We start from the raw sequence: 141872 nt of genomic DNA, 5'->3' as shown, positions 1-141872 counted from the left end.
TCCATAGCCTTTCATTAGTCAGAGTGCCCAGCTGGGTGATTAAGACTGAGCCATTCTATTTCTCACAGGCAGTACGATAAGGAGTCGGGGTGTTTGTCTAGTAGATTTGACTCCGATAACAGAGCGAGAACTCATACAAATGGCTAATATGCAGCTGTCTGAAAACGTTATATTAGGAGCAAAAATGCGAGGAAAGCCAAGAAATTCCAAAAACTTAACAAAACAATAAATCTGGCATAACTATTCCTTTAAAAAACTGTTGCTTAATCTAACACCGCAGCCACCGCCAGAATGAAATGAATTACCAGACGGTGGCGGAGACAGAATAATCGGAAATATTGGATTCCTAACATGTTTTCTCGCAAAAAGAGTAATTGTTGTTGTATCTTCACAAATTCCCATTAAATTATAACTCCCACTTTACACAGAAAGATTTGGGTAATGAAAACTCCCACTTAACTGCAATGGAGAAATATGTGCCTGTACCTTTAAGATGAGTTAACATTTAGTGGGGAGGAATAATCATGCAGAGCTTGAAAACCGGTGAAGATGGCTGCACCTATCGTCTACACATATATGTTTCTTATTATAATGTGTAAACTGTATGTTTGCTATGTAGATCTGTAACTTTCAGGCTATGGGAAATTGAGGACTCCGGTTCTATTTTCGCATTAAATACATGCCAGGGACTGTTTTTCATGGATAAAAAGTGCATTCTTTAGATATTGGAGTTCTTCTGTCTCATGTAACTCCTCCCCCGGCTGCCTCTACTGAAAGCAGGGAGCATACCTTAGTATGCTTCTTACACATGCTCAGTAGAACTCTCGTCCTGGCCAATGGGAGCTGAACTACGTTTCAAAATCAATAGTAACAGGAGTAACAGCAGCCATTTACATTTTATGATATCTTAATGCATTTAACCAAATTAACAGGAGTGAACTACACATTTATTATGAGGCAATGTGACAAAGCACGGAATAAAATGGTTTAAACTTCTTATCTGCCATTTTTATTAATTTAAATGGCAGATACATACAGTTGTGTGAAAAAGAAAGTACGTCCTCTTTGAATTCTATGATTTTACATCTCAAGACATTATAATACAACCTCAGATGAACAACACATGACATATTACACTGTGTCATGTTTTATTCAACAAAAATAAAGCCAAAACGGAGAAGCCATGTGTACACTTTATGATTCAATAGCGTGTAGAACCACCTTTAGCAGCGATAACTTGTAGTAATTGTTTTCTGTATCACTTTATCAGTGTTGTGGAGGAATTTCGGCCTACTCTTCTTTACAGATGTGTTTTAGTTCATTAACCTTTACTGGCATTTGTTTATGCGCAGCTCTCTAAAGTTCCCGCCACAGCATTTCAATCTGGTTAAGGTCTGGATTTAGACTGGGCCATTGCAACACCTTCAAACCATACTTGTTCAAGTCTTTTTCTAATTGTCATGAACTTTAACATGTAACATGCTAACTGAGGCCAGTAGAGACTTTTTTTTTTAAAATTTCTCTGAGTATTGCACGGTCTGAGCTTGGTGTGAATTTGCTGGGATGGCTGCTCCAGTGAGGATTAGCAACTGTCCTGAATGTTTTCCACTTTGGAATAATCTTTCTCACTGTAGAATGATGGATTTTAATTTTTTAGGAATGTCCTCATAACCCTTCCTAGATTAATGGGCATCAGCAATTGCTTCTCTGAGATAATTGCTGATGTCTTTCCTCCTTTCCTAAATGCTCCAAACCAGCAAACTGCTAAAACTTTGGCTTTTATAGAGGTGGTCACTTGCTGATGATCAGTTAATCAGGGGCATTTGATTAGCAGCCCCAGTCTGCTATTTAGCATATTAATTCCTATGAAGGCAGTAAGGGTGTACTTAGTTTCTCATACATGGCTTCTCCATTTTGCCTTTATTTTTATTGAATACATGATGAAAAGGTGTAATACTTCATGTGTTGTTGTTGATCTGACCTGCCATGGGACAGATGATTGCTGTTGTGTCCTGGTATGAAAAACCATAGAATTTAAAGATGGTGTATATTCTTTTTCACACAACTACATTATTCAGCTAGGGTACACAAGCTCATCACTCTCAGCTAATTACGGGTAATTATATGGAGCTCTCTCTCTCTCACCCTCTCATCTGCTACGACACCAAATAAAACAAAGGATCCTTCTTACTGGAGTGTTGGCCTTTCGTTAGGAACGGTGAAGTGAGAGAGTTAAAATCACAACCCACCCTTTAGCGAATAAACCCCATTGGGATCTAAAACAGGTTATATCCAGGGAGAGGTTATTTACCTTTTTTGGCCACACAGCTGTAGCTGGGAAATGCTTTTTGTTTTTAGCCGAAATGTGACTAATTCAGGGAATCGTCAGAAAAAGACAAGTTAGAACAGAGAGCTTGTTATTGGAAAGGATGCATGACTCGGGTTGAAGACGCGTGTTCTAGAGATGCTGTAAATGGAGCCAACAGTCGGCGTGTCTGTACAGGTCACAGTAAAACAATAGACAGATTGGCCGCTTTACACTGAGAAATCGCACCAGGGTCTCGTTTTACAGCAGCTCCAATTCTTATGGCTCCTGCTGCTGATCTTAATGTCCATTGTGCCACCTAGTGTTCAGAAGCGGGAACTGCAGCTCTCTGCAGAAGACCCTGGCAGGAGGATTCAGCCTTGGACCCAACAGCAGAGGATTAAGTAGAAGGGGCAATGGGGTTAAAAAAAAAAAAAAAAAAAAAAAAAAAAAAAAAAAAAGCTCCTTGACTTCACGATACGTCATTAAACTCCAACCCCAATGAGCTTCTGCTACCAGTAGAGCTTAGATTTCAAGACGTCATGTACACTTCAATCACCAAAATCTAATCTGTCTCTTCATCCGTATACATTATGCATTACACAGGACCAGCCCCTGCCATCAGCTCTTCATACTGGACGGGGCCATAAACTCTTCTGTATAAGAATTCAATGATCAGAACAGGCGCGCTAGATTTTTATGTAATGGTGGGGGCCAGAGCTCACCAACAGGATCATCATTTAGAGAAAAAAAATCCCTTTTCTCGTAAAAAAAATAAAATAAAATGAAGTACTTGTCAGGTGAGTCTGCTGATAACCATGCAGAAAATGTGGTTAGTAGTTAAAAGCTATGAAGAAAGCATGTTAATTTAATTTATTAGTGGGAATAATGAGCTTCCATTACCGCCTAAGAGCCAGCAGCGGCTACGGGGCCAATGGTGACATCACTCACCGGGGACGGATTAAAGATGGCGACCATGGAGCAATTTCTCTGGGGGCACCGGCAGCCTGACGGCTCCATACCTCATGTCCCGCATTGCGCAGCGTTCAGCCTGTCTCAGTGACATCACATACCAAGAAATTATGTCATTTCCAGGTGTGCAGCACAGTGACGGGGGGGTTACAGGCCACAAAGAGGTCATAATGGATGGAAGTGGATGATGTAAGCAGTGTGCGTGTACGTACGTATGATGTATGCAGTGTGTGTACGCAAGCAGAAAAGTTGTTAAAAAGAGGATGGGAAATGTGAGACAGACATGCGATAAGATGCCTGTGAGAGGCAGACGCTCATATACCCGTTGTACAGCGCTGCGGAATAGGAGGGTGCTATATAAATAATATAATAGTTGTTTAATAGAAAAGTTGGGTGAGACGAGAGCCACCTTTCATTTAAACATAAATAAACGTTACGCTTTTTGAAGCATTTCATTTGCATCGGATCCGAAGCTCCTTCCTTACGACACGGAGTAACCGCAGTCAGACTCGCCTGTTCTGCCTCCGCTGGGCGTCGGAACCAGAAAACTGCAACTCCAGCTGGCATGCAACAAAGCGTTCCTCCTCCAACAGAGAGCGCCGACAAGTTTATGAAAATGGCATATTTTTTTTTATTGTTCTTTTTTCAATACTTTCAAGCTCTGCGATTTATTTAACACAGGCGAGTGGCACTGAAATCCGCCGAACACTGGGGGAGGGGGCGGCCACCAGCGGACGTCTTTTGGCCTGTTATTTTGGATGATTCGGGGAGGGGCTGTGGTGCATGCGTATGTGCGTGTATAAACTACATACACATACATGCACACAACTTCACGTGCATTCCGCTCGCGCGCACACAGAAGTCGCATACCTTTGTACCAAATACCTTTTTTTGTTGTTTTTTTTATATAAAATAATAGACATTGTGGCCCCAGAAGCCCCCTCCTGCCTAGTGAACACAACACAATAGTATACAAAATATAAAATATCTTAAATATTTATAAACATTGCAAGAAAAAAAAATAGAACTGTATGAAAATATTTTCCCCCGATTGACATCTCCTCCTCCGATTTTTGTCATTCTTTTCCTGAACGGCGGGGGTGGGGGGCGATCAGTGGGGCTTGAGTCCGTAGCTGTTGAGGGGGTACGAGTAGGCTCTCCCCAATACTATTCTGTCCCGCAGGAGCTTAAACAAGACGTAGTAGTTGCAGAACAGGACGAGGGCCATGGACAGCGTGTGGTTCCACTTCTCGGCCCGGAGCAGGGAGTAAAGCTGATACAGCACCAGGCTGCCCTCCATGAAGAGGAGCAGGTTCAGCAACCGTAACGGCCGGTGGAACAGAAACTGCGGGGACACGAGGCGGAAAAACAAACAGTCACAGACCGCACAGAACAAAGCGAAGAAATAAAGCGGAAAAACTCATTTTCAGTTAGTTTTTATACAGCGCGGCAGATAAACGCTCTTCTGTGCTTCAGCTTCCTATTACTACTTTTTAAAGGGATGCTGCAGCCATCGTATGCCCTTTAACTGCGCGGTCCCTTTAAATTTTTTTGGTGTTCATTTTGCCCCCCTACCATGCATTTGTCCCTCGGCATACTTCATGGTATAGCTGCCCCTCCGATTTCCACACAATGAGCCCAGGAACTGATACTAAAACATAAAAAGCTCTCCGTGCCGCCATTATCTTTAACAAATGACGCCTTCCTGTTTGATAGAAAAGGGTTAATAAGGGATTTCCTTATCAATTAAATATATATATTAATAATGGGAAAGTTTGGGGCAGGAATACACTTTCTGTATATATAAGGCGATTAGGAGGGTAATGATAATTAATAAATAAAAGCAAACAAAACGTATACAGAATAAATAACGATAATCAATGTATACATTCGACTTGTCGATTAACTTCTAAACGGTGCGTGCGCTCGTATCATTCTGCGAGCGGGAGGTAGACACGTTAAAGTATATTAGACGGCAGCAAAGCAAGGTGCCGGATACTTACATAAAACCTGGCGTGAGACACATCTGAAGGCACTGCTACGTTATACGCCCCGACGGCTTTGTATAAACTGCGACTGTGTCGTACCAGGACCCCCTGCGGCCATACCGTGTGTTCCGACCAACTGCGGGAGAACGGGAAAAGGTTAGCGGAAGAGCTACAGAAGAGGAGGCAGTTTACGCCGCAACAAGGGATGCTGCCTTTTGGCTGCCAGAGCTGTACAGCAGAGACACCGAGTGGCAGTAATGATACTCAGGCAGCTGAGTAGTGTCTTCTTGTAAGGGAGTCATGGTGTGTGACGTGAAGCTTCTGCCAGGAATCTCTGACGCCTGCAGCCACCTCTCTAATTCAGGCTATTAATCCTGTGGGGAACCCTCCTGGTTGGTTCAGGTTGGGACGGTTACTCACATATGCTGCGGCGCGTTGCTGTACGACCCGTGTTCCAACTTCTGCCACCTTCCAAGGTGAGAAGCCGACCTGTGTAATAAGTCGCAATACTTGGGTGGTAGGAGCTGCGTGGTCAGCATGACAAAGGCATTGATCCACACCATGATGAGGTGCTCACACGACCAGCGCATATCGTAATACTGGGTGCTCTGAAAGAGAGGATGGGAAAACTATCATGTGATCACCCGAGGACAGCGATCCCAAAAAGCAAGCCGGTAAGCCTGACACTCGAACGGCTTACAGACAGGAAAACGATTGCAGAGCGGACCAGAACCAAAACGTACAAATAAAGAACTCTGGCCAGCAATTGGTTAACTTCATAATAATTTACGGACTGCGATTAATAAAATACAAACAGTGGGCAATGAAATCTTCCTTATCTCCTCTGAGAACAGAGCAGGGATCAACCCTGGCAATAAGGAATAAGAAATCAGCCTCTTAAATTACATAGGAGTACATACCTTTTTTTTTTTTTTTTTTAGGATTTTGCCCCAATTACATGGAAGTAAAAATATATCTTACCGTTCCCCGCGATATAAAATGATTTTTTACAAGCTGTAGGTAAATTGCTTGGATGTCTTTATATATTTACCGATATTTTTTTCCATTTAACAGAAAACCCAAGAGCTCTCCAAGGTGTAAAAGGGGGGGGTGGAGGTTTTATATTTATCCTTGAGTATAATCCCCAGCGCTTTATACAGTAATAGACCCCCCCAGCGCTGTATACAGTAACATAACCCCCCCAGCGCTGTATACAGTAACATAACCCCCCCAGCGCTGTATACAGTAATAACCCCCAGTGCTGTATACAGTAATATAACCCCCCAGCGCTGTATACAGTAATATAACCCCCAGTGCTGTATATAGTAATATAACCCCCCAGCGCTGTATACAGTAATATAACCCCCCCAGAGATGTATACAGTAATATAACCCCCAGCACTGTATACAGTAATATAGCCCCCCAGCACTGTATACAGTAATATAACCCCCAGCGCTGTATACAGTAATATACCCCCAGCGCTGTATACAGTAATATAACCCCAGCGCTGTATACAGTAATATAACCCCCAGCGCTGTATACAGTAATATAACCCCCCCAGCGCTGTATACAGTAATATAACCCCCCCAGCGCTGTATACAGTAATATAACCCCCCAGCGCTGTATACAGTAATATAACCCCCCCCAGCGATGTATACAGTAATATAACCCCAGCGCTGTATACAGTAATATAACCCCCAGCGCTGTATACAGTAATATAACCCCAGCACTGTATACAGTAATATAACCCCCCCCAGCGCTGTATACAGTAATATAACCCCAGCGCTGTATACAGTAATAACCCCCCAGCGAGCGGCGACTTACTTTCACGAAGCAGAGCGGCAGGAACGCCACGTAGTAGGCACTGAAGAGGGAGTTGAAGAGGACTTCCTTTATCCGGCGGTTGAAGTCGGCGCGCAGACACTCCACCTCGTTCCGGATCAGGTCGGGGGACAGCGGGCAGCTGTGGGATGGGATCGACGGGGGGTTATTGAACTGGTCTTTCAGGGATTCCCGCACTAGAGAGAAGAAGTCTTTGGGCCGGACGAGGCCATTGGCGCCGTCCTCCACTAAGGAGTCCTGCACGAAGTATCCGCAGTCCGTCGGCAGCGGCTGAGAGCGGTTATCTTGGTGAAAACAGCAAAGCGGGACGTAGACACCGAAGCTGGAGGGGAGAAAACACACGGGACGGAATGAAGGCGAGCGACACATGCTTTTGGGAACTCTGAGGTCTCCTCTTCATTACAGCAGAAGAAGAAGAGACTTTTGAGGTCTCCATATTCCTTAATATTACAGAGTATATATATATATACACAGAGAGACTCACGGGTATCCCAGGAAGAGGAGGTTCAGAACCGAGTGGTTCCGGAACAGGTTAACCAGAGTCCAGCAGAAGACCCAGCCGCACAGCGTGAGCAGCACCAGGCGCGCCGCGACATGCGCCGTGTAACACACCATGGATGCCGATCCTACCTGAGAAGCCTGCAGGATGCAGAAAAAACAGAAATCAGGTGGAAAGCGCACCAAAAAAATGACAGAAATACCCCCGGGACAGCTCCCCCCCCTCCCCCGGGTGCCAGATTGCTATGGCAACCAGAATATTCGCTAACCAGCTCTATACAGAGCCGGCGTTCCTTTCCACGCACCGCCCGAAGGTGGGCGCCCGGTGGGGTCATGTGATGCGATGTCACGTGACTCCACTGTACTACCGCTGCAGCTTCTACATCAGTCCTGCACCCACGTACACAGCTAGTTACTTGTTAGCAAGAAGGACAGGAGTAGAAAAGTTTAAAGCGGGAAGAGAGATGCAAGAAGTGCGAGAGCGGGACCCCCACGGGAGGAAAGGGGGTCTCCAGCTAGATCATTTACAGCCCACGGGGGGGGTTCAGACATCTGGGGGCAATACCTCTACACGACACAGGAGAGACGTCTCATACGGAACATGTAACTAAAAGGAAACGTATCGTTTTTAACGCCCTTAGCATTTTGAGGAAGAAAGTTTGTTCTTTAGAAGTTTTTTAGAACACATTACGTGCTTCACAGCTGGGATATTAGGAGAGAAAGGAATCATTACCTCGGAGATAAGGGCCCAGACCAGCCGCCGGGCCAGCATCACGGTGATAAAGGCGGCCAGGTGGTAATCGATGAGATGGAAATTCTGCAAAGAGAGAAAACAGACGGGTCTGAAAAAAACACGCAATATAAAAAAAAAATAATAAAAACCCCAAAAAACCGGATGGAAACACGAGCAATAAACCCGTTATCCCCGCAACATGTACGGGATATCAACAGCGGGGTCTATTATCAGCAGCAGCTATAACGGTATAATAATCAGCAAACAAACAATAAATACAGAAGAAAAACACCAAAAACACATTAAAAGACCCAAAAACTAAAACAATCTGAATCACACGGCTGTTGGTGTACATCGAGAATGGCGCAGAGTGCAACGTTCTCTTCTAATAACGAAAAACAGAAAACCTCTGACCGGGGCTATCTTTTAGATTGTAAGCTCACGTGCCGGGGCCATCAGAAGCCCACCATCGTCGCCAGGAACTTGATGAACGAGCTTTATTATAACCCAAAGCGTTAATTACACAGAAAACCAAAAGAATCGGCCGTTCCTTCCACACATTATCTGGTCGGGGGCCCCAAAACAATGAACGGTTACTATGACGACATTAACCCCTCGTGGGCAGGGGGTGTTTTAGGGCTCACCAGCGAGGTGCAGGAAGCGGGGTGATTGTACGGGAACCACCACACCGTCTTGTAGATATTGATGTACTGGATGAACAGCGCCACCAGCAGGTAGACGAAGAAGAGGAACTCGAAGAGCAGGCTCCCGTCCAGCGGCAGGTCGGGGACGCGGCAGTGACGCACCGGCTCGGGGGTGATCAAGGCAGTGATCGGAGGGGCCGACAGGCCGACGGCGCTACCGTTCCTGAGAAAAGAAGAGAACGGGCCAGTTACGACGATCCGCAGAACACGCTATATCCGCAGAACATGCGCCGACTCGACTGGGAAGGAAAAAAATTATATATTCAAGCTGCAGTTCCACTTAGCCATAACACTGACTGCTTTCTTTAGTACGCTGACCGCATGTACCTTAGCAGATCGGCCCTTTTATTCTGACCTCCGAAAGTTTCATCATAAACACAGAAGCGCCGTTTTTCCCCCCATGATAATGAAAGGGTTACAAAGGGCTGAATACAGCAGAGTAGGTGGAACAGCAGCTTGAAACGATTCATGAGGTTGTGGCCCCATTCTATATCTGTGGCCCCCAGTGCCAAGTACCATCAGGCAGCTGGATTTCCGCCTCAGTACCGGACAGACCACTCATGGTTAATTATTAATGTTAATTTAGGAGAGGTATCCCCCCGCACCGTTCCGCCGGCAGCGCGCCCGTCGGCCCGAAAAGGCTTCTTACCTGTTTCTCAACCCCGTGCCATTTCCACAAGTACCGCCAACCAGGGTCTGCAGGGAAGGCAAAGCGGAGCGGCTCAGTTGCTGCCGGCTGGGACCCCTTCTTCCACCGGGCATGACAAGGTGCCAGTCGGCGTGCCGCTCCACCAGTGGGCTCCGCTCGGGGGCCTTGAATACGGCTCGCGATCTTCCTCCGCTCTGAAAAAGGCAAATAGAGAGGTTATATCTTATCCACGCGGGGCGACGCGTTCCACAGCAAATCACCCAACGGGCCCAGGAACCGGCGTAAAGAAATCAAGAGCGCTCATAAGCCGAGACAAGGACTGGTTAAGGTTCGCCTCTTTACAGCAGGAAAAACAGGCAGACCAGACGGGGGCCGGACAGGGCCGACCTGCCGGCGGGGTTCTGCGTCTGTAGGCGTTAAAGGGGCAGAGCCCCCCATTCACAGGCCACACAGAGACCCTGTCAGGACTTCCTAAAGTCACACAACCGTTTCATTGAAAGTTATTTTTTCCGCGAGTTACTCGTCAGATTATCACCGACTCGCTTCCCCGGCGGCTGCTCTGGTTTTGTTGATGGCAGCGAGATTTTATCTTAAACAAGCTCTACGGCAATAAAAAAGCCAATAAAACGTTTCCGTAACGCAGAAATATACACGATACCGCTCAAAAGTTTGGGGTCACTTAGAAACGTCCGTGTTAATGAAAGAAAAGCACATCTTGTCCATTAAAATAACATGAAATGGATCAGAAATCCAGCGCAGACGGGGTTAATGTTGTAAAAGAGTATTGTAGCTGGAAACGGCTGATTTGTAATGGGATCTCTTCATAGGTGTACAGAGGCCCTTTATCACTCCCATCACTCCTGTGTTCCAATGGCCCTTTATCACTCCCATCACGCCTGTGCTCCAATGGCCCTTTATCACTCCCATCACTCCTGTGTTCCAATGGCCCTTTATCACTCCCATCACTCCTGTGTTCCAATGGCCCTTTATCACTCCCATCACTCCTGTGTTCCAATGGCCCTTTATCACTCCCATCACTCCTGTGCTCCAATGGCCCTTTATCACTCCCATCACTCTCCTGCTATAAAATTTAGCATTTTGGAGAAACTATTTCTTCGGAATTATAAAATATCTAAAAACCTGAAAATCAGCCGCTTCTTCAGCTTAAACCCCAGAAATGGGCTTCATTTTAACACAATTACGGGGTAAGAATTATAAAAATGATAAACGCAGAAAACGATGAGAGAAAAAGCCGGAGTTTTGATGTAACAATTTCCTCTCTGACATCCTGTCAAAAAAAAACCCAAAACCATGACGACCTCAAAACGGAACCTAAAAAACAGCAAAAGCGAAACGAATCGGCTTTTGCCCCAAAGCAGAACTTTAATAAAATCTTTCTGTATTGTTTCCAACCCCCCTTTATTAACATAACTAGAAGTAGGTAACTATGTTTCCCAGCATGCATCTGGCTGCTGCCTGATGGTGCAGGGTGTGTGTGAAAGGGTTAAACGATCGTCCTGATCATTAGCCAATCACATCTCCCGTTTACCGGGGGGGGGGCGCATGTGCGTATTCTCACCACTGCAGGAGAGCTCCAGGGGGTCTAAGAAGATCTCAGTTGGAGCTCTTCCTTGCCATTGATTGGCTGCTTCAAGCACCAAGGGCTAGTGTACTGCAGCTTCGGAGCTGCAGCTTCCCCTTTCCTGCAGCTTCTTTCCTTTTAATGCATGGATATTTCAATGCATTCCCATTGGTGGGGCTGCGTTGAGTAGATTGTCCCCTCAAATATAAAGAGCGTGATTGGGCGCTCCGAAGCTTCACTTTCTTGTGTCTGGTATTTATGGATTAACCCCCTCTGCTCCAGGACTAAGTGAGAAGGAGCCTGTAGGACCAATCACGGGATTCGGATTATATGGGGGGGCGTAGTTTTAGTGCAGTATAAAGGGAACCTCGGCGGTGCGTTTAACGGGGGAAGGATTAATAATAAATAAACTAAAATTAACTATAAAAAAACTATAATTAGCCAGAAAATTTAATTTCTGAAAGCAGTAAGGGGATGTGTGGGGTGGAATAAAGTCATGCCACTTTTAAATGGTTCTATTTGCCCACATTACACCTCAAACTGCCCTTCCTTGGGTAAACAAGCAGTTTCACCCCAGCACCGGGAGCCGTGAAGCAGATAAGCGCCTCCTGTTTACCTGAATGACGCACGAGTCGCAGCTCGGTCCGGCGACCAAAAACATGCGCGGCCGACAGCGACACCGAATACCAAAATGACAACGATGTCATCAGAGACAAAATCACCAATAATCATAATACAAATGTTCCGGAAAAACAAGAAAATCCCGTTCGAGGTTTGGGCCCCGGCACTCAGGAGGTTAAGTCAGAGCAGGTCTCCAGGGATTTCCAGGCGCACTTTTTATTTGAATCCAGATGTTTTTAATGATATTTGGCAGACTGGCTGGATATCCGCGCCGCGCTTACATTCACCAAACTTACTGCCAAAACCACAGGCAGCGGCGTATGAGCCGTTTGTATGATTCTCGCTCTGTTATCTGACCCCCGATCTACTAAACCCCCCCCCGACTCCTTATCATACTGCCTGTGGGGAACAATAGAATGGCTCAGTCTTAATCACCCAGCCCGACAACCTGAGTAACGAAAGTCTATAGAGCTACAGACTTCATTAGCATCGCCATAAAGCATCAGCTCAGTGTGGTGTTTGAGCCGGGAAAGTCACCCAAGATATCACATGACTGACAGCAACGGCGGCTCCAGTTTATTGAAGAAATGAGATAAAAAACAGGTTTTTGTACATATGACTGTATACAAGGCGGGGGGGGGGTATATGACTATGCAGCGTGGGGGGGGTATATGACTGTATGCAGCGCGGGGGGGGTATATGACTGTATGAAGCGCGGGGGGGGTATATGACTGTATGCAGTGCGGGGGGGTATATGACTGTATGCAGCGCGGGGGGGTTTATGACTGTATGCAGCGCGGGGGGGTGGTATATGACTGTATGCAGCACGGGGGGGTATATGACTGTATGCAGCGCGGGGGGGTATATGACTGTATGCAGCGCGGGGGGGTATATATGACCGTATGCAGCGCGGGGGGGGTTTATGACTGTATGCAGCGCGGGGGGGTTTATGACTGTATGCAGTGCGGGGGGGGTTTATGACTGTATGCAGCGCGGGGGGGGTTTATGACTGTATGCAGCGCGGGGGGGGTTTATGACTGTATGCAGCGCGGGGGGGTTTATGACTGTATGCAGCGCGGGGGGGTATATGACTGTATGCAGCGCAGGGGGGGTATATGACTGTATGCAGCGCGGGGGGGGGATATGACTGTATGCAGCGCGGGGGGGGGGGATATGACTGTATGCAGCGCGGGGGGGGGATATGACTGTATGCAGCGCGGGGGGGGGATATGACTGTATGCAGCGCGGGGGGGGGATATGACTGTATGCAGCGCGGGGGGGGGATATGACTGTATGCAGCGCAGGTATTCTGTATTCCATTATAAATATAGAGGCTGGGAAGGTTTCTGCAATTCACAGAGAAATTTATTACTACGAGGCGGGAGAAGAATTAATCTGAACCCAACAGAGTTTGTTTTATTTTCCATGACACAGGAGAGCGTGACTCCGTCCCGGCCTGAGGAAGAGCCCCCACGTACCGCACCGGGGGTATGAGCTGAGGGTGATACAGTGCACACAATACCGGACCCCCAACATCAAGTGTAGTGCTCTCTCAAAATAGAGAGACCCCCCCAGCCTCGCGGCCAAACACAGGGACCTCGCAACCTCCAGCAGCTTTTTCATTTTTCATACTCACCGATACCTTACGACGGAAGCCGCGCTTTCCTCCTCGTTGCTGCAGAGCTCAGACCGAATTACGTGGCGCTGCGTCTTTTAGAGCTTAGAGAAAACGCTTTGTCAAAGTATAAATAAATAAATAAATAAGGGAGAAGCTGCAGCTCCCAAGGAAGTTGGCTGACCGGCGGTAAGTATCGTGTACCGAGAGATGTGTTCACGATAAACAGCTGGGGGTTGAGGAAAGGGGGGCAAATACTGATGGGGGGGATTCTGCAGAAGCCCCCGTACGTTTGCAACGGGGACACCGAGTCACCTAAACGGGAGCTCTCGGCTATCGTGTGCATTAAAAGTGCATATAGGGGCCGGACCGACCCTTTAATAATTTCACTTCAAGAAGAAGAAGAGTCCAACAACATTTTTTAAAGGGTTAACGACCCAAACGTTAAAGCAGCTCATTCCTGGGAGTGATTTCGGGATTTCCGAGAGGCGATGCCCGCGACAGCGTTAAATTCCGCAGAGTAAGTGGAACTGAAGCATTAAGTATCGGTGCCAATGCCCGCTCTCCAGCGCAGGGTGCAGGACGCCGAGCGAAAGGGATTTACGGCATAAAGATTCGCAACAACGTGGCAAGGAGACATTCCATCCATGTCGGAGAACGCCGGGGGACAATGTGACGTTTATAACCCCCCCCCAAACCCTGGCGATCGGCATCTTCCCGGGACACCGACTTTCAAAACTCACTACTGCTCGAAACCCACGCATTTCCCCGTCTCTTTAGAAATAAGATTTAGAAACTTGTTACCAAATCAGTGAAAAAAAAAACAAAATAACCCAAAAACAAACAAACATAAAAAAACCCCCACCATTTCTGATCCCAAATGAGAACAGAAAATGTTTTTAACGTTTTGTTTCCATGGTGACTTATTGGCCGCGTCCCGCGTTGTGAGTCGGGTCGCCTCCTCGAAGTGGAAAGTTTGTTAATGTTCTCTTATCTCGGATTCCTTGAGTTATCTTTTTCACGGTTTTTTTTTGTCATTTTGTAACAATTACTTCCCTTTTTACTTTTCAGAGGAATTTTCTTCTCTCTCGTCTTCTGACTTTTGCCCCGAAGGCGGCTCCAAACACTTGCGCGGGGTTAAAGTGAACCAATTGACTTGTTTACCCGTCTAAGTTCACTTTGCGAACCTGCTGTGATTATCACTGTGACACCAAGATGTGGAAAAGGTGGTCTCTCTTCTGCCTCGGGGGTCTTCGGCTGCCCGGCCCACGGGGGAAGGCGGTTACTGGTGGATTGGTTGTACCTGTGCCTTTAAGACGTGTAATAATAAATGTCATGGATTTGGTGTCTCTCCAGATGGGACATCGCACGGGGTTCCAGACTACGGCATTGGAACACAAGAGTGATGGGAGTGATAAAGGGCCATTGGAACACAGGAGTGATGGGAGTGATAAAGGGCCATTGGAGCACAGGAGTGATAAAGGGCCATTGGAGCACAGGAGTGATGGGAGTGATGGGAGTGATAAAGGGCCTCTATACTCTAAGCCAGTCAGCTCCAGCATTTGCACTTGCTAGTGTTCCAGGATGTCCAACGAGACCCACAATCGCACGCACACACACAGCCATCACTTGCAAGATCGGTACACTGACATTCAAAGTTTGGGGTCACGTGGAAATTGCCTTGTTTTCAAAGGAAAAGCAAATTTTTCCCATTTAAATAACATGAAATGGATGAGAAATCCAGCGCAGACGGGGTTAATGTTAATGTGGGGGGGTCATGGCATTGGGAAGCTGTGATGCGCAGACCCCATACTGCTGGCAGCATCAATACACAAGGGGGGCAGCTAGCCAGGTTTCAGCATTTATTGGCTGCTTGTGCATGATAGGAGTGCGATTGCTTTATTAAATATATATGATTGCTAATAGCAACCACACTCCTATCATGCCCAGATTCCAGCATGTACTGGCTGACTTGGCATGATAGGAGCGTGATTGCTGTTAACAATCATATATATATTAATACTTACTTTTAATAAAATTGTGTTTTTATTTATTAGTTATTTTTTAACAGTGCGGGGTTTTTTTTTCAGTCTCAGCTTATGCTTAGTTACAGCTAGAAATGTCCTGGTTTACCATGAAAACAGCGAGACAAAAGGTTTCCACACAACTTTAACTTCGAGGAGGTGACCCGACAGACAACGCGGGAAGCGGCCAATAAGCCACCCAACGCAGAGAGGTTTGGCCTTCGCCATGGAAACATTACTTAAAAAAAACGTTAAAAATATTCTTCCGGCTCGGCCAGGTTCGTTCGGGTTTGTTAGACGAGATCTATGAGGGATTCGCACAAAAATATACACTCTGCAAGCAGGGATCTACTTTTATCTTCAAAAGTATATTCTTCAATTTATAAAATAAATAAGTAAAATAATGAAAACAAAAGGATTTATAGATAAGGATGCAGCCTCTCGTCTTTCTTCTTTCATTTTTTTATATTATATCTCGTTCTGCTGAAAGGAAAAGAGAGAAGGGGAGCCCCCTGTTGCCCTTTCCGCAAGATGCCCCTCCGCTAGGGGCAGGCTGAGAGTGATGGGAGGACTGCACACCGCGTAGTATTTACTTCCACGGGGTTCCCCTTTAAGCGTGAGCGAGCCGTGTACAGAACACGCACTAACAGCCAACACGGCACCTGGCTTACAGGTACGGACACGCCGCCGGGGAACACGTCCGCCGATAAGCAGATGGCGGCCCCGGCTGCTCATTAACCCGTCACGATCCAGATAATAATGAACGCCGCTGCTCCTGCTGTCCCACAGACACACATTAACCCCTTCACGCCTGCTCAGGTAATGACATTACATGTAATGGAAGGAAGAAGAGCAGCATACATGATACACGGTGACAGAAAATGCATGAAACGGGAAAAATCCCATAGAGTGTTATTACAAACCTCTTATTTATTTATAATATATATATATACACACACACACACACACTACCGTATCCGAGACACCCAGCTCATGTACGTACTACGGGAGCAGCCATCCTAACTTCCTGTTCTGGGGATCGCATGATTTTTCCTCCCCATTGAGTTACCTTCCTCTATCCTTTAGTTATTACTCCCCTTGGTGGAATCTAATAATAATAATAATAATAATAATGATAATATTAATAGACCCCCACAAAGCCACGGAGCTGAGAAGCACTGAACCCTCACAAGTGTCAGCGTACGGAAGAACGAGAGACACCAGAAACTCACTGCTCGGCCAATAGGAGTTGGAGTTACCGCCGTGCTGATCTCCCATTGGCTGCAAAGAGATCTAGTTAGGAACACAAAGAATAATGGGGGGGGGGCGTTACCCTCCAGGGCACTTGGCAATGGCTGAGATAAGAAAGGGGAGGAGGGGGTTAAAGGCAGATAAATAATCAGCTAATAAATCAAAGTCCTAGACGACCAAAGAAACATTGCAGATCGGCCCCATCCGGCCCCCCCGTTCCTCCTGCTCTAAAGAAACCTTAATCAGTCGTTGGTCTTCTCTTAGATTCAGCAGCCGTATGTCTATCCCATGCATGTTTAATCCCCTCACTGTATTACCCTCTACCACCTCTGCTGGGAGGCTGTTCCACTTATCTACCACGCTCTCTGTAAAGTAAAACCTCCTTCTCTGACCCTCTATTTGTTCTAACAATTCTCCTCCCTTAAAATAAACTTCTCTCCAGTACTTCTCTCCCTTTGTGTATTTAAATGTATCTCCCTGTTCTTCGCTCCAAGCCGGACATATTGATAATATTGACCATATACTATTTTACATAATGTAATATATAACATATTATATAATATTGAGCAGCTGGTAAGCGGAGCACACTACCGGCTGATCCTAACATTCTCGTTAGTGTTCTAGGAGTCAGACTCCAGGAACGGAGATTTCTACGCCGTCCCAACCAGGTTCTTAGGGGGCCAAAAAAAAAAAAAAAAAAAACGGCGGCCGAGTGCGTTTAACCTGCTCTATAACTTACTGAAATAACCTGCACCATTAACCCTTGGAGTCCTTCCATCCCATTCAATACAGCGAGAGCTGCGCACTGAATATTATAGAGGAGTTTAACGCGTCCAAACCTGCCTAGCCCATTCCGACCAAAGACATAACACACGAGACCCTTCAAAAGTTTGGGGTCACTCAGCTGTTTCCATGGAAATAAGGAATTTCTCGCTGTAACATAATTACAAAAGGGTTTTCTAACCATCAATTAGCCTTTTAAACTTCAACTTAGATCAGCGAACACAACGTGCCATTGGAACACAGGAGTGATGGGAGTGATGGGAGTGATAAAGGGCCATTGGAACCCAGGAGTGATGGGAGTGATAAAGGGCCATTGGAACCCAGGAGTGATGGGAGTGATAAAGGGCCATTGGAACCCAGGAGTGATGGGAGTGATAAAGGGCCATTGGAACCCAGGAGTGATGGGAGTGATAAAGGGCCATTGGAACCCAGGAGTGATGGGAGTGATAAAGGGCCATTGGAACCCAGGAGTGATGGGAGTGATAAACGGCCTCTGTATGAAGAGATTCCATTAAAAATCAGCCGTTTACAGCTATCTAGTCATTTAAAACATTAACCCCGTCTGCGCTGGATTTCTGATCCTTTGTTATTTAAATGGTCATTTCTAAATGACCCAAACTTTTGAGCCATGCCATGCATACACAATTAAAGGCCTGCGCCTAATATCTTCTGCTTTTTCGCCGTAGTCCCAACTGCAGGAAGCCAGACGAAGAAACGCGATACAGGAGGGGTAGAGACATCACTCATGAAAACTGTATTCATGCAACTCATGAACTACAACTCCCACTATGCTCACATGCATCTCATAGATCAGCGCGGATGAAATGTTCTCTGTTACATAGGAATACTTTGAAAATGTAGTAAATTAGTTATGAAAATGGCAAAAAAGTATTAGTATTATATTCTGCTTTATTAAGTCTAAATTCCAAAAAATCTACTCGCTATGGGAACTTTAGAACATCCCTTCACATAATGAAACAAAAGCTTTAGGTGATTTGTACCATTTGGGGGGGTGATTTGCCCTCACCGGTGTATGAATGGGACGCTCGCAGTAGCTCGAGGGCACCGGAAATAAATCTTTAAGACACATTTTACACATTCTGGGTGTGACAAAAAAAAATTCTAGAGGCCGATCTCATGCGCGTGCCGACCTCCTGAGCAGAAAAGAGAGAAGCACCCATTCTGCCCACGCGGTGGCTCCGCGCCCCATCACTCTCCTCTAATTCAGTGACTGATAATCAAGCAGAGCATGACCCCCAGCTGGGATACAGGCGACAGTCCAAGATGCCCTAAGCCCAGGGATAGTGAAACAAGCCCTCCGCGGCTACTATGGGACTACAGTGATGCTATGCCCGCATCTGCAACGCGCTGGAGAAGCATCATGGAAACAACATACATGATGGAGACAACTAGCACATTGTACACGGCAATGGTTTATTTAGCATACCTGGGAACTCTCAACATCCCCCCCCCCGGTCTCGGAGCTGACTCTTTCCTAGCCCCACCCCCTGCTGTGATCATATATAAGACTCCTAAAGCAGTGCTTTTTCCCCTGCTTGAATGCAGGTGACTCAAGTATCTTTAAACAATGAGAACTCAAGGTTTTCACAGTTCACACTTTGGGTGAGTAACTATCATAATGCATTCTGCATGAAGGGCAATTAATGGGTTAATACTGCAAGCATCTCAGCGTCAGTATATAAGGATAGAAACTATGACACCTGAAGTCAAGTATCTGCTTAAAAGACCTTCCTTTACATTTCATATATATAGCGAAGTAAGCGTCTAATAGTAATCCCCAGGAGGGGGGGGGCGGTGATCCTAAATTGAAATTAAATCCAATGATAAAAAAAATATAAATCTATTTTAAGGCAAAAATCTGCCATTTTTTCTTTTTGGCCAAACCAGTAGCGGCTTCTAACGGAACAGAACGGCAGCCCCAGAGAGGAGGACGGGAAGTAGAATAATAATGAGGGGGAAAAAAAAGTTAATAAATGCCATTTCCGGGGACTATTACTGCGATCGCAGAAGTCTCTTCCGCTTTAGGGTTTCCTTCCATCTCGTAACATCTGCTCTGATAATGAATCCGAAACCACAGGAGCCAACGGGGGCCACACCTGCCCGAGGCACATATATACCGTATATACAATATATACACATTATATACACATATATATATCATCACGGGGGGGGGCTGTGGGGGCGGTTGGATGCAGCAAGCAGAAGGGGCTTTAGACGGACAGACTACAGCGTGCCGGGGACCCCAGATCACCTCTCATCAACACATTAGGGGGCCTATTTCACAAATAACATCAATATTTATTTTGGCCCTGAATAATGTATAGTTAAGCGTTGTCATAGGCAATACATGGTACTCTGTATAACGCTTACATATACGACACAGACTCGCCGACACATACTTGGCACACGTTAAGTGCCTTAAAGCTCGGCGGATAAACACGTTAAAGCTTTAAGTCACACACAGGATGAGATATAGATCTCCTGCAACCTCAAACACATACCAGGCGCAGGAACACGCATGCGACACGTACCCCGGCTCCATACGGTATGGATATATGTTCAGGGATGAAGCCGTTGCATGCTCTGTGGCATGTAACTGGTTAAGTGCATGGCAGTCTGCACCCCTGGGGGCAGATAGTTTGCTGGTTGCCCCCCTGACTCTGTGTGATGAAGGCTACACATATGTTACACAGGTTTTACTCACACATGTAAAGGCAGACGGGGCTTCGGCTGCTCAGGCATCAGATGAGGGCCCCTCTGCCGTGCCAAGCCCGGGATACAGGGCACGGTATGTGTGTGGGCTCGCTGGAGTGCAGGGGAGTGCCAGGTTAGCACGGAGGCAGGGAAGGTGAGTGCTGCAGGGGCTGGTGCATGTTGGTCCCATGCAGCCTGCAGGGGTGGAGAGGCCCTGGCTGCAGTGCAAGGTGCGGGGGGAGAATCGGACTAACGCCTCGGCAACAAATTCCCTCTTGCCTCCCAGTTCCGTGCCCCCTTCTCTTCCTCTCACACTCCTCGGTAGCCCTGGAGAGACGTGGCAGAGCGAGCTGATGGCGTCATTACCGAGCGACCTCGCGCGCATGCGCACTGGTCTGTAAGAGCAACTCGGTAGTCCGGACGCGGAGGGTCGAAGGCGCCATGTTGGTGGTGGCTGAGGATTGAAGTTTGGATTTTGATTTGAATTCCCTAGATTTTTAAGTGTGAAAAAACTAATTCCAGGTTTTCTGAAATGGTTACTAAATAAATACTCCCTAAATCCTGTTTTGTTCGTTAATAAGCATAACAGTGAGTGTAGGATAAGTCCAGTACTTTAAAAGGTAGTGGAGCTGTTTATGTATGTATATATATATATATATTTTTTTTTTAACCACAACTCCCATTAGTACAAGCTCAGGAGGATGTCTGGGGGTGGTGAGGGGTTTTGGAGGTCGTTGCATGTCCAGAAGTTGTAGTTTTGGTGATCAATCCTTTGGCAGACTGGGGTCTGGCTGAGCGTGATAGGAGTTGAGGACACACCTGTTGGCGTAGGAAAAGGTCACGGAAATCAGAGCTGCCTCTTCTCTGTGTTTTGGGAGGGACAGGGCTGGATGTTGGTAGTGGGAGTTGTTTTCCAGCACCGGATGCATTACAATGAGGTTCTAGAATATCTCCTATTATCAGGTGGCCATATCTCGCGGTGCCGGACAGACCCACAATACGTAAGTGTGGTCGAGATGTCACATCGTGCTCCATGTTTATCACACACATACATTGCGTGTGTACAGCTGCTGTAAGTCATATCTCCCAACAGTCTCATTTATTCCATGACAGTCCTGATTTTCAGGCACTTTCCGGGGTAGCTGGCCCACTGTCACTGTGTAAGTTCAAACAATAACGACACATGCCAGGACTGTGCTACCAAATACATTAGTGTTGGCAGCTTTAACAGCTTTGCGCTGTCTAAATAACGCCCCGCAGGATAAAACTACAGAAATTACCAGCGGAAAACAACGGGGGTTACTAATAAAAAGGAAAGGTAATGCTATGGCAATAGGGTTTCTTAACCAATCCACTAGCTGCTATCATGAGCGCCCCCTGTGTCTGTTATGGGAAATCATGGGAATTAAACTCTGGGGGAGGAACAGGAGGCAGGAGTGAACGGGTTAAAATACACAAGTACCCTCTCTGTCCGTCGGGGGCCTTGCAGCGACACACGGGGAACAAAGAGGGATTTGGGTCCCAAAATGGGACTGCTCCTGCTAATCGGGGGCACTTGGGAGGTATAGTATTCTGCTCACAAATCTAATCACAATTTTTTTTTTGCCAAAGTCTCTATTTTTTAACTCATTACATATTCACAAAAATAGTACATTTTCACATCGGAGTAAACGATGACAGGACTTGGTACCAAAGCTGCGGGGGATCCGATACCTGAGTGTTACCTCGAGTATTGGGGACAGTCCTGGGGACCCCGCTCCAAAATGATATTGAGATTCAAGAGAGAGTTCACAGGAGGCGACTAAATGGGGAACGGTTATAAAAATGATCAGGAGAGACGGAGGGATCTCAATATGAGAGAGGGGAGAGAGACATTTAAATACATGAAGGGATTTAGCAAAGGAGGAGAAAAGTTACAACAAGAGGCTGGAATCTAAAACTAGAGGGTCAGAGGCTGAGATGGAACGGAAGGAAGTTTTACTTTACTGAGGGAGTGATAGATAAATGGAACAGTCTCCCAGCAGAAGTGGTAGAGGCTCATATAGTGAGGGAAATTAAACATGCATGGGATATAAAGCTATACGGCCGGACCGAGGGCTAATTTGGTTTTGAGTCCTTAAAAAAACGGGCAGACTAGACGGGCCGAATGGTTCTTATCTGCCATCTAATTCTCCGTTTCCGAATTACTCGCCCCCTAGTGGGCAAAATAAAAAAAAGCCTGCCTGTTACAATATATGATCAGAAGAATGTGGACCGTCACACCTATTGGAGTTTGTTGGACGCCCCATTCCAAAAATATGGGCATTAATATGGAGTTGGCCCCCCTTTTGCAGCTATAACAGCTTCAGGGAGGGCTTTCCACAGGATTTTGGGGAGTTTCTGTGGGAATTTTTGCCGTTCATCCAGTAGAGCGTCTGTGAGGTCCGGCACTGATGTTGGGCGAGACGCCCGGCTCACAATCTCCATTCCAGTTCATCCCAAAGGTGTTGGATGGGGTTGAGGTCAAAGCTCTGTGCGGCCGGTCAAGTTCTTCCTCCCCAAACTCATCCAGCCATGTCTTTGTGGAGCTTGCGATGGGGCGCAGTCATGCTGGAATAGAAAAGGGTCTTCCCCAAACTGGGGCCACATTACAATAGACCCTCGCATTAACATTACCCTTCACTGGGACAAAAGGGCCCAAACCCTGAAAAACCGCCCCAGACCGTTATCCCTCCTCCACCATACTTTACAGCAGTGACCGTCCACAGAGCCGGCCTTAAGTGTTCTGGCGCCCTGTGCGGACTACTCCTCTGGCACCCCCCCATCCCCTTCTCTCTGCCCCCCCCACTCTGCCCCTTCTCACTGCCTCCCCCCCTGCCCTCCGTCCTCTGCCCCTTCTCACTGCCCCCCCTCTGCCCCTTCTCCCTATCCTTACTTACCTCGTTGCCGGAGTCCTGCGGTGGGAGCGGGAGGCATCCGTCTTCCAGATCTGCCGCGGTGCGCGCTTCACAGGTGAGCGCCGGAGTCACAGAGAGTGAGGGGCGCCGAGCGGTCTCTGAAAACTTCACGAGCGACCGCTCGGCGCCCCTGCCCGGGACTTAAATTGAAACATCATTTTTTTTGTTTGTTTTAACTTTATTTAACATTCTCCATGTTAAATAAAGTTAAAAAAAAACTTTATTTAATATGGAGGATGTTAACCCCTTAAGGACAATGGGCGGTCCCTAAACCCATTAAAAACAATGCATTTTGAGCCCGTACATGTACGGGCTTTGTCATTAAGGGGTTAAACAAAGTAAAAACAAAACAAAACAAAAAAAACGATGCTTTAATTTAAGTCCCGGGCAGGCGCCCCTGTTGCCATGGCGCCCTGTGCGGCCGCACAGGTCGCACACCCCTAAGGCCGGCCCTGACTGTGCATTCTGGCAGGTAACGTTCTCCCAGTGTTTGCGCTGCTCCAGAGTCCAGCGGGGGGTGGCTTTACACCACTCCAGCCGACGCTTGGTATTGAGCGCAGTTATAGGTGGCATGCTATGACAGCGCCATGTTTAAAGTCACTGAGCTCTTCAGTACGACCCGTTCTGCTGCCGACGGCTGAAACCCCCAAACAACGAGTAGGGAGTCCACATGCTTTTGGTCACATAGTGTACAAATCCTTACGTTGGTATTCATGGTAAGGATATGGAGGGAATACATCAGTGTGGGACTAAGGGGGTCCCCAGGGCCCCCTCCAGGGGCAAGACCCCATAACAGGGAATTTCCCATGCTAGGCTACCTAGAGCCATCACTCTTCCGGGGGAGCGGCTTTGTGAGGGGGCAGGACTAGCTGGCTGTGTAGGTGTGATTAGCAGTGCATGGGCAGGGCTAGCTGTAGTTAGGGGTGGGGTTTGGCCTCTTATAGACATACCTGGGAAGTTGTGGGCTCCGGCTACCCTTGCAGAACTCGGCCAGGACTGCCCACTGATGTCGGTTGGTGTCCCTGCTGATGTCAGTGGGCGTTCCCACCAACGTCAGTGGGCGTTTCCTCTGACATTGCGAGAAACACTTACATTTAAAGGGGAAATGGGTGTGGAGTGGGGCATGTCAGGACCCAGAGGACTCAGGGGTTGACCCAAAGTACCGGAGAAGGGGGCAGTTCCCAGTCCTGCTTATAGGGGCCCCAGACAACCTAAAGTAGGCAGGGAAGGGGGGCAGAGAGTGGGTGTGGCTAAACACCACTCCCCTGCCTGGAGAAAGAGGAGAGTGTGCCAGAGACCCGAGGAAGCAGCGCTTCACCTTATCACTCCTAGGAGGGCCGCATGCTGGAGTGTGGGGCCGGCACTGGACATAGGCAGACTAGGGGGTGTGGCCACCAACCCACCTTCCCTGAACAGCCAACTAGCGATGCTAGAATTGCGAGGATGCAAAAGGGGGAGCTGCAATGGAGGTCAGCGACGCAACAGCACTGACCTCCAGTTTCCCCTCCGTTGGCGGGTCACGGGAGGTCATAGCAGGAAGCAGCCAATCAGTGGCAGGAAAGTGTTCCCAATCAACAGAACCCCAAATTCCGGCAGAGCCGCTCCCCATTCTCCGGTCCTGTGTTAGGATGAAGCAACTCCTGGATCTTCACCCCACTGCATTTAATATTAAATTCTTTCTTTATCACCAGGGGGCGCCATTGTGTTGGGAAATGAGAAAAAACTGTGCCTGAAGAAGGGACCTTGATGTCCTCCAAGCTTGCGTTAAACGGACAGTTTAATGTCGCCGAACCATATCAAAGTACTCTGTGATTCTTCCTAATGAAGATGTGTTCGGCAGATGGCACCTACTGCATGACAAGTACCTTGGGGGCAAATATATATGGGGGTACTGCAGAATCCCCCAACTTAAAGGGACCACACAGGTAACATACGCATTAAAGTGCAAATGATGGCTGAAGTGTGCCTTTAAATACTATCCTAACATTAAATGATCATTTTTATTCCACTTTTGTGGCGCCTTCTTTACAAAAAGTACACTGTCTGCTGCAACTTCACAATCCATCATTAGATTCCGTTTCTAATGGTACCAAGAAATATTATTAATAATAGTAATAATAATTAATTATTAATTAATAATATTTTTACCACTATGGTGTGCTGAAGAAAGTTAACCCAGTTGTAAATCTGCCCCAGAATCATGGCATTTAGGTATTTATATATTGTCATGGATTTTCACGTGACATGATGATGACAGGAGGCTCCTGCCTGTGTGGCAGCTGCCGAAGCCCACATACTTCTGCCTTGTGCCCCTCATTGACAGATTTAACCCTCTGAATGCCAGAATGACTTAAATGCCCTACAAGAGATCTCTCTGCAGCTGGGTGCGTCTCCTCCGCCCTCATCTAACCCAACTTTCTTTATTGTGGCAGGTATTTGACAACCATCCAATAAAAGACAAGGGGGAGGAAGGGCACTGCCCTGAACAAACATGGCGCCCCCTCGCCGTTCCTCTGTAGCCAGTCTAGCTTCTGTACTCTCGGTTAACTTCAGCCGCCGCTCTATGGTCGCATCCTCCGAAGCTCTATGGTTTATAACGGGAAGCGAACAGGATGTGATGGGGGAGTTCGCGGAGCCCTGAGTGCCTGGCAGGAAGTGAGTGGGGGGTAAGTGGCTTACAATCACTCTCAGCCAGCTGCCCCGTGACACGTGGTCTTATTGCATTGTAATGCGGTGATAGCAAAAGCCTGCTGAGTATTAAACACCCCTGGCCGTTAGTATTCCTGTGCTTTATGGGAGTATCGATACCTGGGTACCGGGTTGATGCTCCCAGTGCTGCTGCCGTACTGTCCCAGGGTAAATGTGTCGGTAGGCAGGTGGCGAGTGAACAAGGGGTTCCCTGACTGGGCATGCCTTTGACTCTCGAAATATTAACCCTTTAATAGCCCATCGTACAGATTGTAGCGACTTACCAAATGGCTGTAGTACTGGTTGTCATGGAAACCTTGACTTGTCATTATTTAAAGAGACACGTAATTGAGTCACCAGCATTCAAGCAGGGATATCAACCGTAACATACTGGGGGTACAATCACCAACTAGGAGTCATATATGATTGTGGGGGGTAGGAAGGAGTCGGCTCCAGATTGTGTGACCCGGAGAATCTGCCCCTTCACCCTGAGATTGGGGCAAAAACCCTGAGTGTTACCAGGTATGGTTATTGTAACTTAAGGATTTCCATCAAACTCTGGGCTCGGCAAGTCCTGGGCGCTAGGACGGAGTTTCTAGTTGCCATGGCGATCCAGGTTTGTCGAACTCTTGAGTTGCAGGAACGTGGGGTGAAACCTGGCCGGGGCTACCGTCGTGAAGCAGGTGAGGCGCAGTGTGTGAGTGTGAGTATACTGTGGGGTCAGTGTGACTACTGTATTGTAGTTCCAGTCAATGTGTATAGTGTGTTGTCACATAGTGTATGCGTATGTATAAGAGTGTGGTGGTAGTGTTGTGTATATGACAGTATGGCATTACCGTGTGTGTGTCAGAGTATGTGTATTAGTGTATGCTGTTGGCGTGTGTGTCAGAGTATGTGTGTTAGTGTATGCTGTTGGCGTGTGTGTCAGAGTATGTGTGTTAGTGTATGCTGTTGGCGTGTGTGTCAGAGTATGTGTGTTAGTGTATGCTGTTGGCGTGTGTGTCAGAGTATGTGTGTTAGTGTATGCTGTTGGCGTGTGTGTCAGAGTGTGTGTATTAGTGTATGCTGTTGGCGTGTGTGTGTCAGAGTATGTGTATTAGTGTATGCTGTTGGCGTGTGTGTGTCAGAGTATGTGTATTAGTGTATGCTGTTAGCGTGTGTGTGTCAGAGTATGTGTATTAGTGTATGCTGTTGGCGTGTGTGTCAGAGTATGTGTGTTAGTGTATGCTGTTGGCGTGTGTGTCAGAGTATGTGTATTAGTGTATGCTGTTAGCGTGTGTGTCAGAGTATGTGTATTAGTGTATGCTGTTGGCGTGTGTGTCAGAGTATGTGTATTAGTGTATGCTGTTGGCGTGTGTGTCAGAGTATGTGTGTTAGTGTATGCTGTTGGCGTGTGTGTCAGAGTATGTGTATTAGTGTATGCTGTTGGCGTGTGTGTCAGAGTATGTGTGTTAGTGTATGCTGTTGGCGTGTGTGTCAGAGTGTGTGTATTAGTGTATGCTGTTGGCGTGTGTGTGTCAGAGTATGTGTGTTAGTGTATGCTGTTGGCGTGTGTGTCAGAGTATGTGTATTAGTGTATGCTGTTGGCGTGTGTGTCAGAGTATGTGTATTAGTGTATGCTGTTGGCGTGTGTGTCAGAGTATGTGTATTAGTGTATGCTGTTAGCGTGTGTGTCAGAGTATGTGTATTAGTGTATGCTGTTAGTGTGTGTGTGTGTCAGAGTATGTGTATTAGTGTATGCTGTTGGCGTGTGTGTCAGAGTATGTGTATTAGTGTATGCTATTGGCGTGTGTGTCAGAGTATGTGTATTAGCGTATGGTGTTGGCGTGTGTGTGTCAGAGTATGTGTATTAGTGTATGCTGTTAGCGTGTGTGTGTCAGAGTATGTGTATTAGCGTATGGTGTTGGCGTGTGTGTGTCAGAGTATGTGTATTAGTGTATGCTGTTGGCGTGTGTGTGTCAGAGTATGTGTATTAGTGTATGCTGTTAGCGTGTGTGTGTCAGAGTATGTGTATTAGCGTATGGTGTTGGCGTGTGTGTGTCAGAGTATGTGTATTAGTGTATGCTGTTGGCGTGTGTGTGTCAGAGTATGTGTATTAGTGTATGCTGTTAGCGTGTGTGTGTCAGAGTATGTGTATTAGTGTATGCTGTTGGCGTGTGTGTCAGAGTATGTGTATTAGCGTATGGTGTTGGCGTGTGTGAGTGCATGATGTTAGAGATATGCCCCAATCTATAATGAATGAAGCCTCATCTAAGCCCCGGCGTTTTCGCGCATGTTTCGTGGTAAACGTTACAGGAACGCTCTTGGTTTGGTGATTTAGCTTCATGTTTTATCTTTATTAGCTTTCTGATAAAAAGTATAAATTAGTCGTGGTTCTTATGCGGGAGAAAATAAACAAAAAAACGCTTTATTGGCGGTTCTTTGGAAAGCGACGCACCTTCTAACGGCTTCCGCGGAAGGCTCTAGAACGACCTGAGGAAGATCTCCTGCCAAAATGTTGAAAGTTGTTGGGCTCCTAAAACTTTTGGGCTGGCCTTCAGATCCAAACCAAAACTCTCCGGCCTCCTATAGACTAGAAAACCCTCGCTGCCGTGTTTTTTTGGGGGTTATTTTAATGTTTTGTAAAAAAAATAAAAAATTGGGGGTGTTTTTTACCATTAGAAGCAGATAGGGCTACAGTTTCACTCCTGCGCATGTTTGTGCTTTAGCGGGAGTGCTCGTAAATTTACTTTTTGGGAGCCCATGGATTAAAGTTGGGGTTTGGTGAACAGACCCCGGCCAGGGTGTTGAATTTGATGCATTTATTTAGAAGAGACCCAAGTAGCCCTGCAAGCTAGCAATCTAATCCAGCTCCGTATGTTTCCCAAATTGGCTAAACCCCCCACCCGTTCTATACCTTTTTATATTCTCAGGTAAGCATGTTTTTTAACCCTTTATTCCTACCCCAATATCGAGACACCTGTCCTAGGGGTTTATGGCGTGAGGTAATGCGGGGGCTGCGATGGAGATCCATTGATTTTCCAGCTTCAGTCGATGGTCTGGGAAGGTCGGAGGATCTCCCTCTACCTGCAAAAGCTTCCCAAAAATCAGGACTGTCCCACAAAAACCTGGGACTGTTGGCAGGTGTAAACACAAAACCATCGCCTGCAAGGTCGCAATAAATAACTGCACAGGGTTTGTCACCTCGCTGCCGTTCCTCGCCGCGCCAGTAAGCTGGTGAGGACGCTGTAGGGTTCATGGGAGGGGGGGGCTCGATTAACTAAGTAGCAACCGTAATGCTTTATTCTATCAAGTAAATAATAATAATAGGGGGGCTGAGCGAGCAGCCCGTGTGCGGAGGCGAAATACTTCTGCTCCCACCCCAAAACCCATCGAGGATTCAGAACGTGCGACGTTTGGCTCAACGCAAGCGTGAAAACGGCCAGAATTACTGCGAAAAAGGGGCACGGGCCGCGGCTTTTTCTTGGCAGCCCTGGGTTGTAAAGAAATTCAGAGCATGACCTCATAAGTCTGTTCCCGGGAGAGCATTTCTAGAATGCTAGCTCAGGACGGTCACATGATTTCCTGTCGCTGCGATGACCTCATACTCTGTGTACTGGTCACTAGGATGACCTCATACTCTGTATGCTGCTCACCAGGGGGCCTGGATATTTTCTTTCTTTCTTTCCCTTCTTGATTGCAGGTGAAATACAATCCGGTAAAATGATAGATTCTAGAAACCGGTATTTGGTCCAAAGCGGTGACTTCATTACATTTGCCCAGCGCTGCGCAGCCGTGCCTCCCAGTTTTATGAGCGTTAGCCCACGTGCATCACAGCGAGCCGCCTGTCTGCTCTCACACCCCGTATCCAGTTACCCGGCAGAATAGTGTTGCTGGAGAATTTAAAGGAGAAATCTCACCAAAAGCTTTTGTTTCTCGGATCAGATTAAAAATATTTGGCCATTTTTCTGATTTGGCCCCAGTTGTAGCTTTTGCCCCATAATAGTATGTTTTCAGGCAGCTGCTTATCGGCCATTTGTGTGATTCTCTCTCTGTTATCTGATCCCAGACTCCTTATCATACTGTCTGTGGGGAATAATAGAATGGCTCAGTCTTATTCATCCAGCCAGACGCTCTGATTGATGAATGTCTATGGAGGGACTGACTTCATTAGCATCGCCATAAAAGTGTGTTTTGGCACCTTATAGATATCCCATCAGCATCTGCAGCGCTAATTTACTTAAAGGGCTGATAACTTTTATACCACGCTTCCAAAGCTTTCATGATAAACAAGGACATTTACACAGATAAAGGGCCATTGGAACCCAGGAGTGATGGGAGTGATAAAGGGCCATTGGAACACAGGAGTGATGGGAGTGATAAAGGGCCATTGGAACATGGGAGTGATGGGAGTGATAAAGGGCCATTGGAACACAGGAGTGATGGGAGTGATAAAGGGCCATTGGAACCCAGGAGTGATGGGAGTGATAAAGGGCCATTGGAACACAGGAGTGATGGGAGTGATAAAGGGCCATTGGAACATGGGAGTGATGGGAGTGATAAAGGGCCATTGGAACACAGGAGTGATGGGAGTGATAAAGGGCCATTGGAACACAGGAGTGATGGGAGTGATAAAGGGCCATTGGAACACAGGAGTGATGGGAGTGATAAAGGGCCATTGGAACATGGGAGTGATGGGAGTGATAAAGGGCCATTGGAACACAGGAGTGATGGGAGTGATAAAGGGCCATTGGAACACAGGAGTGATGGGAGTGATAAAGGGCCATTGGAACACAGGAGTGATGGGAGTGATAAAGGGCCATTGGAACACAGGAGTGATGGGAGTGATAAAGGGCCATTGGAACACGGGAGTGATGGGAGTGATAAAGGGCCTCTGTACACCTATGAAGAGATTGCATTCAAATCAGCCATTTCCAGCTCCAATTGTCATTTACAACATTAACCCCGTCTGCGCTGGATTTCTCACCCATTTCATGATATTTTATTTGACAAAATGTGCTTTTCTTTCAAAAACAGATTTCTAAGCGACTCCCACCTCCACACCCATTATATACATTTCTAGTGTATCTGGGGCTAGCCTCGCCCCTCGCTCATCTCCCTAGCCAGGGGTTGGGTAAATGCACATGGGGGGGTCTGCAGAGCCCCTCCATTGATTTGTAAAGTGAATGCCGTGAAAATGTAAAGTTTCCATCCAGCTGTCATACGCATGAAAGTGTAAATGATGGCTGGAGTCCCTTTAAACATGCGCGGGATAGACATACGGCTCCTGAATCTAAGACGAGACCAATGACTAAGGTTTGAGTCTTTACAGCAGGAGAAACGGGTGACTAGACGGGGGCCGGATGGGGCCGATCTGCCGGCAGATTCTATGTTTCCGTGTTAAATGATCGTGCCGGACATGGATAATGTATGAGTTTGGACAGTAACCAGTTAAATGTTGAGGTTCCCAGTTTTTCATTCTACTTTCCCATGTTCTGCCGTTTCTAGATTTTAACCCCTCGCGCTCCATTCCAACTACCTGTTACTCATTCTCCATCCAAACATTCGCAACGCAGATACGCAGCGACAGTCCGTCCAATTTATATCACTTTTTTAATGGTTAATGCTTTACTCCCAAAAAAAAAAAAAAAACAACTTCTCTCTTGGCGTTTATTTAATCCCCCCCCCTCCCACCAGACGTATGTGAATGTTTGTGTTTGCTTTGTCTGGCGTGTCCGTAGGGTTTCTGAGCCTTTACTGGGGGGAGTGGAGTGGAGCCCGGCCGGGGGTCACGTCCATTCAGCGTGTGGGGCAGTGAGTGAGTTTACCCCCTCCTTCCCACAGTCCTGAAAATCCAGGCAAACTGCCACATATCACTGGGTTGGAGAGGGTGGAGAGAGGATAGGAGGGGGGGAGAGGATAGGAGGGGGGAGAGGAGGGAGAGAGAGGACGCCTGAACCTTTTTTTTTTTTTTTTTTTTTTTTTTTTGTTCTCTCCAGTTGGATGCAAATGCAGCCCTGCTGCAGGAACAGAGACTTGTCTGTGCGGGAAACTCTCTCCCAAAAGCCCTTCTGAAGCCTTTGAGTCGTACGTGATGGAAGGAAGCAGGTAAGCGGCCGCAGGGATGGAAAGGGTTAACTGCTTGGCGTCTGTGTGTGGACATGTATGTTACTTTACACGCATAGGGGAGACATATCTTCATCATGTCGGATTCCATAACTTTTATTGGGCGAGCAGGGGAAAAAAAAAACATGTAAAGTTACACGGGCTTCTGGGACCTCAGAAGTCTCTTCTTTGGACGGAAACATCCCGAGAACCGGTGTAGCTTTACTAGACCACAGATGAAAGTCTATGGGGTTCAATTCCATTATTCTTAGCAAATGTATAGATCAAAGAAACGTGAACGCAAAGTCCATACCCTTCCAGGCTCCCCAGCCGCCGGCGCCTCTGCTGACTTCATCTCGACCTTTATACCAGACCGTGTGTCCTTTAAAATCGATAGATCGTAAGCTCTTCACCTTCTGTTCCAATATATATATATATAATATAATTATTCCCTTTCTCCTACTGTAACAGCGCCACGGAATCTGCTGGCGCTATATAAATAACGTTAATGTAACGAGCGCCGCTCTGGTCGTTTTTTTAGTGTCTGTTTTTCTTTAACCCCTCAGAATAAAACAAAGGAAAGGGGTTTTTTTGGGCCGGAAAAAGTATGAAAATGTAGTTATTTAACGAGGACGATGCCTCCTGGCAGTCAGATGCGAGTCCAAGAGGCCAGTGTACGTCTGAATAAATTGTACAGCGCTGCGGAATATGATGGCGCTATATAAAACAAATAATTATACCCATTCGGCTGCATCTAGTCTGCCAGTCGTCGGTCTTGTCTTAGATTCAGGAGCCGTATGTCTATCCCATGCATGTGTAATCCCCTCACTGTATTACCCTCTACCACTTCTGCTGGGAGGCTGCTCCCCTTATTACAAACCTGCATTGTTTCAGGGCATCGTCTACTAAGTCCGTTTTGGTGTTACAGGTTTTCAGATCGCGGCTGATTCGCTTTCTTGGCAGTTGCCGCCACGATAGCGGATCGGCACGACGATCTAATTATTTCCCGACGTGTAATAAGAAAGTGTCGGTCCTCGTAGCGAGCAGCCCGCCGAGTCGCGCTGAGGTCGCTCTTCCTTTTGAGTCTCGTTAACGGGTATTTTTGACGGGGTCACCTTGTGCTGTGTTTCTGACAACGCCCGTGCTTTCCAGTAGCTGCTGGTGTTCCCGGCCAGACTTCAGGTACATACCTGCCAAATGTCCTTGTTCAGGAGAAACAGTCCCTCTTTGGGACCCATGCTCCTCGTCTCGACCCCGGATGCCCTTCGTTTCTGGGCAGATCGGAATGTTTGTTCAGCTCTATATTATTGATTGAATTGTATAGCGCCTACATATACCGCAGCTCTGTACAATGATCAAATAGCACATAACTAGTGGTGCATAGCCCTTTAAACTGAGTCCCTGATCAAAAGAGCTTACAATCTAAGTATCTGTATAGAAAAGGCAGGAGGAATTAAAGGGGCCCTCCTGAACTATTCATATGAAAGCGGCCCCCCCCCCGGGGGGGCACAAATATTTAATGTGTCCTCTGAGCTTGGATACACATTGAGTGCGAGTGACGGCTGGAGTGTCCCTTTAAACCAAGACAATAAAATAAAGTGGCCCTTTGGCTATTTGAAGATTGCTTCGGACCAAGCGGGGCCGTTGTCAGTAAAAAGCCCATATCTACTAAGCTGTTGGCAGATCTGGTATCCGGGGGCGACTGCCTGTTAGGGCTTTGCTGTCGGTTAATTACCCGCTTGGACGGGCCGGCCGGGGGCCTGTGGGGCCGGTTATCGCGAGTTCCGGATCCGACTCGTGGCTGCTGTTACACCGGGCTGATTAAAGCGAGTCCCGTTTAACGCTTTATTTTGTATTTTATTACTTTATATAATTATTATATTTATTATGTATATTGTCTCGTTTTATACACATTTCTATATACCGTACATATAATTATTGTTTAGAAATATTTTATGATTTTGCGTAGTTTAACACCGTTACATGTTTGTTTTTTTTGTGTAAAATATATGATTTAGGAAAGTTAGTTCTGTTTTTATTGAAGTTATCCTCTCCGGCAGCTCAAATATCATACAAAGAAAACCAAAATGAAATATATTTAATCTCGGGTTAACTGTTTATCGACTGTTTTATTTTTAATCTTTCTCTATTTTTTTAATGTAACCCACGCTGGTATTTTAAGCTATAACACGGTCTGTCCTCGAATAAGCGATGGATCGTTTGTTTGCACCGTTTAGTGGCCCATGTTGCACCGTTTAGTGGCCCCCGCGCAAACATATAGCGATAAAGCTGTTTAAAGGTATAAAATGCCCTTGAAGGGGTTAATCTACACACCTTTGTATTATTATTGACGTCTGGGACAGGTGTGTCTGCAGATGAGAAATACGGTGGCATCGCCCTGTGTGACATCTCTCGCTAATTACTAATTGCCTTGTAGCAATTAAATTGCAAGTAGGGGCAAATATCTATCTATATATATATATATTTTTTTTGCTGACCGCTCGCCCCCCCCCCCGTCTTGTCGCCCGTTTCTCCTGCTGTAAAGACTCAAACCTTAATCAGTCGTTGGTCTCGTCTTAGATTCAGGAGCCGTATGTCTATCCCATGATGTTTAATACCCTCGCTGTATTACCCTCTACCACCTCTGCTGGGAGCCTGTTCCACTTATCTACTACCCTCTCGGTAAAGTAAAACTTCCTTCCATTCCATCTCGGCCTCTGACCCTCTAGTGTTGGATTCCGGCCTCTTGTTGTAACTTTTCTCCTCCTGTGAAGTAATTTTCCTTCTGTTCGAGACCAACGACTGATTTAAGGTTTCAGTCTTTACAGCAGGGGAAACGGGCGATGAGACGGGTCCGTTTGGTTCTGATCCGCCGGAAGGTTCTGTTACAGAAGTGGCCGATTGGCCGTCTTGTCATGTGATGCTTCTGTGTGATGCAGTGCTCTGGGGGCCGGTATCCAGAGACGGCGTGCTGTTGTGTGCTCTGGGGGCCAGTATCCAGGGCCGAAGTGCTGTTGTGTGCTCTGGGGGCCGGTATCCAGGGCCGGCGTGCTGTTGTGTGCTCTGGGGGCCGGTATCCAGGGCCGGCGAGCTGTTGTGGGCTCTGGGGGCCGGTATCCAGGGCCGGCGTGCTGTTGTGGGCTCTGGGGGCCGGTATCCAGGGCCGGCGTGCTGTTGTGGGCTCTGGGGGCCAGTATCCAGGGCCGAAGTGCTGTTGTGTGCTCTGGGGGCCGGTATCCAGGGCTGGCGTGCTGTTGCGTGCTCTGGGGGCCGGTATCCAGGGCTGGCGTGCTGTTGTGTGCTCTGGGGGCCGGTATCCAGGGCCGGCGTGCTGTTGTGTGCTCTGGGGGCCGGTATCCAGGGCCGGCGAGCTGTTGTGTGCTCTGGGGGCCGGCGTGCTGTTGTGGGCTCTGTTGTTGTACACACCTGTGTAAATAGACACTCGGCGGCCGTTACACGGAGTATGACACAATGACGTTTGAAATGAGCGTGGCGTGAGTATCGGGTAACCTCATTCAGAGCTGGGAAATTCCTTTAGTTTAGCGCAGGTTGCGAGGCTCTGGACTCTGGGGGGGGGGTTAAAAGCCAACGCCCACGAAGGGTTAAAAGCCAATGGCCACGTTGGCAGAGTATGTTGGGATATCGCTGGCTGGACTTGGATTCAGTGCTCTTATGAACAAAAAGATGGCCCGGTGGTTTTTTTTATTTTTTTAATATAGTTTTATACATGTATATGTCATCAACTATACATTATGCGGGGTCGGCTTGGCCCTTCCGGCAGGAGAAGCTCATTGAGTCGGCTCTTCTTAATCCAGAATGGAGTCGGTGAGTTGGAGGGCAAACTCGCGGTTTACTGATCGTGCCCCAGCTCTAAAAAATAAAAGCATGTTTGTTATACCTGGGAACCTCCCTGGGTTTTATACCAAGAGCTCTTCCTCTGCTGGGGGGAGTGGCTTCTTGAGGGGGGGCAGGGATAGTTGTGGGCATGGCAAGACACAAATGGTATTTAGCGCCAGAGAAAGTGGGCGGGGGGAGTAAGCATGTTTAAATACCGCTCTCCTTGCCTGGAGAAAAAAGAAGCGACTCAGAGACCCGCGGAAGCAGAGATTCTCCCGGGCGTCTACATCGGGTATTGCTGAACATCGTGCTACGGAGTATCCATGTACGGCCAGTGACTAGGCAGGTCCAGGGGGGGTGGTTGCAAAAATGGGGGGGGGGCAGATCGCCCTCTTGGGCAATTTTGCACTTCGGTGTCCTCTGATCTCCCAACTGGAGTTGGACACTCAAAACATGTGAACTTGGTTTGGGTTCCCACCGACGGTTGAGTTTTCAAATTATTTGCTGAACAAACTTCACAAAGAGCAATAAAGTATGTCATTTCTATTTTTTTTTTTTTTTTTACTCAGAATAATTCAAATTTAAATAATTTTCTGTGTTTTTTTTTTTTTTATTTTTTATTTTTTTATTATTATTTTATTTTTTTTTTTATTTCCCAGGACAACTACCGGATGAGACTCGTAGGAGCCCCGGGGCCTGATGGATAACCGCTGGACGGGAGTTTTGTTGGCGTGAACATCGGGATGATTTGATTCGCCTCTCGACCTCAGACTTTTTTACCGGCTGCTTTCTACCCGACATTCCCAGCGAACCCCCCCTCCCCCCTTAGCGATGGGTCCCACCAATGCCATCTCCTGCCTCTTCTGCAAGGTCAGGATCGTGCTCTTGCTTGTGATGGGAGTCATGTTGCTCGGACTGGCCGCCATTTATTTCGTTGATAGCTTGCACTACGGTCCTCGATATAAGACGTCTGTCGAGAATCTTATAAAGTGTCTGCCGCCCGACAAGAAAGACGAGGACAAAAACCAGGAAAGGTCTTCGTCGGTGGTGGAGATGACCACCCAGATGTCGGATGTGAAGGTCTGCCCGGCGCTGTCCCCTTATCTGAGTGAGTGTCCCGCGCGTGTAAACTGGTGTCTTCTGCCCACTTAACAAATAGACCCTGAAGCAGATGCTGGGTCTGGGTGGGACGCGGATGACTGTCATTATCGGACTGATAAGACGGGGCAGGTGGCATCATCGTGATGAGGTTGGTGACTTTGCCGCTATTATAGATGTTTATTTAAAGGCGCAGTGATAAGAGATGCCAACCATATGCCGTCTCTTATTAGCTTTAGACTTTAGTGTCTACTTTCCAGCGAGGGAGTGATCGCTCTCTAGGGCTCTCGGTTTTTGGGTGTTCGGAGCGATGAGAACCCACCCATCGCTCTCCGCTTTCTCATTTTATGTCACGCGCTCTCGCCTCGTTGCTCTTCTTCGCCGTATCTGTTTGTTCATAATGTTGTGCTCCCGGTTACGGCCGCTGACCCTTTGTCTCTGTGTATCCGCAGAAGGTGTCGTGCCGCTCTCCTTCGAGCCCTCGCTGAATTTAGAGAAAGTGACGAGCAAAAACCCGGAGGTGGAAAATGGCCGATTCCGCCCCAAAAACTGCGAGCCGCAGCAGAAAGTGGCCATCCTGATCCCGCACAGAAACCGCGAGCGCCACCTCCTCTACCTGCTGGAGAACCTGCACCCATTCCTGCAGCGGCAGCAGCTGGACTACGGAATATACGTCATCCACCAGGCGAGTCCCGCGACCGCACCCCCCCCCCCCTGGCTGGCTCGGCCACCCCTGTCCTCTCGTGGCCCCCAATGGTTCGTTTCACACGCTATGTCTTTCATAGGCCGGGAACATGAAATTCAACCGCGCGAAGCTGCTGAACGTAGGCTATCTCGAGGCGTTAAAGGAGGAGAAGTGGGATTGCTTCGTATTCCACGATGTCGACCTCCTGCCTGAGAATGACTTCAACCTTTACCTGTGTGACAGCGAGCCCAAGCACCTGGTGGTCGGCAGGAACGCCACCGGCTACAGGTAATGAGTGTAACGTGCAGAAGCCGTCGCTTTCTGGGGGAAAAAACAACTATCCAGACCCTTTGTTAAAGGCATCTGGTAACCACCTCTCTTGGCAGCGAATTCCGTACCTTTACTGCCCTCACTGTAAATCTGCCACGTGGGCAATGACTATACCCCCCTGCACCTCTCTATAGCAGCCAAAGGACTTCTCTGTTGTACAGCGCCATGGAATGTGATGGCGATATAGTACCGATCACTACATGCTTGCCCTCGGTTAAACGATCCCAGGTGCCCAGTTTAGAGGTCCTTGGATGGCAGTGATGTGAGTCGGTATGTGGGCACAATAAACAAAAACACTTCTGGGAGTAATGGCATCAATAATAAAGGGCAGGCGAGCGTAGCAGCAATGATACGGTCCGTTAGAGAACAATACGCTCCCCCCTGCCAGCCCGTCACTCGCATAATGGGAGATCGGACTCGCTCCGCCGGCAGGGCAACAGCCAACCCGGGTAACTTAACCCTTTAGTGCCTCGGTGCCTTCCCTACGCTTGCCTCTGCACTGAGAATGGCGTCTCGGACACTCTGGTTACAAAAGTGTTCGGTCCCGCAGAGACGGTGGAACAGCATCTTTAATACCCTTCTCCATCTTTATACCAAAAAAGTTTACAAATAAGTATAAGGGGAGAGCGGCCGTCTCGCTGGCCTGTTCTCGGGGTCGCCGCGATTATCTCTCCCGTGTTAAGTTGCTGATCGTTGTTGATTATATTTCGACGTTTTACATCACTGCGGTATATGATGCCGCTATATTATCTAAAAAATACATTATATTAATATTCAATATTCTTTCTTGGAATTAAGAGGCACGTGTTGATTATTACTTTTTTTTTTTTTTTAATATAATTATTTAAGGTGAAACCAGTTCATTCAGTACGAAATTAGTAAAAAAAAAAAAAAAAAAAATCTATTGAAAAGGAATTACTGCAAATGACACAGAAAACGTTATTTTTCTTCTTTCCCTGGAGTGGAGACTCCGCTGAGGGAGTTTTTCTAAGGGTTGACGATGTGGAGTGCGAGGTCGCGGGTATTCGATGGACTTTATTTAATGAGTAAAGCAGGCTGGGTCACGTCGATGTAGTTCGGATGAAGGAATCCTCTTGGGATTGTATATCTCGTATGTGTAGAAGGATCGTTTCTAGATTGTAAGCTCCTTTGAACAGGGCTTTTGGTTCCTGTCGGCCCGATACGTTTTGGGAAGCCCTTCCCGTCGCGCTCGGTGTCCCCTCGTTGAGGCGTTCCGTTCTGATGCCTTCTTCTCTCCCAGGCTGCGGTATCCGGGGTATTTCGGAGGTGTGACCGCCATGACTCGAGGCCAGTTTGCCAAGGTGAACGGCTACTCCAACAACTACTGGGGCTGGGGCGGAGAGGACGATGACCTGAGGTACAGGTATGTTGACAATCCCAAGAGGCATGGGGGGGGGCAGCAGAGGGATATTTGGGGGGGCGGGGCTTTGGTCATGGTGGGAAAGTGATACAAAACGGACAAAAGGCGTATAGAGCGTCCACGGCTCGTGATTGTATCTGGAGAGAGGGGCCGGCCGGATAGAGCCGGTAATCGGAGCTCCTCTGATAATTCTGGCGTCTGAGTGGTGGATCGTGGTGAGCGAGAAGACAATGGCCGCTGTGTTGACCAGGAGATCGTTCTGCCGCGTGAACGTCGCGCTCCTTTCACTTTTAACTCTCAGGTGTTCTTTAATACCTCGCCCCCGCTGACTTGACTATGCAGTGCGAAGGGCCCCGCATGATGCATACGTAAATCACAGGGTTAGTGGGTCCCGGCACTCCAGCTTCGCTCACCCCTTTTGGTAAAATCTAGGCTGTCGGGCTGGAAACCCGATCCGCCGCCGGGCGCCTCCACCCCTTCATTCAACATTTAAAGCCTTGGGCCAGAGTCTTCCTGCGACTCTCGTTGTCTCCTCATCTCTCCTGGACCTTCCCTCACTGCGCCCTCCTCCCCCTCCAACAACAGCAACTCCGTGTAGAAACGTCGGACCTGCCCAAGAACCTGCCGGCAGATCGGCCCCCGTCTCTCCTGCTGTAAAGACTCAAACCTTAATCAGTCGTTGGTCTCGTCTTAGATTCAGGAGCTGTATGCCTACCCCATGCATGTTTAATACCCTCACTGTATTACCCTCTACCACTTCTGCTGGGAGGCTGTTCCATTTATCTACCACCCTCTAATGTTAGATTATTTCTCCTCATTTGAAATACATATCCCTCCTGTACTTTGTTAAATCCCTTTGTGTTTAAATGTCTCTCCCCTCTCCTCTCTCTCTTTAGTCTCTCCTGAAGAGCAGGAAGAACCCGGGGAGGATTGATGGATTTAGTATTAACGAACATACCCTTCAATAAAACGACTGTCTGTTCCTTTAAAATACCAAAGACCAATATTACCCCTACTGTGCCCAAATACCCCGCGCGAGATCTCTGCCCTCTGCCCTCTGCCCTCTGCCCGTCCCCGATCACATGGCTAGGATTTGACTTGTCGCGCGCCCCACCATCCCAACACATCTTTTCTCTTCCAGGGTCGAGCTGCAGAACATGAAAGTGGTCCGTCCCGCGCCACAAGTAGCCAAATACACCATGATATTCCACACGAGGGACAGCGGCAACGAAGTCAACGGTCAGAGGTGAGCCCTAAAAAAAACACTATTGGATGACTTCCTTGCACCGGTTATTTGAAGCGGTCGTTTGGAATTCTGATTCCGCCATAGAAACGGAGCATGGAACAGCTGCTGAGAACCATTCATCCCATCTGGTCTGCCCGATACGTCTTACCGTAAAAACCTCAGCCCGTCCTTTTGTCTTCTTCTTAGATTCAGGAGCCGTATTCCTATCCCATGTATGTTTAAATCCTCTCACTGTATTGGCCTCTACCACTTCTGCTGGGGGATTGTGCCCCCTATCTACTGCTCTTAAAGTAAAGTATATAACATGCAGTATACACACTGGGGGCAGGCAGAGATAGAATTTTTCTCCTATAGATCAAGGAACACACAAAAAGACTGTGTGTGTGTGTACACACACGTACGAGGTATTCTGTGAATTCCACTTGGCTGGGGAAGTTACCTTGTGTTTGATATGAACACAGACTGGTATTTCTGTAGATTACAATCTAGAGATTTTACCAGCATAAGCAGGCTTTTAAAACATTGGAACTAAAGACAGTTCTGTTGTAGAGTGGTAGATAAATGGCCTCCCAGCAGAAGTGGTAGAGGGTAATACAGCGAGGGTATTAAACATGCATGGGATAGACATACGGCTCCGGAATCAAAGACGAGACCAACGACTGATTTAAGGTTTGAGTCTTTACAGCAGGTGAAACGGGCGACTAGACGGGGGCCGAATTGGGGGTGGCAAATTCTATGTTTCTGTAATCCTTAGAGTGCTGGATGGAGAGAAAGCAAATTTGGTAAACATGGTACCTTTATTGGCTAACAGGCATAATACCGAATTGCAAGCTTTTGAGACAATCCAGGTCTCTTCTTCAGGCATATTATACGAATCGGACGCTGCTCAGACATTTATACCGCAACAAAGAGTTTATGTCCTGCTATCCACACAATCATTCCTACACATAGACAGAGTCTGTGACCGTCTCCAACACCAAGAGACTGCTGGGGTCCAATGCTACGTCTCGCACACACTACACGGGAATCTAATAAGACGACATCCCATTGTACAGCGCTATGGAGTTTGATGGCGCTATATAAAACAATAAATAATAATCCTCCGCCACATCTGCTTTCTCTCTTCCTATGGCTGACACGGAGCGCTCTGTCCCTTTTTCTTGAAAGGAGGGCGGACGTTCACGTCCCGAATAATACCTGCCTTAATAACACCGCACCGTAAACGGATACCTCGGACGGCTCTTTCTCGAAAGCATTGAATGGCTCCTATTTTTAGAAGCCGCTATTATCTGGAAGATTGCTCAAGAAGCCGTTTCCTTGTTTTTCCCCCTGGTTTCTTTTGAGCTTTTTTTTTGTAGTCCTTTTGGGAAAAACCCGACAAATCTTACAGTTGACGGTAAACGCCTCCTATAGCATAGGTTTGTTAGTTGTTTAGAATTTTTTTTTTTCCTGTTATCACATATTTTTGTTTTAAAAACCAAGTCAGGACCCAAAAATACAATAACTGTAATAATCCTAGCAGACATTCAAATACATGTCTTATGAAGCATTACTTAAAGGGACAGTTTAACGTCATTGAACCGGTAGAGAAAAGAATAAATAAATTAAATAATAAATAAGCCGCAGATAGTCAGGAGTCTGATCCTTTTGGTTTCCGTGACCCTCTAACTCGTCCCACCGCGTCTCTCCCTCTCTCTCTCTCCCTCTAACTCGTCCCACCGCGTCCCTCCCTCTCTCTCTCACCCCCTCCCTCTCTCTCTCTCTCACCCTCTCTCTCTCTCTCACCGTCTCCCTCCCTCTCTCTCTCACACCCTCTCTCTCCCTCTCACCCTCTCTCTCCCTCTCACCCTCTCCCTCTCTCTCTCTCACCCTCTCCCTCTCTCACCCTCTCTCTCTCTCACCCTCTCCCTCTCTCTCTCTCACCCTCTCCCTCTCTCTCTATTACAGGATGCAGCTGCTGAATAAAGTCTCCAAAGTCTGGAAGGCAGATGGACTGAATTCCTGCTCGTACCGAGCGCTGTCCGTGGAACACAACCCCATGTACATCAACATCACCGCGGATATCGGAGGTCCCCGTTAGTCGTATTACCTCCTGATGCCACGCGGACCAAAAAATAAAGGGCGGGACTTAAAAACGTGCCCTCCCCCCGAGCTCGGACTCCGCTCTCTTTCCACTGATCCAGCGTTCCTGGACCTTTCCATGAAGGAAACTTTTTGGGATACTATTTGTTATTTTTGGGTTTCTCACAGAGGTCATCGGCCTGGACGTGTCTTCAGAGGACCAACAAAAAAAAAATAAAATTAAATCACATTTTGGTAAATTGAGGACAAGTACATTTTTATCTTTACATTTTTGGAATCAGTTGGTGCTAAAAGCCGACTTTCCGACGATCTTTCCCCACGAGAGAAGGAACCTCGCTTTTCTTTAACTTATTTGTAACCACCTGACAGCTTTAAGGGAAACTATTACCGTATTTTTATATTTATTTTCTTGAGAAGTCAATAAAAGAGACATTTCGTGCTGGAATTTGGTGGGAATTTTAAATCACTCTGGGAAATTTCCATTGGCCACGAAGGGATCTGGCCCTGGATCTCCTGACGGTGGTGGGTGCTCGAAAGGATCGGTCCGAGACTGGAGCAGAACCCGTACTGGAGGCTGTTGGTTACTTGGCCGAGGCCACCGATGGTATGGAGCAACGGACCGCGGGGACCCCCTGTGTCGCCAGAGCCATCCAGGGTCGTTTGGGTCAGAAATCCCTACCCAGGTGTTGAAGGGGGGGGTGGTTGTAACAGAACGTGCCAACTGCAGATATATCACCCATAAGTACCCAAAGGAGGTTCCTACAGACCCCATTGGGGGGGGGGTATGATTGCTCTTTCAGGTCTGGCTACATATAGAATAAATACACCAATGACCTTTCGGAGTCTATCGGATTACGGAGCCCCATTAACTAATTAATTTGCTTAAAGGGACAGTAGTGGGTTTTGGGTGAAAGAATTGCCGTATGCGTTAAATCTTATAAAACGATTCCCTGCTTTATTAAAGTGGAGTTGTCTTCAGTAAACATGTATGATCCGGTAAGCATGACTTGTTATATGTACATGTTGTGTGTAACGTAAGTCAGAGCCGCTCATCGTCCACAAGAAACATGCCCACCCGCTGCCCACCATAGTCCTATAAGAGATAATGAGGAATCTCCCCTTATCTAAAGCTGCTGTTCCATTTGCATTCTTTGCTATGTAAATGAACCTTAATAGATCCCCTGAAGGTTTAATTGCATAAAAAGAGACATTTTTAAGAAGCTTTTTTTTTTTGTGCTGCCTCCTTCTGTCACATGACTTATATGTGCTGCCTTAATAATGAATGAAATGTCGGAGATCTAGGAACGCTGCATTTAGTTACGAAAGGGTCGCGCTTCCTGCAAAAAACGCTTTCTTTCACAGCACATTTTATGAACCTCTGGGGATTATCTGCCCCCCCCCCCAGGTAATAAAATGCTGGTAGTTTGTTGTTTTAAGATAAGCTATCGGTTTATAGTCAGATGGTTTATGAGTCTTGTTAAACACCAACTAAGTGCGAACCTTGGAGGCCCCGGGTAATGTATGGTGAAAGCAGATAGGTTGGATGTTTTGGATTCTTGTTGGTTTGCAGCCATCTCGGTGGCAGGAAAGTGCTCTATGGGGGGTCTCAAGACCTCTACCCACGGCATTCCCTGCGCCAGCCCAGACTATTTGTTCTGTAAGGGGCCCCAAAATTTATGATGGCTGCCCTGCTCTCACACTCACTCATGCTCTCTCCTACTTTCCTTGCTGACCGCTTCCATGGTCACGTCTCCTTTCCTGCCGCTCGACTGCTTCTCTTGCTTCGTCTTCTGTCTTCTTTCTTCGTCTGCTCCTCCTACTGTATTCTTTTTTTTCTGTATCTCTGTAAACCTGGCCTCCTGGTACACCTCTGCAAAAAGATGGAGCTTCTGGGCGCGCCACCTCCTCGACTGGAACCAAGACACGGGACGAAGAAAGAATATAGAAGCAGGAGAATTAGCGGAGAAAGAGAAGCACAGAAAAGCTACCTTTTCTCCGTGAATCTATCCCCAAAGAAAATGCCTTGGGGCAGAAACTGTTGCCCTTGTCAAAGTGCCGTCTGGGTCCCATGGACTCACCGGGACTCATGTGGGGGCCAACTCTGGTGGGTCCCTGTTGCTGGTGGGTTCTGTGCTTGAGCCCTCTTGGCTCACTTATTAATGGGCCCTGGCATGAAGAATGGAAGGGGCCACACAGTTTTCATATACATTTAGGTGCATCTGATGGCTGAGGTGACCTTTTTACCGTGAATAGCAGGTAAGAATCATCATAGAAAACATCAGAGAAGATTGTTACAAGGAAGCGGATCTTATTTTCTGTGACCAATCCCAGTCCGCTTTAAACGAAGAGACCTATTAAGCTAATAAAACGCCCCCCTTCTGTAGAGCCGCGCAGAGGGCCGCGCTGAAACAAGAAACTACAGAAAAGCGGGACATTGTATTAAAACGGGAATAACTTTATTTAACACGCAAAGAGGAGCAGGACATCATAATTTAAGGATTTAGAAAAGTTTTAGAATGTGATTTTTCTTTACAAAGATTAAAAATCATCCGAATAAAGATATAGACGATCAATGGATAGCGACGGTGACATCACAACTACGAGTCCTAACTGTGACATCACGCGCGGGGCACACCAAATATGTCTGATCTGAGCGTATTTGCCGCGTGACTCCCAGTACGTTGTAGTTGGTATCCCTGCTTGAATGCAGGTGACTCAAGTGCCTTTAAATAATCACAATCCAAGGCTTCCACGAGGGCCGGTATTAGGGCCAGTTGGAGAGTCACTGCAGATTCTTCCCGGTGGGTTCCTATATTGCATTTTAAAGATCAGCTTCCATTATAGGCAAAGGGAGCCATAAAATACAAAAAGAGGGGCTCGCCAGAGCCGGATCCTATTAACCATTTTGTGACCACGTTCATTCTAAAAATATTTCATGTTTACTTTTTTTAACTCTTCGGTGTGCGGCAGGAGGGATGAGCGGGGCACTTAATGCCAGATCCGCTCTTAAAGCACTTTGGTGTTAAAAAAAAAAAAAAGTCTTAACTTTCAGCCTGCGATCCGATGCCGCCTTCGGTTTAATAATAAATTGCTCTTTAGGGCTGACTGTGAAACGCCATTAATACCCCCCCCCTCCCAGGCTTTCGCTGCCTGCGTTTGTTGCCCTCGGCTTAGGGGCTCCTTTTATTTGCCTGTCTGCCCCAACCCGGACCCTTCCGACCTTATTGTAGTCTTTTGTCTTTGCCTTTGTGACCGTTGGCCGTCCTTCCTGCCGCTCAGATGCCCCGGTCCCGAGCCCAACCCGTTGTTCACCAGACGCAGGGCTTTATGAGACGCATCGCAATAAATCGAGATGTGACTTACATTTAGGAGAAGCTGCAGCGCCAAAGCTGCAGTGCAATGCCCTGCTTGCCAGTCACTGCGACAAAGCACTCCCATGGATGTCAAAGGGAGTACTTTCTGCGCATGCAGGATCTCATTAGACCCCACCCCTAGAAAACTTGCAGGCAAGTTTTCAAACACATCTCTGCAGCTGCAGCTTCTCTCTAAGGTACGTACTGAGTTTCCTTCTATTTTTCAACTTTGAACATATGAAAGAACTCACAAAGTATGCTCAGGGACAGACCGGCGAGGCAAACGCAGGCAGAATACCGCAAAGTGTTGTATTGTTTACCGAGTCACCGCACGCATCTCCCACCATCACACCACAACTCCCATCACTCCTGCTAACGGACAGAGCACTCGTTTTTTTCTTCCGGAGCGGAATCCTCCGTGTTTTAAAAAGAATACCGAATTTAAATCAAGGAAGGTTCTTATTTTATGGAGAATGAACGTTCGCGCCACGGCTCCCCAGTAACGGGATCCGGAGGTTCCTATTGGCTCTGGTGCCGGACTTCTCCGGTAACTTGGAAGCAAACGCACCCGGGTTTAATTGTATCGCCTACAACGATTGGAGCAGAACTTGTAACTTATTATCCAATAAGGCCACGGTGATAATAACGGGGGTCCGCCAGGCACCCAGCACCTCCGGGACCCGCTTAATGGTGTGTTTAACTGCCCCCACTGTCAGTTTAAAAGGAGAAAAACCTTGATTTGCCCGGGGGGGTGGTCATCACAGGGGCTTCCCCAATGTCAACGGTGATGTTGGTATAAAGGGGGGCTTTCTCTCTGGAAAGCAGCTTGAAAAAAAGAGAGTTCATGCCGTCGTCTCGCCACGTTCTCCGCGTGTTTCTCAGCTGGCTGTACCTGGGAGAGAAGAATGAAAAGAAATGCAATTTAAACAAAGATTTAATAAAAATGATGATTATTTTTCAGGTTATTTTATATTTAGGGCAAACCACGGGAGCCGGTCCTTGGACGTTTACCTTCTCGTGTTCTCGTCGTTGCCCGTGTCTCGGTCGTGCGGAATCATTTTATACCGGCCGAGAGCAAGCGGCGTCCGAGCGATACTCATCCCCGACAAGCGAACCCTGGAGGAGGGGGGAAATTTAGGAAGAAAACATAATAAATTTTACGGGGCCAAAAACTAGGAAGAATTAGGTGCCCTCTTATAAATAAACTGTAATCCGCTGCATAACAAACCGTGGATTTAAGTAAAAAATACCTTATTAAATTTTTTCACTTTTTTTAAACAATTTTTTCAAAAATGTATATATTTTTTTTTCAAACATTTATATTTTTTTATTATTTTTCAAACATTTATATATTTTTTTTTTATTATTTTTCAAAAATTATTATTATTATTTTTTGTCTCGGGTTTATGTTCGCTCGATTACCTCATGGCGATGTCATCGTCCTCTCCACCCCATCCCCAGTACGAGTTGGGAAATCCATTGATCCTCATGTACTGCTCGGGGGTCAGCGCCGAGACCCCGCCGAAGTACTCCCAGTAGGGTAACCTGGGAGCGGAGAGAGAGAGAGAGAATAACCAAACGTGTTTCCAAACTCACCCCCCCCATGAGACCGGACGGGGGGTCTGCAGAGAGCAGGTCATTCGTTTTCAACCCAAAACCGGATCCCACAGAGGTCCAAAAGAACTTTGAGATACTTTTTACTGAACCAACATCCGTAGAGGAAGACGGAGAGCCGCAGAAGCTTCCAAGACCTCAAAGATCCAAACACGGAACCTCTGACGGAAGCCTACGCGAGGTCTCTCGTCCCTGGCCCGGTAAGAGGTATCCCAAACGTTACCTGAAAGGGGTCTGATCACCTAAATATGACACGCGTGTAACATACTCATGTGTTTTAATAAGCATCGCTCCCGTTGAATGAGATTGAGACTGCGGTTGAGCTCAGAAGCGTCCTCCCTTCCGGCCCGAGACGTTGCCGGTGATTTGGGTGACTTCCGGACGGCACGAAGCTCTCCCGCGGTAGCGACGCGTTGCGTGATCGATGAGCGATGTTCTACAATGTACTACAAAAGCCGCTCTTCAGAATCATGAAGCGTGAGTTTCCGGGGATTACTGAAAGCGCCCGGGCGCCGGCTATTAATATGTTTTCGGTGACACACAATGCCGACGACCTACGAAATACATTCCTTTTAACTATGAAACTATGAAAGATTGACCACCCCCCCTGCTGATGAGGTGGTACGTTCCAAGCATAGAAGGTCAGTAAGGGATACGTTATTAAAGGGACAGTATCATCAAAAACGAGAGGGTCAGAGGCTTCGATGGAATGGAAGGAAGTTTTAGTTTACTGAGAGGGTGGTAGATAAGTGGAACAGCCTCCCAGCAGAAGTGGTAGAGGGTAATACAGTGAGGTGATTTAACCATGCATGGGTAACAATCAGAATCCTGAATCCAAGGATGAGTTTTGAGCCTCTAATTATTTCTATTTCAGTTAAGATTATGCTGAGAAGCGGCGCTTTACGATTGGCATTAAATAATCTGCGACGGAGGCCAAGACCAGCCCAGGGGAGGACAAACAGTACTTAAACGGGGCGAGTCTCCGCTTAGGAAGGTGCCAGATTTTAAATCACTCGAGGACACTTTAATAAACAAAGAACAAAACGTCGGAAGCGCCAACGAGTCCGAGCCGAGACTAAATCAACTTCCACCGAGTGCGGTTTGTGGGCTTTATTCACTAAAGGGAGCGTTTGAAGGAGGGTCTCAGCAGCCTGACTTCACGATACATTATGAAGGGCCAACCCCAGTGAGCTTCTGCTGCAGGAAGAGCTGGGCTGGCCCTGTATAATGTATAGTTCAATCAGAGATATTTCTTTAAAGCCTCCTCACCCATTAAATTATACATTACACAGGGCCGGCTCAGCCCTTCACACTGGAGAGACCTACCAGCATTGGCCCTTCATAATGAATAGCGAGGGAGCTGAATCCTCAACTCTCCGGCAAACTCTCCGTTTAGTGAATAGAACCCTAGAGCACTATCTATGTACGAAACATGCACTTGACAAAGGGGCCCTCGGGGCCCGGCCACATGATCTCATCCTTGGACTCGGTGAGGACTCAGTGGCCTCTTTCTCAAATATAAAAACCAAAACAAATAAAAATCTGACGCTTGCTTGTGCGAAACCTTTGATCTGGATAAATGCAGGTTTTTTCTAGTTACAGAAGTTAAAGGGTTAAACTAATTTTAAGCTATATAATTAAAAGCAACTTTTCTTTCTGTCCTGTCCCTTTAAAGGCTGTTTATACCCCAAAGCATTGAAAGTTTTTCCCGCAAAGTATCTCGGTGACGAGTACCTCCGCGGGATTTTTATTTAGCAGCAGCGCCACCTTGTGCTCATTAGGAGTATTGTTTTTCCAGTTAAAGATGCTGTTCCACTGACTCGCTACAGAGCGATCAGAGTGAATTTCTCACTATTAAAATTTAAATGTCAAAAAAGAAAATAGAAACGAAAAATAGAAAAATGTAAAAAATATAATAAAACGAAAAATATATAATTATAGGGAAAGCAGTGATGTCACTATGACATAATTGGGGTGCCCTCTAGTTACAAAAGAGATTCCCAAGATCTGTAGAAAAAAAAACCCAAGATAGCCCTAAAAAACATATATATGAAAAAAATAAAAATAATAAAAAATTTAAATTGCTGAAATCTCATTTTCCTACTACCAGAAATATACAAAGAAAAAAAAATGTTAGACTCCAAATAAAAAATATTAAAAAACTGTTTCAGGGAGAATTTCAGCCCCCAAAAAGCAAATAATAAAACCTGCGCATGTACGATAGTTGGGCCTGTTACTGAGAATTATTTTATTTTTTTTAAACTCGACACTTAGCAAGTATTCTAATGCTAAAAAAAATATTGTTTCACACAAAAAGCCTATATAAATATACTGTGTATATACACACACATATACACACACACACACACATATATACATACATATATAAACATATACACACACATATACATACATACAAACATACACACACATACATACACATACATACACACAGCCATGAAGAGTTAAATGTACAGAACTGTAAGATATAGGATGCCGCAAGTACAATGTATGGATCAAACATATAATATCACACAGAAAGTGGAAGGTGGGAACAGAGGCGTATCTAGGGTATGGCACCTATGGCTCGTGCCATAGGCGCCATTTGAAGGGGGCGCCAGTGAGCGGCTTTCAAACGCCGTCTTTTTTTTTTTAATGCGGAGGAGAGAGGGGGGCGCCCTATAGTGGGTAGGGGGGGGAGAGGATATATAGTGGGTAGGGGGGGAGAGGATATATAGTGGGTAGGGGGGGAGAGGATATATAGTGGGTAGGGGGGAGAGGATATATAGTGGGTAGGGGGGGAGAAGATATATAGTGGGTAGGGGGGGAGAGGATATATAGTGGGTAGGGGGGAGAGGATATATAGTGGGTAGGGGGGGAGAAGATATATAGTGGGTAGGGGGGAGAGAGGATATATAGTGGGTAGGGGGGTGAGAGGATATATAGTGGGTAGGGGGGGAGAGGATATATAGTGGGTAGGGGGGGAGAGGATATATAGTGGGTAGGGGGGGAGAGGATATATAGTGGTTAGGGGGGGAGAGGATATATAGTGGGTAGGGGGGAGAGGATATATAGTGGGTAGGGGGGGAGAGGATATATAGTGGGTAGGGGGGGGAGAGGATATATAGTGGGTGGGGGAGAGAGGATATATAGTGGGTAGGGGGGGAGAGGATATATAGTGGGTAGGGGGGGAGAGGATATATAGTGGGTAGGGGGGGAGAGGATATATAGTGGGTAGGGGGGGAGAGGATATATAGTGGGTAGGGGGGGGGAGGATATATAGTGGGTAGGGTATATATTCCTTCAGTGCAGAGATCACAAGTGAATTTCAATTGATCTGGGTTTGTGTGTTGATCTATACCCGCTATCGGCAGCAGGGACTAATATTTATATATATATATATATATGGGCAGCAGGGGCTAGTAAATAGGTTTTAGATATTTGGACAGGGGCGCAATTTCAGTGCTTGCCATAGGCGCTATTTTCAGTAGATACACCTCTGGGTGGGAATCCATGGCAGGTCCCACGTTTACAATCTGCCATTATATTCACCGAGGTTTAGAAACACTGAATAATTCTGGTGCCAAGTGGAGCGGCTACCATAGCAACAATCGGTATATACCATGATTCCTCCGTTCTTTGTGTTGTATAATCCTACAACAAATAAAAAATGTAAATTCCACCCCCACAACAAAACGTTGTCAATGGAAATAATTCCATCGAATTTCCGGCATCGGAATACAAAAAGTCCACTAGGAGGCGCCAGAGAGCAACCGCTTCAAATGTCAGAAACAGTAAAGTTAAAATGTTATTACAATGAAATCCGTGTCATAAATAATTCCGGTGACATCATATAGCATTGTTACAGTTATCAGTTTATTGAGTAAAAGAATCCTGCAGTCGCCTTTGGAAAAGTGTGTTTTTTTACAGGTGATTCTGGATTTTGTTTTGTTTTATATCGCCCATTATGTCATCATTTTCTGCTGGCTCTGGAGACCCCTGTAGTAATGTTATTAGGGGCCTCGGCAGACGAAGTGCCGATTTTCCTTTTGGGGGTAAGAATAGGAACTCTTTACTAAATGTGACTTTAGGATAAGGTCTGAGTTCTAGCCGTCGGTCTCTTGGGGGGGGGTCACCAGTCTCCCCAGGCCCCCGTTACCTGTAGTGGAACTTGTCCATGGCGCTGGCCAGGTGTTTGGGGGAATACCCATCGCAGACGTAGAGGTTGTAGTCGTTCTCCGGGACGAGGTCCACGTCGTGGAAAATCAAACAGTCCCAGTCGTCGAGCCTCAGCGCCTCCCTCACCCCGACGTTAAGGAGCTTGGCTCGGTTGAAAGTGCCGTTTCCAGCCTGCAGACAACAAACGCAACGTAAAAGCGGCTTTTAATAACGGTGAAGCCCCCGCGTCAGGAGACGTTCGCCCCGGCCGAGGGCCACAACTGCAAGAGGGGAGTTACGTTTCTAAGCGTCTGATAATTAAATAGAATATTCTTCACCCGGAGCGACAGATATCATAAGCGCCGTGTCCTTTAACAGGTTAATAACAATACATTAATTAACTTCCTTAAGGGGAAGCTGCAGCTCCAGAAGAAACACCCCCCCCATGACTGATAATGTATATACCCCCCTCCCCAATATTAAAGAACTCAGATCCAGACACAAACCCCGTAACCTGTCTCGGGAAGAAAGTTTTAGGTTTTGGGGTCCCTGGGGTGGGGCATTTGGAGAGCCGGGGTATCAGGTGGGGCATCTAGACCCCGGAACTCTCCATAATTAAACCTGACCTGTAACCCCTGATTCGGGGGACTCCTGGAAAGGCTCTGGGTTTTGCCAGGTGAAGCGCTCTTTTACTGCCCCCCCAAAGGTAAATAATTTGGGAGGGTGGGCTTTATGCCCCTCTGTAACCCCCTCTCCCCGCCCCCCCAAGGGGTAAATAATATAAATAGTCCTATAGGAGGCAGGGACCCCCAGCCATGCATCCAGCTCACCCCTATCCCGTTCCCAGTGTGATGGGGAGGTTAAAATATAATATCACCCGTCCAAAGGCAGCCACTTAAAAACATTAGCTGTGTCACATGACAATTACGTGTTCCCGGCAAAAAAAAAAAACTACGAACGAGGCAACATTTTTACGCGATGACAGAATTATTCTGGAGATACCAGGGAACAACGCTCCAGCGCCGCGTTTAGTTATAAAGGTCGTATAAAGCGGTATGCGGACCTGCCCCCCCACCCCCCGAGCCAAGATGGCTTCCAGCGCGAGGCGCGTTACCTGCTGGACCAGGAATATTGCGTAATGCAGCTGCTGGCGCTGCAGGAAGGGGTGCAGGTGGTAGAGCAGGTAGCGCAGGTGGACGTCCCGGTTGCGGTACGGGATGATGATGGCGCTCCTGTAGCGTCCGAAGCAGTGCCGGGGACTGGAGTATCCCCCCGGCTTCACGGACGGGTTCTTCAGCTGGATCCTCCTCAGGCTGGGGGGTTTGCTGTAAATCACCGTTATCGGGCCCACTAAAAAAAAAAAAGGAGACATGCGCAGAAAATGAGTGATTTTGGAAGAAAATTATTATGGAAGCATCAGTTTTCCTTCCCTACGCTGTTCATTTAACATAAAGCCCCCCAGACCCCCCCATCCTGGGGTCTCAAACTTATTTTAAAATATTTTGCGGGGGTTTTTTTTAACCCCTTAAGGACCAGGCTGTTTCTTTCTTTTTGTACTCTTTGGTGACAATGGCTGTTTTAACATATTTGCCCTATCGAGCGCCCTTAAAATTAAATCTGGCAGCTCAGGGCCACAAATTTTGACCCAACTGTCGGGGGGGGGGAATTATGCCAACAGCCTGATCACGGTTCACAAGCAGGGATTTAACCCTGCCGGTGCCAAAACCCCATAACGTCCTTGGAATACGTCCTTGGTCTTCAAGGATTATTTTTATGACGTATCCACTCCGTCACTGGTCCTTAAGAGGCTAAACCAGTTTTCAGGCAGCTGCATATCAGCCGTTCGTATGATTCTCGCTGTTATCTGATCTACTAAACACCGCAAATCCTTATCATACTGCCTGTGGGGAACAATAGAATGACTCAGTCTTATTCACACCGGGAAAGTCACCCAAAATATCACATGACCGATGAATAAATGTTGCTTTGCAAGCACGGGGGGAGCCACAGATTTGGGTACCACTGACTAATCACAAAACCACTAAGGTAGATGGCTCAGGGTCTTGGGAGTTATAGAAACATCTACCGGGCTACGGGGTCCTTTAGATCTCTGATCCCGGCAGCAGGATGTATGATCAGCCCATATCCTACGAACAATTACTTTTAATCAGCGGCTGCAAAGTACAAGAGGGAATGACAAGAATGTTTAGTTTAGTCTTCGATAAATGGAACGGCCTTCCAGCAGAAGTGGTAGAGGCAAATTTGGTTTGAAAATGATGTTAAAATCCTAAAATGCTTGGTCATTTCAACCAATTAGGATACAGCTCTGGCTGAAGCATTACTGTGCCTTTAATACACTTTATTCTCCGGGGGGCCGCAGATGTAGAGCTGTTTAATCAGATTTAATTCCGTCTATTCTTTGTGGAATTTCTGGAAATTAAATCCCCCCCTCCCCCTCCTTCATTTCTACATAATTGACGAACATTGTTCCCGGTTACGATCAAAGTGATTGGCTGAGGGAATTAACGGCGTCCCAGATTAGATTTCTGGCCTACGTTCTTTGAACGCAATAAAATGATATCTGGCAATTTAATTCCTTGGCAGCCAATCAGAATGAAGCGCGAGTTGGTCGTGACGGATGGTGAATATTAAGGAACTTTTGGCTAATTTAGATTTATTTACTCCGGAAACGAAGAGTCTAAAATGTGACCTCGTCCCAATGTACAGGTACCGTCCTGCGAGACGCATGCAGTTTAATGTAAAGGGCAGTTTAATGTAAAGGGACACTCCGGCCGTTATTTGTACTTTAATGCATATGACAGCTGAGAGGTCCCTTTAAGCTCACTTGGTGCCCCCCTTGCTAATGTATTGGGTGGGATTCTACAGAATCCCCCCCATCTACATTCATTCCTTCTCTACCCCTCCAGCTATTTTCTTTGTAGCACATTCCCTGACGCGGTTAATTTACCGTCAGCTCCAGCGCGGCAAACGTTTTTGAAGCAGCCAATCAGTGGAGAGAATCCTTGGACTGTTGAGGGGGCTGGGAGCTGCAGCTTCCACCTAACGCGAGAGATTTTTTCCCCGTATTTTTAAAGAATGCCTAGTACCTTAATATGCTTGTTTTGTGGTGAGGCTCCCCGGGGCATTAAACTGTCCCTTTGAAAGTGATTGGTCCAGGGTAATTTTGACTGGCTGTACAATCAAGAAAGTTTTTTTTTTCCCCCCAAAACATTTTCTTTTGCCGCTTCATCTGAATCAATATAATCAGAGAAAGGAAGGTCACGCGGGGTTTATGTCTTTCTACTTAAGCTCACAATGGAACCATGCCAACTTTTCAAAGTCCAGCAGTTACAACGAAACATTCATCAGCCCCGAAGCGCGGGGGGGGGGGGGGGGTGGGAATTAATCCAAGGCCTGAAAAATATTCTCTCATTGGATACAAGACCACTTCCTAATAATAAAAAGAACAATTTATCAATTCTTAAATATTTTAAGAGCATATTAAAAACTTTTATTACTTTTTTTTATATGTTTTATTTTAAAACTCTATCCTGCACCAAAGATTATAAAAGAAAGTAACCAGGGGTAAAATAATAATAATAAAATTAAAATAATAATAAATTAATAATTTAAATAAATAATAAAAATAATAAAAAAAATAATAAAATAAAAACAATTATAATAAAATAATGAAAATAATAATCATAAAAATAAAAAAGCCTTAATTCCAGCGATAAAGCTGCCGAGAACAGGAGTCACCAGGAAAGAATCAGAATAGATGAGACGCTGTAATTGTAACAAAGGCATAGAATGTCTGGAATGGCAGACAAAGGAACGCGTAATCTCCCAAAACAAAAAGGGCGCGATCATGTGATCAGCGGGAACGCAATCTACACGGCTGCTACTGACAGGCTGTCAACCACAACTGTATAAACACGGCCTGTGTGCATGCGCGCCGTCTGAGACATCTGGGAAGTGACCTATTCAGCTGAAAAACCGGTCGGGGGGGTGAATGTCAAACCTGACCTTTCTGCGGAGACTTTAGCTTTGGGGGTTCCTGTCTTATAAGGAATACGCCGGAAGCTTCAGACTCAGAGCAGCGACCACGTACTGAGAGAGTACCGGACAGTGTTAAAGCTGCTGTTCCGGAACCCGAAAAATATAGAGATAGGGAAGTCTCAGGGAAAAAAATATTTTCCTCCTTGAGCATAAACCCCAGAGCTGTATACAGTAATATAACTCTCCCCCCAGTGCTGCATACAGTAATATAACCCCCCCAGCACTGTATAAAGTAATATAACCCCCCCAGTGCTGTATACAGTAATATAACCCCCAGCGCTGTATACAGTAACATAACCCCCCAGCGCTGTATACAGTAATATAACCCCAGCACTGAATACAGTAATATAACCCCCCAGCGCTGTATACATTAATATAACCCCCCCGGCGCTGTATACAGTAATATAACCCCCCAGCGCTGTATACAGTAATATAACCCCCAGCGCTGTATACGGTAATATAACCCCACAGCGCTGTATACAGTAATATAACCCCCCCGGCGCTGTATACAGTAATATAACCCCCCAGCACTGTATACAGTAATATAAACCCCAGCGCTGTATACAGTAATATAAACCCCAGCGCTGTATACAGTAATATAAACCCCAGCGCTGTATACAGTAATATAACCCCCAGCGCTGTATACAGTAATATAACCCCCCAGCACTGTATACAGTAATATAAACCCCAGCGCTGTATACAGTAATATAAACCCCAGCGCTGTATACAGTAATATAACCCCCAGCGCTGTATACAGTAAAATAACCCCCAGCGCTGTATACAGTAAAATAACCCCCAGCGCTGTATACAGTAATATAACCTCCAGCGCTGTATACAGTAATATAACCCCCAGCGCTATATACAGTAATATAACCCCCAGCGCTGTATACAGTAATATAACCCCCAGCGCTATATACAGTAATATAACCACCAGCACTGTATACAGTAATATAACCCCCAGCGCTGTATACAGTAACATAATCCCAGCACTGTATACAGTAATATAACCCCCAGCACTGTATACAGTAATATAACCCCCCAGCGCTGTATACACTCCATTTATCTGCAGACCTGGAGGCCTTTACGGCAACGCTCCTCCATAGGCTTTCTTTAGTTAGAGAGTCCGACTGGGTGATTAAGACTGAGCCATTCTATTCTGTCCCACAGGCAGTATGATAAGGAGTCGGGGGGTTTAGTAGATCGGGGGTCAGATAACAGAGCGAGAACCTCATACAAACGGCTGATATGCACCTGCCTGAAAATATATTATGTGATCCTTCAGAAGAGAATAGTATGACTCAGCGGCAGAGAATGTAATAAATGAATGTAAATAAATGGTGTAATAAATGAATGTAAATAATGGGTGTAATAAATGTTCTTGGTTTCCCGATTAGCCAACGAGCCGCAAAAGAAACCTAACATTCTAATTCTAACATTCTAACGCAAACATAAAGAAAAAGAAACCTAACATTCTAATTCTAACATTCTAACGCAAACATAAAGAAAAAGAAACCTAACATTCTAATTCTAACATTCTAACGCAAACATAAAGAAATGAGCTCAAAACCAGCAGAATCGGAACATTCTCACTTTTCCCCCGGTTTGAAGGCTTATGTCCCGATTCATGCAAAACTTTGTCTCATTCATCATTTTTCGGGGGAACGCTAAATCGCCATGTGACACAAAACAGGCTCCAAAACAGGTTGCTGCCATAGAGATTGAAAAACGAGGAGGAATGTAAGAGATGGAGGCGATAATCTAAAACTAGAGCGCCAGAAGTTTAGACATAATGAAAGGTTTATGTTATTTAGAAGGTGGTAGATAAGTGGAACAGCCCCCCAGCAGAAGTGGTAGAGGCTAATACAGAGAGGCAGTTTAATTAAACATGCATGGGATAGACATACGGCTCCTGAATCCAAGACGAGACCAACGACTGATTAAGGTTTGAGTCGTTATAGCAGGAGAAACGGGAGACCAGACGGGGGCCGGATGGTTGCCAAGTTCTATGTTTATATACTTTACAGGCTGGCAGCGTCAGACTAACCACGGGGTTGCCATGGATCACCCATTATCCAGCTTGACAGCTCTGGAGAGCGGCGTTTTTTGGCAGGTCTCGGGAGAGGAGGGGTTAACGGGCGGGCCGGGGGCCCACTTGGCAGCGGCGGGAAACGTGTTTGGGGAGTGATTCTGTGTACAGATGATTCAGGGACGGTTGCAGGTTTGGCCGGCACGCGAGGCGAGAGCGGTTTGGTAAACGCAGTCACATGACGTTCTCGGACATACATCGGGTGCCGTGGCGAAGTAACGCGAAACAATCCCAGGAGCCCACCATTCCTGCCGGGAACTCTGTATGAAAGGGTTATGGGGGCCAGACGGCAGGGTCCTCAGCCTCCGGGTGTATCGCCATGTTTAACCCTTTCACTTCTACATCCCTTTTTTTCAGGGGGAAAAAAAATAGGGCTATTGTTTGAAACCATAGAAACGTGCAAAAAAAACCAAAAAACTGCAAAAACCTATAAAAAATAAAATAAAAAACATTTGCATGTAATTTCTTCTACACAGAAGGGGCCCCTGATGAACATCGACCCAATTTACATCCTCAACATCCCGATTACAGACATACCCCACATATATATTCTTTATGTTCTACGCCCCTCCCTTACATAGTACCCTATAGGGTGGTATTTTAAGGGGTTTGGGGGGGAGGGGTATACTTTTTTCATGTAGTGGAAGGGCAATGGCATGTCAGGGCTTTATTATCTGTGGATAGAGTACATGCTATATATCCCAGTGATGTCACAATGACATCACTGAGCTAACTATTATTTATGCATTTTTATTTTAATTTTTATTGCTCATTATTTAAATAACTTCTTCTTAATTTAACTTTTTCCTTTTGTGGGAAGAAGAAGAAGAAGAAACGTTGTTTCTCGTCCCCTTCCTTCTGATCCCCCCTGCGGCTGATCACACTGCGATCAGCAAGAAGGCCTCCAGGGGGAGCTACCGGGAGATCCCGTCCTCCAGCGACCTTTCGGGGGACGTCAGCCGTGATCAGACATTCATTTGTTAACGGTGTAACGGTGCTCGTGCTGAGCGCTGTTACAAGCGATCGGTCAGCAGGAAGAAAGCGATGCTGACGGGGGAGGGGTAAAGCCAGCGATGCTGACGGGGAGGGGTGGGGGTAAAGCCAGCGATGCTGACGGGGAGGGGAAGTCCAAGCTGCAAAAAAGTTATGTATATTGGTTATGTATTTAAAGCATACAGAGCTCAGTAATAAAGTTTCCAGGTGCGGTTACATCTTTTAATACATACCGAGTATCGGTGACTTAACGGGACAGTACTCGGTCCTCACGGCGTCGGGGTCCGGAGTGAAGTGGCTGAGGTTGGTGTACACGTCGTGCGTGTCGGCGTAATCCCACGGCCAGGCCTCGCCCCCGAAGAGCCCGTGGAGGAGGCTGCTGGTTCCCCTTCGATACAACAGCAAAAGGAACAGAACTTGGGAGAAGACCAACGTCAGCAAGAAGTAGGGTTTCTCGGTGCGCGGCGAGTACATGGTCGCCCCTCCCCCGAGGATCCGCAAAATACGCGTAAAAAAAACAACAACAAATGATCACATGGTCGGGGTCACCCGGAGATACTCGCTCTTTGGGGGCGCGATCCAATGGGAGACGTAGACATTCCTCTCCTACGCGGAGCGAGCTGCAGAGAGAAATCCAGATACAGAGACAACGTTAGACATTAGAACGCAAGTGGGGGTTTATTCGCTAAATAGTGAGTTAACGAGACGAGGAACCTTAGCAGGGACGATGCCCATTGAGTCCCTCTATGACAGTCCGAGCTGGCCCCTGCGCGATTCTCACCATATAGAAAGCTTCCTAAAAGCCGCAGGAAATGCCGGTTCTCGTGTATGGATAAACCCAGCAGCTGCACGTACTCTTAGGGTATAAGAAGAAACTAGCAGAACAGCCTCCCAGCAGAGGTGGTAGAGGGTAATACAGTGAGGGTATTAAACATGCATGGGATAGACATACGGCTCCTCAATCTAAGACGAGACCAACGACTGAATAAGGTTTACAGCAGGAGAAACGGGCGACCATACGGGGGCCGGATGAGGCCGATCTGCCAGCAGATTCTATTATTGCTGCCCCAAAAAAAGTATACTTTTTTTTTTTTTAAATGAACGAGCGCGGATACATTGCTACGCGGTTAATGCGGATTATACATTCACAACAGTCTGGAGTTGTGGCAACGGCCGAGATCACCGAGCTTTAACTCAGCTAGCGGTCTGTGCCGGAACCTTCCATCAAAGCCCCTTCAGCCCCCCCATCTGGTCGCCCGTTTCTCCTGTTGTAAACCTTAATCAGTCGTTGGTCTCGTCTTAGATTCAGGAGTCATATCCCTACCCCATGCATGTTTAATACCCTCACTGTATTACCCTCTACCACTTCTGCTGGGAGGCTGCTCCACTTATCTACCTCCCTCCAGATAACTTAACACCTCTTTAGTTTTAGTTCATCCAAAGTTGCCTCTCCTGGTGCTCTGCAGCTTTGGATCTATACGGACGCCACAGACCAGCACAATGTATAGGCAAACGTCTCACCCTATACAAAGTGCCTCCAGGTGACGCAGGAAAAGTGCGGTCTCTTCTATATTTCTATATTATGCGTTTTCTACATCATTTATAAGACAATAACATAAATAACGAAGCTCCTTGTGTTTTTAGAACCACAAATCCCAGAAAGCTTAGCCAACCCTCCAATGTATAGGGCGCTGCCCCCCATGAAAAGTGCCCGTGACGTATAGATCAAGCCACATATTTTACGGCTAGGGGATCAAACTAATGAGTTATCCCTTTTAAATATGCCGGCTGGGTGTTATGGGAGTCAATTTTTTTTTGTTCCAGCCCCGGGTGACGGAACAGGGTCACCCTGTGTTTGGGACGTTATAAGCGGCTGGCACCACCGGTCTTATGATCCAGTAATAACTACCCTGATTAAATGGTTAATGATCGTGGTGGTGGGGGGGGTTAGGTAATAAAAATAATAAACTTTTGATTCAGTAGCTGCATTCAGCATCAGGCACAAACCGCCCGGCACGGAAAAGGTTAATGCCCAGACAGCATTAACCCTTCCAACCCAAGGCAGCGTGGATGATCCAGCCCTTGGCACTGAAACGGTTAATGCACTGGTGTCCCCCCCCTCTAAACATTTTAACCCTTTCAGCAATGCCCTCTGGCCATCAAATGGTTAATGCTATGACAGTTATATAAATAAAGGCACCCCCCCCCCCCCCAAAAAAAAAAGTTACTTTCGGTCATTGCATTTAAAGTGCTAGCTCTGCTGCTCAGTGGCTGGTCTTAACCAACTTAAAGCTAAAGCCCTTCCGGCTTAACCCCATCATTACCAGCATGTGCTCGCCCCTGGTAGGTAAAGAGTTAAAACATACAGCAGCACCTTCAGTCAACCTGCCATCCGCACAACTGAGTAGTTTAGGTGCCCCAATTGCCCTCCCCCGCCCCCGCATGGAGTAGGGGTAAGTACCTTCAGCTGCCCCCGTTGCCTCTTCTAGTCTCCCGGGATCACAGTCACCTGCCGCTGCGCGCGCTCACGACAGCAGCCAGCGCGCGCCCACTCACCTCTCGCTGTGTGTGTGACGCGCAGCTGGACACGCCCCCCGAGTGCACAGTGCATTAGACTGCCGGGAGCGCGCATACTTTACGGCACCAAATGTGGGTCAGATCGCCTGCTGCTGCAAGACTCCAATAATAATAATAATAATACAAATAATACAAATAATAAGAAAAATAATTATTATTTTACTTATTTTAAATTTTTAGTGTTTTTATTAAGTATATTTAATGCAGCACTCTGGGAATCTGGCATTCTGTACATTCTTCTCTTGGACGGATTCTGTGTAACGATTAAAAAAAAAACCCACATGGATCAAAACTGGTTTCGCTGTTTAAATAATTTATTTATTTGTGTTGCAGAAACAGAAATCTGTGGACTTTTTTTTGTATTAAGAGAAAATGACTGAATTTAAGCAGAAAATATCTATGGTGCCCTCCCGTGTGCCCACCATAAAAAATAAACACCGGTGCGGTAATGCCATAGCAGAGATTTCATCAGCAGGATCCACGACAGTTAATGTGTGCCGGAGACCCATGCCTGCAATAATAATAATACTAATAATAATAATAAAACTAATAATCACTATTATATTATGAGCTGTATACAGTAATAACCCCCAGCACTGTATACAGTAATATAACCCCCAGCGCTGTATACAGTAATATAACCCCCAGCGCTGTATACAGTAATAACCCCCAGCACTGTATACAGTAATATAACCCCCAGCGCTGTATACAGTAATATAACCCCCAGCGCTGTATACAGTAATATAACCCCCAGCGCTGTATACAGTAATATAACCCCCAGCGCTGTATACAGTAATATAACCCCCAGCGCTGTATACAGTAATATAACCCCCAGCGCTGTATACAGTAATATAACCCCCAGCACTGTATACAGTAATAACCCCCAGCGCTGTATACAGTAATATAACCCCCCAGCGCTGTATACAGTAATATAACCCCCAGTGCTGTATACAGTAATATAACCCCCAGCGCTGTATACAGTAATATACCCCCAGCGCTGTATACAGTAATAACCCCCAGCGCTGTATACAGTAATAACCCCCAGCGCTGTATACAGTAATAACCCCCAGCGCTGTATACAGTAATATAACCCCCAGCGCTGTATACAGTAATATACCCCCAGCACTGTATACAGTGATATAACCCCCAGCGCTGTATACAGTAATATAACCCCCCACGCTGTATACAGTAATATAACCCCCAGCGCTGTATACAGTAATATAACCCCCAGTGCTGTATACAGTAATATAACCCCCGGCACTGTATACAGTAATATAACCCCCAGCGCTGTATACAGTAATAACCCCCAGCGCTGTATACAGTAATATAACCCCCAGCGCTGTATACAGTAATATACCCCCAGCACTGTATACAGTAAAATAACCCCCAGCGCTGTATACAGTAATATAACCCCCGGCACTGTATACAGTTATATACTCCCCCCAGTGCTGTATACAGTAATAACCCCCAGCGCTGTATACAGTAATATAACCCCCAGTGCTGTATACAGTAATATAACCCCCAGCGCTGTATACAGTAATATAACCCCCAGCGCTGTATACAGTAATATAACCCCCAGTGCTGTATACAGTAATATACCCAGGCGCTAGCGGGATTACTGTTATGCTATTGGCTGCTCTAATTATCTGTAAAGACATTAAAAGTAAAAAGTCACGTTTCCCGGGTGACAAAGAACTCGCGCACCTCAGACCCATTCTGTCCCGTCTGTCTGTTTTTCCTGCTGTAAAAGATCTACCACTTCTGCTGGGAGGCTGTTCCACCTTATCTACCACCCTCTTAGTAAAGTAAAACTTCCTTCCATTCCATCTCAGTCTCTGACCCTCTAGTGTTAGATTCCGGCCTCTTGTTGCAACTTTTCTAATTCTTTGCACTAATCTTCTCCTGTCCTTTGTTAAATGTATGTGTATACGTGTGTGTATGTATGTGCGTATAGGTGTGTGCCTATGTTTGTATGTATGTATATATATATATATATATGTGTATACGTGTGTGTAGATTTGTAAGTGTGTATGTATGTGTGTATAGGTGTGTGTATATATATATATATATATATGTGATATATGTTTATGTGTGTATATATATGTACGTGTGTATGTATGTATGTGCGTCTATGTATGTGTATGTGTGTGTGTATGTATGTGCGTGTATGTATGTGGGTGTATGTATGTATCTGTATGTGTATAGGTGTGTGTATATGTGTGTGTGTATGTATGTATATATATGTGTATACGTGTGTGTATATATGTACGTGTGTATGTATATGCGTGTATCTATGTATGTGTGTATGTATGCATGTGCTTGTATGTATGTATGTGTATGTATGTATGTGTATGTATGTGTGTGTGTGTGTATATGTATGTGTGTGTGTGTGTATATGTATGTGTGTGTATGTATGTATGTATGTGTGTGGATGTATGTATGTCCTGGGACTACCCTGTGAAAACCGGGGCTGTTGAGAAGTACGCTTATCCTTTGGCTGACTTTTCATTTCACAGATGGAGGATAAACATAAAGTTTAGCGCCTGGTCTGATAAACTCTAAGAGAACGTTCCGGAAAGCCTCGCTCCAGCCCCCCCCCCCGGCGTGACGGAGCGAGAAACGAGATAAAGTGATGTAAAGCAGGACTGCGTGTGAATAATGCATTAAACGTGATGTCATGAGTATGAAAATAAAAAGACTTTACGAGGCTGTAATCGTTAATTACTCCACCATCAGGACAGGCCCCCCCCCCCCGGGGTTCGTCTAATGGGACAGCCCTCTCCCCATCATTAATATTGTATAAAGTACATTATTTATAAAATAAAAAGTGGACTCGGACGCTCGCGGCGCTGCGCGGTATTAAAGGTCGATTAATGGGCTCTGTCGCCTAAGCGGTGCTTAATGCGCATAACGCTCGGCACGGTCTCTGCTTGCTCCGATCTATTGCCTCAACTCAGGTATCCAAGTTGTCTTCTCCATCCGTGGCGGGCCCTCAACTCCTGGTGGCTGTAGAGGACCCAGGGACTCAGCATCTGGGGGAAAGAGGACCCTCACTACTACCCGGTCTTACGCAATAGAGTCACCCGGTCTTAATTACCATTTGGAATCCACTGACTAATGAAGGTCTATGGGGGAGGGACTTCATTATTATTATTTCCCAATAACAGTCAACACCCGCACCTTCGTGAGCAAATAATTACCATCGGCTGCCTGACGAAAGCCACTTAATCCACATTTAACCCTTGCCACGCTTGCTACGGTTCATACTTCATTTAAAGGGACAGTCTAGGCGCCCTCATCGCCCCACGAGACAGAGACGCTCCACGCGAGATCTCTTGCTGTCTGTCGATGTCGTTGTGTGGCGTGTCTCTTGTGGTAGGGGGGACACGGACTCTTTGTGTGACCGTTAAGTGTTTGGTGGACCTCTTGTCGCCCGAAAGAAGGTGAGAGAGTGAGTGAGTGTAAGAGTGAGTGAAGGTGTGAGAGAGTAAGTGTAATAGTGAGTGAAAGTGTGAGAGAGTGAGTGTAAGAGTGAGTGAAGGTGTGAGAGAGTGAGTGTAAGGGTGAGTGAAGGTGGGAGAGGGTGAGTGAAGGTGGGAGAGAGTGAGTGTAAGAGTGAGTGAAGGTGTGAGAGAGTGAGTGTAAGGGTGAGTGAAAGTGTGTTGCAGGAGATACTCGGCTGGAGACACGTCTCGCTCTGTTGCTGTTTGGTGTGACGGTTCTGCATGCGCACAGTTAACACTTTCATTGCTTTTGCTGGCACGCTTTCTTGCCAGTGATTGGTTACTTCAGGCAGTCAAGACAGCTGCCAAAAGTCAGGCTGCAGAAAATCAATGGGCTGCAACTCTGGAGCTGCAGCTTCTCTTTAAAGAAAGTTTTCTTTTTAAATTTATATTAAGGTATTTATTTACGAACACATCCTTGAGCAGCGCTGTATGGGGCGCTAGGCCGTACATATGACGGCTGGAGAGCACCTCCATGAGGAGAGGCTAGAAGATGAAGTTACTCTGGAACACGCTTATCCCCCAATCAGTAACTGGATAGAAGCCGGCGAGGCTCGGGTTCCGTACGGCGGTTTAATAATAAATAATAAGAGCCAACAGTCAGTGATCTTCGAGGCCGGTCAGGCAGTCCCGATACAATCAGATCGTAAGGAAAACCAGCATTAAACGCACCCTGGTGCATGGATATAAAATACATGGGCTGGCCATGGGCTACATGGGCCGAGCAGGGACGGGGCTTGGCATAAAGTCCAATTTAACCTTTTTTTCATGATTTTCCTTAAAATATCAGCTTTTCCCATTGGGAGAGTTTCCAGATTTTATTTTTTAAAAATAGTCCTCAAATCAGCGACCCTGACAGGCGTAAAGACGGAATCGATTGGGTTACTTATTAATTCTCTGCGGGACGCATTCCACGGCATCCATGTCCTCGCCGATAGATTATTAACAAGCCACATGGCCTGGAAATGACCAGGTGGCCCTGGCACTTTAAGGCCAGTGGCCGCCTGATGACGTAAGTGCTGGACATGAGTGGCCGCTCGCTACGTTTTTATGCTCATATTGAGCGTGGCCGGGCATGCCAGTTGAGTGCGTGGCTCTGTCAGCCATTTGCCCGGTGCGCCAGATGGCCAGGTCAGGTATGGACCTCCTGATCGTTGACCTTCTGGCCGCCACTCACACCAGATCTATCTTCTCTGCTGCTACTGCCTGCCTCCACCTGCTTTCAACCGGCTGGCATCTTTGTTTCTGGGTTCCCTGGCGTTCCCTCGGTGTACAGGAGCCATCGTTCTGCTCTCATGGGTCTGCTGCCCACGGGAATAGGGTAGTTCCCACCTGCCTCCAGCGCTCACGTTGGACTAGCACGGCTTGAGGGTCTTGCAGGTTCATAGTCAGATGGGCCAGCAGTCAGGAGCAGGAATTCGGAAGAAGGTCATGAGGTGACCCTCAGGTAGGGGCAAGTAGGGCACCTGCCCCAGAGTGCTGAGGGTCCCGCTGCTTGCCGCACTCTCCCTGGCGGTTGCGATCTCCTTATTGCTGTTGAGTACACCCTGTATCTCAGTGTGATGGAGAATAACGTTCTTCATGCTGGCCAAAGACAGACATCCCTTAAATATTAATGAAGTGGAGGCATCGGGATTCAGAATGGGTCGGACCTCGTCCAGCGTATGACCTTTATTATTTAGAAGGGCAATTACCGTCTGTTGATTAGACTGTCGGGAATCTGCCTCCTGCTGTCAGTAAGCGGAGCTCCCAGGACTACACGATAAATGTGTCTTAAAAATACTGTCTGAATTAAAGGTGCTGTTCCACAAAATATTACCTGGAAGATCGGCCATCGTATTCTTCCCTCTGAAGGCTTAATCCCAGAAAAGAAGCAAAGAAGCTTTACTAGTTTATATGGCAACAACCAATCAGTGCCTGCTTTTGTGTCACAAATCCACATTCACCAGCCATTACTGTCCTGTGTCATGGTGGTCACGCAGAGAAGACCTCAGCCTGCTGGGAAGTACCTGGCTGAGCTTGTGCACCAGATCCAGGGGGCTCCAAGGTGGGCACCTCACTTTTACAATCTCCGAGCTCCCACATAATCTTCTTCTTAATGTATCCAGGAAGTCCTTGGAATTACTCAACGTGCGATTGGCGATAGCTGAAAAAGGCAGCTGCCTGAAAATGAAAATCACCTACTAAAAAACTAGTCCAAAGTATTAAAAAGAAAAAAATCCCCAAAAATAAAAGTTTTTTTCTTTATTTTAGTTCTGATTCCCCCCCCCCCCAGGGCGCTACATTTTAGGTTATTTGTGATCTCATTTTATTCAATCCACAAGGTGGCACCAGATTGTCACCAAGCCCGCAGTCAGCCCCTGGAAAGCATTGATTCCGGTGACTTTGCTAACGGGTCAGGAGGTAAAGATGTTCTGGGAAATCACCTGTGTTCAAGCAGGGGTTTAGTTTGTGATATAGCAGTGAGAAAAGCACCATTTGGGACGCCCGAATATCATTAAATCAGAGTAAAATCTGATACTACGTATCTGCCCATTCATGCTAAAATTGGGGCAAAACCCTAAAAAAAATGAGATTTACCCAAATATATGACTTCAATGATCTCAGAGGGTGAAGATGTAGTAGGTTTCGAGGTAGTGGATCAGCTGTGAGAATTGTGGAACGCACGGCTGGAAGGTCTCGCTTCCTCTCTTTGATCTGCTTAAAGCGAGACAGAGGGGCTTACAGAGGAAAAAAGAGAGCGACGAAGACGATAAATAGATAAAACGAGACAGGGCTGGGAAGACAGAAAGAAATGTGTGCAGAAAGACAGCCGGACAGGCAAACAGTCGCACGATACAGCTGCTCACCAGAATTCTAGATCTGGAATTGTTTTAAATAGATTTTTTTTAAAAAAATAAAAATCATGTATTTTCACTCCACAAACAGACATTTAACCCCCCTTAGATTAAAGCTAATAAAGCTTAGAATATCTGTTATTTTATTATCTTCTCTAAATAAATCATACAGCAGTTTTTTTTGGCAATGACCTATCAGCGGCTGCCTTTGTGTCACATGACAGTTATGCATTCCCTGAAAAATTATGCCGGAGACAACATTTTACACCTTTAAATAATTATTTAACACTAAAAGGGCAGGTTGGACAGCACCTTTAATGAATTTTTATATATCCGGTATATTTCTAGTATATATCCGGTATATTTTATATATAGTATATTTTGATAGTGTTGTTATCGATGCGGATGAATGTGGTGTGTATGTTTGGAATGATCTACCCATGGCCGGGAACATTCACTATTTCCACAGGTTGATGCTTAAAACAAGAGAAACCTGTTACACAAGAGGATCGCTGCAATGATAATGTACAGGTGAGAAACACTCTACCGCCTCTGCTGGGAGGCTGTTCCACTCATCTACCACCTCTCATTCTCATTCATTCTTTTACATTCCCTCTAACCTGTGACCCTCTAGTTTTAGATTTTGGCCTCTTGTTCTAACAAGAGGGGGTTTTACTTTTACCAGAGGGTGGTGGATAAATGGAACAGCCTCCCAGCAGAAGTGGTAGAGGGTAATGCAGCGAGGGGAATTTAAACATGCATGGGATAGGCATTACGACAGCAGGAATATTAAATGTTAACCCGTCTATGAAACGGGGAAAGACCATTTCCAGAATGAGTCACCGTGTCTTCATCCTATTTATTTTTCCTGCCAAGTTCCAGAAGGTTTGACAATGTGTCTAAAAATTGCGAAAAATGTAGCGGTTGTGATAAAAAAAAAGATAATTAGATTTGCCTCGGTTTCTTGGTTGATATTAGAAGACGTGACGATACCTTGAAAGAGGAGACTTTTAATGCGGGGAATAAACCCAGAAGAGACGCCGAAAACAATGAATTTTGCACTTGAATGAAAAAATAATTAGATTTTTTTGTTTTATCGGAGCCGATTCCTCGCTTCTGAATCATTCTGCCGCCTCGACCCCGTCTCATTATTATTTATTTATAAAGAGCCGTTCAATTCCCCAACGGTATCATTTTGGGAACGGGGGCTGCGGTGCAATTAAAGGGACACTCCAGCCATCATATGCACTAGAATTATTATTATATTTTGTTTTATATAGCGCCATCATATTCCGTAGCGCAGTACAGTGGATAGACAGAACATAATAAGCAGTATATAACATAACATGACTTACAGGTGATCTAGATCTAGAGATGATATGTGGGGTCCCTTTAAATTCTCATTTGGTCCCACTCACTCACTGGTGGTCAGCTGCAGCGCTGGAGGCTGCAGGAGCGGTCTAACGAGACCCTACAGGCACTTATACTTAGAGCGCTCTCGAAGATTGCATTGGGTGCGCTTTCCTGCCTCTGATGACCTTCTTTAAGCAGCCAATCAGTGGCATGGAAATGGGACCATGGAGAGGATGTTGCAGTGCAGCTCTGGAGCTGCAGCTTCCCCTTGGGTAAATAATTTGTCTTACTGGTGGAAGAATGCATACTGAAGTCATTACAAAGACTGTCCCTTTAAGCAAAACATTACAATGACCCCAAGGGGTTTATTTACCCTTCATTCATCTTATCACCATGGTAACTAATGGCCATGTCCAATCAGCAGAAACATTCCATTGGTTGCTATGGCGATAAGACCACCTTTTGAATCTTTGCACCGAAATAGTTCTTGTTCAGATGTACGGTAACTCCATGGAGGTCTTTGTGACAACCTCTTAGATACGGAGATCTCAAAGCCAGCGCCAGGCACTACATGGCGACCTTCTACACTAAATTAATAAAATGTATATAAAAAATATATAAAACACCGATTTAGAACTAGAATTTTACTGAAAGGGAAATAATAGGATGTGATTTTCAGATGTAAGCAAAACAGACATCCCTCAGTAATCTTAATCATGCAACAATAATAATAATTAATACAATTTAAAAAAAAACGCCCGCGTGATACACGTAATTATGTAATTTTGTTGGATTTTTTTTATTTTTTATTATTATGGTGACAGAATTTAACGTACAATAAATAATAGATGATTTATACAGTGTGGTTGCAATAACTGGTAATAAACTTTTTATAATCTGATTTTTCTGTTAACTTTTGACCGGCATGCTGGAAGGTGGTGTGTGTGTGTGTACATGTGTGTGCATGTGTGTGTGCGTGTACCTGTGTGCGGCGATGGCGTTAGTGGGTGGAGCGAATGTCATCAATGGGCGTGGCTAGCAATGTTGGTGGGCCCCAATCACTTTATAATCATATGGGGGTGGGAACTGGTTATGGGTGGGGCTTGTCTAAAGGCCACTCCCACAACCCGGGGATTTCAGGATCTGACCCGGAGACCTGGAGAAGCAGCGCTTTACGCGGAGTCTCCGGGGCGAAATCATGCAGATCCCGAGAACAGGAATTTATTATTGCTGCTCCCATGGGTTGTGCATCTGGTGATTTTCTGATACAAACGTATTGTTTTTATTTTAAAAAAAAATCTGGAATCGTCAACATGGATTTATTTTGTGGGCAAGATATAACATTTGGGGGAAGCTGCAGATCCAGTTTAATAATAATAATACAAGAATTAAATATGTAATAAATCATCAGAAATATAGAATGAAACCAGACTTTCAAAATGTTTTTTTCTTTCCCTTTTTTTACAGCCAGAAAAAAATAATCCACTGAAATATTTACAAATATTGCGCACGCACGTAAATCAAAAAAAATTCAAGCTAAGTGAAAAAGTGCTAAGGATGAAGAAGAGACCCCTAAGGTCCGGAATGCTTATATTTATCTTTTTTGTCCTATGACGGCCCAATAAAAGGTATCAACTTTGACTAAAGATAAAGTTCTCTCTCGAGCTTATATGGCTATTTCCATTTTTCTTATCAAGATGAAGAATACGAAGAAAAAAAGCTGATGGCCTATGCGAGATCTTGCTCTGAAGTGGACCCACTGGCCCCCAGGAGCCACATTTAGAAATCTGCCCCCAGAACCGCTCTTTGGTGGTCTTCTTCTCTCTAGCTCTCAAGCTTTTCACTGGGAGCCACCAGCGGTCCAGGTTTTATCTGTACGACCATAAGAAAAAAACCTTGACGTCTCGATCAAGAAGCCCACCTTTATCCCACCCTTGGTGAAAAGTGGCACAACCCAAAATAAGCCGTTAGATCCATTAGAGATCCATCCATGTATTTTTAGTGCGTTCCCCTGGATTGCGTCACTCTCAGATAGAATCGTTTCCCATTCACACCTGCCCCCGGTTTGTTGGCTGTCGTCGGGTCTCCGTCTGTCTTCCGGGGGTCCTCGTAGGACGTCTGCCATTGTGCGGTTTAGAACTCGACAGCGGGAAGACTCTGATAATGAGGTTCCTTTCACGTTCGTGAGAATAAGTTAATAACTCGGTTCTGTTTGTTCCGTTTTTAATTAATGTCAGCAAAATCTGTTACGTCAGATGGGACCCAAGTCCTTCTGTCTAGAAACCGCATCAGTCCTGTGTAAACTTGATTAACATGCGCCGCGCGATTGACAGAACGCTGAGCCGCGAGAACATTCTAATTAGCTTTGGTACACCGACACATATGTCTCCAGAAGCTTCAACATATGTTTTGTTTAATCAAGGGATCCGACACGAGCTCCTCTTCTTCTACGTTCCTTCTCCCAGTCGAGACTTTTTTCTTTTCTCCTAATGATAAATAAATCAGCGTTGTGTTCTCTCTAACTTCAGAGAAAAAAAAAGTACAAATTCAAGCCAAATTTTCGTAATTCCGCAATAAAAAGTTACAAACATGAACACTGAGAAGGTCCACGGATCTGTAGCTGCATCCGGAAGATGGGGCTTCAGACTATCTTTGTCCCTCTCGTCTCTATGTACATAGTGTGTATAGTTCTTGTGGTTCTGACCTAGAAATAAAATATAAAAATAAATATAAAAAAAATATAAAAATACGTTATTATTCTTTAATGTCTTAAAATAGTCTACTGAAGTGGTTTGGAACTGGGCAGGATGGGGAAGGAGGTCCTCAACTTTTTTGCCTGCTTCTGTTGGTCTCATCCTTTGCACCCGATTGGGTCTTTCTAGGTCAAGAACCCCTTGTGGCTTGGCAGAGGGACCACCATTAGCATTAATCAGATTTAGCCCCCTCTGGAAACTGTATACAAAAACTCAAGGTGTTGGTAATAGCATCAAAAATTTGGCAAACCTGAGTTATTAATGCCATGTTGGCAAGAAGAAGCAGGAGTTGGAACATCTCAAGAGGTCCACCTTGCACTAGTTGTGGTTGCACCCCCATGTGATGTAGGCTTCTCTCCTTTTTTCTTTCATCTCTCCTTTAATTTTCCTCTAAATACATTTCAACACAGAGGACCTTTTTATTTAGGGGGGAGAACATTCAGCTCAACTTTCATTATTCCAGTTGAGTTCCATTACCGCCAATGGAATTTTGACTCATGATTAGGATATTTTTTTCCAACCCCCCCCCCCGTGGCCAATTTTTGACAAGGATTCATCCTAGTTTTAAATAAAAAATAACTGATTGTAATGATTAAATGATCGCTTACGATGTATGAGGGGCATTATGGCTAGACTTCAATGTCAGGGTCCGTGAATCCTCGTTTTCCTTCATTAACAAGCGTCGGTCTCTCCGTTCTTGTGTGCCAAACCAAAATCTGCCAAAAAAAAACCCAACAGGGGTCTGTGTCATGTGATTTTTAAAAGGGCAAAAAAATTGAATGTGAAATCAATAACTAACTGATTCATACAATTTTTATCCACCACTTATAAGACCCGGTTCAAATTGCCATACCTGCGCTTTTTCAATAAATAATTTTAGAGACAGGGAAGAATTTCTGAATTCATTTTCTGTTTAATATATTGTTTTAAAATTACAATATTTATATTTTTCAGCATGAAGATTTCTAGCATTTTCACGGTAAGACAAAACAAATTCATCCATCCCAAGTGTCCTTCTTCAGGAAGGACAGTCCCTCTTTTTTGACTCACATGCCTGATGTCCTCTTCCCAACCCCCGATGGTCAGAGTGTTTGCTGGGTATGAGGGTATCGCAGGGTTCTACAGCCCTAAAAGCCCTGATAATGTGTATAGAAACAGCAGGAAATGGGTTTATAAATTAAAAATATCTATGAACAAGTCACAAAGTCACCTTAAAAAGACAATAAAGCCCGCAGCCACGCCTCTAACCACACCCCCTAAAATCAAATGTTTCCATATTTGGTCATTTCAAAATTTGGGATGTAGGCGAGCTAATATTAAATGTTCTGCGGTTAGTACTTTGTGCTGGTGACATCATAGCGGGTTTAACCCCTTAATGACGAAGCCCGTACATGTACGGGCTCAAAATGCATTGTTTTCAATGGGTTTAGAGACCGCCCATTGTCCTTAAGGGGTTAAATGGACCGACCTAATTTTCGGGCTATAACGATTCCTTTTAATTATAAGAAAAAAACTGATATTAAAATCATCTAAATTGTTCAAAATGCTAAAAATGCCAACTGTCCTGACAGATGGTCCTAATTTTGAATCCATGAAATGCCAAACATGTTACCATTTCTGCAGATTAATGACAGTTATCCAAATGCTTCTAAAAAAATACAAAAAATACAGAAAAATCTGCAATTAATTTCTGTTTCGTTCCTATGCGGTACTTTTTCGCTAATTGACAGTCCGATGCGGCTTGGTTTGGCTGCCTTTTTTTTTTTTTAATTAGACAGATTTGATTCTTGATAAAATGTAATAACCCGAGGCTCTGCCCAAATTATTTATCCATTGCTGGTTTTATACGATTAATCATTTTTAATACCCTATTGTTACAAAACCACTAAACTACGCATAATAATTATTTTATATATGACTTAAAATATATATAACGGAAATTCTGGTTATTCCACAAAATTCTTAACCAGGGAAATAATTACATAAATGGGGAAGGCTGACTCTCTGTATTTTAATTGGTCAAATAACTATTTTGTTTTGTGATCCATTTATAGCTATTTTTGTAACTGAGAAGAAGAAGAATGTAATCATTTTAACCCCTTGACGACAATGGGCAGTCCCAAAACCCATTGAAAACAATGCATTTTGAGCCCGTACATGTACGGGCTTTGTCATTAAGGGGTTAAAAACCACACAATTTCTAAAAATATTAGAAATAAGCATATTTAACTCTTGTTTCCCTATTTCCTAGGCCGTGCTCCTCCCCCTTGTAACGATATCCAGTAGGTGCGGTCGTATTGTTTACACGTGTAGATTGCATGTGCAGCCCAAGGTCACGCTATGGCAGGGTTGTCGCCTAAAGAAGGGGTTAAATTCCATAGTCGTGCTAAAGGGACGAGCTCTTGGGACAAGATACACAAGTTAGCAAGTATTGAGCCCTTTTTTCCACTGCTGGTGCGCCCGCTGTTCAAGAGTATAACTCCCATCACTCTCATCAATATTGTGGCTGAGCGTGATGGGTGTTGTGATCGGGAATTTAGAAAAAAAGTATTACAAAAAAAACATATTTATATAGCATTATATGGTGGGGGGTGGTTATATAATTGGGGGGCTGTGACATAATAATCTCCGATCCCTGCTGGCAAGGCTTTTTAACCCCTAGTTTAAGCGACAAATTATTGTGATTTCACAGCTAAGTTTACAGTCATTTAAATCAGAAGCGATTCTGTATCTGAATATAATCAGTTTCTCTGTTTATGGAGAGACCCCTCATTTTCCAATTATGTCCGCTAAGTAATATTTCATCAGGGTGAAGGAGATGAGAGAGCGGGGGGTTTGTTTACTGTTTTGATTTTGCACCTAAAATGATGAGAAACTTTGGTTTTTATAGAAAAAAAAAATATTGAATGGAAAATATTTAACAGTTCGGATTTATAGAACAGCTACATAAAAATCAATAGTAAATAACTAAGTGACCCCATGGCGTGTGCGAATCATTAACACAACTTCAACGGATACATTTAACACGGACATTCTAGACAACAGCAAAAATACATCTACAAATCTTTAGACATTTCTAAACATATTTAATGCACTGTTGAAAATGCTCGCTCTGTTATCTGAGCTCAATCCATTAACACAAACACCCCGACTCCTTATCATACTGCCTGTGGGAAACAATAGAATGGCACAGTCTTAATCACCAGCCAGACACTCTGACTCATGAAAGTCTATGGAGAAACAAACTTCATTAGCATCGCCATAAAGCATCAGCTCAGTGTGGGGTTTGAGTGAAATATAACATGCCTGACAACAATGGCGGGGTTAGTAAGGGGACTGGGGGGTTATTAGTGTATACAGCGCTAGGGGTTATATTACTGTATACAGCGCTGGGGGTTATATTACTGTATACAGCGCTGGGGGTTATATTACTGTATACAGTGCTGGGGGTTATATTACTGTATACAGCGCTGGGGGTTATATTACTGTATACAGCGCTGGGGGTTATATTACTGTATACAGCGCTGGGGCGTATATTACTGTATACAGCGCTGGGGGTTATTACTGTATACAGCGCTGGGGGTTATATTACTGTATACAGCGCTGGGGGTTATATTACTGTATACAGTGCTGGTGGTTATATTACTGTATACAGCGCTGGGGGTTATATTACTGTATACAGTGCTGGGGGGTATATTACTGTATACAGTGCTGGGGGTTATATTACTGTATACAGCGCTGGGGTTATATTACTGTATACAGCGCTGGGGGTTATATTACTGTATACGGCGCTGGGGGTTATATTATTGTATACAGCGCTGGGGGTTATATTATTGTATACAGCGCTGGGGGTTATATTACTGTATACAGCGCTGGGGGGTTTATATTACTGTATACAGCGCTGGGGGGTTTATATTACTGTATACAGCACTGGGGGTTATATTACTGTATACAGCGCTGGGGGTTATATTACTGTATACAGCGCTGGGGGTTATATTACTGTATACAGCGTTGGTGGTTATATTATTGTATACAGCACTGGGGGTTATATTATTGTATACAGCACTGGGGTTCCAGCTTGAATTTTGCTTCCCCTTTCACCAAGGAAGCTCTATATTTTTGTTTGAAAACCTTACCTTAGTGCAATTTGCTGCTTTGGGCTCCAGTCCATCCATGGAGACCAGATCTTTGAGTAAGCTCGTTTCCTGGTAACCGCCTTTCACCCCTTCCAGCTTGAAGTTGGCGTAAGGCCTTTCAAGGATCAGTCGAAGGCTTATAGCGAATCCCGCCATGTCGATGGCAAATGGACGATTAGGGTCGAAAACCGTCTTCCAGCCAACAACTCTCCCGCCTGGACTGACCTTTGGGGACTCGTATCGCAAACCTCCCACGAAGGCCACCGGCCACACGGACACTGTTCTTGTGTACCGCATCTGTGTAAGAATATGTCATAGTAATTCATCAAACAAAATATCGTACAACCTTTCCAAAATCTGAATACTGAGCTTAATACACGTTAAAAAAGATAATAGTGAATGAGTGAAAGATTGCGTGTGTGAATGCATGTGCCCAAGAAAAAGCTAAGTCAGCAGAAAACAGAGTTTTGGGCAACAAGTATAGCTGACCAGCAATAGGAAACTAAGTTGTGAACTCCCGGGCGAAGCAAGGAGGAAAGAATATCTACAAAAAAATAGGGACAAGTAAAAATAAACAATAACCTATATATAGTGAAAATGTAAAAAATAAAAATTGACAACATCAACAATTGCCAAAGACATTAACACGTTAAAGCGTAGAAGGCGCTGTGCACGTGAGCTTACAGTTCGTGAAGGGGATGAGATGGAAGGAGAGGATGAATTGATTGTAGCGAGGGTGATCTGGAGAAGTCGGGGGTCTTGAAGGTGGGCAGGGCGGGGGGTTTTCTTTCAGAATGCCGGTTGGGGGCATCAGGAAGGATAGACTGAAGATTATTAACCTGTTTTATTTTACAGTCAATTTGCAAATTTTAGTCCAACAATTATTACAAAAGGGAGAGAGATCACGCTGAGCTTTACCAGAACCTACTGACTCCGGGAACGGAAGCATGACGCGGTACGGGAAGAGCGAGTGGTAGCACACGGAACGCACACGCATTCTTATCCCAAAGAAATTAAATATTTTAACGTGATCACAAGACACGCAATGTCTAATATGTGCATAAAAAAAAATCCATCATCATTGGAAGGTCCTAAGTGGCCACCATAGCGTCCAAAGCGTCCCTTGGTCAAACTCATCCTCCGCACACCTGGGGGAGTAGGAAGGATTTACGAGCTGCACTTTTGTCCAACACCTGGAGGTTCGCTGCTGCAAAATTGTATATTTTTTTTGCCAACTCGCAATAATTTAAGCTGTTTACTTGATTAACCCCTTAATGACAAAGCCCGATTGTCCTTAAGACACAGATCCGCTAAGGTTTATTAGCCCGCTTAAGTGGAACAGCACCTTTAAGAGTCATGGCGATATTTTCAGCACAATATTCTATTCAAATACAATGAAAGTCATTAAAGCCGTTCCACGGGCTGGAGGTTTTGATAAATAATCCCTGCTTTAAGGAGTAAACACCAAAAATCCGCGATCCGTTAATGGAGGACATTAATCACTGCCGGGGTGGATACTTATTTCATATTCCGTCGGCTCCGTGTTCTCGTTAACGAGGGATGCAGAACATTCTTCCTGGGTATTGAGTTCAGCGAATATTCTAAATGATTTAGGTTACGAGATATTTATAAAAATCCACCCCGTGCGGATTAGAAGCCCTAATTAACCCCTTAATGACAAAGCCCGTGCATGTACGGGCTCAAAATGCATTGTTTTCAATGGGTTTAGGGAGCGCCCGTTGTCCTTAAGGGGTTAATTCGAGTCCCTAAGTACGTCTCTTTTTTTTTCTGGCCCGGAATTCTAAATATAACAGTTTTTTGGGGGGGTTTTTTAAATACAATTTGTTCGCCGAGGCTTTTTCGACGACGGAAACGCTTCTCAGAAGGTCACTTTATGAAGGACCCCCTATTGTCAACGTACTAACGAGGGCCGCTTAACCCTTTATGGCGCAATCACCGCAGCCCTCGTAAAATGAGGTCTCTGACCTACTATGCGTAAAAAAAAGATTAAATCACGATTTAATTAAAGGGTAAAATATATATATATTGATTTTTTCCCGCAGTGCTTAATATTGGAATTTCAGCATTAATAGTGATTAAACACGCTTTAGAAAGCCAATTACACGGGGAAATGAAGATATTTATTACGCTTTAGCCTGAAGAGCCTTCTAAAGGAGAAAATGAGATGTCACTCGTAGGGAAACTATTACCTCTTCAAATAGCTCCAGGCTGTAAGTGTTGTCGTCGTCTGCAAAATATACAACCCCTTGGGGCGGATTGGAAGGATCGATGTTTTCTCGGAGCCATTGCAGCCCGAGGTTCCGTTGCATGGTTCCCCGAGGGGTATGGGTTGGGGTTTTGGAAAGCCCTATTTTGAGGCTGCGTGGGCTCTCGGCGTTAAGGTGCGTGAAGTTGAGTCCTGCCTTCTCCAAAAGGTTGGCCACCAGCTTGGTTTTCCGGTGGGAGTCTTCGACCACGATCCAGTGCAAGTTCACGACGTGCAGAAAAGTGTTTGCCAGCCGGATCAACTCGGCTTTCTGGACAGGCCGGCTGTACGTTGGGGTGATCACGTAAATCGTGGGGACATCCTGGGACCAAGGAGGGGGTCTGGAATATACGTACGTCCTGACAACCACCGGAGTTTCGCGGGTGACGTGTTGATGGACACATTGAGGACCTTCTTCTTTAGCCTGCGTGGCATTGAGCAGAGGCTTGGCCGTAGAATTGTCCCCTGATTCTTCTGAAACATTAAAGATACAAAATAATTAAAGTTATGAATTATACTGTGATGTCATGGACACTGTGATGTCATATTACATTATGGTAGTGAAAGATAAAGCTAAGTGGCTCCATCGCTCCCTTGTTCCTCCCGGGAACTCACATATGGACTGGTACACATATATTTATACACTTTCCCATTTACACATACTTACACGCTCACACTAACACACATACTTACACTAACACACAAATGCATGCTAACACATACACACTTACATATAGACACTCACGCTAACATAATACATGCAAACTACTCACTCCTCCCCACTCACTCCCTCTATCCCTCCCTAGCTCCCTAATCCTCTCACTTTACCCCCTTTCCTCACCCGCAGCCACCTTTTTTTGCTGCTGGGACACATTATGTGAGTAGCCTCACTTTTACTGGAGGGTCAAATATCCTACGTGACTCCGCAGTCTCTGTACTTCCGCGAGTTGGACCTTTCAGTAGAATTTCGGACCGGCCCGGGGAACCCCTCAGCACCGTGACATGAGTAGCAGCCTAGGGACACCCTCCAGATGCCGGGGGGGGGGGGCTGTTTAAAAACATTACTGTTCCTTTAAATGCGTATTTTGTTTTCTTGTTGTGCTTAACCTGCTGACGATACAATAATTCCGATTCCTCTTAATTTAATTTGATTTGATTGATTTTTTTCCTCAATTCTCTGTTTCTTCGTGTTTTTTATGTTATTTCAGTAGAATTTCGGACCGGCCCGGGGAACCCCTCAGCACCGTGACATGAGTAGCAGCCTAGGGACACCCTCCAGATGCCGGGGGGGGGGGCTGTTTAAAAACATTACTGTTCCTTTAAATGCGTATTTTGTTTTCTTGTTGTGCTTAACCTGCTGACGATACAATAATTCCGATTCCTCTTAATTTAATTTGATTTGATTGATTTTTTTCCTCAATTCTCTGTTTCTTCGTGTTTTTTATGTTATACCGAAGTCTCGTGTCCATCGCCAGCTGCGAGCGGATATTTCCCCAGGACCCTATTAAAATGTCTCTGAAATTAAAGATGTTCTCGGGCAAAAAAAAAAAAGGTAAATTGACAGCAGACACGGCGCGTTGTGCTTGATGCGGGGCGCAGGAAGGATCGGTTTTGCAGAATTTCTAATGATTTGCCCCCGGGGGGCCGTGGAGGAGCAGTTATCAGGAATCTAATTGGCCGCCAGCAGTGGGTGAAGTACATTAAAGAGAGTCTATGCCGTACGTCGCGGGGACGATACACGATCGGGTTTAAGAAGGATGGAATGACTCCGTTTTATTCAATGTTATAAAAAAGGTCAAAGACATTTATATAAAGCTGCAAAAAAAGCATTTAGCTATAACCGGCCCCCGAATCTGAATGAAGCAGAAGCGAACTTACATAATCACTTAGCAAAGGCTCTGGACTTACTGAATTCTGGTTATTAAAGGAAAAAAATGTGGGAGACATATAGGGAATAAACGACCCCCAGCGCTGTATACAGTAATATAATCCCCAGCGCTGTATACAGTAATATAACCCCCAGCGCTGTATACAGTAATATAACCCCCCAGCGCTGTATACAGTACTATAACCCCCAGCGCTGTATACAGTAATATAACCCCCAGCGCTGTATACAGTAATATAACCCCCAGCGCTGTATACAGTAATATACCCCCTCAGCGCTGTATACAGTAATATAACCCCCCAGCGCTGTATACAGTAATATAACCCCCAGCACTGTATACAGTAATATAACCCCCAGCGCTGTATACAGTAATAACCCCCTCGGCGCTGTATACAGTAATATAACCCCCCAGCGCTGTATACAGTAATATAACCCCCAGCACTGTATACAGTAACATAACCCCCAGCAATGTATACATTAATATAACCCCCCCAGCGCTGTATACAGTAATATAACCCCCAGCGCTGTATACAGTAATATAACCCCCCAGCGCTGTATACAGTAATATAACCCCCCAGCGCTGTATACAGTAATATAACCCCCCAGCGCTGTATACAGTAATATAACCCCCCAGCGCTGTATACAGTAATATAACCCCCAGCGCTGTATACAGTAATATACCCCCTCAGCGCTGTATACAGTAATATAACCCCCCAGCGCTGTATACAGTAATATAACCCCCAGCACTGTATACAGTAATATAACCCCCAGCGCTGTATACAGTAATAACCCCCTCAGCGCTGTATACAGTAATATAACCCCCCAGCGCTGTATACAGTAATATAACCCCCAGCACTGTATACAGTAACATAACCCCCAGCAATGTATACATTAATATAACCCCCCAGCGCTGTATACAGTAATATAACCCCCAGCGCTGTATACAGTAATATAACCCCCCAGCGCTGTATACAGTAATATAACCCCCCAGCGCTGTATACAGTAATATAACCCCCCAGCGCTGTATACAGTAATATAACCCCAAGCGCTGTATACAGTAATATAACCCCCAGCGCTGTATACAGTAGTATAACCCCCAGCACTGTATACAGTTATATAACCCCCAGCACTGTATACAGTAATATAACCCCCAGCGCTGTATACAGTAATATAACCCCCAGCGCTGTATACAGTAATATAACCCCCAGCGCTGTATACAGTAATATAACCCCCAGCGCTGTATACAGTAATATAACCCCCAGCGCTGTATACAGTAATATAACCCCCCAGCACTGTATACAGTAATATAACCCCCCAGCGCTGTATACAGTAATATAACCCCCAGCGCTGTATACAGTAATATAACCCCCCAGCGCTGTATACAGTAATAACCCCCAGCGCTATATACAGTAATAACCCCCAGCGCTGTATACAGTAATATAACCCCCAGCGCTGTATACAGCAATATATCCCCAGTGCTGTATTCAGTAATATAACCCCCCCAGTGCTATATACAGTAATATAACCCCCAGCGCTGTATACAGTAATATACCCCCAGCACCGTATACAATATTATACCCCCCAGCGCTTTATACAGTAATATAACCCCCCAGCGCTGTATACAGTAATATAACCCCCAGCGCTGTATACAGTAATAACCCCCAGCGCTATATACAGTAATAACCCCCAGCGCTGTATACAGTAATATAACCCCCAGCGCTGTATACAGCAATATATCCCCAGTGCTGTATTCAGTAATATAGCCCCCCCAGTGCTATATACAGTAATATAACCCCCCAGCGCTGTATACAGTAATATACCCCCAGCACCGTATACAATATTATACCCCCCAGCGCTTTATACAGTAATATAACCCCCAGCGCTGTATACAGTAATATAACCCCCGCGCTGTATACAGTAATATAACCCCCCAGCGCTGTATACAGTAATATAACCCCCAGCGCTGTATACAGTAATATAACCCCCAGCGCTGTATACAGTAATATAACCCCCAGCGCTGTATACAGTAATATAACCCCCCAGCGATGTATACAGTAATATACCCCCAGCACCGTATACAATATTATACCCCCCAGCGCTTTATACAGTAATATAACCCCCCAGCGCTGTATACAGTAATATAACCCCCGCGCTGTATACAGTAATATAACCCCCCAGCGCTGTATACAGTAATATAACCCCCGCGCTGTATACAGTAATATAACCCCCCAGCGCTGTATACAGTAATATACCCCCAGCACCGTATACAATATTATACCCCCCAGCGCTTTATACAGTGATATACCCCCCCGGATATAATGTATCACTTTTTATACATAACCTCAAGTCATCAAAATGCTTTTAAATAGGCGCTACCCTCTGGCCCCTCCCCGTTTATGTGATGGAACGTACCAATGCATACAAGTGACCAGGGCAGTGACCTTTAGGCAACAAAAAAAATTAAATGAAGAATTTCTAGATTCTCTCCAGTATCCCTGACCCCGAAATCTCTCTTCCCTCCATAAATGGATCCTGCAGGCTTCCCGGGTCCAGCTCTCCGGTTTGGGATGAGTGTGTCTGTGTGCTTTGTGTATGCATTCCGGAGGTGAATCTCCTACTTACTTCTCAGCAGGGTGAGGTAGCGGGTGGTCGGATGCTGGTGCCACAGCGTGAAGAGGAGCGCCCACGGGAGCACAATGAGTAACGTGGTGAGAAGGTTGCGTCTCCTCAGCATACTGCAGCGACGGTGTGTAGCTGGACATCGCTTTACCTGGGGGCAAACAGGGTAAGAAAAGCGTGAGTGAAACATATACACTCTTCATATAGACATATATTATTTGCCTGCAGATCGGCCCCCATCCGGTCGCCCTTTTATTCCTGCTGTAAAGACTCAAAACGTAATCAGTCGTTGGTCTCGTCTTAGATTCAGGAGCCGTATGTCTATCCCATGTATGTTTAATTTCCCTTACTGTATTAGCCTCTACCACTTCTGCTGGGAAGCTACTCCCCTTATCTACCACCCTCTCACTAAAGTAAAAAAATCCTTATATAACATTTTTTTTTCTTATCTCCTTAAACAAATAGAAAAAAATAGCAGAAGACACAGCACTTCTTCCCGTGAGGAACATGACCCCAACCCCACTCTTGTTCATGGACATGTTTGCTCCATTCAAAAGTACAATTTCAAAAGCCATAAAGTAGGTAATATGAGAACACTCATGTCGTTACACTTGCCCCATACTGGACCCATTAGCGTGTAACAACATTAACATATAACGCATGCATGTTAAACAATAACACGTACATGTGTTATCCCTATGTATGTTGTCCATATGTCTGCACCATACCAGAACATCTAAGAAATAATATTCCTTACATGATGTCAGATGTTACCCCACGTCGTGTATTTTATCTGGACCATGTTAATTCTAGCGTGTGGCCATGCACATGCGTGTGACATCTCCGGGTTCTACCCAGAGTCTCCAGGTGAAGCTCAGCTTCCCTGGGTCTCCAGATTAGTTTCTTCTTTCTTCAGGCAGAGAGAGAGTGAGGTTAGGCCACACCCACTATTTACACAATCCCCGCCCACTTCACTAAAGGCTGCCTGAGGCTAGTTCCACCCCCATGCATAGCTAGCACCACCTCTTCACATAGCCACTCCCCCAGAAGAAGCAGAGCTTCTGTTCCCAGAAATGGTCTTGTGGTAGAAGAACACTGATAGGCAGAGATGTTTTATTGCCATTGCAGCAGAAGAATCCTCAAGTATTCATGTGTTTTTTTTTTATGTTATGAGGCTTGAAATTAAAAACAGATCTCCTAAAAATGTATTTTTCATTATACTACAACTTCGTTATCCCCTCTGTACTACTCCTGTCGTTGCTGGTCCAGTACAGGGGTTTGTGTTTACTTTTTGACCACTGATTGGGCAAATGAAGCAGATGCCAGGCTGGCCAGTGCCCAACAGCCCCAATCAACTACCTTCACTGGATACCGGATACATATGGCGAGCGCAAGCGTACAGAGTGAAGCTCCCCAGTATCATGGAATACACGTCATCGCAGGGCTATTGGTAGTTCTTGACTACAGTGATGGCGCCGGTGACCGGCATAGCTCTATATGTCTTGCTTTAATATGGGACTTGATATCATCGGGATATGATGTCATTGGTACTTGATGGTAATTGGTTCTGCTGCAGATAAGGCAACAGATAATAGGCCAGTGACTGTTTCCCATTGGGTGATTGGTTGTATAAAGATGTCCCCTATCCATGATGCAGACACGTGATTGGTTCGTAACAATGCATATAAACCGTAACCAGGGCTGTCTTTACCACAGGGCAAAAAAGGCCAGCTGCCCAGTGGCCAAAAATCCTCAGCTGCCCCGGACCTCATCGATTCTTGGCCACTGAGCAGACGCGTGTCCAGGGCTGATTAGAGCCTCCCCAAGCCTCTAGTTACTTGTTCCTGTGTGGTGTGTGAGCAGGGAGTGCTTTCCGCGCAGGGATGTATGTGTAAGAGGCCGAGGGCTATTTTGTCACTATGTTTCCTAGACATTATTAGCTCTCCACCAGATGCACCAAGAGTCCTAGTCCATCACGTCTGTCCAAGACCTTTTGGATGAGCACCAGGATAATAAAACGGATAATTGCCGGCCGGGGGAGGGGGAAACGCCGCTGCAATGCAAAAGAGAGAAACAAGGAAGCAACACCCCAGCAATAACCCAAAATCATTAACCCATCACGGGGGGGGGAATGGTTCAGGAAAAAAGTGAGCTCTACCTGTTTAGGAAGGGAAAGAGGTTGACCCCCATCTCTCACCCTTCTTCTAACCCTTTAGAGCCCGCAACAATGTTGCAGGGCTACTCCAATAGGGAAATTGGCCAAACTTTGTAGTCAGCCTCCATCGGAGTAAGCCTCTTTCTCGAGACGCCTTTATCCCTCCAAATACGACTTGATTTCTTCACCCATATATTTTTTCACGCGTTAGTAAATACACCCGTTTTCCAGTCCGCTAATTCCAGCATCATATCATTTCCTCAGACGTTTTCAAACTTCAGAGAGGTTCTTAATTTAATCTGATTGGTTCTTCCTCATCCCATCGAATTAATCCTAACACCATGTGACAGGTCTGTAATACCGAGGGGGAGAAATTAACCCTTTCGCCTCTGCAAAGCACCCTCAGCCGGGAAATAAAACCTTGATTCGACGTGTCACAATATTACGGAAATGATCGATTTCGGGCTATATTATTTTGCCAAACCCATGTTTTTTTTTACTTCCCTCTGGTGTTTCCTTTAAGTGAAACATGTAGCGAGCAGTGCCGTGGCGTTATGTCGGTAGCATTATAGGATAATTCTATTGTATGTAGCCAAAGAGGCGTTCTGTCCATCTGGAATGTAAGCTGTATGTCTAATGATGTAATTATTATTGCAATTTAAAATCCATTTAAAAAAATGATATTGAAAAATACAGGAAAACCCCGAATTCACTAAAAGTAACGGGTGAACGTTTCCATGACCACGTACTTTAGTCTGGGTTGGTTTCATTTTTTTTTGGTCTAACCTGGTCTTTGTTTCCCACTTTTGACCGGAGAATTCAGGGCCGTATTAGTGCCTCGCTGCTGCTCATTGGACGCTCTCAACCTCATCTTTGGGTCCTTTCTTTAGTAACTAAAGCGGTCTTTCTTCGGAGTTGTTTTCTGTGACAAACAAAATGCTCCTTTCTTCCGTCTCTGTGAGTTCATTTGTGGATCTCGCCATAGAATCCCTGCGGTTCGTATTACGTTGGGCCAGAGTCGGCTTTCTCCGCCATTCATTCATTAACAATCGTCTCTTAGAGTTTGGTCGGCGGACAGAAATCCAAGTAACATTGATGAGGGTTCCAAAATTTGCTGAGCTGTTGATTCATCAATGAGCTTTCCGTGGTGACAGATTCCTTCAAAATGAAGTAAACAGCTATTATGTAGAGAAAACCCAAATCTATCTCCATCGGAACTTTCCTTCTCATTCCGAGTTGACACCTCGGGGATCAATGCATTCATAACAAAAATAGTTTGGTTGTAGAAGTCACCCGAGGTAAGGAGAACATCACCGTGACATTCTACTCTAGAGCACTGAAGTTTCTTCAATGGTTTATAGAAATCAGAAGTTCCGTTTGTATCAGATTCAGCTGGAAACTCTTACGTTCTCTGGTTTCTTCTTAAAACACCATTTGCAACAAAGACCAAACACACCTGACTCTTCCTTACCCAGGGATGATTTTCAGCGGGGTCACATAACTTTGGCCACCTGGATCCTTTTAGTGGCAACCAAGGGACACTCGTAAAAGACAGATCTTGCTGTGTCCCTCATCGGAAACCTATGCAGAACAACATGGTGGCCACCCAAGAACTGGGAGTCCCAGGACATTTTACTTTTTCATTCAGCCCTCTCCTTACCTCTTCCTGTACAAGCCGTTGCCAACCGGGGGAGAGCTGGCACCTTCGGGCCCTGGGGCAGATAAAACCAAAAGCCTCTAGTGCCCCCACCCCCCAGTAACTCACACACTTGCACACTTTACACACATGCACTCTCACACACTCACGCTAACGCATATGCACACTCACACCTACACACATATATACTAACACACACTTACACATATCACTAAAACACACATACACATTCATGCTGACACACTCACACATACATACATACACACATACATACACATACACATTCACGCTAACACACAAATACATACTCCCTCCCTTACCACTTTTTTTACCCCTTACCTCACCCACAGTTCCAGCTTTCTTTTTTTTTCCTGGCACAGGGTGTACCAGTCCAAAATTCTTCACAAAGGGCCAGTCCAGGTTGGCCCAGCCCTTTGTGGAGACATTTGGACTGGTCCAGGGGGCAATTGCCGACCTGCTCCCAAGGCCAACCTGCCCACGTTGCCAACTTGATTCGAGCCGAGAGAGATGTAACTGGTTCTTTTCAAACAGTTTATGCTTATAGTGTCCGCACGTAACTCACAGACAGTATATATATATATATATATATAAGAAAATAGATTTTTCTCTCCTTAATTGCAAAGAAAAGCAGGTATTTTGGGATTTTTTGAGCCATATCATCATTTATGGCTTATTCTGCACCTTTCCTTCTCTCCTGTTAACCGATCACTTCCCACTTTCTGTGTTGGTTTGTGATCTAATTTTAGGTTAGAAATGCCAATATCAAAACTGAAAAACAGGCAAAAAGTTGAATATTTGCAGGTACTTTGAAGAAATAGATTATAAAAAAAAAAATCTTATTCTCGGTGAAAACGTGAGCTTTTAAGATGTTCCGTATTTATTGAATACCACACATGGAGAAAGTCTTATTTCTGTGCAAAAATGTGATTTTTCTTAATAAAATAACTGCAAATAACTCCGATTTCTCAGATCTGTTCTTCAGATGTTCAATGACACGTTCACTTGATATTTTTCTATTTTTGATATTTTTCCATTTTCAACATTTTTGCTGCTTTCCTGTTATATTCATTTTGGCGGCGGGGGCAGAGCAAGGGGGGTAGAGCGTCACCGTCAGCGCATGCACGCTTAGCATTCTCCTGAATCCTGCTCAGTGGGACAGCAGGATAGGGGCCAAATCAGGACTGTCCCACACAAATTGGGACAGTTGGGAGATATGCATCCATGGACAGCTGGGTTCTGCCATTGCCATGCGGCACCACGGAACGTTCCGATCTCCCAATAAATAACATTTAATGTGAATTGTACATTTTTTATGTTTTTTTCTCCCCCTCTGGCTGTAAAGGACTTTCTGCTTCCACCGCAATCATCTAGACCCGTCGGAGATTCCGATACGATGTCCGCTAAGAACTCTGAGAGAAGCCAGAGAAGGCCTTCAATTATTTATGAGGATGACCCCGGCCGTAACACCCCATGTATTATTCATGGTTGTTTGTTCCCCGCGCATGCAGCCGGCCGCCAGACACAATTCGCCTCCAATTTAAATCAGGAGGAAGGAGCCGCTCCATCTGTCTCTCCCACTTGCTTTTCGTGTTTTTCCCCAAGCAATTACCGAGCGGAGAACTATTACACGGAGAACCATTTCTCGCTTCTACCAAGGCTTCCGAAAGAAAAGAAGAGATGATCCATCAGACCTGCTACTTCACACTCTTTACGGGAAAATAAAATCAATTACTTGTTTTTTTTCTTCCCCCAGAAGAAGAAGGGGGTCTAAGCCCTGGGGGAGGGGCTATGCCGGAAAATGACTTTATGTGGGATACATTTCTGTTGCACACCTGATCATTATACATCAGGCATACAGAGGCCCTTTATCACTCCCATCACTCCTGTGTTCCAATGGCACTTTATCACTCCCATCACTCCTGTGTTCCAATGCCCCTTTATCACTCCCATCACTCCTGTGTTCCAATGGCCCTTTATCACTCCCATCACCCCTGTGTTCCAATGGCAAATTATCACTCCCATCACTCCTGTGTTCCAATGGCCCTTTATCACTCCCATCACTCCTGTGTTCCAATGGCCCTTTATCACTCCCATCACTCCTGTGTTCCAATGGCCCTTTATCACTCCCATCACTCCTGTGTTCCAATGGCCCTTTATCACTCCCATCACTCCTGTGTTCTAATGGCCCTTTATCACTCCCATCACTCCTGTGTTCCAATGGCCCTTTATCACTCCCATCACTCCCATCACTCCTGTGTTCCAATGGCCCTTTATCACTCCCATCACTCCTGTGTCTCAATGGCCCTCTATCACTCCCATCACTCCTGTGTTCCAGTGGCCCTTTATCACTCCCATCACTCCTGTGTTCCAATGGCCCTTTATCACTCCCATCACTCCTGTGTTCCAATGGCACGTTGTGTTCGCTGATCCAAGTTTAAGTTTAAAAGCCTAATTGATGGTTAGAAAACCTGTTTGCAATTTTGTTACGGCCGGAAATGTCCTCGTTGTCCATAAAAACCCCCAAACCTTTGAATGGTAACGTACATTTTTAATTGTTATCTTGATTGCTACATTTTGATTGTTAAATTGAACTTACTTTTTTCAGCCTTTAACTAAAATAGGCAGATTTGATAGAAAATGTAGCCGAAGTTGTTTCCCTTGTAGAGAAGGCATCAAAGTGTCTGTTTTTATACATCCAGCTAACAGCTACCAGACGGAAAAGTATTTAATGCCCCTCGTTTTCTAGTCTCCTGTGGAATATTTTAATGGAGCAGCAGAGAGAAGGTAAAAAAAAGTGCAGAATCAGCATAATTTCAAAGCCATTAAAGTTCCGTCGCTCGAGGCTTTTCCAGACTCTCAGACAGAAATATTCTCCTTTTCTCCGTACGTATTATTGTGTTCACTGCGTCGGGTCAATTCACTCCGACTACAGGGGCAAGCTGTCATTGGAACAGAGGTCCTGCCATCCCCAACTAGCCGGCAGATCGGCCCCATCCGGCCCCCGTCTAGTCACCCATTTCTCCTGCTGTAAAGACTCAAACCTTAATCAGTCGTTGGTCTCGTCTAACCGTATTACCCTCTACCACTTCTGCTGGGAGGCTGTTCCTCCTTGCACACCATTCTCTAACTGCTGTTGACTGCTTGGGGATGATAGGAATTAAAGTGTGGAGTCTGATTTCATCACCTAAGATTACAAAGACAGCTGTGTTTGGACTATGTCATCTAGAATCCACAGCGAATCAGAATGCGGCTGAGGATAATGGGAATTGTAGTAAAAAAATCACGTGCCTGTGATTCAAATGTATGTTTAATGCATCTTTTGGACTTTAATTTTTAAACATTTTTCCCAGGCTGGCTGTAGATGCAGATAATCGTGTTGCTGTAACTATCGTGACAACGTAATACCTAAACCAATGTATATGGATGATGGGAATTGCAGTCCATGGACCCATAAGTGGTTATATTATGTACAGGAATAGAAGTGTCTGCCGTGGAGCTGTCTGGTATTTGTCACTCGGTTTAATATTTTCAGCCCTAAAAGCCCCGATAATGTGTATAGAAATAGCAGGAAACGGGGTAAATAAACCCCATTATTATTCTTCTAAACGCTCCCCACTCAGTTACAGAAATAACTCCGCCCCCAGCCGCGCCTCTAACCACACACCCATTTCCCCCTTAAAGACCGTTGTGTCCCCAGATGTCAGTGGGACCGCCCACTGACATCAGCAGGACCGCCCACTGACATCAGCGGGACCGTCCACTGACATCAGCAGGACCGCCTACAACATCAGTGGGACTTCCTGCCCGCATCTTGCATGGTGGGCTCTCGGTAGCCGGAGCCATAGAGTTCCCGGGAACGGACTAGGCCTTTATATGATTACCCGTTCATTACACGTCAGACTTTTTATAACACAAGGGCGGGGGGAGGGGTTGTTATGGTGATATGATCACTTTTCATACAATCTATGTGTAACCGCTAATGACTTGATTAATTAACACGTGGAAGGTTATATTTCCAGCCAAAAATCAATCTTATGACCTTATCAAGCATACGGCTTCTTGCCTTTACAATGAGAAATGTCTGTAAAATACCGTATACCCGGCCTAATTTACCGGAATATTATTCGGCCGCCGTGTCTCTGCGTCTACAGAGACGGTGGAAGAAACTCTACAAGCTGTCAGCGTCTCCAATTAAACCCACGGGGAGCTCCGCTAGCCCATGGACCTCTGGGCGGCCGGATCGATCCCTCTAGCCAAGTCCATCGGATATAGTAACGGATATTTCCCGCCGCGCGGGTCATTCTGCCGTCTATCACCATGCCATTGACTTGGGTTTCACCCCCCCCCGGAGACTCCGGGTGAAGCGCCGCTCCTCCACGTCTACAGGGAGAAACGCCGGGTCCTATGGCCCTCTCCCCACCTACTTGCCCTGTAACATCTAACGTAAGAAGATTGCCCACCTCGGGGCTGGACTGGGAATTAAAACCAGCCCTGGAAATAATGGAAAACCAGCCCCATATCCCATGGTGCCTTTTTGTGGGCACGCGGCGCATGTCGGATTCCGGCCAGAATATTTTATGTTAGAGACAAACCCTGCATTTAAAGTATATCTGAAAATAAAAAAAACACATTAGTCTTAAATAAGGTGGACATGAAAACACATAGTTCCTAATATCACTGCGACCCCTAACATCGTGTACCGGGCTGGGACCGACTGAGAGAGGGCCGGTATAGTCCGTATAATATGGAAATAAAAACCATCTTAAGTAAATAAATTGCTGAAGGCAAAGTTATTTACAACAAATAAATGACTCTGACAGCCGGTAATAAGCATTACAAATAAACCTGCCGCTCTACTAAAATAAAAACGTAAGATTGAGGCTGAGGGAGGAGGTGTGCGAGCGGCACGGATTATCAGAGAGTGAGTGTGTGAGAGAGTGAGTGTGTGTGTGTGTATATGTGTGAGTGTACGCTGTTAGATTGGCTGTGTGCGTACTTAATTCTATGTTTTAGATTGTGTGTGTGCATGTATGGTGCTAGAGTGTGTGTGTGCATGAATGCATGAATGTTTAAATGCGTATGTGCATGGTGTTAGAGTGACTATATATGTGTATGCGAAGTGTATGTTGTTGCAGGGGCTGTGTGTATGTATACGTACGTGTTTGATGTTAGAGTGGTGTGTGTGTATGTATAAGTATGTGTATGGTGTTAGAGTGACTGTTAGTGTGCATGTATGTTTTTATGTTAGTGTGTATGTTGTAGGAGTGTGTGTATGCATGTATGTGTAAAGTGTTAGTGGGTATGTGGATTTGCACGCATGCTTATGGTGTTTGAGTGGCTAAAACAACTTGTCTGTGCCAGCTTTGCACCTAAACAACTTGCCAGTCTCATATTTGCCGCCAAGCAGCCTGCATAAACCAAATCAGCCCCAAACAGCATGTCTGTGCCGTCTTTGCCCCCAAAGAGCTTGTCAGTGGCCCCAAACAGCCCGTCTGTATCATCTTTGTCCCCAAACAGCTTGCCAGTGCCCCAAAATATTGTATGTGCCATCTTTGTCCCCAAACATCTAGTCAGTGCCCACAAACATCTTATATGTGCCATATTTGCACCAAACAGCTTGTCAGTGCCCTCACTCTGCCTGTTCCATCTTTGCCAAACAGCTTGTCAGCCCCCCAAACAGCCTGCCTGTGCCATCTTTGCCAACACTTATAAATCCATGCTCACACACACAAACGCCTAAACAAATACACATACACATTCACGCTCACATACACTTACACATTCATGTTAACACACACACTTAAGCATACATTCTCATTCTAACACACATACCTTACCCTCCCACTCACTAGCTCATTCCCTCCCTCTCTTACCCCCTTACCGTGGCTGCCTATGCAATCTATTTTGTTCCTGCAGCATCGTTGGTGGCATAGGCCATGGCCACACGTATAATTAGATGGCTTTAGAAGGCCGGCCCAGGTGAGGGGGTATCCAGGTAGGCCAGTACAGAAGCATTTAATTGTTGCGTGGCACAGAAGTTTATTGTTATGCTAATCTCAATGGCGCTTATCAAAAGTACAGAATTCTTCCAGAATTTTTCTAGCAGAAATAAGACATTTACTCAAGGTTAAAAAACAGCCCCCTCCTGTTCTGGGTAACAGCAGGTCCTTTGTCCCTGAGCTTAGTCATTCTGAGTCATGGTAAATAACAGTAAGTTTGTAATGGAAGAAAAATGTCATTAATATCAAGTTATTTGACTTTAGTGAATGCAGCTTGCTGATTGACTGCTTCCAAACGAGGAGAACATAAAATTAAGGACCTCAATGAATCTATCCCCGGCTGTTCCAAATTATAACATGCTACTGTTTGCATGATTCAGAGAGAACACACGGTGTACACGGCATGGTGCGGGGCTGGTGGGGAGGAAAAAGTTCCGTCTATTTAAAGGAGAATTTTCAACTTATTGTAGAGGGGTAAGACATTCAAATAACAAATATAATTAAATTCACTGTGTGTGTGAGTGAGTGAATGAGAATGTGAGTGAGAATGAATGAATGACAATTTTTTTTTTTTGTTTTGAATGGAAAAATCCCTCCGAATTTCAAAAACCGAAAGAGAAGGTACAAAAAAATGAATCCAAATAGTTTCTGGTCCATGTGCACAAGTCTAGTAGAAACATTTAAACACATTAAGGGATTTAACAAAGTACAAGAGGGAAGTTTATTAAGGTGAATTAATGTTACAGCAAGAAGCCATAATCTAAAACTAAAGGGATGGACGCTTAGATGGAATGAGCGTTTTTCTTTACTGAGAGAGTGGTAGATAAGCGGAGTGGCCTCTCAGCAGAAGCAGCAGAGGCTAATACAGTAAGGGAATTTAAGTCTACTTCTAGAGATCTAAGGAGCACCAGCAGCACGGATCACTGTCTGTGTGTCTCCCTGAGACTTCTTCAAAATGTCAGGTATGTTGGCACTTTAAGTATCGTTATGCTTTAAAAAGCTCAAAAAGAAAAACCATGCTGTGGGGTCTCAGGGTCGACTTATCCAGAAACATCATTTTTATGACAATCCTACGGTAAACCTTAGGATCCTTTTGAAAAGTAACGTTCTCGACGGCCCTTCTGTTTTCTGGAATAAGAGGTCATTTAACCCCGAGGAGCCCACGCTAGTCACGTCTCTGATTTGCTGCTTCAGCTTTTGTTGTAGAAAAAAAAACAAAAAAAACCATGCTTTTATTTTACCCAAAACCCATTAAATTCTCGGGAACGACGCAGGTCTGTGTGATGTACATCAAACATGCAGAGAAGGTCAGGAATCCTTCGTGGAGAAGAATACTCATAAGGAGCGCTTTACTAATAACACGGGGTACACGGGGTATATAAATAATAATAAAAAATATATGTTTCGGGAACCTGTGGCAAAAGGTTAGAAAATAATAATAAATTTCTGGACCCCTTCCCTCTCTAGACCGGACCCCCCCCCATCTATCTATCTATCTATCTATCTATATCTCTCTCGCTATCTATTTCTCTCTCTATCTATCTCGCTGTCTGTCTATCTCTCTCTTTATATATATACGGTATATCTTTTGATCTATCTGTCTCCCTCTCTTTCTCTCTCTCTCTCTCTCTCTCTCTATATATAAATAAATAGCTGTCTATCTCTCTCTCTCTCTATATATATATCTATAAACATATAGTTGTATGTCTCCATTTATCTCTCTACCTATCTGTCTATCTACCCATCTATCTATCTATCTATCTCTTTCTCTCTTGCACTCTCTCTATCTCCCTGTTTCTCTCTCGCGCTCTCTCTATCTCCCTCTTTCTCTCGCGCGCTCTCTCTTTCTTTCTGTCTTTCTCTCTCTCTCTATCTATCTAACTCTTTCTCTCTCTCTCGCTCTCTCTTTCTCCCCCCCTCTCTCTATATATATACACACGGTATAATGGCTGCCCCCTCGCTCGTTAAATGAGAACATTAGGATTGATTGTATCGAGGGTCAGTAAATCGCTCTAAACCGACGCGTTCAGCCCCTTACATTATAGACAGCGGGCCGCAGCGAGAGTGAATTGATGGCCGTGTAGACAGACGTAGCGGGCCGGTGACAGCTGAATTTATACCAACGTTGGAGGTAACGGGAAAGCGACTTTCAGAGAGATTTAGGATCATAAACAATGTTTCCGGTGCTGGTTTATGGCCCATATAATAACTCAGGCACTTTTATGACCTAACATTAGAATTACTTTATCAGTCGGTGATCATTTATTTATTAGGGTAATATTACCGCCCGGCCCAATTCTACACCCATCGTCTTTAATTACCAGGCGCCGCCGGCATTAGCGGATGGGTGTTATTACGCTGTTACCGGTTAACGGCTCGGCGGGACGCTGCAGAAGTCGTAAATGTATCATTAAATCACCGCTCGGTATTTACACGCAGCGGCTAGTTTCCCGCAGATATGGCAGCAAGGTTTAGTCTATCTCATGGGATTTGTATGTGGCCTGGGAACGGCCTGGCTCAGGCTACTAGGAGTCCTCCTTTTTTGGAGAAAAGGGGCTAGCTGCATGCGTGGGAGGGGCTAGCCGTATATGTGGGAGGGGTTACCCACGTGAGGGGCAGGGAGCTCTGTGTAAATGGGCAGGGCTAGCCCCAGATGACCGTACAGGGGGAGGGACGTAGTTAAACGCCACTCCCATGACCTGCAGATAGAGCGCGGTGACCCAGAGAACTAGAGAAGTGCCCCCCCCCGGAGACTCCCGGTAAAAGTCAGAGAGTTCCTAGGTAACCCCGTTTGGAACTCTGCCGGCCACTAAACCCCAGAAGAAGACCTTCCACGTGAAAAAAATCTGGGCTATTCCTTAGTCCGCCCTCTGCTGTCGTTTTGGTCCCCCCAAATGTTACATTCCGCAGTTCAATTTGGGGGTTTACAGGTCTGAATACGCGATATAAACATTTTACTGCATGCAAATTGATGCAGGCATTCTTTAGTTATTGGATATAGGAAAGGAGGCTTCTGTGTCTTTTAGCTCCTCCCCCCAGCTGCCTCCGCTGAAAGCACTGAGCATTCGTCAGTACACTTCCTGCACATGCTCAGTAGCTCTTCACGCTATACTCTGCCTATGGATTCCTCACCAACTGAACCAAGAGCATCGGAGCCTTAGATGTAATGTAAGGGAGTTTTAATTTACTGAGAGGGTGGTAGATAAATAGAACAGCCTCCCAGCAGAAGTGGTAGAGGCTAATCCAGCAAGGGATAGGCAGGCATTGGTTAAATTACTTTAGTTTTAGGCATTTAGCATGACTTTCATTTCTGCTCCAAGCCCAGAAAGTCCTCAGCATATGTGCAAATAATAAGTGAAAACCGAGAGAAAGTTATAATCCCACGCGTCTTTCACATATTCTCCCTCCTGGCGGAGCGGAGGGGGCGTACTGTAATAATGTCGTATTTTAGAACGCCAATTATTTTGTAAAAAGAAAAAAAAAAAAAAGAAGAAGGTAAATCCTTAAAACGTTTTTTTAGGGCATTCGTTTGAAATTCTCTGTTTAATGGGATTTAAAAGAAAAAAAAAAAAAAGATCAAAGTCGCAAATTATAGCGATATAACAGAATTTTGAGAAGTATTACAGTCTTTAGGATTGAAGAACATATTTATGAGTGGAATGCACTCATTTCTTTTCCAGTACTTTTGTACTGCGCCGTGGAACATGACGGCGCCATACAAAATCAAAACGTCATAATAATAGCTTGTCATTTGGGTAAAAAAGGGTCAAGCTTAGTGATCCCCAACTAAATACTCAAATAAATGCAAAAGGTAAGAAACAAACTGCCCCCGTATTGTACAGCGCCGTGGAATATGTTGGCGATATATAAAAAATAATAATAATAATTAAGGGCTGATCTGCCGTCAAATCCTGCGCTTCGATGTTTCATTCATGCGCAACAATTACTGATCAAACCGGCCTCTCGGGGCTCCAAATCTTTAAATCTTTAAGCTGACAGCCAGCGCCTGATTTAGGAAGCCGGCTGCGAGCCGTTAAAGGCAGCCCTCGCCGCGCCGAATGCCGAGCAGCGCAAAGAGGGGCCCCGGCTTTAATCTCCTCCAAGATTACAGCCGAGAAGCTCCGGCTTTTTCACTCAGACCCATAATTGGCATTTTCTTCGCTCTCGAAAAGCCGTGACTGGATCTAATATTCCCTTTGATGCGGCAGCGGTTTGATCAATACCTGCCGACACTCGAGCGGAGAGACCCGGAGCTTTAACTCCTTCACGTCGCCCCAGGAGACCGTCAAACCGGCAATGGGAGGGGGGGCAGCCGGCAAACCGGGAATGGGGGGAGGGCAGCCGGCAAACCAGGACTGGGGGGGGCAGCAGACAGCAAACCGGGACTGGGGGGGGCAGCTGGCAAACTGGGACTTGGGGGGGGGGCAGCCAGCAAACCGATTTGTTATAAAAGGATTATCAAAAATGTGAATATTCCATCGTAATGTTACCGACACACTTATCCTCAACATATGAAAAGCCGGTCTGAGCGCATGCCTACCAACAGTACCAACAGTCCCGATTTTGCCACTAAACCCCCCGAGCTCTACCTCTCTTTCAGGATAGAGCTAGAGCTCAACTGGATGGCAGGATTCGGGACCGAAGTATACTGTGCATGCGCAGAAAAGCGCCCACGTGCGGTAACTTTGCCACTTTGGCCACCAGCCACCCCCCTCCACCGCCCTCATGGCTGGGCGTTGGGGTACGACGTCACTTTTTCATGACTTTTGGGAGGTAGAGTGTCACTCAAACCGGCAAATGCTCTCCACTGTGCACACTCGCCAGCCTCCGCCGCCACGCACTCGGCAGCTGAATAATAACCGGTATTATAGACCAATGAACGGAACTCATTTATCAGCCTCAGAAGGATGAAAGGCGTATTATTATTATTATTATTATTATTATTATTATTATTATTATTATTTTCACCAATAAACACAGAGTGTGCCGCTAACAGTCAGGGCAGTTCAGATAAGGAATCCACGGCCGAGTGAAGGGGTTTTAGGCGACTCAACGGCGGGACCGGCGGGTAGGGGACAGAAGTCTCATTTAGGGTTGAACTTGATGGACTTTTTTGGAACTATCTATCTATTATATTATTTCTACACTTCGCTAGTACATATAGTTTTACTGCGGTAATCCCGCTGCCGCACTCAAAATCAAGTGCGTGACTCAATAGGAAAGAAAAAAAATGAATCATAAACTATAATGATGTAATTTAAATTCATAACCAGGGACATCTGTTTCAACATCAACAAAATAAAACAATGTTTATGAATTCCCCATCAGACTAGTCATTAAGAAAGGATATTTAAATATATTCTCTCTATATGCCCCGGAATAGTAACACTCGGTGAAACGCGACGGATGATGTAACAAAACACTGGTTCCTACAGCCGGAAGGACCCGGAAAGTGGACCCATCACGATAAAAAAGGTATAATATTAATTATATTCCTTATGCATGCGCAGCGTACAAGCCCCTCGCAATCCTTCAGCGGCCATCATGCTGAGAAATAGAATTAATGCAAATTTTCAGCTAACCTTCCAAGAGCTATAAAAACAGCACTTTTTTAATAATAATAATAATAATATTAATAATACATTGTATTATTATTATTATTATTTTATTGTTTATTATTAGTAGTAGTAGTATTCATTTTATTATTATTATTTTTTATTATTATTTTATTATTATTTGTATTATTAGTAGTAGTAGTAGCAGTATTAGTATTAATTTTATTATTATTTATTATTATTTTATTGTTTATTATTATTAGTAGTAGTATTCATTTTATTATTATTTATTATTATTTTATTGTTTATTATTATTAGTAGTAGTAATATTCATTTTATTATTATTATGTTTTTATTTTATTATGATTATAATTATTATTATTAATTTATGTTAATAAGATTTATTTATTTATTATTTATTTATAATTTCCAGCTGTGAGATGGCCAGTTCCCCATACAATCTCCTCCCCCTTCAGCCCAAGCAGGAAGTTGCAAGCCACTTCCTGTTCTCTCCCTGCATTGTTTTAGCGCATAAGCCTCTAGCGCCAGCCGCGCGGTAGATTTGTGCAAATGGACCAAAAATGATTCGGACAAAGTTTTAATTTCTTTTTTGGTCCGTTCGGTTTCTGAGAATGAATTCCGTTTCCTGCCCTTTCTTTTGGGACAAAATTCGGAGAGCTTTTCCCATTCGTAAATGAAATTCGTTGTCACTCACTCACACTCATACTCTCACTCTCCAAAAGTGGGAAAAAGGGGAGGAGCCATAGAGGAGCGTTTCTGTACCTCTCTCCGCCAATCTAACTGCATTATTATGGCCTCCAATCAGAGAAGAGGGTGTGCATTGAGGCTCCACCCCTTTGTGAAAATTCTCCGGGGAGCAGCGGACGAAGATAGAAGACAGAAGAACAAGAAGAGCCAAGAGAAGAAGCAGAGCTGTGGCTAAGGAGACGGCGATACGTTGAGGGAATATGTGAGACAGTGTGAGAAAGAGTATGAGAGAGCATGCGATAGAGTGAGTGAGAGTGTGAGAGATTGTGAGAGAGTGTTTGTTTGGTTTTTGTTTGTTTCATTTCCTCCTCGTTTGTCATTCGTATGAATTAAATTATTAGTTAGCTATTAAAGCTATTATCACAAGTATCTTAGGGCAGGGGGGCAATTCAAACCATGTGATGGGGCAGCAAGATGGTGGCTCACACATACAGCATAATAGAAAATAGTAAAATACGGTTATTTTTTATATATTTTTTTATATTAATTGAAAATAACCAATTATCCTATTGTATGTACAGTATGAGTAACATTTAGGAGAATTTGGTACAAATGTATAAATTCCATTAAATTATATTTTCAGTGAATATCCTGGCATTCTAACCAAGTGATGCATTTTGTTTCAAATATTTTTTTTTACCCAAACTATATTATTAATTAAACTTTTTTTTTTTTTTTTTTACGAGAGGTTAAAACAACAACAAAAAAACCCCAACAGATGAGAAAGAATTAAAAAAAATCTTCGTATTATCAAACATCTGGGTCATATTTACTGAAATGTGAACTTTCCCCATTAATCAGTTCACATTAAATCAATCTCGCAATTATTTACGCACCGGCGAGCTAATTTTCAGATTCTGATTGTAAAATATATATATATATATATTAAATAAAAAATAAAAAAATATATACATTGCAGTTATTATCCATCTGTATTTAAATTTGTTTAAAAAAAAATTTTTGAATTTTTTTTTTAGTTCTCGGTGAGAAGTAATAAAAAAAATCCCAGCTCTGTGGCCGGATCGGACTACGACGTTCAGATACATTCCTTAATTCAAGTGTCTCTTTCAATCAAACGGGCCATTGACTCTGGCTGCCGGAGGCTCAGCGCATGCACACCTAATGCATACATTATATTCCGCAGCCGAGACGAGGCGATGGAATTAAGGGTTTTTTTTTTATTATTATTATTATTACAATGCTCCTTCCAGAAGCGATCGAATGAAGCAATTAGAGATCGTGGAGATGGTTTTTAAATTACAAGTTTGTTACCAGCGCTGTATCTGGGGAAACGTGAATCTCAGTAAGCGCGTTCTGTTACTAAGTGTCAGCGTGCGGAGAAGTGAATGCATCTTATGGACCGGCGGCTGGGGTTACTCGGTTCTCCCACCATGTATTAAGATTTCTGTCAATGACGGTCTGGATATCTGGAAGCTGCCCCGTCAAAGACACGGACAGGGCAGTATTTAACGAAGGGCAGGAGGGGCAGTTGTCTACGGCCCATGATTTTCGGAGGGCTCCTACAACAATTAACCTATGTGTTTCATTCTTGCTTCATGCCTCTATTGGGGCATTTACTGGACTAATGGCCAGCTGGGGGTTATTACTGTATACAGCGCTGGGGGTTGTTACTGTATACAGTGCTGGGGGTTCTATTACTGTATACAGCGCTGGGGGTTATATTACTGTATACAGTGCTGGGGGTTATATTACTGTATACAGCGCTGGGGGGTTATATTACTGTATACAGCGCTGGGTGTTATATTATTGTATACAGCGCTGGGGGGTTATATTACTGTATACAGCGCTGGGGTTATATTACTGTATACAGCGCTGGGGTTATATTACTGTATACAGCGCTGGGTGTTATATTATTGTATACAGCGCTGGGGGGTTATATTACTGTATACAGCGCTGGGGTTATATTACTGTATACAGCGCTGGGGAGTTATATTACTGTATACAGCGCTGGGGGGTTATATTACTGTATACAGCACTGGGGGGGTTATATTACTGTATACAGCGCTGGGGGGTTATATTACTGTATACAGTGCTGGGGTTATATTACTGTATACAGCGCTGGGGGTTATATTACTGTATACAGCGCTGGGGGTTATATTACTGTATACAGTGCTGGGGGTTATATTACTGTATACAGCACTGGGGGTTATATTACTGTATACAGTGCTGGGGGGTTATATTACTGTATACAGCGCTGGGGGTTATATTACTGTATACAGTGCTGGGTGTTATATTATTGTATACAGCGCTGGGGGTTATATTACTGTATACAGTGCTGGGGGTTATATTACTGTATACAGTGCTGGGTGTTATATTATTGTATACAGCGCTGGGGGTTATATTACTGTATACAGTGCTGGGGGTTATATTACTGTATACAGCGCTGGGGGTTATATTACTGTATACAGCGCTGGGGGTTATTACTGTATACAGCGCTGGGGGTTATTACTGTATACAGTGCTGGGGGTTATATTACTGTATACAGCACTGGGGGGTTATATTACTGTATACAGCGCTGGGGTTTATATTACTGTATACAGCGCTGGGGTTTATATTACTGTATACAGCGCTGGGGGGTTATATTACTGTATACAGTGCTGGGGGGTTATATTACTGTATACAGTGCTGGGGGTTATATTACTGTATACAGCGCTGGGGGTTATTACTGTATACAGCGCTGGGGGTTATATTACTGTATACAGTGCTGGGGGTTATATTACTGTATACAGCGCTGGGGGTTATATTACTGTATACAACGCTGAGGGTTATATTACTGTATACAGTGCTGGGTGTTATATTATTGTATACAGCGCTGGGGGTTATATGACTGTATACAGTGCTGGGGGGGTATTAGTATAGAGCGCTGTGTGTACAATCCCTGTCTGGGTATTTTAACCCATTGTTTCTATTAATATTAAACTAGGAACATTTAAATGCATAAAGGGATTTAACAAAGTACGAGACAGAAGTTAATTTCACAGGAGGCGAAATGTTTGAGGAGGCTTAGATGTAATGTGAGGAAGTTTTAGTTTACAGAGAGGGTGGTAGATAAGTGGAACAGCCTCCCAGCAGAAGTGGTAGAGGATAATACAGTGAGGTTATTAGACATGCATGGGGTAGACATACGGCTCCTGAATCTAAGACGAGACCAACGACTGATTAAGGTTTGAGTCTTTACAGCAGGAGAAACGGGCGACTAGACGGGGGCCGAATGGGGCCGATCTGTGTTTTCATAAAACCAATGCATTATTTGATAGCAATTTCTTTGGCAGTTTAATGTTGATGCCGACAATCCTTCTGGACATTTACTTTGGCTTCTGTGTCCTACGGTGGCTCAGACAGGTTTAACGGCGAAACACACGTGCTGCATTAACGTTATGAGAGGCGGCTCGTTTTAAAGGACGGAGCTTTTGACCCTCAAGGTCACCAGCAATTTTCTGCGGGTCTGGGATTTTAAATCCCCCATCACCGGTTTGGTAAGCGATGCTTATTGAAGCATTAAGCCATAACGGGGGCTTTGTGGCTGAGCCTGTCATAGCAATCAGATTAATTAAGGAGTCGCTTCGCCATCGCTAACGTGTGCGGGCAGATAAGTTAATTGAGTTATTACCGCAATCCCTTGCAAAGCAAACATCTGGTAGTTCGACCCTTTGTTTCTTCCAAGGATATTCAGCAAAATAATACTTGGGGTTAAATTCTGCCATTTATGCAACGTAGCCATTAAATGTCCTGAATATTGACCAGTGGAAGAGACAGAGATCCATCAACCAGAGCAAGCTAGACAGATGGTCTTCATAAGTAAAGCCATCTCTGTGGGGGCTCTCAGAGGAACATCGCCAGGGTTCTATAAGTCAGCCCATCATGATAATTCTAATGCTACATTCATGGTGAATCCTGGTTCCTCGAGGTTCTGAAGTCCCCAGATTATTTCACAAAACATATTTTCTCTTTGCTGCCTTTACTCATTCAACGATGGAGGACTTCTACAACTGATTGTCTTCTCCTTGCTAACGGTCTTAGTCTGCTCCAAGAAACAAATATTTAGAACGTTTAGTTCTTCGTGAGTGAAGCTATCTATGGTGGTTCTCAAGGGCACGGCTTCGGGGCTCTAAAGGTCGGCCCATCTTAATAATTCTAGAGCCACACTTAGAACCTGGTTCCTCAAGAATCCAAACTCCCCAGCATATCGCGTCAAACATATTTTCTCTTTGCTCGTGGGATTCTGGCATAATCATTCTACGCAATGATGGAGGACTTCAAAGTGTTCTGCTGCTGATTGCCTTCTCTTTGATGGAGGATAACACCGATCCTTCATTACCTCTCGGAATGCATTACAATCCACGTTCAGCTTGCTCACAATGGAATCTACGGATATCTGTCACGTTCTTAGTCTGCTCCAAGGAACCAATCTTTAGAATGTTTTGGTGAAGCTACCTTTGGTGGTTCACAAACATCTTTAAGGCTCTAAAGGTCAGCCCGACTTGATAATTCTAGACCTACATTCACAACCTGGTTCCTCAAGAATGCGAAGTCCCCAGAATATTACATGAAACCTATTTTTCCATTTACTGTACCTCATGGCGTTCTGGCATAATCATTCTACGCAATGATGGAGGACTTCAAAACGTTCTACTGCTGATTGCCTTCTGCTTAATAACGGATAACACGGATCCTTCATTAGCTCTCACAATGCAACATGTTACACATTCAACTTGCGCACAACGAAACTTACAGATACTGTATCTGGAACGTTCTTAGTCTGCACCAAGAAACAAATATTTGGAATGTTTTGTTCTTCATATGCGAAGCTACCTATGGCGGCTCACAAAGGAATCAGGGCTCCAAAGGTCAACTACCTGGTTCCTCAAGAGTCCGAGATCCCCGGGGTACTACATGAAACCTATTTCCCCCATAGCTGCCCTCGTATAATCATTCTACACAAGGGTGGAGAACGTCAACATGTTCTACTACCGATTGTCTTCTCCTTGATAATAGAGAACGCGGATCCTTCATTACTTCTTGTAACATAATCCACGTTCCACTTGCTCACAATGAAATCTACAGATATCTGGCGCGTTCTCAATCTGCGCAAAGAAACAAACGTTTCTTCCCTCGGAGAAGTCGTATGCGGTGATTATGTTGGATTAAACCCATGCATCACCTTTTCTATTTTTATTAAGTCTACGGCAGGTTTTTTTTTGTATTTTTTGTGCGGATTCTGAAAGCATTTATAATGGCGGGAAATCTAATTCTGTGTGAAAAATGATGGCATCTTATAGCAAGTGCAGATAAACGTCCTGCATGTTTATAGATACGGCCATTTATATTCACCATTTCAGCAGGTTAACCATTTAATCGATCGGTACTTTCTCAAAGCTGGACAAGCCTTTCCCAGGATTAAGGGGATATTTGGAACTGGAGCTATAGAAAGTATTATATATATATAATAGAAACTTCAGAGTCTGAAGGGAGCTAGCAGGAAAATGTATAGATTAAATTATATCCTACCTCTCTGGTAAGTAGGTTGCCCCCTGGTCTGCGCATGCCCATCATGGACTTCTATACATATGACTTGTTCGTTGTCAGTGTTAAGGGGTCTGCATTTTCTTCTGGATATTATGGAGAGTTAATGGAGGGACTGGCACAGCGGGGCAGAAGATGGTATAAGAGGGAATAACAGAATTAGCCTGGCAGAGGTGCTCAGAATGGAAGGTGGGACAGCGCAGGCTGGTTAGTATATGGAGTTGCAATAATCCAGGTGGGAAACCCCCAGGTAATGGATTAATATTTTGTGTAAGGTCTTGTGTGAGGAAAGGATGAGTTCTTGAGATGTTTAGCAGGTGAAAGTTGCAGGATTTGGTCAGTTAGTGGATGTGAGAGGTGAAGGAGAGATCGATGGAGAGATCAGGAATTGGGGATACAGGAGTCAGGGAGATCCCTTTCTGAGAGACATCTTATGAGGCGAGACACCGTCATTCAGCCCTTACATCAATGATTACATCTAGAGCTGTTCTGGATCCTCCTAGGGCCAACCTGGACCAGGGGCCCATTAACTAGCTTGGATCCCAGGAGCCTCCATCCCAAGCCCAAGGAATACCCGAGTATTTATGTTACTGCGCATGCAGCCATGAAAGAGCTTTAGGGTATGCTCAGTGCATACAGATAGCAAATGGAAACTGTAGCTAAAGGGGATATTTAGCCTATACAATTGCTAGCAGTTTAGCCATTACAATGTATAGGCCGCATTTTGTCTTCTTTGTTCTTTTTTTAGAGCTATTTGGACGTTTACACGGGCAGGTGGGCTTCAGGTCCAGAAGGGGGTACAGGTCCATAGTGTGAGAAGGGGGTAGATTGGGTTGGGGGGGCCTTAACAGATTCTCGCACCGGGGGCCCTGAGGCTTCTAGTTACGCCCCTGATAATCACTACATTTCAGTGTCATCCCTTATAGATCGGGGCGCCAGCGTATATATAATGGGGCCACTTATTAAAAAGATCCTAATTCTCTTCTGCCAACCGTACCTTCTATACCATCCATTTCACCTTAAACGTTTGTTACAGGTCATTATTTATTTACTTGGTGATTAACAGAACCTCATTGGACTTAATTGGAATATTAAACCCTCTAAATGGCAGCCTATATGTTAACCCTTTCCCTGACACGGGGTCTCTGGAGAGAGTGACCTCGCGGTGCCGCTCCCTTTGCACCCGCATTGACACCGAATGTATAACCGTGCATTTAAATAGAACATCAATGTTTAATTCAAATTAAAAAAAAGGCGCCTCTCACGGCGGATGCATTATGCATTAGTATTGATTTGGAAACTGTAGTTAGAATTTGTGACTTTCCTGACAGGGCACACAGGGCCTAAGCGTGCGTTAAACCGAGAATCGGGAAATGACTTGTAAGAGGAGGTAACAAAATGGAGGCGCCAGAAGACGCCATTTTACTACTGTGGAGGGTCATGTGACATAGTGTCACATGACCCCGATGAGCACCTGCTCCAACATGTGTGTAACGGGAACCAGGGGGTCTAGCCGATCGGCCATTGCTGCCACCGTCCTCGTAGAGAAATGGCATGGGATTATAGAGACAACATCAGATCAGGACTATATACAAAATGAATACATTACGTATATTTAATTACTATTAATAAATGAAAGTGATTCAATCATTCGATTTGTCAGTCCGGCTCTCCCACCAGCATCTTTGGGGACCCGGCTTCAAGGAGCATTATCAATCCACCCATGCATTGCACGTCGGGTAGTGAAATAAACAAAATAAATATGAAATCTGTGAATAAAAGAAAAAGGGGGCCATTTCTGGCCTCAGCCTTTGGCCGCCATTGTCAAAATTCTTCCTCCTCAGGCCAGGGCTCATAAGGAAAAAGGAAACGTGTAGTTGAAGGCTTCAGAAGTTCTCCATGCGGTTCCATCCCTTCACCAAATCAAACAACGTGATGGACGCCGAGGCTGGGCCTCCCTGAGGCTTCCGCTTAAGGGCCAACACATATCTAAACTGGCTGCTGCCCTGACTCAGGGCAATACCCCCATCTTTCCCTTTAGCCCTGTCTACAATCTCTTTCTGAGGGCTGAAGGCAGATGAAGCCTAAGGTTCAGACGACGGCAGACAGCCATCTTCAACCTGAGAAGCAAAAGTCAACCCTCCAACACAGGATTCTGAACGAGACTTCTGCCTGACCGGCTACCTGCAGCCATGGATTCTAACGTTGTACCATTTGTGGAACGTTTACGAGAACGAAGAAATATTCCTCCATTTCTATGGTCGGTTCTTTCTGAATAAATTCAATTCATAGAATAATTAACCACAACACAACACCATGTTCCCCTCATTCTGTACCCTCGCCATGTTCCCCTCATTCCGTACCCTCGCCATGTTCCCCTCATTCTATACCCTCGCCATGTTCCCCTGATTCCGTACCCTCGCCATGTTCCCCTCATTCTGTACCCTCGCCATGTTCCCCTCATTCCGTACCCTCGCCATGTTCCCCTCATTCTATACCCTCGCCATGTTCCCCTCATTCTATACCCTCACCATGTTCCCCTCATTCTATTCCCTCGCCATGTTCCCCTCGTTCTGTACCCTCGCCATGTTCCCCTCATTCTGTACCCTCGCCACGTTCCCCTCATTCTATACCCTCGCCATGTTCCCCTCGTTCTATACCCTCGCCATGTTCCCCTCATTCTATACCCTCACCATGTTCCCCTCATTCTATACCCTCGCCATGTTCCCCTCATTCTGTAATAGAATCTCGTCTATCTGTACGTCGGATACAGAAAATCGTTGGCCAACTGGAGTTTCATCTTGACATAGACGTTTAAGTAGATAAACACCACCCAAACACCTCTGTCCGAGGGGCTGGGAGCTTCTGTTTTGCGGTCCAGGTCAGACGAGGACGCTGTAAATGCCTCGGTTTGAAGGCCATATATCTAACTGGAAATAAACCACATTCCGGAGGACATTCGTCACTTGGAGACGCTCTGTGGACCTCATTGTCACTTGGTTGTAACAATACGGTTTTTATTGCTCGTTTGGCCTTGCGGATGCTTTATTTTCTTGAAACAATGCCGGCCCAGCAGTTTATGGCGTTTGAAATGACTACAATGCCGGGTATTAACCCTTTGCGTTTCCCATGGAGCACCGATCCTTCTGTTCTCTTCATTATATAGAAAAATATTCTTCCTACTGAGGTTTTATGATGAATTATTACGCTCGTCCCACATTTTAATCATCGAACAGGTTTTAATAGCCTCGGTGATGGATGTCTCTTGATGATAGCGACTATAGATCAGCCGGTACCTTGGTTGCCTTGTAGAAGCGTCTTGTTCTATTTCAACTACAACTGCCACAACGCTCAGCCGCCGCCTGCAAAGTCAAGCAGCCTGCCGGAGTCGTAGGTCGGAGCGCTCGTTTCTCCAACTGGATTTCTCTCGGATGCTGCAGAGTATCTCTACCAAACAAGACGACTGAGACAGAGACTGCTGAGTCTATAAACTCTTAAGGGTGACCGTACTGGTGCGTCCGGGCGCCATATAAAAAAAATTGCGGGTTTTTAACTTTTCAACACAGAAACAACACCAAATCAGAATTGAAATATGGAGTAAAATTAATTAAAAAAACCCAAAACACTCTAATACCGGCCTCCATGGAAACCATGACTTGTGATTATATAAAGATACACTTAATTAAATCACCTGCATTCAAGCAGGGATTTCAACCATAACAGACTAGGAGCAAAACCACCACAGTGGGGAAGGAGAACAGGAAGGAGTCAGACTGTGTGACCTGGAGAATCTGCCCCCTCGTTCTCAGGTATCAAAACCTGTTCAGGTGAAGACTCATCGGGCCATCCAGTCTTCTTATTCTAGACCTCAGGTGTTCAGACTTGTTTCTCCATCTGAATTTCACTTTCAGGTTATTAAGTATTCATGATCAGGTTCATTACGGGTTTCTCCTCCGCCATGCTGGACGATGACCTCACGTGGAGCTGGGAATGCCCGGTGGAGAAGCGCAGCGCCTGACCTCGGAGTCTGGATTATCTTCTCCCTCCTCTGACCCGACCCATACCCAAGGTCTCCGATCCTCACCTTCTTAACCTAATTCCTGCCGGTAATAATTACCGCCGCTCGATTCCGCAGCGGGGCGAGCCTTTATCATTCTAATCTGGAACCTTCTAATGCTGAAGGAACCTAAAATCAGGAACCGGTACTCTGTTCCATCAGCCTACAGACACCATCTCTGGATGGAATCTTTCTAGGTTTGGAAACAAAGTAACTGTAACTGTAAATTGCTAGAAAAAAGGGTATTTTGGAATTATTGTTATTTTTTACAACGTACGGAATCAATACCAGCAGAAGTCACCCCATGAAAGGCCGTCATTCCTTCTCCGGAGAGTTCTGTCTTAACCCCTTAATGACAAAGCCTGTACATGTACGGGCTCAAAGTGCATTGTTTTCAATGGGTTTAGGGACCGCCCATTGTCCTTAAGGGGTTAACGTCTCCAGAACGGTGTAATGGGGATCGAGGAGACCTCAAAAGTGCATCTGGATAAACCGCCAACAGATTAGACGGAGTTATTCACTCGCTGAACGGGCCGTTAAGAATTTATGCAGCGGAATTTACTGGAAAGTAAAGATCGAAATCCTTTAAACGCGCATGAGAGAGATGCAGGAATAATATCCGGGGATTCAGCGTGACGGCGAGAATATTTTATGGGAAAACAATGGGAATTCATACTTCCGGCAGTATTAAAAGAAATAAAAAGAATGATCGCGATAGAAAGACTGAATGAGAACGTATCCTCCGGATTGTAAGCTCCCTTTGTGCAGCGCTACGGAATATTAAGGCGATATATAAAAAAATTTAAAAAAATATCCGGCATTAAATATTTTGTGAAGAATGCCGCAGAGTTAACAGACCCCCAAAAGTCTACCCACAAATGATTCTTTAATCATGTCGAAATTTGCCCCGTTCGCCATTTATCAGGGAATGTCTAATTGTCACGTGACACAAAAGCAGGCGGCGATTGCTCGTTGCTATGGAAATATTTGAAAACATTCCTGTTTTTTTCCCTGCGGTAAAGACTCGAACCTTTATCAGTCGTTGGTCTCCTCCTAGATTCAGGAGCCGTATGTCTATCCCACGCATGTTTAATACCCTCGCTGTATTACCCTCTACCACTTCTGCTGGGAGGCTGTTCCGTGTATCTATCACCCCTTAGGTAAATGAAGTTACTAATACCTCTTGCTATACACCCCAGCACCCTGCTTGCTTTTTTCCTCCCCTTTGTTACATTGCCTCCTTACCTTTAAGTCCTTTTTTTTTTGCCTTGAGAATTTTTACGTCCCAAGTGCATCATTTTGCATTTATCAACGTGAAACTGCAGCTGCCACGCTCTCATCCATTCTTCTAAATTATTGAAATCCTTTGACTTATTCCCTCCTGGAGTATCTACCCCGCTGCGGACCTTTTGTGCAATAAGACGTACCCTACCTGTGAATTGTGCATTCCATAGTATACGATGATAAGATGATAAAACGCGTTGCCCCCGCCACCCCCTGCGCTGCTCGCTGTATAGAAGTTACTGCATGCGCCGAGCCGCCGGGGCATCTCCATCAAACGGCTCGGACCGGTCATTGTTTCACCCGATTGAATCCGACGCAAATAGTGAGGCTGCGTCTCTGCAGCTTCTCACGCCAGAGCGGCTTCCTTTACCCGCAACATCAACGCATGCAAAGTGCCCCGAGGCCACATGCAAATCCTCCGCATCGGGTAAACTTATTGGACGCAAGCCTTGCCTATCGTACTGGTCTTAGAAAACGTGGGACCTCGCATGCTGTGTTCCTTTCTTGTTGATCAGGCTGTAATGAATTTCCACTTTGGGTAGTAGATGATATGAACAGCCTCCCAGCAGAGGTGGTAGAGGGTAATACAGTGAGGGGATTTAAACATGCAAGGGATAGACATACGCCTCCTGAATCTAAGACGAGACCAACGACTGATTAAGGTTTGAGTCTTTACAGCAGGAGAAACGGGCGACTAGACGGGGGCCGAATGGGGGTCGATCTGCCGGCAGATTCTATGTTTATATGTTTCTTAAGTACGGCTCAAAACCCAAACCCATCATAAAAATGTTCGGCAAGCGTAACATATTGTCTCATTCATCATTTTTGCCAGGAACACTTAATTGTCATGTGACACTAATCCAGACAATAAAAGGCTGTTGCTATAGAAACTGAAAAAAGAAGCCTCTTTGAAGTTTCTGTGTGATTTTGAAGCGGATGAATAAAGTGACGGATCGCTGTTCTTAAAATAAACTGCCCCTTCATTCAAACTTTTCTTCATTGCGTCGAGTTGAGAAATAAAAAATAATTAATTAAAATAATGAAAATTATATAAATTATATAAAAACAACCAAAATATATAAAATAATTTTTTAAAAAAGCAGAAAATAAAAAGGTTCTAAAATATCAGCGCTTCGCTGTTTTTGCTGTTTATTATTCGTGATGAGCACAAATCGGGGATAAAAACATCTATTTTTGTGATAAAATGTAAAAAAATAGGGATTTCAAAAAAAGAAAAAAATAATAATTATTATTAAAATCAGATTTTTTTCTATTAATTTTTAAGCATTTTTTACTCTGATTTTTTAATTCTGGACCAAAAATGTATCACTTGTGTTAAAAAAAAAATCCCAATATATGAAATAATTAATGAAACATAGAATTTACCGGCCACATCCGGCCCCCGTCTAGCCACCCGTTTCTCCTGCTGTAAAGACTCAAACCTTAATCAGTCGTTGGTCTCGTCTTAGATTCAGGAGCCGTATGTCTATCCCATGCATGTTTAATACCCCTCACTGTATTACCCTCTACCACTTCTGCTGGGAGGCTGTTCCACTTATAAACGACCCTCTCTGTATACAGAAATCCCATAGTAACTTATCCATCTATGCTGGGTTTTAATGTTCACCAAGTAAGGGTTAACTTTGTGAGTTCTATTAATTACCGGTTGGTGAAGGGCACCGGCTCGCTTTAAGGCGTTAGATCCCTGTTAACCGGATTGGGCTGAGTTCCAATGGAAGCCGCTTTCCAGTCATTAATCTGTCTGTCCGTCTGATCTAGCCGCAGTCTGTCTGTCTAAATCTAAGGCTGTTTAAAAATGTATATATAAATGGATTTAGAAAATAGTGTTTTATTTCGTATTTCGCGTGCATGCGTCGGACGCAGAGCGGGTAAAGAATTCCGATGGTCTGATCCCGGCGTCAGCTTAATCACGACGGTCTTTCAGCAGAGACAAAGAGGGGCGATTTATAAAGTCGATTTTAAAATGAGTTCAAATTATTTCGCCACTAGATTTCATGTGAGGAAGTTTTATTTACATAGAGAGTGGTAGATAAGTGGAACAGCCTCCCGGCAGAGGTGGTAGAGGGTAATACAGTGAGGGTATTAAATATGCATGGGATAGACATACGGCTCCTGAAGACGAGACCAACGACTGATTAAGGTTTGAGTCTTTACAGCAGGAGAAACGGGTGACTAGACAGGGGCCAGATGGGGCCGATCTGCCATGGCTGGGGGGCTGATGGCTTTGCTGAGATTGGGATATACCCGTCAGTAAAGGCACGGGCATTCAGCGATAAACAAATCCCAGGACCCTCAGCCATAGAACTCTCCACCAGACCCTGATCCAGGCTGAACATCTAGCCCCCCCCCCTCCGGGCAGCGCTCCGGGCAAGAAGCCCATTTGTTGCCCCGGTGCTACCCTTATAGAGGCCTCCATAGTGCCCCCGTCAGGTGCCCACTATGCACTGCCCCCCCCCGCCAGATCGAAAGAAACCCCAATTCCCGGTCTGATTGACAGGGGTCCAGAAGCGCCCGTCGGTTTGCAGCCCGCCGGCATCTCGGCAACCGCTCCTGGCACCCGGCGACAGACAGCCCGTCCCAACACCCGGCGCTTCGCGTTTCACGCTGACTGAAATATCTCAGTCCTGAGCTTGGCCACTGAGCTGACAATCCAAGCTCTTTTATTATAACCATTTCAGGGGCAATCGATCCGACTCCCAGCCAGGCGGCGCACCGGCCCCAGGGGCCCTGAGAAAAATCTCCAGCCTGACCGTCACTTAATGCTGAATTTTAACGCTGAGAGGTTAAATACATCATTTCCTCCAAAAAGTAGGAAAAGTGCGGAGCCCCAAGGGGTGCGGAGCCCAGATCAAAGTGACAGAGCGGAAGGATGTTTTACTTTACTGGGTGGTAGATAAGGGGAACATCCTCCCAGCAGAGGTGGTAGAGGGTAATACAGTGAGGGGATTAAACATGCATGGGATAGACATACGGCTCCTGAATCTAAGATGAGAACAACGACTGATTAAGGTTTGAGTCTTTACAGCAGGAGAAACGGGCGACCAGACGGGGGCCGAATGGGGCCGATCGGTTCCATGTTTCTCGATCTTCCTCGTTTGACCCTTTCTTACCCCTCAGTCATAAATCTCCTCGCTCATTTATTAACATGTCACATGTATGTCCCCACTGCCCCGCTCCCTTTCTGTCATTTGCCCCGTGGCTACCCGTTGTACTGCGCTGCGGTATATCTCGGTGCCATAGTAACCGGTATCTAATAATAAACACTGGCCACGTCTCTTTAATTGGCATTGATTGCCTATCCTTCAGCCTCTGCCCAGAGACAGATCCGTCTTCACACTCCTAAAACCCAAAGCACGGCTGAGGCTGATGGGACTGGCAGTCGGCGGAATCAAGTGGCTGATATAATATATATATATATTTTTTATTATTAGAATTGAATATAAAATATTATTTCTTTTAATATAAACACAGAGCATTTTAATGAAAAATCTTAATTTTACCTACAGTCAGGGATAAAGCCCCCCCGATATAACTCCCATCAGTCCCAACCGCAATCTAAGCATCCTCAGGCATACACGCTGCCGCCGCCAGTAATCTCTGGCCAACGCCGTCACTGGTGACTACAAGTCCTATCATGCACAGCTTTGAATGAAAGACTAAGAGGCCACCTCGATCAAGCCAAATCTGCTACAACTCCCATCGTGCTCAGCCAGCATTCACGTAAGCAGAGCTGGAAAGCTGCCGTGGACTACAACTCTCTCAAGCCGGTGAGTCTGCAGACTACAACTCACATCATGCTTAGAGTCAAATCAATCAGCGATGGACGACAGCAGGGGAGGCTCGCTGAGGGGAATGGGAGTTGCAGTCCAGCTCTTCTTAAGTGTTCTCCTTACCTGGAGGAACGGGCTCGATCCATTCTCGCTTGGAGGATGAGACGGACGAGGCTTCTCCGGCTGAGGGTGGCAGCTGGTCGTGGGCAGCGAAGAAGAATTTTCCGCTTGTCGGGATTTTTCCGCCCCACTTCAGAGAAGCTGCCGGCCGGCTCGGGCTGCCTCTCCATGCGCGGCGCGCTGCATTCTCTGCACGACGCGGGGGAGACGCTAAAGGAATGCAGCTGCGGCGGACACAATGCCACTACGCAAGGAGATGCCTGCCGGCGGCAGAGGGCTGGCTACGGATTACTAATCGCTACGAGCCACAGAGAGTCTCGAGAGAGAGAGAGAGCACAGAAGGGGCCCGCGAGCTAAACGAGTCGCGGGAACAATCGCCCCCCGCTCCGAGCCGTTACCGGGCAGCCGCCGGAGTGCAGAATGGAGAGGCGATCGGAAGCCCCTCATTTAAATGTGAATGCCGGGGAGGTATTTAGGGAATATCAGGATGTGCTGAGCTCTGATTGGCTGCAGGTCGGAGACCGAGATAAATAGGCAGACTGGCTGCGAGAGATGCGGGGATGAGAGTGGCTATGATTCGAGATGCAGCAGATAGAGGGGGGGAATCGGGGGGGGTAATTCAACGCATATAGAGGGGGGGGCACAAAAGCCACGGGAGATGGAATAGTTAACGGGGTTGGTGGTGCATGGTCTGGGGGGGGTGCCTGCAAGACGGGGGGTAGAGAGAGAGTGAGGAGGCAACTCAGGGGTTGTGGGGCAGATAGGAGACTGGGGGTGGATTTAGGGGGTGATTTGGGGTATAAGCAATTGCAGAGGGGTATTGGGGAGTCTGGGGTTTGTGTGCAATGGGGGGCAGAATCATGTAGATAGATTGAAGTCCGGGTTTCCTATTTGCCCTACACACCCCCTCTCTCCTGCCCCATACCGAGACTGTGCCCCAGTGCAGGTAATGCGAGGGTCTCTCCTCAATCCGGACCCTCGATCTGTCACAGGGGTATTTAACCCACGCAAAGCACAACGATTTCTCCCCGGTAACCGTCACTCGTTCTTGCGCTAATAACACAAAAAACTACCATTCAGTACATGTGATTAAGATGATCTGCAAGTATCCTCTACGGAAAGAGTGGTAGATAAGTGGAACAACCTCCCGGCAGAGGTGGTAGAGGGTAATACAGTGAGGAGATTAAACATGCATGGGACAGACATACGGCTCCTGAATGTAAGACGAGACCAACGACTGATTAAGGTTTGAGTCTTTACAGCAGGAGAAATGGGCGACTAGACGGGGGCCGAATGGGGGCCGATCTGCCGGCGGGTTCTGTGTTTCTATGGCTACATTTCCCGCTCTCTCCGTCTTTAATGTTTATTTCCATTGAATGGATTCCCTTTCAGCCTCGGTTTATTTCTTTGCTCTTGTTGACGGTTAAACGCGTGCTTTTAAATTAATAAATTTATAAATGGTAAATTTTCCCCAAACAACTTATTTAATGGAAATAACTAATAAATTATCCAAATGAATGTTTTTTTTATACATTCCTGGAATTCCCGTTATTTTTTTGGCATTCTACGTGTGTTTAAGTAAAGCTGGGATTAGTTTGCCTGTAAGACTAGGCCTAAAAAACAACATTGTAACAAAAAGCGCAATAATGAGCAATCCGACAGGATCCAACTTAAAACAAACAGAAAAGACCCCCGATACGGGTATTTAGACGTCTTTTGGGGCTTTCCAAATAATATTCATGTAAAAATCATTCTTTTAATGAAAGCTTCTATTTCTTGAAAGGAAAACCAGCTACCTTTTTGCATCCTGAGACCGGCCCCCGGAAAAGGCCCAGCGGCAGACGGGACAATGAAGGGTTAATATTTAAAGAGGTCTCGGGGTCCGCTCGTTTAGAAGGCCAATGTTAATCGATAAGGAGGGATTCAAAAAGCATCGATCTGTAGGGTCTGTATAGAACTGTTTAGAAGACAGAGCCCTAAAAAGCCCCTTTCCAATTGAATAATAACCCCTCTCATGGGGCAGGTGAGGCTCGGAAGGGGCAGTTAGTGTTTCTACTAATACCCGGGGGCAATTCCTTTAATAATAAGCGTTTAACTATCGCATAGCTGGTTTTATGGAGGGATTTGGTACAAAGACGGTGCGCAGGATTCTTAAAAGGGAACCGTTTAGGATAAAAAAAAGATTTATTGAAACTATTTTAAACGTATTATTATTATTATTATTATTATTATGATTATTATTATTATTATGATTATTATTATTTTTGGTATAATTGTTTTAGAAATATTGGATTAAAGAAAAAGGACTCTTTACTTGAAATCATTAAGTATAATGATTTCCCTATCCTGAAGTCTGTCCCGGGTCTGGCCCAGCTTAATGGGGAGGAATAATCATGCAGATCCTGAGAACAGAAGCTTAAGATGGCAGCTCCCGTGGCTTTCCCATAAGGTGGTCATCGGAAACTTATATTGTTTATTTTAATATGTAAAAAGGGTGTGGGATTACAGATCTAGTTTCAGAACCACGGACAGAGGGACCTTCATAACAGGGCGTGGAAAGCCTGCTCGCTGGATCAGAACGGTTGTGATGTCACAGGGTTTACATCACATTCTGTAATTTAATGGGATGCTGCCATTCCTTAAACCAACGGATCTACCCCTTTTTCTTAGTGTTACTCCAGTGCGCTGGTGTAACTACGGGGGGGGGGGGTTGTTCCCCTCTTCTGTTACTGATTCAAGATAGTTTAGAAAGGGCCCTTCCGGCCTGGACCGCTCTGCTAAACTATTTTGAACCTGGCATGGGGAGACAGGAGCGTATCGGGGTCACATGACGTCACGAGAAACCGATTGGCCGGATAGCAAGCTGCAGGAGCGGTGAGAGGTAAGCAGGGGTGGGAGGTTTTTGTATGTATGTGTGTATGAATGAATGAATGAATGTGAGCATGGATGTATAATTGTGTGTGTGTGAGCATGAATGTGTGAGTTGGTGAGATGGAGTGTGTGTTAGAATAAATGCGTACGTGAGCATGAGTAAGTGTGTATAATGTGTGTGTTTACATATGTGTGCCAGAGTGTATGTTGGAGGGGGTAAGGGGCAAAGAAGGCACAGACCAGCTGTTGGGGGGCCTCGGGCACTTTTATCACCGGGGTCCTGCGGTTTCTAGTTGCGCCCCGGCTCTAGTGAGTATACCCGGCCTCAAAATCAATAGCAGGAGCCGAGAAGTTCTCAAGATGCAGTGAGCGAGTCATTTATTATTATTATTATTATTAATGTTTTTATTATTATTATTATTATTTGATATTAATAGGGTAGTAACCTTAAAACCTAACTTTTAATAAAATATTTAAGAGAAAGGCAAAAACGGAATATTGTGGAAAAACAACAACTGGTTCAAATCGATAGCTTGTTTAAAAAAAAGAAAAAGTGATATAGTCGACATGACGAGGAGCCGACATATATATATAAATAACAGCTAATAATAATAATAATAATAATAATAATAATACATTACATTAATTAATAAAGCGCCGGCCGATTCCGCAGCGCTGTTACAATCATTAGAACAATTTATAAACACATGCGATAACAAACTGACGAGGAGCCGTCGCGCGATTAGCATTAACCCCGTTGCATTATTAAGTAGAACGTGTTTGTCTGCGTTTATTCCTCTATATAGAAATCTGCGCATGGAGATGGTCGGGGGCAGATGCGGCGGTGGCCACGAGGCATTGGGGGGCCGGTGGTGGCAGCTGCGCAGGACGAGGCTCCCTGAAGCTGTTTGGTGAAGATGACACAGCTGAGCACCGTAACATTTATGGAGGAATCGCGCAAATAAAGACCCTCAGGCTGAACGGAGCGGCCGCTCACCGGCTTTCTATTTGGTTTTGTGTATTTAAAGGCGGCAGTAAATATTTGGGGGGCGCTGAAGGCATCCAACCCCGGAGAAGCCCAGAACGATTTTTATCTCTTTAGAACATCACCAAGATCTACCCATTTAAACTCGTTCTTGTGCTTATAACATAAAAAACTACCATTCAGTACATGTGATTAAGATGATCTGCAAGTATCCTCTACGGAAAGAGTGGTAGATAAGTGGAACAGCCTCCCAGCAGAGGTGGTAGAGGGTAATACAGTGAGGGGAGTTAAACATGCATGGGATAGACATACGGCTGCTGAATCTAAGACGAGACCAACGACTGATTAAGGTTTGGGTCTTTACAGCAGGAGAAACGGGCGACTAGATGGGGGCCGGATGGGGCCGATATGTTAGCAGGTTCTATCTTTCTATGTAAGAAGAACTAGTTGCTGAAGCTCACATACGTGTTTATCGCGTGTAACTCGGCTTCCCAGTGAATGTTATTTTCGTTGTAAAATCACTGCAGATCAGAGCGACCCTCCGGCAGCCGGACGGCTGATTGGACGATTACCCTCAATTACGCTAAACGAGCCGCAAAGACGCGCGGAGCTCCTCGATACCAAATGCGACAAAAACAATCCTTTACATATACATTCAAACACTACACGTTATCATCATATATGATTTCATGTAATTGTCATATAATAATAATGTAATATTATTAATACATGAATAATAATAATACATGAGTAATAAATAATAATGATATATGAATAATTATAATACATGAATAATAATAATAATAATAATAATAAATAATACATGAATAATAATAATACACGAATAATAATACAAGAGCAATAATACATGAATAATAATAATAAATAATACATGAATAATAATAATAATAATAATACATTAATAATAATAATACATTAATAATAATAACTAATAACTAATGACTAAAAATTAAGGAAAAAATATTCAATATTTTAATATAAAGCCATCATCGTCATGCTAGCAGTGCCGCCTCGTTCTGGAGATTCACTGATCATAAATCGTTTCTTTTATATTTAGCGGTTTCTGTAGGGCTGAGTTAGCTAGTTTTTCATTTATTCACCCAAACTACGCTCCACCATAGCCAGCATTATTGATAACCTTATTATTCCGGTATTTCTGTGGCAACATGCAAGTGATTCCGAAAACTCATTTTACTATGAAAATTATTTTTATTGCTCAACTTGTGACAATGTTGCAAAGTTAACCATTTAATAACTCAGAATGCCGGAATTCTGCGGCTGTGAACCCCGGACAAGTGATTTCTTATAACCAGAAGACCAATCTCCTCCGTAACGCTGCAACATTGTAACAAGTTGAGCAATGCAATTCTTTTCATGTGTTTTCTAGCAATGAAGATTGAAACAAGTAAGAAAAGAAAAAAAGGCTTATTAATAACCCTTTCAATGCTGGTACCCATATAATTTAATCTGTCAATAAAAGGGTTTAAATGCCGGTGTTAATGTATTTAGACTCGCCCGCGCATGTTCTGAGTGTTGGTTTTACCTTATAACAGTCTGTTTTAAACCTGTCTACAAACTTCTAGATTTGTTTTTTTTTTCTGATCATCAAGAAAATGTTACTAAAATAAATTTCTCAAGGATTTGATTTTCGGCGGGTCATCGATTCACAAAACCTTGCGCCGTTTGCCAAAACCAATTAAGATATAGACGGGCTAAGAAATCGGTCCCAACAGGGCCGAACGGGTGATTCCAAGGTGGCCCTGGCACTTTGAGACAGGCTTGCTCATGTAGCGTGTGGCTGGGTCTATCCAGGAGCTGGCCACGCACTGCAGCACCTGATCTGCCACTGGAGCAGCGTGAGAATGGGGTCGCCGATGGCCAGTGGCCCACTAGGCATTAGCCCAACGTACCAGATGGCTATTCCAAGCCGGGGGCCCAATACAGCGATAGTGAAGAAATTGTTAAATGTAACAAAAAATGAATTTCCCTTTTAAGAAAGAAAATGAAGATTGTTCTTAGGGCTATCATCAGCCCAGCGATATCCACCCCCCCCCAAGCGCTACATTCATTCGCTGAATGAAAACAAAAGATATTTCCCCAGATCCTACTTCGCAGAATGAAAGAAAAGAACGAGATTGCGCTGTCGGAGAGCCGGCCGCTGGCGGAAAGGATTAAATAATAGTGTAAAGAAGAACTTTGTTATTTCTCAGCGTGATTCCGCCAGGCAGAGCTGAAATCTAACGACGCCGTCCGCCGACTCGTCACGAAGAGAAGTTCACGCGAGGCTCTTACCAGCTGTGAATGAATGTTATGGCAGCGATCGCCCCAATCTGTGCCGTCTTCATCATTCACTCCGCTGCAAGGTAACGGAACGAGAGAGCGTTAGAAACGCAATCTTCTCTCCCATCGCTGAAGGGCACGCGCTTCGATTAACCCCGCGTGGGCCAGAGGAATGAGGTTCTAGATCTCCCCGGGGTTTTTTTTCCCCCCTCCAGCAGTGGAGGTGACATCATGGATGAAAGGTGGGATTAGTAAGGGGTTCTCTTAGATAAGGGTGGTGGATGCATGGAACAGCCTTCCAGCAGAGGTGGTGGATTTAAAGCCCTCTATGGACATCATTGACGTGGCAGGAGAGGGGTTAACCCTAAGGGGAGCGCAGAGTCTACAAAAGAATAAACATTCAGATTCCAGGGTGCTGCTGAAATGCCCAACAAAGCAAGGAGTCAGCGCCCACCCAGCAAACACTTCTGCCCCCACGTGCCAGCTGGACCACCTTAGCCCCGTTGGTCATCTATATGATGGAGTCAACCCCCAAAAAAGGCATTGTGGGTGTTATAAATAGGACAGGTCATGTGATCAGCCTCCTCCTATAACACAGATTACTACTTAATATTTTATATAGCGCCATCATATCCCGCAGCGCAGTACAACGGGTGGGCAGGACATGATAATTGGCATATAACAACCTGACTTACAGAAACAGCAGGTGAGGAGGACTCTGCTCCCAGGAGCTTACAATCTATTTATTGATTTATATAGCGCCACCATATTCCGCAGCGTTGTACAACAGATAAACCGGACGCACCAAGTAATAGATTCTTATTTCGTAACTAGAGGGTCAGAGGCTTACATTGAATTAAAGTAACTTTAACTTTACTGAGAGGGTGGTAGATAAGTGGAACAGCTTCCCGGCAGAGGTGGCAGAGGCTAATACACTGATTAGTAGATGGGCCGACGGGGTCCGATCTGGCGGCAGGATCTCTCTTCTTTAAATATTCAGTTATTTCGGTTTCCAGCTTATTCTGTTAGGAGAGGAAACGCTCGCTGAACACCGTATCGGCTCCTCCGCTGCGTCTTTTCTTTTATTCCTTTTTTATTGTTTTTATGCGTTGCCGCGGGCGACTGATATAGACGGCGATCTGATAAGGCGTGCGTCTTGATGAAACGCCTGCGATTCCGGCACTCTCTGCGGCGCTCGCGATGCTCAGATACGTATCAGCGAAATGAAATGCCGCATTTCCAGCCTGATAATATATCCTGCCGTATTAACAGCCAGGCTCAGGACAAACCCGTCAGAGTAGTCTATGCTGTTACCTATGCCCCATGAGAGGAGGTAAGGGTGTAGCCTGTGATCTGAACTTGCCGGCCCCATTCGGCCCGTCTCCTTCTGTAAAGACTCAAACCTTAATCAGTCGTTTGTCTCGTCTTAGATTCAGGAGCCGTATGTCTATCCCATGCATCTTTAATACCCTCACTGTATTACCCTCTACCACTTCTGCTGGGAGGCAGTTTCACTTATCTATTGCTCACTTTCCATCCTCTGGAAAGTGAGAATTCTGATTTAAGACAGTATCTTCTATTTACTCCTCACTACGTGTGAGGGATGTGACCTATTAATACCCCCATAGGTTACTCCCGGTACCCCTGACCCCGCTGTATGTTTGGAGACGGATCAATGAAGCTCAGTGACTAATCCTGTAACGTTTTAAACTGGCTTTATTCAAGATACTGGAAAACCGCTTAATACCCCATCCTGTGGCTTTAACAGACTTGGTGTCCACCTGAGTGTAAGCAGGTCACATATCATAATGTACAATCTGCCCCTGATGGTGTATCTATAAGGGGCAGAAGAGATGCCGCATCTCCTTCCTACCCTTATGAAGACCTGAGCTATATGCCATAAGGACCCCCCGCCGGGGGCAGTTCAGGATATATTTTATATGATACTTTAGTCCATAAACAGTGTCAATGGATGGGTTAGCCTTCCAGCAGAGATGGTCGGTATCATTATTGGGGGGAAAATGAAAACCATTATTTAGTTTTTTACATTAAGCATCAGAATCTGTATTTATCCAGCCGTTTATGGCATGAAAATGTGGGTTTGGGACCCAATAAACTAAGAGATCGAAACCCAGAGAATCATTAGGTGCAGATTTGTGCGTAAAATAAAGTTACCGCCTTTCGGATACAAATTCCCCGCTTTCTGAACAAACATCTCTCTCTCCGTTTGCTTTTCTGAACGTTTGGTCTAAAGAAACATTGATGGATTTATTCAAAACATCCGTTGGGAAAATGCAAAAATTCCCAAAAACTTTGCATTCTCCCCAAACCAGGAGTTCTGTGACGCAGCGGCGGCTCAGCGATATATTTCCCGTGCATTTAAAATTCGGCTAAAGGTCACCCGGTTGGCGGAAATCTTGGATTTTAGCCTTAATATAGTGCTCTCCTTTCTGAGATGGAGAAGTCTGAGCTTGCCTGGCCTCAGGTGAGATCTCGGTCCAGGTGTGATGGGCTTGAGTGAAGGGTCCTAGTTGGGTTCCGTCTCCCGTGGCTCTGCAGACTGCAGCCATAATATGGAGGAGAACGTTGACATCCCAAACGTCATCTTCTCGAACGACATTCCATTGACCGGCTCTTGAACTTTGCGTCCTCCACCTGCCATTGTGTCCCAATGTATCCCTTTCTTGTTTGCCGGACGCCCTGACTTCTGGCTTGTTTGATGACCCAACTCTTGGTTTGGTCTGATGTGGTTCCATGGTCAGTGTTCCAATATCCTGGCCCAAACCTCCTGTAAGCTGGACCTGTTAACCAAACCATTCGAGGTCCTGGATGTTGGACCTGACTCATGAGAAATTCCCACCTTTAGATGTTTAAGCTTTACTCGAGGCTCCAACTTATAAGAAGGAAGCAGGTCCAGCCACCTTCTTCTACGGAGCTCCTCAAGTATGGAGTAACCTTCCAGACGACGTCAGATCTTCTTCCACTAGTTTAAGATCCCTGCTGATGTCTAGGACGTACTCGTAAGTGAGGGAACTCCCAATATATTGGAACCCTGAGTGGTAAATTTGTCCATGAGTGGTCATGTGTGTCCATCCTGCATCACTGTTGTCCGTCTCTTTGGATTGATATACCGCGTGACACTCCTTTGCTGAAATGACGTGGACCTTGTGTTGTAGGTGTGTTAGAACCATGTTAGAAGACACCAGAGACCAGAGGATTTAATGTAATTGGTTTTATCATTCCTCTAGGACTTTATCTTCAGAATTGAAGGTCCACTGAAGGTTGGTGGGATTATTCTTCACAGCGTCCAGAAAAAGCGATGAAACCCCACGGAACTGAGGCCAAAAAATCGAGGTTCTAGATCACATCGACCCGTAAATGGATGAAAAATTCATTGACCAGCGGCACACCAGAAGGGCCTGATCACCCGATCACATGAAGGCTATCTGCCCCGAGTTTTGTGCTGCCTCCTGGAAATGCCACTTTAAGCCTGGAGCAGGGGGGGGCAGAATATGTTGCTGGTCAAAAGTGAGAATTCTGTTGTCAGCCACAACAAAGACAAAGTCATTCTACAGAAAGAGGACCTCCGAGGTCAATGTACGGTTTATTTAAATGCCTTTAAGTGATGACTTTACAAATCCTAACGTTAGCGTAGGGATCCTTACTGCGTCTTCAGCCATAACGTGACCTTCATCAGGACTCTTGAAGAAGTCCTCCTCTTATCTGAGGATCCAGCAATGACTCCAGGGATGGATATTATGTTACTGGAAACTCAACTGCTTACTCGATGATGTAATGACCTCTAACGACCCTCGCGGCTCTTTCCGTCTTCTCCTCCAGCTCTGCGAATGTATATTTTGTTCTTTAATAGCTTCCCTCCCCTGCAGGCTCTCGCATCGCACGTCACATCGGAGGAACGCTCAGGCGATATACACGGGTAACAACTTTTATACAAGAGACTTACACAAGCAAAATCCAGAGCGGACGTCTCTCTTAATAAGTCCTAAGGGGTCCCGCCGACCGGTTAAACCGGCGGTAACTTCTGACGGCCTGAAACGCTGAAAGAGAGGATCGTGCCCAGATAGTTCATTTAATAATTTATAAAGACACGTCTGCTGCTGATCAGTAAATAATGACGAGGATCAGGAAATGTTGATCTAATTGACCAAACATAATAATAGTGTTAGCAGCTTCCCAGCAGAGGTGGTAGAGGGTGTTAAGATGCATGGAATAGACATACGGCTCCTGAATCTAAGACAAGACCAACGACTGATTAAGGTTTGAGTCTTTACAGCAGGAGAAACTAGACGGGGGCCGAATGGGGCCGATCTGCTGCTGAGCAGCACAGTATTTGTAGTTGCGATGGCGTCATTTATAAGCCACTGAAGTACCAGAAGTGACCCATCATTAGATACGGCAACCAATCAACTAGCAGGACGCGGCGATGAATAAAGAATTATCCTATCAGTAAGAGTCAAATGTCTGATGCGAGGCTGAGTTATGCCAGCAGGGGGCGCTGGGTGGCGTTTATTAAACAGACGTATCTAATGTATCAGAGAATAGGAAGAACACGCGTCCTATCAGTAATTTATACATTCTGCCCGGCCGCTCCGTTTAAAGGTTTGCAGAGTAACAGCGTTATGCAGGAATCTCATTCTTTCTTGGTGGGGCACATCGGTCTCTAACTTAAAGTGAAAATACTCACTTAGCGTGCGGCAGGTCTAATCACATACAGAATGACTGAAATAAACAAATATATAGAAAAATATTAAACCCCCCCCCCAAAAAATTAGACCATCAGGGCAGGGATACCCGGGAGATTTTAGGATGTTCCATAATGGGTGTATTTAGAAGTAGGGGTGGTAGTATTTTTGTTGGGGGGGTAAGATCTGCGTACCTCTGGCTCACATCATGTGCCCAGGAGATCTGACTTATGATGTCACATCAAGGTGGACTACCCTATACAGCCACCAGAGGGCACAAGAGAAACGGGAGCAGGTAACTGAGGAAGGGGTTTGGGGGTCCGCGGATATTGTTGGAGTACTGCTGGCAACACAACATTCTCTACACAACTATTAAGGGTTAACCGGGGGCAAGAGGGAAGGGAGACTTCATCGTATAAAATAAGATTCACAGAAAGGGCGCCAAAGACGCGGCCGTCGATTTTTGTTCCCTCTGCGGACTGCAGACTACGTAGGGGAGGAGCTTTGGAAGAATGACAGGTCTCTGTTGCTAAGCAGCTCCGGTATCTCAAGAAAACCTTTTAATGCTGTTTTTAAGTGACTGGGAGCATCGAGGAGAAAAATAGAATGCTAGATATGTTTCTTTTACTTCTCTTTACCCAGCGCAGCGCTACCCAGGGATCTTTTATGAGGCGTCCTTAAATAAAGTATTGATACATTTTATAGGATGATCCGAGCCCGAAGGGGAGGAAATACTGCGTTTCCCGTAAAACACAACATGCGCTAATCCCAGACGGCTGATGTGTATCCAGCGCCGTGACCCTTTAGGCTGTGTAATTAATGGCTGCCAACCGCGTCCAAGATCTCCGCGGCTTACGGGAGGATGGAAGACGTCGATAAGGGGGGAAATTCCGTTATGATGGATGCGGACAATATCGGAGCCGCCGCGGGGTGACACTTAGCGCTTGGCCCCGGACGGATCAGCCGTTAAGTCGCTCGGTGATTCATCGCCCGGTTTCCCTATCTCGGCGGAACACATTAGCACCGAGCGATTCCCTCGGCTCCGGAGAGATTCGCTTATTAAGGATAATAGAAGTTTATAGGGCGAGCGTCGCTTCATTCCTGAAAGGGAAGGCTGCAGATGTTTTTTTTTTAACCCCTTGATTGCTATTTACCGGTTCAGGTTATATGTAAGGGGGGTTGTGAGAAAGTCTGCTGAGCTGGCAACAGTGACCACGCTGCGTAATTATAATGTATATATTGTGTCCATGGAAGTAACGATATATGATAAGCTATGGGAATAGTTTCACGCTCACTCAGCCCATGCCGGAGGCGGCAGGGCCAGCGGGGCGAAGTTCCCCCCCGTTTAACCCTCTGGGGTACCACTGATCAATACTGACCCATTTACACTGTAAAGGACGGCGCCGAGTGGGCACAGCTTCCACGGCACTCAGCGCTCACATCCTTAAGCGGTGGAGTGCTGAGATATGATGTCATAGAAACATAGAAGTATATCATTTTCAGACCCATCCGGCCCCCGTCTTGTCGCCCGTTTCTCCTGCTGTAAAGACTCAAACCTTAATCAGTCGTTGGTCTCGTCTTAGATTCAGGAGCCGTATGTCTATCCCATGCATGTTTAATCCCCTCGCTGTATTACCCTCTACCACTTCTGCTGGGTGGCTGCTTCACTTATCTACCACCCCCTCTGTAAGGTCTTCCTTAAATTACTGCTAAATGAAGGGTTTCTAGAGTGATGGGAGTGATAAAGGGCCATTGGAACACAGGAGTGATGGCAGTGATAAAGGGCCATTGGAACACAGGAGTGATGGGAGTGATAAAGGGCCATTGGAACACAGGAGTGATGGGAGTGATAAAGGGCCATTGGAACACAGGAGTGATGGGAGTGATAAAGGGCCATTGGAACACAGGAGTGATGGGAGTGATAAAGGGCCGTTGGGACACAGGAGTGATGGGAGTGATAAAGGGCCATGGAACACAGGAGTGATGGGAGTGATAAAGGCCTCTGTGCGTCTATGAAGAGATTCCATTAAAAATCAGCTGTTTCCAGCTACAATAGTCATTTACAACATTAACCCCGTCTGCACTGGATTTCTCATCCATTTCATGTTGTTTTAACGGACAAAGTCTGCTGTTCTTTCAAAAACAGGGAAGTTTCTAAATGACCCCAAACCTTTGAACATTTGTATATGTTGTTTCACATTTGGGTTGGATTGGTCATAATTGTCTGTTGCCAATAAAGTTGTATTGGTTGTTGCCCCCCCTCCATACAGCATTCCGGCTCCTCACCAACAGATTCTATCATTACAAATAAAAAAACGCAAATTTATTTCCAGTACAAAAAAAAAAAATCATAAAAAAACCCTGAGAATTCCGTTAATTTGCATTGTTTTTTTTACGTTGTATCTGATTTTATTTCGATTCTCGGCCGGCGGGATCTTCTCTGATAAATAACTTTTTTTTTTCAGTTTTTAATCTAATTTTTGTTGTAATTCAGCGACTCAAAAAAAAAAAAAAAGTAATCAAACCCCAAGTAGGAAGGTGACCTTGACGAAATGAACCTTTTGTGCGTGCGCTCCGCTTCCAAATCCTATCCGCTGCATACATTTCCAAGATGATTGGAAGGAAATTGGAAGGTGAGATTTGAGCGAGCGTCTGAGGCCAAGTGCATCAGATAAACCGCTGCCTGCCGCCGAGGATATAAAAGCTCCTCAAATAAAAGCAAATTGACGCTCGGCTTCCCGATGTATCTTTTTGATACCGAGCGGAGAATCCCTGTAAGTGGATTTTTCATACAAAATAGTTCTAACCCTTTCTGTACCAAAAATATTGTAGTTTTGGGGCAAAATGAAGACTTTTCTCTTGGTGGTCCTCGCCCCCTGCTGTACCGGGAGAGCTGGATCACTCTGTGTCTTCGTTTCTTATGCCCATAACATGGATTGGAGGATGGTTGAAGCTATTGGCTGGTGGCCAGGTGACTTTCCAGCTACTCGGGTTTCTACGGGGTTAAAAGATTCCAATAGGATCGGATTGGCCATGATGGGCGGCGCCGGCACTTTAAGGCCAGCGGCTGCCTGATGACGACATCTCGGCGCATCCAGGCTCCAGCTACCTGCAGCCCTCCCTTTTTCAGGATGCAGGTAGGCGGTGCCCTGGCATCAGTGGGCGGTCACACTGATGTCACGCCACACCCAGGAAGGTGCCATGGCTGGAGGGGAAGGGGCGGGGAGTGGGCCACTCCTTAGCCCCTTCCCCTTAGCCACTCCTAATACCCCAGTAAGTCCGGGGGGGGGCAGTGTGGAATATGATAGGGTATAAGGCTTATCTGGGAGGGAGAAGGGGCATATAAGGGGGTATAAGGCATATCTGGGGGACAGAGTGGCAAGCCTGGGGGCAGATGTGCATAAGTGGGGGGCAGATTGACAAATAAAAGGAAATAAAAACAAAAAATACATTTTTTCTCAATCATAGTTGTTATTAAATATGAAAAATAGTTTACATGTGCATTAATATTTACTAGTTTTTCCTACAGGGTAGTCTTATATTCAGGCTTCTGCTTTTTTCCCCTTAAATTAATATTCAAATTTTAGGGGGGTTGTCTTATAATCGAGCAAATACGGTAAAGGAACCCGCTAAATGGTTTTCAATTAAAAAAAACTACAGAAATTAGGACATTATTTTAAAACAGGAATTCGCGTATATACCTTAACGCGTATACAGGAGTAGGATATAAAATATTAAGTATTTAGGAAAGTTGGGAAAAAAACAGCCCCTTGAAAACTTTTCAGCAGACCCTATGTCATGCCACTTCTCACCACTAGGTGTCACTGTGGAACCTCCATTGACCCTTCGCGCTCCCTTTTGGAACGAAGACCTTTTCAATCCGTCAGGGATATCTTTGCATTGGAAAGAACACTCTCATTTGTTACTAAAAATATAAAAACGTTGTCCAGACTCCAGTTTAAGCCAAATATGCTTGTTTTGGAAGTTTTCTGGCATTTCTAAAACTTCCTGTCCCTTTACGGCTATTGATTTACTGAGAGCCGGGGGGAAGTTTAAAGCAAAGGGTTAATTCACGTTTCATTTTATTTTTCTTTGGGATTTGCATAATCCCCTTTGCGGCACAAACATGAGATTTATGTACGTATTTGAGACTTGTTAAAATTAGCGTTCCCTTGTAGTTTATGATCCTTTTATAGCCGGCCAGCATATGTCTAGCTTGTTATTCTGTCGCATAAATTTTCCAAGATGTTCTTCACATGGGATCACGTCTTAAATTTACATGTCTTAATTACCGGCAACCAAAGCCATTGCTGCTCTCCTGGAACCTGCTTTTCACTATACGAGTAACCCCAGCATCCGTGACAATCACCTAATAAATATACAACCACCTTGATTGAGTGTAAGCTCTTAGGATCGGGCCTCGTTATGTACATTTGCCCCTGACTTGAGTTTTTGGAGCTGCGGGCAACTTCTTAAAACGTTCTAGTAGTTAGGGTATAAAACTCTCTACGCCCCAGTATAAAGTAAGGAGAGTATGACGTCATACCATTGTCCACAGTGATGTCATAATTTCAGGAAATTGGCAAATATGTTTAATTATTTTAAATTTCCACCTACTACTCTCTAGTGTTATGGGGGCAAAGGAGAAAAGGGGCAAACGCATGGGGGGATTCTATAGAATGCCCCCCCATCCATTTGCAAGGGGACATCATGTAAATTTAAAGGGACTTGAGAACATGATGGCTGGAGCGCCCTTTAAATAGAGAATGCCCTCGGTTTTTGGTCTGGTGGGCACAGAGCATATCCAGGGGCACTTTTGGTTTCTGGGCTGCTGGGTGTTGACCCAGCCGTACATTTCGTCTGTTTTACCGGACGCCCCTTAAGTCAAATGACTTTGTTTGCTCAGTGATGAGAAATTGAAACCCACGCACTTATCAATATGTCTCCAAAGCGCTGCTCCTCCGGTCTCTTGATGTGTAATTAGATTTTTCACGTCCACATTAAGAGCCGAATAAAACCCCACAAATCAGAATACGAAAAAATACTCCAAGAGATATAACAAAAGCCTGAATAATAAAAAAATGATCGGAAGTTAAACCTTTCATTGCCAGAAAGCCGAGCATTACGTTACTGAGAGACTGAGATCGGGGGCTCTCTAATACCTTCCATTAGGTACGGCATGAATCGGTTCTTAAAGAACTTGGCCCGATCCATTCACAGAGGCAGAAATGTAACGCAGTGCAGCGAACGTTCGTCTGATCAACGCAAGAGCAGCTATAAGGAAGGGTCTGGGAAGGCAAAAGCTGAGTGGAGGAAGATGATAAAGGAGTCAGCGAAGGAATGAGCGAATATGTTTGTAAGTGTGTTAGAGTGAATGTGTGTTTCATGTGTGTAAGTGTGTTAGCATTATAGTGTTAGTGTGTATGTTAGATGGAGCATGTGTTAGCATGAGTGTATAGTTTTTGTGTTAGTGTGTGTAACGTGAGTGTGTATGTGTCTGTACGTTTGTGTAAATATGTGTTAGTGTAAGAGTGTGTGTAAATATGTGTGCCAGTGTATATGTTAGTTACTGCTGGGAAAGGCAAGTTGCCGCTGGGGCCACTTGGCTTTACCTCCCTCCATGGGGGCCAGAAGCTGCCAGCTCTCCCCCGCCTTCCATCAGATCTGTATACCTGGACACAGAGGCACAAAAAAGGTTGGCATACTTACCAAAATGGGTATTTTCTATATTTATTTATGTTTGTCTACGCTACTGTAGCAGTCAATCTGCCTGTATGTACAGCCGCACCTATAGGATAAGTTCTCAGTACTTTTACTAATTCCTTTGCATATGTTGGGAATAATGGGGGAAACCAATTTACTGTTTCTATTGGGTGTCTATAAACTGGTTCACGTCTCCTGAATACATATATAGGGGTTCTTCAATGAGAACGTCACCTAAATCTAACTACAGCAAAACGCCTTAGTTAGTAGACTGTTCCCTGTAAAAGAGGTAACTGCTCATCAGTGACGTATACTGGCCTTGGCCAACTGGGTCTAGGGTGGCAGGTCCAGAAGGGCATTAAAACTTGGGGGATGAGCAGAGATCTCATTCCCATTCACAGCCTATAGATTGCTATATAGGTGTATATGTATATATATATATATGGGGTTCAAAGGGTTTTGTGGTTGCCAATTAATCCAGGATAAATCTACCCTCCCCTTCCCATTTCCAGATTTTTTTCCCCATGATCCAAGATTTTAGGTTGGCCAGAGGCAGATGAAAGATGCCAAAAACTGCCCGGCACCTCTGAGTGCCAGGGCCAGGAGCCAAACTAATACAGGGTGTGGTGTTGGCACATGTCCGAGGCTGCCTAGTGGCCACAAGTGGTATTGCAGCTTCTATATAAGCCCCCCTGTCGAGTTATCCCAGCTGGTGCACTCACAGCTTTTATGAGTTGAGTAGGTGCCGGCTGAGGGTTGTTTGTCCCAGAGCAGCCTTAATTCAACCCAATTATATATTTAAATATATCTGTATAACAGACGTGTATTTATTTTTTGTAAAGTGCCGGGATTTTTTAATCATTTCCAGCAGAACGATGTCTTTTTTGTCTGTTTTGCTGAAAAAAAAAAACTCCATTAGTAACAGTTTTGATTTTTACCCAAAACCCTGCGTTTCGTCTTCTCGTTAGAGATTATTAAATATATATATCTTCCTGGATGTTCTAATGCATGGAGAAGCTGACATATCAAAATCTAGCAGCTGCACAACTGGAACAAAGGTCTGCGTGGAACAGCATCAGAAAACGGCGAAACGTTTAAATAAATGGAATTACAATCAGAAAACAGCGAAACGTTTAAATAAATGGAATTACAATGCAGAGAAGATCAGCAGGGGCTGTACTGCCGCAACGCTACCAAATCCTGAAACCCTTCAAATATTAACCCTTTAATAGCCCACCACAAAGATTCTGCCGCAGAGGTCACTGCGGAGGGCCGGGATATTGCACCTCGTAACCAGCCCGCTGAGGAGCACCCCACTGGGGGAGGGGATGATCACCTAAGAGAGGGATCTGCCCTGGGCTTTGTGGCAGGGGGGCTGCTGCCCGTCTGGACCTGCCGCCCTAGGACAGAATATGCTATTACTAATAAAAGTCGCTATTCTGAATGAAGTCACCTGTGTTTAAGCAGGGATAAAGCAACTGTCTGTTCTTGGTGAGCATCTCATAGTCTTTTTGTACGGTGTGTGATAAATTGTGTGGAGCATTAGTGTATGCTGTTAGAGTGAGTGTGTGTTAGGGTATAGTGTGGTGTGTCGGTGAGTAAGTGTGTATGGCGGTGTCAGTGTACAGTGATAAACTGTGTTGGGTGTTAGTGTTCGGTATTAGAGTGAGTGTGTGTTAGGGTGCGGTGTGTCGGTGAGTGAGTGTGTATGGGGTGTCAGTGTACAGCGTGTCTGTGACTGTCAGTATACATTATTAGACCGGGTAGAGTGTCCACCAGCAGTGTGTTAGTGTATAGTTTGAGTGTATGGTGTTAGAATGTGTGTTAGCATGGAGCGTGTATGGGTTAGGAAGGCGGTGCACAGAGTGACATGTATAGAGCAGAGCAGTAGGGGAAGGGTGTGATGCTCAGCTGCCTCTGTATAATAAATAATTGCTCTGCACCTTACTCTGTATAGTGTCTTCACTGCTCGATCCTGCTAGGATTGTATGTAAAAGAATGGGGGGGCGCAGGAAAATATTGCAACTTGGTCTATAACCGGCCCTGCTGGAGAGTATGGACCCCATGATACAGCATAGAACGCAGGGCCGGTTTAACCCTTTAAATCCCTGCATACCAAAATACCATCCGTGCATAACTTCCGATGATAAAATTGATCCTATACAACAGTGCGAAATTAACCCGTGCAGCGCCAGTGGACCAAGCAAAGTCGTCAGCACCATGGCACTAGCGTCAGACAGGGTGTATGCTGGGATAGCGAGAGCACCTGGAAGTGGACATACTGATAGCGTTATCTGCGGTGAGGGACAGGGCGCACCAGCTCCTATCCAGGGACAAGAGGCGGGGATAGGGAAGGAGAGAGGGGCTATTTTTAAATGTCCACCCCGTGCCCACCCAGTGCCTTGTTCCTTGTTTGTTTCCTGCTGAACAATATGATCTGAAAGAATCGCTTGGTCCAACGCCAGGAAAAGTCCCAGGCTCCGCACCGCGCATGCTCCGGAGAGCTCTTGGTCCTGCACATGGGGAGTCGGAGCTATTGTTATTAAAGGTGCAGTCCCAAACCAGACCCGAGTAAAGTCAACACAGTGGGACGGAGGGCCAGCATGGCAGCTACATGGCCACCATGCCTTTATCCTGCAGCTGACTAGACTAGTATAGTTTAAATATTTAAAATATTAATTTTAAATGATTCCACTGATTGTAACTGCGCTACGGACGCTGCTGGCGCTATATAAATACATGTAATGACGATTCAAAACTTTTTAGTTTTCATGGGTTTTCTTATTTCCTATGTAGAATCTTTCATAAAAAGTGATGATTTCCAACTGGTTTCGCTGGATCTGCGCGGTCGCCGACAGCCGAAAAGGGACCGTCTTAAATCCAAGAGCCCGTTAAACTGAGACGAGAAAACAGGAACTTTAAATGTTGACTTCAGCGAATCAGCGAGTGATGTCACCGCGGCCCAAACATCAAAGGATTGTTTATTATGCAAATATCAAAACCACAAACCTGACAAAGCGGTCGGGATTAGCTGTGAATCTGCCGAAGATCCGCAACCTCTGCAGCTCACAACGCGTTCAGCCGTCCAGCAACATCACGCAGTGGCAGAGATTGTGAGCCTCACACAGGGCTAGGCTTAACCCCCCATTAACCCCAATAATGACATCACACACCATTGAATATGGATAAGAAAAGGCCGCAGCCAATTTTATTTATTAGAGTCATTGTCACGCCAAAACCTGAAACAATAAACATCGTTGCGTTAACAAGGACAACGACTCACAACACCAACATGTAAATATATACAATAAACACAACGCACACACCAAGCTTGCCAAGTAATCCGGGTACCAGAACCAAATACCACTTAAGGAAGGGACATACCCAGATGCCCCCACCCTGACCTGAGGTTCACAGCACTGACAGCCAAGAACCTCCCACCAGATGTTACCAACAATTCCCTTACCACCACATTAACCCCCTGGATACCGGGCAAGCTGCCGCCCCACAGACTGTGACAAAAACAACACAAACCCAAAACCAGAATACAAATACAAAGGGAGGGAGGGTGGGACACGCAACCAGGTATGCTAACCACAAGAATGGTTCCTAAACCTGGGAAAACAGCCACTTAAATAATCTTACCCCAACTCCGCCCCCAAATTTCCCGCCAAAAAGCCTACCCCTCCTCTGCACAACAGTCAGGGCCCACTATAGCCCATGCTGGCCCCCCTGTGGGCATCATTAGTTTTACCTCCCAAGTTTTCCCGTCTCTCTGGGCGTGGAATTGTCCGATTAGATCTCTTTCTATCCTTTAAATGGTAACCCCCACCAACAAAATGTGAATTTTAATTTTAACTAAATTTGCCATTCCCATCGATTCGTACGAGTGAAGGAAAACGAGGAGACGCCACAACCAAAGAGATACAAATTTTTGTTTGCATTTGTTTTTTGTTCACACTCACGCTCTCGCCCTCTATCACGCTCCCTCACCCTCTCTCTCTCACGCTCTCCCTCACACTCTCAATGTCTCCCTACAGCCTCCGCTTCCCCTTCGATCCTCTTCTTCCATCTTCTTTCGGGGGGGGGGAAGCTTCTCTTTCTCCGTGGACCCATCCGCATTATTCTGGACCGGTGTAGGACTTCCGCGAAAGAGCGGAGACTCGACGCACACCATGGGGACAGCCTCTCCCTCGTTCCTCCATTCGGGGTGAGACGGTGCACGCTGAGGCTTTGCCCTGTCGAGGGACTACTACACCAGGCCAGGAGAACGCTACGGAGAAAAGCCTTCAGAATTTCTTCTGAACCTGAAAAGGGCAGGAAATGAAATTTCTTGACCAAAAATAAAACTAAAAATAATGGCTGGTTTAGAGAAGAGTTCTGGAAAGTCCATTCGTTTGCAGGATTTGAGATATTTTACAGAAATGCCATGAAATATTCATAAATCCCGCTTTAATTCCCAGGCCTCGGTAACGTCCAGGTGCAAGCGAAAGACGTCCGCTGTCCTCTGGCTGGATTCCCGCAGTTATCGCTAATCCCCCCGCAACGCAGCCCTGAGGGAAATTATGAGGCGACGGTGACATTTTCCAGGGTTTCTCTAATGCTAAAAATAAAGGCGTTTACTCTTATTAAGTAAAGACCCTATTTGGCCTTCTACCCAAATCTACAACCCCTAGCACCCTCAGCCAAATCTACCCTCAGTATGTACTGCAGATACCTCAATGAACGCGGGATTTTGCGGGTTATCGAGAATGATAGAGAAGCACCGAAGAAAAAGATGTTGGAAAGCTGAATTCTGATTGGCTTCTCTGTGCTCTCAGCCAATCACAAGACACTTCAGTCTGAATTCACGTGGTTACTAGGCCCAGATGGTCTTTTAGGCAAATGAGGCAAATGGCCATACCTGGGGACTTTTGGCCTCCAGCTACCCAGAGCCTTCCCTTGTGGGACGTGGCCAGGACCGCCCACCCACTGACATCAGTGGGCGGTGCCACTGAGGTCGGTGGGCGGTCTCACTGACTGGAGCATTAAAGTGCCAGACATGATTTATGGTCAGTGACCCAGTTGGTCGCTGACCACAAAAATATACAGGTGAGAATAAACTAATGGCAGCCAAAAAGAAGAGGGTGCACCCAGATTATTTATATATGTGTATATATGTATCTCTCTCTCTCTCTCTCTCTATATATATATATATATATATACGGTATATAGCGTATATAGTGATGAGAGGACACAGTCTTAAGATAAAGGGGCAAAGATTTAAAAGTAACATCAGGAAATATTGCTTTGCTGAGGGTAGTGGATGCACGGAATAACCTTCTAGCAGAAGTGGTAGATGCTAATACAGTGAGGGCATTTAAGCAAGCATGGGATAGGCATACAGCTAAGCTAGATATAAGATAAGGCCAGAGACTAAGGAAGGTATTCAGGATGGGCCCTCACCTGCCCTCACTTTGTTATGTTCATGCACGACTGTCTCTTTAAATGGAAACTCCGACATTTTTTCCACAATTATTTTTGGTGCAAATTTAAAAACAGCCTGTGACCGTCTTGTGATTTTTTTTTCCAGAAAATGTAGCATTTTGAATATTTTTTAAGAGAATGAAGCTCTTATCTTATCTCAGAGCACATGATAAAAGAGCTTATCTCACTGGGAACAATAGAATTCCTCGGTCGCTATCCTGCAGCAGGACCACTGGGTAAAGAAACAATGGAAGGACTTAGCGAGCTGTCACTCTCGGCAATACAATACGCTAAATAAATCTAAGCTTCACAGATATGATATATTTGTGTTAGAAGCTGCTTCAGGATCTGCGTGATTATTCCTCCCCATAAAGTTATCGCTCACCTTTTAGGTTGCTGATTGTTGCTGATTGGTTCAGACAGCCTTTGTAGGGATGAGATAGAGAGAAGAGAATACATTTATGGACAGGGATGGATTAGGTGATGCTGCTTTTGCCACGGTCTGCCACCGATCTCAGCTTCCTCAAGCTTAAGTGTTACACTAAATCCATGCCTCCCAACTGTCCCGCTTTGCACGGGCCAGTCACGATTTTGCCACTCTAGCCCACTGAGCTCTACCTCGGAGATCTCTAAATGTTGGAGATCTTCCAACATTTACACCAGTTGGCAATCAAAAAATATATACTTTTTAATTGATTTAATTAAAAGCTACACTTTAGGAGGGTCAGTCTCTCTCTGCCCCTCTTTCCTCCTCTGATGCCCCCTTTTTTCTGCCCTATGCCTTTTTTCCTCCCCTGAGGCCCCTCTTCTCTAGGAGGTCAGAATGTTTGCTGGGTATGAGGGTATCGCAGGGTTCTACTGCCCTAAAAGCCCCGATAATGTGTATAGAAACAGCAGAAAATGGGTTTTTAAAAATTAAGTGTTAAACTTTAATGATGAAATGGTTATTATTTTCCCCAAAGAGTATTTAACCCTTTGACATTCTAGCGGGGTGTGGCACCTGAAGGGTTAAGTTTATTGTCGATTAGGCGGTGAGGGGGTGGGAGCCGGTTCTCGCCCGCCGAACGTGCCGTACAAAGCGTGGGCCAACAATGAGTCCGGACTGAAGGAAAAAACATGATTCTGCTGGCATCAGCCTGTCCGGGGGGGGGGCGAGCGCAGCGGCTTTCTTTCTCTAACAATGAGGAAGTGATGGCGGCTATTTATAGCCCAAAAATGACTATAAAACGAGTGGCACCCCCACTATAGAAGAATGTGCATTAAAGTACTCTGTGAGTAACCCCAACCCTCTGTGAGTACTTTAATATCCATGCTTACCTGACACAGAAGCTGCAGCCCTGCTGCTGAAGCAGCCCTCCTCCCCCTGTGCTCTGGCTGCCACTTATTAAGGTTGATCAAGATTGGCTGCTTGAAACAGGCAGTGAGTGGCAGGAAAGTGCTCCCAACGACAATAATGGGAGCGCTTTCCCAGCGTGCGTACAGGGGTCTCGTTAGACAGCCCCCCACTCACGCGCGCCATGTTTGCCGAGTCAGAACTGGAGCTGACTGGAGGGAAGTATATCATATACTGGAAAATAGAGGGGGGCAAATGTGGGGGTTCCGCATAATCCCTCCATGCAAAGGGGAAACCACTTAAATTTAGGGACCGCTCTATGCATTAGAGTGCTGCTGATGGCCGGAGTGTCCCTTTAATGATTTCCCATCTGTGCAGCAGGGAGATCTCGATATCCGGGGGGGGGGGGTAATACAGATATATAAACCTTTATAGACGGTGTCCCATTTGCCAAATCCCACATTTCAAGGTTCTATACATTAATGAAATTTGTATAATGCTATTTATTTACGTATTCATACAGCGAACACTAAAAATATAAAATATAATCATTAAGCTCCAGTAATTAATGAATTATGTGAGAATAATAAAATGAGACATTAAGATTTTGGCCATGAAATCTTTTTTCTAGTTAATATTTGTCATTTTTTTTTTTTTTTGCAAAGGTTGTGAATGAGGAGCAGTTGCCATGGAAACAAAGACCATATAACAAACTGTTCACTTTGGGAAAACGTCATAAGTCAGAGGATTTCTTTTCAGGGAAGCATTTTCTTTGTTTCCAGCTCCAAGGAGTTGGTAAAACGAGGCAGTAAGCAGATACTCCCCAAACTGCAGGGAAACGGGGCAAAAAACAAGGGGACACCCCCAAACTGCAGGGAGATGGGGCAAAAAAAGACAATAGGACACCCCCCAAACTGCAGGGAAACATGTTGCAAAAAACAAGAGGGCACCCCCAAACTGCAGGGAAATGGGAGGGTAAAAGAGGACACCCCAATAGTGCAGGGAAATGGGGGGCAAAAAGACCATAGGACACCCCCCAAATTGCAAGGAAATGGGGCAAAAACCAAGAGGATACCCGCAAACTGCAGGAAAATAGGGGGCTTCTTTTTGGGCTGCTTTCATAAGTAAAGTAATGCTAGAGAAACTCGACTATACAGTAAATACAGATAAGTTTTCTCCAGTTTGGGTCTATTCACTATCAACTATTAACTGTGAATGCTTGCAAGTTGGCAAAAAAATATATACTAGTTGGACAAAAAAAAAAAAATCACCCACAGCTCGCTTACCCTCGCCCGAAACGCGCAAAATGTAAACTAGCAAACATCTCTCATTTCGGTGAAACTGTGTGTTAGAACGAAACATGGGAAGCCAGAATCAGTGTTTCAGAGTTACACGTGATAAACACGTATGAGAGGTTAAGGAACTAGTTCTTGTTACTCAGCTGCGTGTCCAGGGATAACACTGACTACTTTGTTACATATAAACCTAGAATCTGACCAGACCCATTCGGAAACATCTTGTCTGTTCCTGTTCTAAAGAATCAACCCTTAATCAATCCTTAGATTCAGGAGCCGTACGTCTATCCCATGCATGTTTAAATTCCCTCGCTGTATTACCCTCTACCACCTCGTTTGGAAGGCGATTCCACTTATCTACCACTCTCTCAGTAAAGTAAAACTTGCTTACAGTTCATCTCAGCCTCTGACCCTCTAGTACTAGATTATGGTCTCTCGTTCTAACATTTCTCCTCCTCTGAAATAAACTTTGCATGCCCTCTCTCCATACACATGTGAGGGCATGCGACCTCGCTCTAGTCTGTTCAGTTGAGTTAACCTTGATCTCAACTGATCACTTGGCTTCTTAGTGAATAGACCTGCTAGAAGCATATCAGATTGCTAGCTTTTGCCTCCATCCGATGTGGCGGAACAGGACAGGGACGCGTGGGGAGCATCAGGGAAGCGGCTGGCTTCGGTTTCCTGCGCTGTTATTCATTTGAATTCTTTATTGAGGGGCCAAGTCCTGGAGAGCAGCAGAACCCAGAGAGCGCGCGTGCCGAGGACGCCGTGACTTATCTACGGCTCCGATGATTAATGAGTCATTTGGGTAATAAAATAATACTTTGATCCGACTTTTAATACACCAAGTGTTTAGAATCCCGGTTTTTCCTTTTATTACCTTTTATTAGCCATAAGAAGAGAATAAAGTGATGAAGAGATGAGATAATGGCCGTAAATATATATTTACAGATTTAGCAGCTCGAGATCACATCACATAAAGTCATGGTCGGGCTCAACGAAGGCTTTTGTATAACTAGTGAGCGGAATGAAGGATGCCACCGCGTGTTCTCCTGACTTTCAGAAGATTCTATCCATCCCATACTTGGTTCTATCCACCCCCCCACCCAGTTTCAGACTATACCCTTCCTAAATCCGGTTCTAAATCACCGGACTCAATACCATACAATGGCAGAAAGCCATTGGACCAAGGGTTGGTCCCACCAAAAAGACAATAATAGGGCTTTGTAGGGGCTGCGAAGGAATGCAGTGGGTTGGAGATCAGCAGAAGGTGGTCTAAGATGGGCGAGGCTTGGCCGCCATGAGCTGGGACAATAGTAATAGTAAAGGTATGGACAAACCCCATAAAACATGGTCCCAAGAAACCAGGTCCCCAGGAAGGCATGAGCAGAGTCCACGAGTACAGAGGAGACATCTCCACTGATACCGCCAGGACAGCCTACGTGCCTCCTACTAGGGTATTGGAGTTTACCACTTCCACATCTGTTACCCCCCCATCTGTTACCCCCCCTTGTGGCTAGTCACCCCTCTCCAGCCCGCTCCATCGCCTGGAAAGAATTGCACTGAATTTGTTATTTCTTTACAAGTTTAGCTGATTTTTGCCCTGGAATAAAGGGCAAGGTCACCTTGACACGCATCGGAGCCTGAAATATCCCGTAAGGGAAAGGGCAGGATTCTCATCCAGTCTACACCATGACCCAGAAGCCCGAATACTGCCAAGGCTGCGAATGGACTACAACTCCCACCATCCTCCAGCAGGAACGCTGAGGTTAAAATCTTCTAGAATCATACGTAGAGCGAAAAAGAGATTGTCTAAAAAAAAATCACTTTTCATTTTTTAACGTATTAAAGAAATCAATATACGGTATATTAATTAGAAACCCACTTTATATGTTTACCACTGGGAAACTTTCTGTGCTCGGGATCTGTAGGATTATCCCTCCCCGTTAAGTTATTGCTCCCCTATCGTTAAGTTGCTGGTTGTTGCTGATTGGTCGAGGCAGCCGTTGTAAAGGGAGGGGGAAGGAGAAGGGAGAGAACTTCAGGACAGGAAGTTGATTAGATAATACTGGCTCCTCCACCAATCAGCTTTCTCCAAAACAATTACACCCAATGACAAACAATTTGGACATGTGAATTTAGTTATGCTAGAGGTTGTCATGGTAACAGCCGCTCTTTAATAGGGTTCCAGGCAGACCAACACATTTTTGAAGGGCCCCAGCAAACATTAAGAAGCCCAGGGCTAGATTAATACCCTCAGGGACCGCTAGGCACATCCTAAGCATCAGCCCATACGTACATTCACAAAACCCTCCTAACCCTGTCTTTCCCCATACATTGAGAGATGCCACGCTTGTATAGCTACCCCCCACCTCTGGGCTACTGCCCCTACCTCTTGGCTACTGTATCCCAAACAGTGCAGCTAGGGCTATTGTGGGTGGTGGTGGTACGTTTGGCATATTACCCAGCAAAACTCAGGGACCCCTAGACAAGTGGTTAGTGTGCCGGATGGATGACCCACCGCTGAGAAAGCTTGATGATCAGAGGCGGACTAGGGGTGACTAGGAAGTCCTGGCACTTTAGGGCCAGCAGCCGCCACCAGTCTGCCCCGTGGCATTCCCAGGTCCAATCACATAGCATTTCCTAATCCACTTGCCAGACAGAGGACTGTATAGAAAATCCAAGACCGGAGCACAGAAAGGATCCATTGAGGGTCTAAACGCTGTCTTGAGTTGTTAAAACTCAAGACATTTATGATTCTGAATGCAAGAATTCACAAAACATAAAAAGGCTATAAGTAGCCTCCTAAAACCTTCAGGGCAACCCAGATGGTCCTATGCTGGGAATACACTCATACCCACCAACCTTTTTCTGAAGGAAGGAGGTCTGGTGGACTGACCCTCCTAATTAAGGACACTTGGGAGGTATGCACTCTAAAACCTTGCCTGTTAACAACAGAGTGAGCCACAGAGCTGACAGTCCACTGGAGGTTAAAGAAACACAACCCCTTTACTAGATGACGTCATACATGATCTGCTGCATGGTGGATATTGACAGTGATGCACCCCCTGACATGTCCTTTATTGTCAGAGGGGAGGGTTGGAGGAAGTATTGCTTTAGGCTTATGCTGGGGTGGGGGGCAGATTTCCTCCCTGTAAAGCCGAGCTGTCCCGTTATCTCCTGCATGTCAGAACTCCTCTCCCTCCCTCCCCCATTGTCATCCCACCTCCCTCCCTACTGCTCTCCCCCCCCCTCCACCCCTAACAGGCACTGCCAAAAAAACAACCCCCCCCCTTTCCTCATTTCCTTAACAGCATTTCCTGAGCTGGATAACCCAGTGATTTGTAAGAAAAGGAGGAAGGAGGAAAAAAAATTACAGATAGGTCAAAAAAAGTCATTTGCAGACACTGGGTCTGGACATGA

The 141872-nt window shown here is 45.3% G+C and overlaps 4 protein-coding genes and 1 long non-coding RNA gene across 5 annotated transcripts; 2 read left to right on the top strand and 3 right to left on the bottom strand.

Annotated features, from left to right (window-relative positions):
- Positions 1-3884: 3884 nt before the first annotated feature.
- Positions 3885-20633, bottom strand: TMEM39A (transmembrane protein 39A). Its single transcript, XM_053455494.1, has 9 exons — positions 20293-20633; positions 9692-9885; positions 8983-9205; positions 8339-8422; positions 7592-7746; positions 7090-7429; positions 5686-5873; positions 5281-5401; positions 3885-4622 (listed from the first exon to the last, which is right to left on the bottom strand). Exons 2-9 carry the CDS (start codon positions 9802-9804, stop codon positions 4389-4391), a joined length of 1458 nt encoding a protein of 485 aa, XP_053311469.1. The 5' UTR covers positions 9805-9885; positions 20293-20633; the 3' UTR covers positions 3885-4388.
- A 5077-nt stretch (positions 20634-25710) lies between these two features.
- On the top strand, positions 25711-36605 carry LOC128473341 (uncharacterized). Its single transcript, XR_008346269.1, has 3 exons — positions 25711-25888; positions 31885-31993; positions 36487-36605. It is a non-coding gene; the product is annotated as an uncharacterized LOC128473341 (long non-coding RNA).
- Positions 36606-36633: 28 nt separating this feature from the next.
- On the top strand, positions 36634-43094 carry B4GALT4 (beta-1,4-galactosyltransferase 4). The gene is made up of 6 exons (XM_053455496.1): positions 36634-36935; positions 37378-37610; positions 37711-37898; positions 39202-39324; positions 40463-40567; positions 42515-43094. The coding sequence occupies exons 1-6, from the start codon at positions 36659-36661 to the stop codon at positions 42645-42647; spliced, it is 1059 nt and encodes a 352-aa protein (XP_053311471.1). The 5' UTR covers positions 36634-36658; the 3' UTR covers positions 42648-43094.
- A 3504-nt stretch (positions 43095-46598) lies between these two features.
- Positions 46599-59411, bottom strand: LOC128473334 (beta-1,4-galactosyltransferase 3-like). Its single transcript, XM_053455495.1, has 6 exons — positions 59146-59411; positions 52889-53124; positions 51776-51966; positions 47425-47547; positions 47014-47118; positions 46599-46894 (listed from the first exon to the last, which is right to left on the bottom strand). Exons 1-6 carry the CDS (start codon positions 59384-59386, stop codon positions 46720-46722), a joined length of 1071 nt encoding a protein of 356 aa, XP_053311470.1. The 5' UTR covers positions 59387-59411; the 3' UTR covers positions 46599-46719.
- Positions 59412-72532: 13121 nt separating this feature from the next.
- On the bottom strand, positions 72533-114067 carry LOC128473321 (galactosylgalactosylxylosylprotein 3-beta-glucuronosyltransferase 1-like). The gene is made up of 5 exons (XM_053455478.1): positions 113796-114067; positions 82845-82992; positions 78282-78811; positions 76072-76368; positions 72533-72651 (listed from the first exon to the last, which is right to left on the bottom strand). Exons 2-5 carry the CDS (start codon positions 82954-82956, stop codon positions 72565-72567), a joined length of 1026 nt encoding a protein of 341 aa, XP_053311453.1. The 5' UTR covers positions 82957-82992; positions 113796-114067; the 3' UTR covers positions 72533-72564.
- Between the last annotated feature and the right edge of the window lie 27805 nt (positions 114068-141872).

Source organism: Spea bombifrons, chromosome 2 (assembly GCF_027358695.1).
Source record: "Spea bombifrons isolate aSpeBom1 chromosome 2, aSpeBom1.2.pri, whole genome shotgun sequence".
Taxonomy (NCBI): Eukaryota; Metazoa; Chordata; class Amphibia; order Anura; family Pelobatidae; genus Spea; species Spea bombifrons.
This window is presented reverse-complemented; position numbering and strand designations above follow the sequence as displayed.

Bases quoted from the DNA above. Each gene is read 5' to 3' on its own strand.
- TMEM39A (XM_053455494.1), bottom strand. From the start codon at position 9,804: ATGCCCGGTGGAAGAAGGGGTCCCAGCCGGCAGCAACTGAGCCGCTCC. The intron at 5,402-5,685 runs GTGAGTAACCGT...GTTCTCCCGCAG, and splicing joins AGCAACGCGCCGCAGCATAT to TTGGTCGGAACACACGGTAT. The intron at 4,623-5,280 runs GTAAGTATCCGG...GTGTCCCCGCAG, and splicing joins TGTCTCACGCCAGGTTTTAT to TTTCTGTTCCACCGGCCGTT.
- LOC128473334 (XM_053455495.1), bottom strand. From the start codon at position 59,386: ATGTACTCGCCGCGCACCGAGAAACCCTACTTCTTGCTGACGTTGGTC. The intron at 51,967-52,888 runs GTAACGCGCCTC...TGTTGTCTGCAG, and splicing joins CAATATTCCTGGTCCAGCAG to GCTGGAAACGGCACTTTCAA. The intron at 47,548-51,775 runs GTAACGGGGGCC...CTCCGCTCCCAG, and splicing joins ATGGACAAGTTCCACTACAG to GTTACCCTACTGGGAGTACT.
- B4GALT4 (XM_053455496.1), top strand. From the start codon at position 36,659: ATGGGTCCCACCAATGCCATCTCCTGCCTCTTCTGCAAGGTCAGGATC. The intron at 36,936-37,377 runs GTGAGTGTCCCG...GTGTATCCGCAG, and splicing joins GGCGCTGTCCCCTTATCTGA to AAGGTGTCGTGCCGCTCTCC. The intron at 40,568-42,514 runs GTGAGCCCTAAA...TCTCTATTACAG, and splicing joins AACGAAGTCAACGGTCAGAG to GATGCAGCTGCTGAATAAAG.
- LOC128473321 (XM_053455478.1), bottom strand. From the start codon at position 82,956: ATGCTGAGGAGACGCAACCTTCTCACCACGTTACTCATTGTGCTCCCG. The intron at 78,812-82,844 runs GTAAGTAGGAGA...TTAATGTTTCAG, and splicing joins CTACCTCACCCTGCTGAGAA to AAGAATCAGGGGACAATTCT. The intron at 76,369-78,281 runs GTAATAGTTTCC...ATTCTTACACAG, and splicing joins GCCTGGAGCTATTTGAAGAG to ATGCGGTACACAAGAACAGT.